Source organism: Panicum hallii, chromosome 9 (assembly GCF_002211085.1).
Source record: "Panicum hallii strain FIL2 chromosome 9, PHallii_v3.1, whole genome shotgun sequence".
Lineage (NCBI taxonomy): Eukaryota > Viridiplantae > Streptophyta > Magnoliopsida > Poales > Poaceae > Panicum > Panicum hallii.
In genome coordinates, this window is record NC_038050.1 from 11,143,888 (window position 1) to 11,285,629 (window position 141,742).

General features: G+C 45.4%; 10 protein-coding genes, 1 non-coding gene and 2 pseudogenes across 13 annotated transcripts; 5 read left to right on the forward strand and 8 right to left on the reverse strand.

The window, feature by feature from the left end:
* Positions 1-5,250: 5,250 nt before the first annotated feature.
* Positions 5,251-7,410, forward strand: LOC112877305 (GDSL esterase/lipase At5g55050-like). Its single transcript, XM_025941556.1, has 5 exons — positions 5,251-5,529; positions 5,954-6,090; positions 6,205-6,465; positions 6,579-6,831; positions 6,956-7,410. The coding sequence occupies exons 1-5, from the start codon at positions 5,265-5,267 to the stop codon at positions 7,177-7,179; spliced, it is 1,140 nt and encodes a 379-aa protein (XP_025797341.1). The 5' UTR covers positions 5,251-5,264; the 3' UTR covers positions 7,180-7,410.
* Positions 7,411-8,184: 774 nt separating this feature from the next.
* LOC112876186 (GDSL esterase/lipase At5g55050-like) lies at positions 8,185-10,849 on the forward strand. Its single transcript, XM_025940240.1, has 5 exons — positions 8,185-8,453; positions 8,548-8,678; positions 9,555-9,797; positions 9,886-10,135; positions 10,239-10,849. Exons 1-5 carry the CDS (start codon positions 8,192-8,194, stop codon positions 10,457-10,459), a joined length of 1,107 nt encoding a protein of 368 aa, XP_025796025.1. The 5' UTR covers positions 8,185-8,191; the 3' UTR covers positions 10,460-10,849.
* A 23,383-nt stretch (positions 10,850-34,232) lies between these two features.
* Positions 34,233-36,607, forward strand: LOC112874391 (GDSL esterase/lipase At5g55050-like). The gene is made up of 3 exons (XM_025937683.1): positions 34,233-34,667; positions 35,604-35,728; positions 35,835-36,607. Exons 1-3 carry the CDS (start codon positions 34,400-34,402, stop codon positions 36,555-36,557), a joined length of 1,116 nt encoding a protein of 371 aa, XP_025793468.1. The 5' UTR covers positions 34,233-34,399; the 3' UTR covers positions 36,558-36,607.
* Positions 36,608-37,499: 892 nt separating this feature from the next.
* On the reverse strand, positions 37,500-39,758 carry LOC112874390 (pentatricopeptide repeat-containing protein At1g62914, mitochondrial-like). Its single transcript, XM_025937682.1, has one exon. It carries the CDS (start codon positions 39,511-39,513, stop codon positions 37,807-37,809), a length of 1,707 nt encoding a protein of 568 aa, XP_025793467.1. The 5' UTR covers positions 39,514-39,758; the 3' UTR covers positions 37,500-37,806.
* A 167-nt stretch (positions 39,759-39,925) lies between these two features.
* Positions 39,926-45,096, reverse strand: LOC112874393 (annotated as a pseudogene).
* A 95-nt stretch (positions 45,097-45,191) lies between these two features.
* On the reverse strand, positions 45,192-48,600 carry LOC112874392 (probable cinnamyl alcohol dehydrogenase 1). Of its 3 annotated transcripts, none has more exons than XM_025937687.1 (7): positions 48,321-48,600; positions 47,994-48,092; positions 47,284-47,397; positions 46,915-47,142; positions 46,297-46,582; positions 45,763-45,913; positions 45,192-45,672 (listed from the first exon to the last, which is right to left on the reverse strand). In XM_025937687.1, the coding sequence occupies exons 2-7, from the start codon at positions 48,080-48,082 to the stop codon at positions 45,476-45,478; spliced, it is 1,065 nt and encodes a 354-aa protein (XP_025793472.1). In that variant the 5' UTR covers positions 48,083-48,092; positions 48,321-48,600; the 3' UTR covers positions 45,192-45,475. The 3 variants fall into 3 exon arrangements, with proteins under 3 accessions (XP_025793472.1, XP_025793469.1, XP_025793471.1); XM_025937684.1 differs by having other exon boundaries at positions 48,212-48,600; XM_025937686.1 differs by lacking the exon at positions 48,321-48,600 and adding an exon at positions 48,177-48,296.
* A 2,683-nt stretch (positions 48,601-51,283) lies between these two features.
* LOC112872762 lies at positions 51,284-56,739 on the reverse strand (annotated as a pseudogene).
* Positions 56,616-58,472, forward strand: LOC112877964 (probable membrane metalloprotease ARASP2, chloroplastic). Its single transcript, XM_025942337.1, has one exon. The coding sequence runs from the start codon at positions 56,738-56,740 to the stop codon at positions 58,001-58,003; it is 1,266 nt and encodes a 421-aa protein (XP_025798122.1). The 5' UTR covers positions 56,616-56,737; the 3' UTR covers positions 58,004-58,472.
* An 8,694-nt stretch (positions 58,473-67,166) lies between these two features.
* LOC112872763 lies at positions 67,167-67,776 on the reverse strand. The gene has a single exon (XM_025935820.1). It carries the CDS (start codon positions 67,774-67,776, stop codon positions 67,474-67,476), a length of 303 nt encoding a protein of 100 aa, XP_025791605.1. The 3' UTR covers positions 67,167-67,473.
* A 900-nt stretch (positions 67,777-68,676) lies between these two features.
* On the reverse strand, positions 68,677-70,330 carry LOC112872764 (transcription factor MYB101-like). The gene is made up of 2 exons (XM_025935821.1): positions 69,522-70,330; positions 68,677-69,423 (listed from the first exon to the last, which is right to left on the reverse strand). Exons 1-2 carry the CDS (start codon positions 69,891-69,893, stop codon positions 68,677-68,679), a joined length of 1,119 nt encoding a protein of 372 aa, XP_025791606.1. The 5' UTR covers positions 69,894-70,330.
* Positions 70,331-71,704: 1,374 nt separating this feature from the next.
* Positions 71,705-75,137, reverse strand: LOC112878270. The gene is made up of 8 exons (XM_025942715.1): positions 74,923-75,137; positions 74,659-74,784; positions 74,499-74,576; positions 73,658-73,783; positions 73,455-73,556; positions 73,224-73,370; positions 72,549-72,645; positions 71,705-71,891 (listed from the first exon to the last, which is right to left on the reverse strand). The coding sequence occupies exons 1-8, from the start codon at positions 75,094-75,096 to the stop codon at positions 71,713-71,715; spliced, it is 1,029 nt and encodes a 342-aa protein (XP_025798500.1). The 5' UTR covers positions 75,097-75,137; the 3' UTR covers positions 71,705-71,712.
* Positions 75,138-83,806: 8,669 nt separating this feature from the next.
* TRNAR-ACG lies at positions 83,807-83,879 on the reverse strand. The gene has a single exon. It is a non-coding gene; the product is annotated as a tRNA-Arg (tRNA).
* Positions 83,880-116,779: 32,900 nt separating this feature from the next.
* On the forward strand, positions 116,780-121,868 carry LOC112877453 (probable beta-1,3-galactosyltransferase 2). Its single transcript, XM_025941765.1, has 11 exons — positions 116,780-117,479; positions 118,789-118,885; positions 118,980-119,035; positions 119,129-119,322; positions 119,401-119,464; positions 119,640-119,712; positions 119,806-119,926; positions 120,068-120,155; positions 120,231-120,356; positions 120,462-120,571; positions 121,273-121,868. Exons 1-11 carry the CDS (start codon positions 117,340-117,342, stop codon positions 121,419-121,421), a joined length of 1,218 nt encoding a protein of 405 aa, XP_025797550.1. The 5' UTR covers positions 116,780-117,339; the 3' UTR covers positions 121,422-121,868.
* Positions 121,869-141,742: the final 19,874 nt, after the last annotated feature.

The window sequence follows — 141,742 nt, forward strand, 5'->3', positions numbered from 1 at the left end:
CAAGGGTGAAAAAACCGAAAGAGATCTGTATTACATCTACGTGTATTCATTTCACTATCTCCAAATGTTGAATGCTGGGCAGGCAGTCCATGTGCTCATCCGAACTTTTGACCGGAAAATCATTTCTCAGTCAACGGCTGCGTGATTCGCGAGTTCATTGCTTATTTATTTTATTTCCCCGAGAGATATGATCAAGCAACATGTAGTAAAATACACCGCCGGATCTTAAACTTGACTCAAGGTGTCATCCAGATCCCTAAAATTTTTAAAATGCATATTCAGATTCTTAAACTTGCTAATAGTATCACGTGAGGTCGCAGCTAAATCGAAAGTTATATAATTTGTTCAAATACAAAATATATACACGTAAAAAAATTATAAAAAAATTTACTTATACAAATATGTTCAAATACAAAAGATCGGTATAAAAATTTTACAGAAAAATGAAACTCATATGATAAAATTTGTAAAGAATAGAAAATAAAAATAATAAATTTTGGATGAAATATTGGAAAAAATATCGGGCATAAAGTTTTGAAACAAAAAATTGAAGAAAATTTTGAAACTATAATAGTTGAGCGCAAAATTTCAAAAATTAAAATTAGCTCCACATGTAAGTTCCATATCAACATAAATATTTCAGCTTTATAACTTAAAAATGGTAATTTGAACTTCACGTGACACAATGAGTAAGTTTGTGGATCTGAATGTGCATTTTGGAAGTTTAAGGACCTAGATGATACTACAAGCCAAGTTCGAGGACCGGCCATACATTTTACTCAGCAACATGCATGTTCCACGGTTGATAGGCGCACAAAATTATGTCACAATGAGAATGGAGAGGATGATGGCCTGCATGAGGGCTGTTGCACGACTAACTGAAATGGGGACTAGCCGTGGACGGCATCCATTTCATACTAGTTGGAAAGTAGTTGTATGCCCATATTGTCTCCAGATAATCATGAATGCGCAGTTCTTATCATCGTCCCATTTATATTCTGATATTCAACGTACCCTTATAAGTACATTGGTAAACATCAACAGCGTTGCAGGTCATCCTATCGCAAAGAGATAGTTATTGTTAGATAACTAGGCAATTTTCGGTATATTTTAATTCTAAATATTACTAGCAGTTTCATGATATAAATGAGTGATAATGTGTGAATAAGATATGTGCATGTGTTCATGTTATTCTCACTAATAAGCATGAACAAAGAATTAAACCAGAATAGGTTTAGTAGGTACCTGAAAGGTACTTGTTTGGTTTTGGTAATTGAGTGACAACTTAGGTGGACTAATAAGTGTTTATGTTGAGATACACAGGAGATTAGTCCACACAAAGACAATAGTATGAGCAACATGTGCCATGGAGGAGAAATGGCTAAGGGTTGATGCTATGCTCATATAGTGTGATCGAGGAGCTCATTGCATATGAGACATAACATGGAGTTATGTGACCAAAATGGAGAAGATCAAGACAAGGCTTAGCTTGATGGACCAGTTGCAATGGAGAAGGGCAAGTCAAGCCTCTGAAGCGAGGGACCGCGAGGTGGTGAAGCTTGGGCAAGATTTGGCGCCGATGGACCGAGGCAACGGTGAAGAGCGAGCAAGGTCAAGATCGATGGACCAAAGAGGTCATATGATGATATGGAGTGGATCATATCATTCAAGGAAGATCAAGCCAAGTGTTGACTTATGAAGATGATTAAAAGGTTTGATGGAATTTGGTGCTTGTGTGGCATCAACATTTGGGAAAATGAAATGAAATGCGCAAGGCAAAGGTATGACTTGTAGGGCATTTCATTTCACCGGTCAAAGGTTGTGTAGAGAAGTGCATGACCGGATTTAGGATAGATGGCCGTACTATCAAGAGGGGCAAACTTGTTTGCATATCGGTCATCTAGTGCCACTTGAGCGATCTAACATTGCAATGTTGTTAGGATCGAGTGGCGTGGTGAGATCAAGTGAAAATCTTTTGAAAATGATTGTGAAATGCTAACACACATGCACATGGTGTTGTTCACGTGGTGGTGTTGGCACATTTGCAAAGGAAAAAGAGTTGGAGTTGATGTTGATCAACTTTGGGAAGCAAGAAAGGTTTTTCGGTTTTCTCCAGAAATTAGGTTGTCTCTTGGAGTGGAATACTGCTTTGATCCATTGTGTTTTGGACCAAATATTCAGTTGGGTTGTGTAGCCCTCTGAATTAGCTTTCCATATAGTCCAAGATCACCTAATTTGGACATCGGAGCTAAGAGTTATGGCCGTTTTACCGAGGTACATTTCTGTTGAAAATAGACCTGCGGACGGTCCGCCAATGGGGGGCGGACGGTCCGCCGTTATCCCGGATGAGCTCTAACAGAGCCATTTTTGGCTCTGTTGGTGGTCCAAAATGAACTGCGGACGGTCCGGTCCTTGGGGGCGGACGGTCCGCCTTCTACTGAAAATTCTGGGACAGAAACACTACGGTTTCTGTGTGTGCTCACTTTTTGGACTGCGGGCAGTCCGCCCATGGGGAGCGGACAGTCCGCCGGTCACTTCCAGATTTGGTCAGAGACGTTTGCAAATCGGTTGGTTCGAAGTTTTGAACCGCGGACAGTCCTCCCCAGGGGCGCGGACAGTCCGCCCGGAGCTCTAACGGTCGACTCTGACACATAATAATTGCAGTTCTAGCCGTTGGTTTTGAATGGCGGACGGTCCGGTTTCTGTGAGGCGGACAGTCCGCGAAATATCTGTTTTCACGGGATTTGGGTGTAACGGCTAGTTTGGGGCCTCCCTCTATAAATAGAGGGTGTGGCCGGATATTTGAGGGTGCTGAGCACCTTGGGGACTTGGTGTCCATGTGTGAGAGTGCTTGAGAGCCCTCTACTCACTCTAACTTGATAGTGATCATCCGATTGAGTGAGAGAGCGATTCTAGTGCGATTGTTTTGAGAGATTGCATCGAGTGGCACTAGGTGATTGTGTTGCAAGCCTGTGTGCTTGTTACTCTTGGAGGTTACCACCTCCTAGACGGCTTGGTGGGAAGAGGCTCTGTTGAAGCCCGCAAGAAGATTGTATGGTGCTCCGGAGAAGAGATTGTGAGGGGTATTATGCTCACCCCGCGGGAGCTGCGAAGAGCAACTCTAGTTGAGCGAGACGTGAAGAGCAACAAGTGGTTCGTCCGGATCATGTGCTAGAGCTCGGTGTGAGCACTCCACGTTGGAGAGTGTGATTTGAGAGTCACCACTAGCAAGAGGATCGGCGGCAACCTTGGAGCTTGTCTCAACGGGGATTAGCTTGGTGGCAACCAAGTGAACCTTGGGATAAAAATCACCGTGTCAATCTTGTCTACTTTTCTCGGTGGTTTGCATTCTCCAAATCACAAGCCTTGTATTTACATTCATATATATCTTGTGCTTGTGTAGTTGCTCTCTAGTGTTTAGTTAGTTTGTGTAGCTTGCTAATCATCTTCTTGCTTGTGTAGCTAGAAGTAGAGATCATAGTGTAACTAGTTAGCTTGTGTAGTTTAATTAGTTGCTCTTGCTTAGATTGTGTAGCTAAGCAAGTTGAGCTCTTGAGTTTGTATTGTGTATCCTTGTCCTTGAGCATCTAGTGAGCTTAGGTTTGGCTTTGTGTTATTGCCCATTAGAATTGTGCAGGAGCTCCCCTTGTTTGTGAAGTACTAGTGCTTAGATTTGTGTGGCTTGGCATTAGAATTGTTAAGAGAGCTCTTACTAGCTTGGCACTCCATTTGCTTAGTGTAGGATGTTTTTGGAAGTGCCTTAGAGTCATAATTAGAGGGGTGAAGTCTTGACTAAGCGAATAGTTTCAATTCCGCATATGTTTCGGTTAGCCGGCGCAATTAGTTTTAGAAAGGACTATTCACCCCCCTCTAGTCCGCCATCTCGATCCTACGATACTCTAAGGCGGGACCAGTGCCGGGGGCACCGGTTGCGCCGTTACCAGCTGGAATAGACATGCTATTCGACTGGCCTTGCTCGAAGTAGCCGAACTATGTTGATGCAGGAAGAGGTTCGCAGTGCAGTCCCACGAACAGTCACGCCGGGAAGTAGACGAAGTAGTCGTTCAGGGAGCGAGCAGTCGCGTCAAGACGCTCCCCAAAAACCTGATTGCCCGCGTCCCGTGCAGGACCTTCAGCGAGCAGAGGTTCCGGAGCCCCTGCTCTCCCTAGAGCTGTGCGCGCAGTACTAGCTCTTTACTGCTCTTTACAGCAAAACGTCCTTCGCACCGCACCTGCACGTCACGTCCGGCACGCGCACCGCCTGTCCGGCTGGCCGCGCCTCGGCCACGGCCTCGGCCCGGCTCAGCGAGGCGAGCGAGCGCGCGCGCGTGTGGTTCACCGTCCTCCTCTTACCGGCTTCACAAGTGGTGTACACGAAGTCCACCCTTTAAGTCGGTTGAGATCCTCCTCAATTCCCGGTACAGAATTAAGCTATTGATTCCCTAACATTTAATAGTGGATTTTAAATTCTTTTAATGCATTGATTAGAATGAATGGGCCAAGCCCATAACTCCAACAGTTATTTAGCGAAATGCAACCATCGATTCTTAAGCTAAATTTTAGGACTATAAAACCATTCTCCACTGTTGCTTGAGTTACCATTACCATGCAATTTATAATATTTTTTCTACACATAAATTAAGGGATTATAGAGTTACTAGGAGACAAGTTAAAAGATAATCTTTTTTTTTGAAAGTTAGCAGGAGCACTGCTATGGCATATAAGAGGGAAGCAAGCAACAAAGTCTTGTTTGCTAAGTAATCCATTTAGAGGTTGTTTGCTAAGTTGTTCTGAGATTATTTGTCAATGAGATCAACTGTGAGACAACACTACTGTACTTACCAATACATTGTCGGAGAACATTTAGAAAATATTCTAATGAAAAATTAACATGCTGGCAAATGACTTGTTAGGCATTCATATACCTCGAATGCAGCATATAAGTTTGGTCCTACAAATTCTATTTTTGAAACTTTAGCACTGGCTTTACCTCCTAGATGGCCGGAACTCTTTGGCAGACTTGTATTGCAAACAGCACCTCTAAAATGGCAGTTCTGAGCAATTGTGCCATGCATTCTTCTATCTATCTGCGGGATCAACTGAAACCGACAGGGTACAGAAGTTAAAAAACCTTAGCGGAACGGAAGTCAACTAGCCGCGCGCACAGGCAAGATAGTCTGTATCTGCCACCGTCCTATCCCTCTATATATTCGTATAGGATCTCGCCAGATTATTGCTGTGCCTGAAACTCTTAACCTGCTGAAATGGCCCCCTCTCGCAAGAGCGCCACCACCATTATCGCCGCCTGTGGCCTTCTTCTTCTCTGCGCCAGCTTCATGGCCGAGCTGGTCCATGGGGAGCTGGTCCCGGCGCTGTACGTGCTGGGCGACTCGCAGGCGGACGCCGGGAACAACAACCACCTGGTGCTGTCGCCGCTCAGGGCCAACTTCCCGCGCAACGGCATCGACTACCCGGGGCAGCAGGCCACCGGCAGGTTCAGCAACGGCCTCAACTTCGTCGACTTCCTTGGTGCGTACTGCGTAGTAGCGTACACAAGCATTTGCATGCTAGTTTTGCTAGACATTCAACGACTTCATATATGCATCATTGCATCCGTGTTTGCTGATGATACCAGCACTCCGGTTTCTGAAAAATCTGGTGATGATGAGGAGATCCGCCTCTTGCTGAATTTGTATGGTGGCATATAGCTGGTTGGAGTTTTGACTAATGAGGTTCCTGGATTGGGTGATGAGCCTAAATGCGAGAGAATTTGTAGGGTGGCATACTGCTTTTGCATTGGTTCTTTTGGCTGCCACATTTGTGGTTAAAACTCGAGAGACAATGAGACATAAGCATTTCTGATCTACACACGATCCGACCTAGCTTAGCTGTCTTCTCTTAAAAAAATGAAAAAGAAAGTAAGAAACTATAACTTCTGCATCGTCCATTTCAGCTGGCAGTCTCGGGCTGGCCAGCCCTCTCCCATACCACTCCATCATCAGCAACGCCACGGCAGGGCGCCACTCCACGTTCCTAAAGGGCGTCAACTTCGCTTCCGGAGGTGCAGGAGTCTTGGACATCACAAACAAGGTTGTTAAACTAACTGAAAATCCTCACGCCAGAGAACCTCGCCAATAATAATGTTCCAGGATACTACATGACCTCGAGAATGAACAAAAAGTATCATGGTGCACGGATCTGCAGGGTCAGTGCTTCAGCTTCGACCACCAGGTCGAGCGCGACTATCTCAACGTGTACACAGACCTGGTGCGGCAGCTCGGCCGGCCTCAAGCAATGGCGCATCTCGCCAGGTCGGTGTTCACCGTGGCCATCGGCGGCAACGACATCATCCTCCGCGCCGCTCCCCCCACCGTCACCGTCGAGCTGCCGGCGGCAGAGCTGCAGGTCTTCCCTCCTCAGCCGTTCGTCGACCTGCTGGCGCGGACCTTGGAACGCCAGCTGCAGGTCTGTACACTGAACCTGCGTGCACACAGGAAAAGGCCAGCATGCAAATTCAGAAACCGATCGATGCGATGCTTCTCCCCAATAATGAACTCTGAACTTTCTGTGGGGTTCAGAGGCTGTACGAGCTCGGGATGCGCAGGCTTTTCCTCGTCGGCGCGGCGCCGATCGGGTGCCTGCCGGTGATGCGGGAGCTGAACCTGCTCACCAAGGAGTGCCACGCGGGCGCCAACGACATGGCCGCCCGGTACAACGCCGCGGCGGCCTCCCTGCTCCGCCGCATGAGCGAGCGGCACCCGGATTTCCGGTACGCCTTCTTCGACGTCCGCGCCGCGCTGATGCAGTACATCGACGAGCCTCAAGCAAACGGTACGCACACCAACTGATGAACGATCGATGCAAATTTGCTTCAAATGTTCAACCGATTTTGTGAACGTACAATTTGAGTAAGTTTTGTTTGATTCTTATTTCTCGCTGCGTGACACAACAACAGGCTACGCTGAGGTGAAGGCGGCGTGCTGCGGCCTCGGGGACAACAAGGCCATGTACCGGTGCGGCCGGGTGAGCTCCGTGTGCCCGGACAGGACGGACCACGTCTTCTGGGACCTCGTCCACCCGACGGAGACCACCGCGCGGAAGCTCACGGCCGTCGCCTTCGCCGGAGACGCGCCCTTGGTCTCGCCGATGAACGTGAGGCAGCTTTGTGCCATTTTGTAGCCGGCCTGTTGCAGGGCAAAAATGTTGGCATCGATCGTGTCCATTCGGTGCCATTTTTCGCGGATGGTTATTAATTAAGAAAGTGCGCTGCAAATACACACAACCTCCCAAACTACTTGTACGACAGCTGTACAAACACATTTCGACATTCGGAATACCTACGGTTCGTAAAATGCAACCGACCATATACTGAACGTTTGTTTTAAATAGAAAAAAAAGACCTTGAAATTATCTGAGAATGGAGTTGATACACACGTGTACCCAGACCAAACATTTATATGTATGCATCCTTCTCAGTATCAATTTCTCTGTTTCTTGCTGCAACGATGTCGCACGATTACACGCATCGATCACATTCCTACATCCACAAGATTAATTTGAGCCATAGTGGATAGAGTAGTTGTACTGTCACACCTCCATCACCATCATCAAGAGGTGGTTTCGAACTAATGGCGAAGACTTTCACAGGTGCAAACGCTAGCCGCCTTGGAGATTTTGCACGGCAGTGCGAGCGAGTAGAAAAGAAATCCGTGAAAGGGCTATATTGTAGTCTAGTCGTTACAAGAGTCTCAGTAGCACTTCAGGTTCCGGGTTCGACTCCCTATGAAAGCGAATTTTCTAAAATTTAACAGCGTTGTACTTTCAGTGGTAGACGACGTTCCCGTCGATAGCGAGGCGTCTGTGGTGACTTTGTCAATCTTAAAGATTTTATGGCTCAGTCTTCGAAGATGCTTATAGGCGTAGAATTTACGTAAGTGCGTTCTCAATGGTGAGTGGGCGTGCATTGTGAATCTTGAACCGTGTAATTAAAAAAGTAGAAAAGAAATCCAAAGTCAACCATCTCGACGCGCAGACGTGAGATATTCTGATTACGACAACGTGTCTCCCTCTCTCTCCTCTCGATGTGTATCAATCAATCAATACGCGCGCCGTACGTCTGATGATCTCTCACGCCGTATAAAACACGCGAAGCTACCACCTCTGTGCGCGACGCCATTGCCTGAAACTCTGGATGAAAATGGCTTCTCCTTGCAGGAGCACCACCACGATCTGCGGTGGCCTTCTTCTCCTCTTAGCTTTCGTGGCCGAGATGGTCCAGGGCGGCGCGTCAGCTCCGGCGCTGTACGTGCTCGGCGACTCGCTGGCGGACGTCGGCAACAACAACTACCTGGTGACGCCGTTCAGGGCGAACTTCCCCCACAACGGCGTCGACTACCCGGGACACCTTCCCACCGGCAGGTTCAGCAACGGCCACAACCTAGCAGACTTCATAGGTAGATCGAAAGCATGAGATGAATGATCTATCGCGATGACTTTCTAGATGTATGAAAGATAACACTAATTTGTGTGCTTCCAACATTGTTGCAGCTGCCAGTCTCGGTCTCCCCTCACCTCCAGCGTACCTTTCCATGGGCAACACCACTGGAAACTGCTCCCTGTTCCTGAACGGTGTTAACTTTGCTTCCGGGGGTGCAGGAGTCTTAGACGCCACAAACAAGGTTAGGTTGGAAATTAAACTCTTGTAACAAAAAACTGATCAATCTAATTATTTTTATTAATTTGAGGTTCATTTTAGAGTCCTCGTGTTATTTCTGATAATACACGCTCTACAAAGCAAAATATTGGACCATCCATTATGTAGACTTGACTATATTGGCCATAATAGTCATGTAATTTCCTTTTAATTATACATCTCTACCGGAATAAAATTAACCCAAAATAATCTCTAAATCAACATCAAAATTGCCTAGTCTAATTGCATATTTAATTTTTTAAACCAAGTCAACGGAGGAGACCCCTACGTAGCTTTAAGTTTTTATTTAATTCAGGTCCATTTTCAATTTACTCCATGAGAAGTCGAAACTAAGCGTACTAAATGCTAATCAAGTGATCTAACCACTAGACTAGAGACCCTTTCACTGTCTAGTTGTAATTTAAACATCCCTATTTTTAATATTAATATATTACTGCACTCATAGTTCCTTGATATCCTTCAGCTGGTGCAGATTGAAATTACTATTATGCTATTATAGTAACTATAAGATCATGTGATAGGACCAAGTAGAATTTAGGTTTTTAATAAAGTCCTAAACAATTTTTTTAATAAGATGTACAAATCTACTTTTAAAGAGTACTTTGATAGTAAAAGTGTATCACAATTGGATTATTACATCACAATATATGGGTAATGTGTAAAAATGAGAGAGAACAAGAATAAATAATTTTAATTAGGTGCGTGCGCTCTAAACTTATCCATAAATTGTTAATATTTTTGTCTCTTAAATTAGTAGCCCATATCGAAATACCGGATCACGTGTTGATGTTCCTAGAATGAGATGACAAAAAAGAGCTCGGTTTGCGGGAACATTTTACAGGGCCTGACAATTAGCTTCGACGAACAAATCGAGCGTGACTACACCACCGTTTACGGAGGACTGGTGCAGCAGCTCGGCCAGGCTCAGGCCTCAATCCACGTGGCGAGATCGATCTTCACCGTCGGCATCGGCGGCAACGACATAGCCGCCCGCGTATTGTCAGGCCCCAAAGATCAGCGGCAGATGAGCTCCGATCAGCAGTTCATCGCCTCGTTGGCGCAGTCCCTGAAACGCAAACTGCAGGTGCGCTGAGATTCGACAACCTGTATGTACTGTTCCGATCCACGTTCAGTTCTCTCATTCAGAAGAAACAAAATTGTGCGAATTTCAGAGGATGTACAAGCTGGGAATGCGCAGGCTGTTCTTCGTCGGCACCGGGCCGCTCGGGTGCTACCCGCTGCTGCGGCAGCGGAGCCTCGCCATGGAGTGCGACGCGGAGGCGAGCTCTCTGTCGATGCAGTACAGCGCCGCGGCGGCCACCATCCTGCGCGACATGAGCACGCGGCGCCCGGACTTCGAGTACTCCTCCTTCGACCAGTACACGGCGCTGCTGGGGTACATTCAGGAGCCAGAAGCGAATGGTAATAAGATGATGCATGGATCAACCGATGATCCTCCACACAAGCTAGCTAGCTGATTCGCAGCGACTTGGTGGGCTAATCCGGTGTGACCTCTTGGTGACAGGCTTTGCTGAAGCGAAAGCGGCGTGCTGTGCTCTGGGGAACGGCACTGCCTTGTTGATATGCACACCGGCGAACGCTCTCTGCGCCGACAGGGCGAGCCATGTCTTTTGGGACGGCGCCCATCTCACGGAGGTCACCACGGAGAAGCTGGTGGCGGTCGCCTTCAACGGGTCCGCGCCGCTGGTTTCGCCGGTGAATTTGAAGCAGCTCAGTGCCCCGTAGGTCAAAAGGGTACTATATCTCCATCCTTTGCAACGGTACACAGCCAGCAAGACAGCTATTACGTGATTGGAAAGTCAAAGTGTTAGATAAATTGGTGGCTACTACCATTTTTTACTATGGGTTAACAGCTGCGTTAGATAATGATCAATATGTTAGTTAGACATGAACAAATTGTTGGGCAGACCGGAACTAGAAACATGGCCCAGTAAGGAAAAGAGATAGGTTTATTGGGCCAGCACAGTTGTTGGGCTGAAATGGATAAGCTCTGAGACTAGGTCGAGCAATCTTTTTAATATTTTGCACCTTTCACCAAGTGGCCTAACCTTTACTATTTGTAGCTTGACCTTGATTATTTTGCTCAGGTCGATCAAAACTGGCAGCACGTATTAATTCGAGTGTGATTTAAGAGTGGCTCGCCATCGCTTCTGTTGACCAATACGACGCGGTGTCGATTGCTGTACGTTGTGCAGAAAAGAGCGGTCTTGATGAATCTTTTTTCTCACAGGTGTGGATTTGGAGTTCCATTGCTGTAAAAGAAAAATCCAGGGACTTCTTTTCATATATACCCGCAGCCTTGCTAGATCCTAACAGTTTGCATCTCAACTCACTTGCATCGATCCAAACGGCAAACAGGAAACTCATAAAGTTGTCGGTCCCAAAGCCGTTTTCTGGCTGCGCAGTGCGGATGCAAAGCGACGTATCGCCTAGAAGCCTCTTGTCCGATCCATGGCCTCATCAGAGAACTGAAATGTGAACTCCACCGTACCGGAGAAACGAGCTGAGGCGGCCACTAGCTCGATCTCTTGCGAATCGAGAAGACAGATGGTGTCCACTCCACCACATAAGCTGCAACTGCAAAGATAAGGGGTGGTTGTAGTTGGTGCTCAACACACGTTGTCACGTCAACAGCTGGCTATTGATTCGATGATGCACAAATATGCATGCGCGCGCGTTGCAACGGGAGAGATAAAAAAAAGTCATAAAATTCTAGCCCGATAAATACCATCAAAGTTTGGAAATGTACTTTATTTGAAATACGTACGAAGATACACTTGACTTCACATGAGTGTACACCAAGTTCCAAAGTCTTTCACCAAATAAACTGCTTAGAGTCGTCAAAATCTCTGATCTTGTAGGTTCACGTACCGCTCTTTATTTTGAACATCCAAACATCCTAATTATTTTGGTGAAAGAAAATGTCTTGTTTATTACTACATAGGTATGACATCACGGGTATTGCGCCCGGCTGATTTATTTGCGGCAGAACTGACTATGACATTGCTTGCTCCTGCATATCTAAACATGGACATGGTGATGTTTGATTGCTCTTGCACGTGATGGCCGAGTGGCTATGGCTTATAATTAGTACTGCTGGCAACGGCAACTAAGCAGCACGCAGCATGCGGCAAAGTAGCAAGCACACAAAGCGGCGGTAGCAGAAATTAACGCGCATGGTGCCGCATGCGTCGGTGTGCACGCGAGGTGAGCAGCGTTGCAGACGCAGGCAGCAGCGAGCGCGGGAAGAACAACGCAACTTCGTCTCCTACTCAGCGAGAATCTTGTGCCCGTTTTCTAGCAGAAGAACGCAAAGCAAGGATGGAGGGCAGCCGTGTCCGTGCCGGTGTCTTCTTGCCCCACGGACGAGAAAACGAGACAAGTAAGGACGGACGATACCAGATAGAATTTCAAATTGGAGAAAGGTATAGACGACGCTCCGAGGCCTACCTGTCAATGGCTTATGATGGACTAAAAATCAACGTACCGCAGAAACGGTCCTCACTGTAGAAATAGATAAAGATAAAAGATATATAGGAACACGGCGGATGCGGCGTCACACGAATCCGATCCGATCCGGCCGCACCGAAGAACCTGCACGAAATCACTCAGCACTCGCTCGCTCACTGTATGGGCCACCAACAGTGCGCGCGCTCACGTACTCCATCTCTCCAGATCAGAGATGGGCGATGGACTGATATATATGCCGCATATATTATGGTCCAAGAAGCTCCAAACTCCTAATATTCCGGAGCAGCTACGTGAAACGAACCGGATTCCCAGATCGAGAATCCGACTTACTATATCATTGTGATAGTCCCTGGATCGAACGCTATCACGTACAGAACTCATTCCAATCATAATATCATAGTCATACTTCGCATAAGGTTAATCACGGGTTTAATTATTACATAAATCCATACGATTTGCAGTACGGGATTCATTACAAGCCTCTTGGTTAGAGCGAACGAACAGAAAACGGAAAGCGGTAACTAGACTTCTGACCATCCTTCATTTTCTGGAACCTCCTCCACAGGCAACTCGAGCGTAGCACGGGCTTCAATCGTACCAACCGTCATTGTTGGGGTTGAACTCCGGATCGGATCCTGCATCTTATCAGGCTATCCCCAAAGTATGGGATATGTTCACATCACCATCCGAATATAAGCTTTAAAGTGGACTATACTAAGGATATAACAAGAGATCAAGAAATTAAGCTGGGGTTTCCTATACATACACAACAACATTTATATATATCCAACTTCTTCCAACTTCGAACTCGGACCCTTCCGGCATCCCGGATTCCCGGTCCAACACACACCTTCCAAACCACCAAGTCGATGCGAGGACTCCTCTCCTCGCATCTCAAGTGCCCCAGGCAGGAAGTCATCTCTAGAGGAAGGTAGAAATTATGAGTGTCACTAACTAATAAGAGCAACAGAAAAGTAGGGTTGTCCATGACCGAGGACGCGGCTATACGTATAGTTTTCACCCTGCATGCAGGGGTTGTACACCTGGACCCACTCGAATCGATGCCAGCCGGGGATCAACCGACTGAGCGACGAAATATCGGTCTACTGAAACAGGACTAGGAGCCACAACACCATCCGACTTTCCTGGATCTTGGGCACATCCTCCCACAAGAGGTCACCCCGGGACTGTGAAGCCTCTCTTGCATCTCGGGGAACGTGAGGTCAGCACCTCCTTCCCCTGCACCGATACTCGATCCTCCTACCGGCTTGGTACCGCACTTGCTAGCCTCGGACCGGGCCCACCCTCATAATGGGTAAGTGGTGTGCACGCTTAATATAGTCCCACTAATCATAGTTACTCTCATCCGGTCCTCAATTGCTGAAACGGGCATCTTCGTCAAATACGTCTCCACCACAATGGTCCGCAACTGCACCCTTTACGGGCGCCCCAACACCCCAACCAAGTAACCAACAAGTTGTACCCGCCACAGGTACTCCGTAGGGTAAAAGTCCTATTCACCAACTCCTGGAAAGTGTATCTCCACTCACGCCAAGACTATCCATCCATTCCCACACATACACATGCAAAGCATAGCAAGGCATTTTATATAATATTCAAGTGTGATAGGATTGCAAGGAGTACAGGTAATAAATCGGCTATGCAGGCTCATCTCATAGTAATACATCATGTAGCGGTAGCATATCTAGCAATCAATGCCTAATAGGTCTCCTCGTTGTCGGAGTCTATTCGTAAATACGAGTAAGGGTAAGGATAAAAAAGTAAAAGTGCACAAAAGATGCCAAATAAAACCAAAATTACTATAAAACCTATTTTAATTGGTAGCTCCTGATTTTAGAAGGATTATGGAACTGGTTTCATAATTTTCGGAGGTCCGGTTGATTTATTATGAATTTTCTAAGGAAAAATCTATTTTTGAAATTAATAAACGAATTTCGGAAAAGAAAATCACTCAGCAGTCACATGTGGCAGCACAAGAGCGTGCCACATGGCATGCTGACGCCAGCATGACATCAGCAGGGGGGTCAATACCGACTGTTGTCAGCAGTAGGCCCCGCTGACGTCAGCGTTGACTAGTCAACGCTGATCGGTCAACGGTCAATGGGGTCAGCGGGTCAGTGGGGCCCACTGGTCAGCCTCACCCCGAGACTGACGGGTAGGGCCCTCAGACAGGCCGGTAAAGAAAAGGAAAAGGGGCTCGGCCCCGGTTTCCGGGCCGGAAGTAGTTGGGCCGGCTCAAGGCCCAACTCGGCCTCGCTTGGCTCAAACGGGTCAGCTCGACCTATGGCTCAGCAGGCTGGCTCGGGCACACAGACTAGCTTAGGCGTGGTAGGTCGGCTCGGCTCAGCACGCCGGCCCACGGTCCATTTCCTCCCCCTCACTTTCTCTAGCAGAGCGGGCCCAAGGGGTAGCGGTGCGGCCCCGCCTTGACAAGCGGGATCCGGTCATCAGCACTTGTGGGATCCAGTGCGGCGGTCGGATCCGGTGCGGGTGCAGCAATTGTGTTTGGGCCGGTGTGTGTGGCGTGCACCCAGGGCGTGTTCGACGAAAGGCCACACTGGACTGGCCACAACGCGAGCGCGACGTTGCGGCTGCGCTCGGGTGGTGATCGCGCACGACAAAGTCATGGCGGGGTCGAGACGTGGCGGCAGCAGGATGTAACGCACGCGTTTTTATCATATTTAAATTGCATTACCAATCACTCGCTTAAAAAACTTTTAAACCTTTTCCGCCGCTCGAGCTCCCGAAGCCAACCTCCCGATTTTCCGCCGTCCCGACATCGCGCAGTCTCTTCCTCTTTTTCCGCGGAGCCGCCTGTCCCTTTTCCTTTTCCACCGGCCCCGCCGTCCCGTCGCATCACCATCGTGTCGTGGTCGGCCGCGGGCGCCTGCCCGGCCGCGATCGTCGGTGCCGCGCGCATGTCCCCTCTTTTCTTTTATCATATTTTGTTCAAATCCATTTTATTTCTCTCTTCTAATTCATTTTGTTCAAATCCATTTTTTTCCCATACTCTTTTTTTCCTTTCTTTTCTTTCTCTTCTCCTTTCTCTTTTTCTCCCGGCGCTGGCTTCCTCTTTCTTTTTCTTCCCTGTGCTGCCTGCTCAAGCTGTAGCCCGCTCCTTGCGCGCACGCGCGGGCCAGCACGTGACTCGCCGTTGCCCCTGTTGCTGGGTGTGCACGCGCGCTCGCATAACGCCGCCCGCGTCACGCCATGGCCGCCGCAGCCGCCGCTGCTCACTTTGCCACTGCGTGTTTGCTGCCCGGGCACGCCAAGCCGGCGTGCGACCCGCTGCTGCGCCGGCCGGTCTCCGTCCCGTCCCCTCGCCCTCGCAGCTTGCGCCTTGTCCCCGAGCATCCGGGCCGCCATTAATGGTGAGGTTCCTGTACTGCCCGTGACCCTCCCATGCTGGCATCTCCCCTCTCCCTCTCGGCCTATAAATCAGCCCCCGAGCCGCCCATCACTCCGCCCATGCTGCCTCAGCACCTCCCCTCCTCTACCTCGCGCTGCAGCTCGCCGCCGCCGCTCACCATTGCCGGCCACCACCCATCTCCGTGGACAGCCCTCCATAGACCGTCTCCGCAGGAGGTGAGAGCCAGAATCGGACCCCCTCAGCCTCCTCTCCGTTTTCCCCTCCTCCCCGGGCGTCGCCATGCACCAGGGGGCTGGCGCCTATGGCCTGCCCCCCCATCCTACCGTTCCCCTCCCCCTCCTGTTCTGTCTCGAGGAAGAAGAAAGGCAGACTTGTGCATAACTCCCTCCACTTTTTCTTCTTATGCAGTCCGCAGCCCTCCACCTCTCTCTCTCAAATATTTAATCAGAGCTCCTTCTATCTCTTTATTTCATTACAAATAGGTCCTCATCCTTTTAAACTACTCTCTAAATGACCTTTAACTCATCAGTTCATGCGATATTTTGTTCCGAATCGATTCCAAACTCCACCACGCATCATCTCCAAATATTTTCTCCAAGTCTTAGGATCCACATCTGACAAATATAATAGTCTTCTCTATTTTTTTTATCGAAGCTCCCTATTTCCCTCTCTTTTTTTAAGCTTGTCAGCGTACTCTATTCTATTGTGTGATTGTTTGTGTGTCGTAGCCGACGGTGTGACCGAGGAGGAGCAGTACCGCGAGCCGGAGCCCGAAGACCCGTACCTCGAGGAGGAGCTTCCGGAAGGCTTTGAGGACGGCAAGTCCAATCCCATCCTTTGATGCATATTTATCCTAGTTTTATAAACACAACCTATTGGCCTATTTTATAAAATGCATTGTTTTATTGCAAGACATGGTTGGATAGCCACCCCTTGATTGCTATGACTATTCCATGATGACCTAGATTAATGTCTATATAGGATTTGCTCTATTGGACGTTAACTACTGCTAGAGATGCTTAGGACCTTTTATTCCCTTTATTATATTTTAACCATGACCACAACGCGCTTTATCGAAAATAAAGGTGTGAGTGTTTAAAAATATAAAACAGGATTTCGGGAAATAAAAGAAAGATATTATCTAACGAGATGGACGGTGTTTCCTGTGTGAAATGCCACTGATGAGCTTGTACCTTTGTGGCTGAGCATGGTTGGGAGGTGTCCGTCTTGTCAATGTAAGGATGAACTGAGGTGTCATCTTGCCTAACCCACTTATCGTACAACCACTCGATCGTTGTGTGGGCAATGGCTTAGCATAAACCCCACTAGTTGTTCTGCTAGCCAAAAGGAGAGCTGGTGAGCAACGGGAGATCATGGAGAAGGAATATGATATGTGTCAGTTATGTTCCGGTTGTGACTTTATTGATAGGTCATTAACCCCATGGTTGGTTCCGTATTGGCTAGTTAGATTCAGCTAAGGTGGGTAATAGCTTTGTTAGGATCGGCAGCGACACTAAGGTGTTCGTAGTGTGGTACACTACTTGTAGGTAAAGTATATAACCTCTACAGAGTATAAAATCTATTCGAATAGCCGTGTCCACGGTATTGGACGAGTTACGGCTTGGTCACTTCAATAGACATTTTGGGATGGTTGGTTTTGTGACGTGAGTCATTTTGAAAGTGTCCGGCATTTGTGCCGTGAGCTACTGTGGATGTGGAGTCCGGTAGTAGTAAAACTTGGATCCTTTGTGTAGGATCAACCCCACTTATTATTCGATTACTACGGAAATATTTTGAGAAAACTCTTCTATTAAATGAACCCTTGCATGTGTAAAACCTTGCTTTATCGCAAACGAACCCTAGCCTTATCCTTGATATATCCTGTGCATGATCTTTATTATCCCCCTTTGTGGGTGTGGTTGGACTTGTTGAGTACGTATGTACTCACTCTTGCTTAGTTTTTACAGAGGAGGATCCGATCTTCGTTCCTGAAGACGTCAAGTTGGTCGCCGTCCTGCACCTAACCTTGCCTGTGGTTCAGGATCTCCACAGGAAGCTCACCATGGCGCAAGACTCTGATGTTCTCTTAGATTCTGTTGGCACTTTAGTTTGGCTTTTAGTCCTTATGTTATCCCTCAAGATAGTGGTGCTTCAGTGCCCGCTACCTCGACGGTTTGTACGGTAATGAACCATCTGATGTAATAAATATGTTATCAGCCTCCTGGGACTGATATTTATATCACATTTAGTCACCTCTGATGAGGAGATGCTTCAGGTGGTATCAAAGCCGTAGGTTGGCCGTAGGACGCGACCCTTAGAACCGAGGATATTTTCTAAGCTGTTTCCCACTAGATCTTTCCCACTTAACTCACCTTTCCACACGGCACTTAGCTTTGGCCCTTGTCTGGTTCCAGATGGCTAACAATGGATGGAGTGACGAAATCTGCCCCGCAGAGCCTGGCCTCCCTAGTTTATTGCTACTCGGCCTGGAACGCGTCGTAGTTGTGGACCCACCGGAGTACACCTACCGGGAGTACAACTTCAGAGGCACCCTTCGGTGTGATCTGATGATCTTCGTGGGAAAAAGCACACTCTACCTCGACGTGGATCCCTGGTTCATCTCCACCACCGGCTTTGGGTTCCCAGACACCTACCGAAAGGCTGCCCGAAAAGCCCTGCGACGCCTATGTGTGGTTTATAAGCATGATCTTCAGCGAACTCCTATGGGATTTTTCCCACCTGCTGGAGGAAGAGGACACTCATGGATTGCCTAGATGAGAGGATTGGGAAGGGAAGAAGAACTAGAAGATACAGTTTCCCACCTGTCCATTTACCTCACCGGCCTAGACCAACTTTACCGCGAACAGGCAAAACAACTGAAGCACCAAATCCGCAGTGCAGAAAAAGCAGAACAAGAGTTGAAAATACAGTGGAGGAGAACAATAGATGCTGAGGCACAAGCTGAGAGTTCCCTAGCCTATCTCCAAGACATATGGTGAAGCGACGCTCGAGAAAGGGAACATATCGAGGCACGCAGAAGAGAAGCTGGATTACTGGAAGGAGAACCCGAAGAAACCCATTGGGATAAGGACACTTAGACCGAAGATGAGATATTGGAGCAATGTCTTCCACCAAAGAAGTGCCCTAACCAGATCGAGAAAGAATCCCCTTTGGAAGAGTAGAATACCTAAGCTAGAGCTATCATCCTAGTAATAATGTATCCTTGGGAGATGTACCCGACCCTGTTGAAAAATAAAGACCGTCTATCCTTTTTGTACCCTACCATGTGTGCAAAGCTTGTTCACTCTACCTTTGTTTTTAGATGGCTGAGAATGGTTGGACTCAGGGTGTTTGCCAAGAAGAGCCTGGTTTCCCCCGCCTTTTGATCAACTCTCTAGAGCGCCTCGGTGTTACTGAGCGCCCAAGGTACTACAGTAGAGAGTACAAACACCTCGGCACTCTTCGCTGTAGGGTGGTTCTTTCCATCGCCAGAAGCACCTGCTACCCCAACATCGAGCCGTGGTGAGTGACTGCCACAGGATTCCAACATCGGGATGCCTATCCCTTGGCCATCAGAATGACTCTCCACTACCTGTGCCGGATCTTCGAGGAACACCTCATTCCCACACCGATGAGGCTTTTTCTCCCGGCCATCAGGACGCAAGTCTGGCAGGCCCGCATGAGGAACATAGAATGGCGCCGCCATTAAGAAGACCTTTTGTACCATGTGATCGCTTACCTTGTCTCCTTGGACAAGCTCTTCGACGAGCAAGCTCGAATCCTAAGGGAGCAAACCCATCAGGCCGAGCAAGCAGAGCTTGCAGTAAGGATGCACAAAATCTGGGTGGCTCAAGCCGAAGCAAGAACCACGGCCGCTATAAGTAGCGAAGCCGTCGCTCATGAGAACCTCAGTCAGATCCAAGATCGGCATATGCAAGTGTGGACCAGCAGTGGAACGCCCGTCCCGGCAATCGGGGAGACCCAAGCCCTAATTGGAACAACCATCATAGGATAGGGAGAACTTTTTGGGACCCCGCAAGCTCCACCCGAAGGTGCCGAAAGGTCAGCTGCAGCCACAGAAGACCTGAGAAAATGGGATCCTCGAGGACGACGAGGAAGAGCTACTCATCCCACTGGAAGTGCACTCCGCTCCGGAAGACGGCTCGGCCCACGAGTAGCATGCCTCAAAGATGCCCCCAGGAATGAAGCTGTCCCGACCCCAAGCTTAGGGTTGTGCCCCCCCCCCCATCTGTTGTACCCTTTGTACCTGACCATGTAGTGCATGTTTTGGCTGTACCCTCCCAAGTGTTGTACCTCCAGTTTAATAAATAAAATTGTTTGTGCTTGATGCTTGTTAGTCTATGTGCTTGTCGGCAGGAGGTGGATTCTGACTTTTCAAAAATATGAAAATAAATAACTTAAACATCACTTAATTCCAAATCTAAGTCTCATGAAAGTTTTACCCAATCCACAGATGGCCCCCAGGCGTAACACCAGGACCTCCCAAAGTCAGGCACGTACCACTCCAAGTGCGGAGAGGCAGCAGGGTATACAAGGACAAGCCCCGGCCATGAAGATCAGGAAGATCAGGAAGTAAGCCAGCAGGGAGGAGAAAGCCAAGTGGGAGCACGTCAGGCCCCACCCCCACCGGCCATTGACCTGGTGCAAGTGTTGAACAACCAAAACCTCCTACTGGAAGCTTTGACCAATTTTATTACCAACCGAAGGCCCCTGAGCAGAGTACAAGTGACAAACTGACAGCTTTTCTGAGGACCAAGCAACCCACCTTTGTAGGATCCAACAACCCCTTGGATGCAGATGACTGGCTGCGTGTTATTAAGAGAAAACTCGAGCTATTTGAGCATGGAGACCGTGACAAGATCTGTTTGGCTGCTCACCAGCTCACCGGAACTGCTTTGGCTTGGTGGGAGAACTACTGTGCAGCTGCTCAGGATGCCTCCACTGTCACTTGGAAGGAATTTGTGGATGAGTTCCATCGCTATCACATCCCAGTAGCTACCATGAAGCGCAAGGCAGATGAGTTTCGTGAGCTGCAACAACACAATAAGTCCGTTGAAGAGTACACATATCAGTTCATAGAACTAGCTCGCTATGCACCGGAGGAAGTGGACAAGGACGAAAAGAAGCAAGATATGTTCAGAAAGGGTTTGAATGCAGAACTTAAGAAGCTGCTTTCCCCATGCATCTACCCAGACTTCAACACACTGATGAACATGGCTATCATCACCGAGAGAGCCATGGCAGAGGAAAAGAGAGACAATAAGCGTAAGTTCCTGAAAACCAAGGCTCGCCAGCAGGACCGTTTCCAGAAGTTGAGGCACTTCGGCCCTCCAGTGCCTAGATCCCAAGCTCTTATGCTGTACAGGATCCAGTCACAAGCTACTAGCTCTCAGATCCCCAACACCCAGTTCAGACAGTTCAAGAGCCAGAACACCATGAAGGCCTCACAGAGCAATGCAAGCCAAGTTACTGCCAGCAACAATGCCAGAGCTGTGAGACAGGGCACTTCATTGCCAACTGTCCATATGCCAACAAAAGCCGGCAGCATCAACCTTCTCCAACTTGGTGAATGGACCAAGGCCAGCTCTGTCAGGAGCCAATCGTGTACCCATCCGCAGCAACAACACCGGCAACAACAACCAGCAGATGGGGCCGCCCCAATAGTCCTTCGGACGAGCCCGCATCAACCACATCAACGCGCAAGAGGCTCAGGATGCTCAGGGCATAGTGCTCGGTGAGTTTCTAGTCAGCTCAGTTTTGGCAACAATATTATTTGATTCTGGAGCATCACATTCATTCGTATCCTCAAGTTTTATGGAAAAGCACAATATACCTACAGTACTAGTAAAAACACCCCTATTAATCCGAACGCCTGGAGGTGACATTAAGTGTCAACTGGGTTGTTCTCGAGTAAGGATCATTTTAAGTGGGTAGAGTTCCTAGCAGACCTAGTAGTACTTAAGTCTAAAGGTATAGACGTGATCCTTGGAATGGATTGGCTAAGCCTGCACAATGGCCTTATAAGTTGTGCTGACAAGGTGGTACACCTAACCTCTGTTTTCCTAAACGGAATTAAACGGCCGTTTAGATGGGTCTAAACGGTAAATGCGACCTCACCGTTCTGTTTAGGGCCTGGGCGGAAAAAAAATGGTTGATCAGTTTAAACGGTCAACGGGGGTTTAAATGGGCGAAACGGCTGAAACGTAACGGTCCCTGTTCATTTTTAAACGGCATTTGGGCCGTTTCCGGCTCCGTTTTGGAGTTGGGCCAGGCGCGCGCGGGAAAATGGACGGTCTTTCGCGGGCTGGCCCAAAAGCTAGGTTAACGCACGCCCTCCCTTTTCCCAGTCGCACAGCTTGTCTCCATCAGTCCATCTGGACCATCTCCCAGCCGCCGCTCGTCTCGCTCCCTTCTCCGTCGCCCAGCTCGCCGGCCGGCCAGAGGTAGGGGCTCACCCGCCGGAGGAGGCAGGGGCTCGCCGGTAGGAGGAGGCTGGGGCTCGCCGGCCAGGAGGAGGCAGGGGCTCGCCGGCAGGAGGAGGCAGGGGCTCGCTCGCCCAGAGGAGGTAGGGGCTCGCCGGCAGGAGGAGGCAGGGGCTCGTCCGCCCAGAGGCAAGGGCTCCTCCGTTGCCAGGTACGGCTCCTCCTCCTTGCTCGTTCACTCCTCCTCCTAGCACAGCTGAAGGGAACATCCCTGAATATCTGATATTACTAATTCAATTTGCCAACCCTATTTTAAGGTAATAAGAACATTACCAAATCAAAAATTGTGCTATAGTACAAAACCGTTTCGGCGGTTTAATTCCGTCTAAACACGTTTAAACTCTAAACGGCACCTCGCCGTTCGTCTACCGTTTTCCGTCTAGGAAAACATTGCACCTAACCAACCCAGAAGGAGTACAAGTAACCTGCCATACTCGGGGAAGTGGACCGGACCCAATGGTTTTTAGTATGGAAGCTAAATCATTGGAAGAAGTTCCAGTAGTAAATGAATACCTAGATGTTTTCCCTGAAGAACTCTCAGGAATGCCGCCAGATAGGGATATAGAGTTTGTCATTGACCTTGTCCCTGGAACCTCCCGTATAGCTAAGAGACCCTATAGGATGGCAGCCTCTGAATTGGCAGAAGTAAAGAAACAACTGGAAGAGTTACAATAAAGTGGTTTCATTAGACCGAGCTCATCACCATGGGGAGCTCCAGTCTTGTTCGTCAAGAAGACAGAAGCATGAGGATGTGCGTGGATTACCGTGCACTAAATGAAGTCACCATCAAGAATAAATACCCTATTCCCAGAATTGATGACCTCTTTGATCAGCTGAAGGGAGCCAAGTACTTCTCCAAGATAGACTTAAGATCAGGATATCATCAGCTCAAGATTAAGGAAAGTGACATTCCGAAGACGGCCTTCGTCACCCGCTATGGGCAATATGAATTTACGGTGATGTCCTTTGGACTCACCAATGCACCTGCTTATTTCATGAACCTCATGAATAAGGTGTTTATGGAAGAGTTATATAAGTTTGTCGTAGTTTTCATTGACGACATACTTATTTACTCTAAGAGTGTCAAAGAACATGAGCAGCACTAACGAGTGGTTTTGGAAAAGTTGAGAGCGCACAAGCTCTACGCTAAGTTCAACAAGTGTGAATTTTGACTTGAGAAAGTAGCATTCCTTGGTCATATCTTGACCGCAGAAAGAGTAGCAGTGGACCCCGAAAAAGTCGAAGCAGTCTCCAATTGGCAGCAACTAACCCATATCAGTGAAATCAGGAGCTTTCTCGGTTTAGCCGGATATTACCAGAGATTTATTGGAGGGTTCTCCAAGATAGCCTAACCCATGATAGAACTACTCAAGAAAGAGAAGAAGTTCACCTGGATCGAGTCATGTGAGAGAAGCTTCCAGGAGTTAAAGAGAAGACTGACAACCGCCCCGGTATTAACCTTGCTGGATATTCAACGAGACTTTGTCATTTATTGTGATGCATCCCGTCAAAGATTAGGATGTGTCCTTATGCAAGATGGGAAAGTAGTGGCATATGCTTCCCGACAACTCAAGCCTCATGAGCAGAATTACCCAACCCATGATTTGGAGTTTGCAGCCGTAGTGCATGACCTCAAAGATTTGGAGACACTATCTAATTGGGAATAAGTGTGAGATCTACACAGACCATAAGAGCTTAAAGTACATCTTCACCCAGCCAGATTTGAACTTAAGGCAAAGAAGGTGGTTAGAACTAGTTAAGGATTATAATGTGGAAATTCATTACCATCCTGGTAAAGCAAACGTGGTAGCAGATGCCTTAAGCCAGAAATCTTATGGACCTAAGGATGCCCACCTACAAGAAAAAATGGCACGATTAAATGCGCACATCGCCTCCCATGGTTCTAGTCGCAACTTGAGTGTTCAACCCACTCTGGAGGATAAGATCAGAAAGGCTAAAGGTTCAGACAAGGACTTGATGAAAATCCGCATGCATACTGGAGAGAACAAGGCACCGGATTTTAGAGTGGATGATAAAGGAACCTTATGGTACAAAGATAGAATTTGCGTACCCAAGGAAGGAGACTTCCGGCATACTATTATGGATGAGGCCCACAACTCGGCATATTCCATCCACCCAGGATCCACCAAGATGCATGTGGATATAAGACAAAAGTATTGGTGGAGTGGAATGAAAGCGGACATTGCACGGTTCCTTGCCCATTGTGTTACTTGTCAAAGAATTAAGGCCGAACATCAGAAGCCAGCAGGATTACTGCAACCTTTACCCATCCCGGTTTGGAAATGGGATGAGGTAGGAATGGATTTTGTAGTGGGTTTACCCAAGACACAGAAAGGACATGACTCCATATGGGTGATAGTGGACCGGCTCACAAAAGTCGCTCACTGCCTACCCGTACGGACCAATTATGGTGGACAAAAGCTAGCCCGGCTCTATGTGGACAACATAGTGAAGCTGCATGGTGTGCCTAGCAGAATTATTTCGGATAGAGGAACGCAATTCACCTCTAGGTTTTTGAAAAGTTTGTATAAGGCCATGAGCACCAAGTTGGATTTCAGTTCGGCTTATCACCCGCAGACCGATGGTCAAACAGAAAGGGTGAACTAGAAGATATGCTAAAAGCATGTGTCCTTACTTATGGCAAGGATTGGGAACAAAGTTTACCCTATGCTGAGTTTTCGTACAACAAAGGTTATCAAGCAAGATTGGGCATGTCACCATTTGAAACTCTCTATGGAAGAAATTGCAGAACCCCCTGATATGGTCAGAAGTTGGAGAGCGTGCCCTAGTTGGACCCGCACTCATAATGGAAGTGGAAGAAAGAGTGGCCGAAATTAGAGAAAAACTGAAGGCCGTCCAATCTCGACAGAAGAGTTACTCAGACAAAAAGAGACGAGAAATAAGCTTCAATCCAGGAGACTTTGCCTATCTCAAGGTTTCACCTATTCGAGGGACTCGAAGAGTTCAGGTACATGGGAAACTAGCCCCTCGGTACATTGGACCGTACCGAGTACAGAAGAAACTTGGAGCCATAGCATACCGTCTAGAGCTACCAGAAGGAATGGCTGACAAACACCTAGTATTCCATGTATCCCAACTGAGAAGATATCTAAGGGTACCCGAGAAAGAACATGTGCCAGAAGAAGAAATAGATTTACAGACAGATCTTCGGTACCAGGAAGTACCTGTCAAGATTTTGGACACTGTCACAAAAAGGACAAGAAACTCCGAAGTACGGATTTCCAGAGTTCAGTGGAGCAGACACGGAGTGGAAGAAGCTACATGGAAACGTGAAGATGCCTTGAAGAAAGAGTTTCCCCATCTATTTAGGAGCCAGCCGAATCTCGAGGACGAGATTCATTTTAAGTGGGGTAGGTTTGTAACGCCCGCATTTTTATCTTATTTAAATTGTATTACCAATCACTTGCTTAAAAATCTTTTAAACCTTTTCCGCCGCTCGAGCTCCCGAAGCCCACCTCCCGATTTTCCGCCGTCCCGACATCGCGCAGTCTCTTCCTCTTTTTTCGCGGAGCCGCCCGTCCCTTTTACTTTTCCACCGGCCCCGCCGTCCCGTCGCATTACCATCGTGTCGCGGTCGGCCGCGTGCGCCTGCCCGACCGCGATCGTCGGTGCCGCGCGCGTGTCCCCTCTTTTCTTTTCTCATATTTTATTCAAATCCATTTTATTTCTCTCTTCTAATTCATTTTGTTCAAATCCATTTGTTCCCATACTCTTTCTTTCCCTTCCTTTTCTTTCTCTTCTCCTTTCTCCTTTTCTCCCGGCGCTGGTTTCCTCTTTCTTTTTCTTCCCTGTGCTGCCTGCTCGAGCTGTAGCCCTCTCCTTGCACGCACGCGCGGGGCAGCGCATGACTCGCCGCTGCCCCCGTTGCTGGCTGTGCACGCGCGCTCGCATCGTGCCACCCGCGTCATGCCACGGCCGCTGCTTCTCGCTCTGCCACTGCGTGTTTGCTACCCATGCACGCCAAGCCGGCGTGCGACCCGCTGCTGCGCCGGCCCGTCTCCGTCCCGTCCCGTCCCCTCGCCCTCGCAGCTTGCGCCTTGTCCCCGAGCATCCCGACCGCCATTAATCCGTGACCCCCCCATGCCGGCCATCTCCCCTCTCCCTCTCGGCCTATAAATCAGCCCCCGAGCCGCCCCTCACTCCGCCCATGCCACCTCAGCACCTCCCCTCCGCTACCTCGCGTTGCAGCTCGCCGTCGCCGCTCACCATTGCCGGCCACCACCCATCTCCGTGGACATCCCTCCGTAGACCGTCTCCGCACGAGGTGAGGGCCGGAATCGGACCCCCTCGACCTCCTCTCCGTTTTCCCCTCCTCCCCGGGTGTCGCCATGCACCAGGGGGCCGGCGCCCATGGCCTAGCCCCCCCCATCCTACCGTTCCCCTCCCCCTCCTTTTCTGTCTCGAGGAAGAAGAAAGGCAGAGTTGTGCATAACCCCTCCACTTTTTCTTCTTATGCAGTCCGCAGCCCTCCACCTCCCTCTCTCAAATATTTAATCAGAGCTCCTTCTATCTCTTTATTTCATTACAAATAGGTCCTTGTCCTTTTAAACTACTCCCTGAATGACCTTTAACTCATCAGTTCATGCGATATTTTGTTCCGAATCGATTCCAAACTCCGCCACGCATCATCTCCAAATATTTTCTCCAAGTCTCAGGATCCACATCCGACAAATATAATAGTCTTCTCTATTTTTTAATCGAAGCTCCCTATTTCCCTCTCTTTTTTTAAGCTCGTCGGCGTACTCTATTTTTATTGTGTGATTGTTTGTGTGTCGTAGCTGACGGTGTGACCGAGGAGGAGCAGTACCGCGAGCCGGAGCCCAAAGACCCGTACCTCAAGGAGGAGCTTCCGGAAGGCTTTGAGGACATCAAGTCCAATCCCATCCTTTGATGCATATTTATCCCAGTTTTATAAACATAACCTATTAGCCTGTTTTATAAAATGCATTGTTTTATTGCAAGACATGGTTGGATAGCCACCCCTTGATTGCTACGACTATTCCATGATGACCTAGGTTAACGTCTATATAGGATTTGCTCTGTTGGACGTTAACTACTGCTAGAGATGCTTAGGACCTTTTATTCCCTTTATTATATTTTAACCATGACCACAACGCGCTTTATCAAAAATAAAGGTGTGACTGTTTTAAAAGATAAAACGGGATTTTGGGAAAATAAAAGAAAGATATAACCTGACGAGATGGACGGTGTTTCCTGTGTGAAATACCACTGGTGAGCTTGTATCTTTATGGTTGAGCATGGTTGGAAGATATCCGTCTTGTCAATATAAGGATGAACTGATGTGTCATCTTGGCTAACCCACTTATTGTACAACCACTCGACCATTGTGTGGGCAACGGCTTAGCATAAACCCCACTAGTTGTTCTGCTAGCCAAAAGGAGAGCTGGTGAGCAACGGGAGATCATGGAGAAGGAATATGATCTGTGTGAGTTATGTCCTGGTTATGACTTTGTTGATAGGTCATTAACCCCATGGTTGCTTCCGTATTGGCTAGTTAGATTCAGCTAAGGTGGGTAATGGCTTTGTTAGGATCCGCAGCGACACTAAGGTGTTCGTAGTGCGGTACTCTACTTGTGGGTAAAGTGTACAACCTCTACAGAGTGTAAAATCTATTCGAATAGCCGTGTCCACGGTATTGGACGAGTTACGGCTTGGTCACTTCAATAGATATTTTGGGATGGTTGGTTTTGTGGCGTGAGTCATTTTGAAAGTGTCCGGCATTTGTGCCGTGAGCTACTGTGGATGTGGAGTCCGGTAGCATTAAAACTTGGATCCTTTGTGTAGGATCAACCCCACTTATTATTCGATTACTATAGAAATATTTTGAGAAAACTCTTCTATTAAATGAACCCTTGCATGTGTAAAATCTTGTTTTATCGCAAACGAACCCTAGCCTTATCCTTGATATATCCTGTACATGATCTTTATTATCCCCTCCGTGGGTGTGGTTGGACTTGTTGAGTACATATGTACTCACTCTTGCTTAGTTTTTACAGAGAAGGATCCGAACTTCATTCCTGAAGACGTCGAGTAGGTCGCCGTCCTGCACCCAACCTTGCCTATGGTTCAGAGTCTCCACAGGAAGCTTACCATGGCGCAAGACTCTGATGTTCTCTTAGATTTTGTTGGCACTTTAGTTTGGCTTTTAGTCCTTATGTTGTCCCTCATGATAGTGGTGTTTCAGTGCCCGCTGCCTCAACGGTTTGTTCGGTAATGAACCATCTGATGTAATAAATGTGTTATCAGCCTTCTGGGACTGATATTTGTATCACATTTAGTCACCTCCGATGAGGGGATGCTTCACAGGATGACGGCGGGACTGGCAAGGCAAGAGGCGCGTGTCGGTGTTTAACCGGCTGCCCACTGAGGGATATATCCAAGGTGGTAAGTTTTGGGTGAGGAGACGCCGAGATCAAGAACTCGAAGTTGCAAGGAACACAAAGCTTAGATAGGTTTGGGCCGCAAGATGCGTAACATCCTACGTCCTCTATGGTGGTATGTATTGCCTTTAGTGTAGAATGATCTAGAGATCGTATTTTGAGAGGGGTCCCTGTCCTCCCGTATATATCCGAGAGGGCAGGGTTTCAAAGATACTAACCAATACCAGCTAAGGAATCGTACCAGAACATATCTCAGGTTGATTCCCCCTGAATTGGTTAGCCTTATCTCCTATTTAAACGGAATAAATAAGAGATAAACGAGGTAAATAAGAAATAAGACGGACTTAATCTCTTAAACTACGCAATGTACACAGCCCCGTGGCTCCGGGTCTGACAAGCCCCCGAGCTCTTCGTAGCTGAGTACTGCAGGATTATCGAGTACTTCTGAAGTGGACTTCGACTTCTTCGAAAAGCTTCATCCCGAAGTCCTTCTTCGAGTACTTGCTTGGCTGCATCGAAGCTATGAGGTGCTCATGCCCCGAATTTTATTTTTAACATGGTGTGCGATTTGAAAAATCGCACTCCATATGGAGTAGCCCCCGAGCCTTAGGTTGAATCGGAGAATCAGGCTGAAGGTCCCATTAGTCTGTAATCCTTCTTACTTACTCTTCGAATAAATTCGTTAAATAAGTAGTCGATGCCACGTATCCTACAGCCTCTGAGCCTTGAATCCAAATCTCTCAGATTTGGAAATAAGGATCCAAAAGTCGTGACATGCAGTGCAAAAATGAAATCCCGAGAAAAACTCTTCGCCTTCTGCATAATGAAATTAAGCCTCCCGCTGGTTTATTTAACCGCGCGGTGACTTAGAGTTTCTTCTGCACTCTCAGTCTTCATATGAATCGTCTTCGAGTAGTTTTGCGGCGTCCAGCCCCCGAGCCTACGAGCCAGGAGAGACGAAGAAGCCGTGTCGAGTAGTGTGCAACGCCCAGCCCCCGAGCCTGGGAACTAGCAGAACTGTGATGGCACGCCGTGCTGCCTGGAGGGTTGTTGCCGAAGCTTGACCTGAAAAAAGACAATGCACACATTATGTAGCATAATGTGAAGATACCGAGTAGTACTCAGTAATAATGTGAAGACACTAAAATTTATTCGGTGTAAAAATTTCGCGTCTTGCTCTTGCTAGGCCATGTAATTTCCCCGGGCAGTTAGCCTATTACGTTTAAGCACCTGATCCCTGATGGCCGTAGACCATAGCGTAGGGAGCTTAGCCGCATACACGCGTAGGAGCATAGGCTTACAGAAGAGTCGAGGTTTCACGGATTAAGGCGTGTGCTACCCGAGTACTTTAGCAACCGTTAAGAGAAGACAAAGAAGTCGTCATGCGACAAAGAGGATGCGCGGTGCGCATAAAGTAGTCAGCGATGTGTAGCTCTGGAGGGTTTCGTACCCATCGAGAGAGTACACGCATAAGTAGTCGGCGAGAGCGCGTGTGGCAACACGCAAAGATCTATACTTCCATAGGGTGTAGTCCCATGAAGCCTCCAGCACTCAGAACACAACCTTGTGGCGTAGCCTCCGTAGTCAGTGTCCTAAGACCGTGGCAAAGCCACCAGCACTCAGTGCATTAAGTCTGTGGTAGAGCCTCCAATACTCGGTGCACCAAAGCTGTGGCTGTTGGTCTAGCATCCCAAGAGTAGTCGATCACGGCGTAGCCCCCGAGGGTTTCATGCTCGTCGAGAGGCGTACCTAAAAAGGTAGCCGATCTTGTGAAGAACAAGTCGGAAAAGGTATAAGTCACTTAGCTTGATTCGTGGACGAATGTCGACGAAGCCGTGGAGCTCGTCGATGAAGCTGCGATGGTTTTTTGATGAAGCTCGACTAGTCGGAGTCGATTCCGACTAGTTTTCAAGTCGAGACGAGTAGTTGAAGTAGTCGTTGATGTGAGGCTCGCCCTCGACTAGTTTCTAGTCGAGACAAGTAATCGAAACAGTTGGCGGCAGGCCGTCGATCGTCCTCGCGAAGTCGAAGTAGAAGAAATCGTTGCTGCTGCGCGCGGACATTGCGGCACAAGCCGAACTCGAGCCGGGTCATCGAGGTCGGCGGCCGCGGTGCGTCGACGTTGCAGCACGAGGTGAAGTTGAGCCGAGAGCAGACTCCTCGGTCCTCGTAGCGGATCCATAAATCGACAAGTCATCGAGATCGTCGACGAACTTGTCGAGGTCGCCGCGGGGATCCGCCGCGGAAGTCTTTGGCTTCATGTCGACGAGAAATCGACGAAAGTTGCCCGCACCATCTGCGATGCAGACCCACGAGCCAAAAACGAATGTCGTGCCCTGAGAGGGAACTGACCTGGAGAATTGGAAAGATGCCATCGAGCTCGCCGATGGATCTTCAGCGTGCTCCGCTACCTGGCGCGCCAGCTGTCGGTGTTTAACCGGCTGCCCACCGAGGGATATACCCAAGATGGTAAGTTTTGGGTGAGGAGACGCCGAGATCAAGAACTCGAAGGTGCAAGGAACACAAAGCTTAGACAGGTTCGGGCCGAAAGATGCGTAACACCCTACGTCCTCTATGGTGGTTTGTATTGCCTTTGGTGTAGAATGATCTAGAGATCGTGTTTTGAGAGGGGTCCCTGACCTCCCTTATATATTTGAGAGGGCAGGGTTACAAAGATACTAACCAACACCAGCTAAGGAATCGTACCAGAACATATCTCAGGTTGATTCCCCCTGAATCGGTTAGCTTTATCTCCTATTTAAATAAAATAAATAAGAGGTAAACGAGGTAAATAAGAGATAAGACGGACTTAATCTCTTAAACTACGCAATGTACACAGCCCCGTGGCCCCGGGTCTGACAGCGTGCGCGGCTAGGTCTGGCGGCGATCTTGCCCACGCGCAGGCTTCCAGCGTTCCGGGTCCACGCGTGTCCATGGCGCGTGCGGGGCGCCGGCGTTCCGGACCCCCGACGCGGCACGACGGCGTGAGGCAAGACGACGGCGGGCGGCAAGGGCGGGTAGAGCGGTTGAGCTCCGGCGAGAGGCAGGGGTAGGACGGCGGTGAGGTGGTGGGGTAACGACCATGGCACGGGTGGCTATCCGGTGCAAGACGTGAGCGCGTGCGTGCGGGCAGCTGGGATCCAGGGCCGCGGCACGGCCGTGACGCGTGCGGTGCTCTGGAAAGCTGGGCCGCAGTGTCGTCGTAGTTGCAAGGGTGGACGAGGGCGACGGCAAGGTCCCTGCAAGAAAACAGGATAGGTGGTCCTAGGCTAGCTATGGGAGGGCTCATCGACGGTCGTAGCACGTCGGCAGCAGGAGGAAGGACGGGAAAGGCGGCAGCGCTCACCGGTTGGGCTCGCAGGCATGGGTCTCGGTGCAATGGCATGTTGATGCAGGGGAGTCAAGGCCGTGCAGGATGCGCGGCTACGGCGGCGTGGATGTACGGGCGCAGGCTCGGTGAAGCTCCCCCGGGCGACGGCCACGGTGGCGACGGCGGCCTCCTCCTCCTCGCGCTCCTGCTCCTCGGCTTCTCCCCTTCTCCTCCTCCTTCTCCTTCTCCCTCTCTTGCCCGGGTGAAGTGGCGGCGGTGGGCAAAACCCCAGGCGGCTCTAGGGTTTCGGGGAGGCGGCGGCTGGGGGTCCTTATAGGTGCGTCACTAGGGCTTGCGGCGGCTCGGACGGCGGCGATGCTCGGCTTCCGTGCCACGGCCACGCGGCACGCATTTGGCGGCTGCGGGGGCAGGGCTAGGGTTTCCGGGTCGCGTGGGCGGTCAAGGCGAGTTGGAAAGGGGTGTGCAGGCAGTTGCGCTCCTTTGTCGCGGAGTGAGGGCGGTGCGGCGCGGGGCGGAGCGGTGACGCGAGCAGGTAGAGGTGCGGGCGCGCGGACGGCGGCATCGGGCGGTAAAGCAGCGAGGAGGAAGAAAGGGGGAAAGGGGAGGCGCGTTTGACGCATGGGGTCGAGGTGGGAGCGGCAGCGGCGGGGAAGGCGAAGGGTCGCGCGGCTAGGCTGGGATGTGGGCGGGCTGAGCAGGCCGGGACGGGGCGTGCGATGCAGGCCGGGGCGAGCGGGCCAACGTGGGCCGTGCGGGTTGGGCTGGCGGGGAAGGGAAAGAGGGTGCGGGCTGGGCTGCCTCTGCTGGGCCGAGGTTTTGAGACTAGTTTTTGAATTTGAATTTGAATGGGCGAATCAAATTTAAATTCCACCCAATTGAATCACACAAATGGGAAGCAATTCAAGTAAGATCTAATCAACAATTTCAAACAAGGTAGCTTGCAATTAAATTCAAATGACTCCAACATTACACACTATTAATATTGTCCTTAGTTTAATTTCAGTTAAGTTTTCCAGAGGTCTGGGGTAGAAAGAGATTATCCTTATATTTGGTCCTAACTAAAAGCAATTGCACGAAATTTTCATTACAGGAAAAATATGAAATGTTACACTACGGGTACCTATCATCAGTCAACTCAGGCCAGAATAATCTGTTCCCTCTTTCGATCGATCTCGCTCCTTGGCGTGTGTGTGGACAGTACACAAACGCGGCATAGATGATGATACGCCACCAAGCAGCAGCAGGAAGCTTCTGCAACCACAGGTGCACATCAGCATGTGAAAGGAGAGTCTGCTTGTTGTTGCGTGCTTGCTTGGTCTCCGAAGCCCAGCTAGTCAAAGGGGGTACAGTGACACACCGGCGCAGTACATACATGTTACAGCTGACGCGCGCTGAGCTGTGACCGTGCACCGAAGCAGCATCAGGCTCGTCTCGGCTCCGTTAGTCGTCGCCGCCGCCGCCGCCGCTGGCACCGTGCCGTGCGCCGCGGCCGTCGGTTCTTGGCCGCCGGTGGGTGAGGGGTGTTCTCAGCGTCGTCGGCCCCAGCTGCCGCGTTTTATTTCCACCTCGCTTTCTGCCTCCAGTGACAGCGGTGGCATTATATGTGCAGAGATTCCGTGTCTCGCTGCTGCTTCGATCTGATCTGGTTCGTTCTGTCCATCGGCTGGGAAGACCTCGCTCCTCGATCTCTCCCTGCTGCCTGAAATTATCAGTGGGAACAACGGCTGCTTCAGTCTCCGAATTGAAGCACAACTCGCAATGCCATGTCGATTATCCGCCTCCACGAGCTCCATGCGCTCATTGGATCGACAAATTTAACAAACTAAAGGACAATCATTCTCGGACGATACCTTCACATTAAATGCATATTCAATCAGCGCTCCTGCACACGCACGACTGCTACAATTGTCAACCCTAGCAGGCTGATCGAGACCTCCCAGTCCGATCACGAAGGCGATCTTTAATTATATTGTTTATCTAGGCATGTTCAATACAGGTACCTCAGATTTTTTTACGCATGCATGATTTCACCTAGCCATCTCTAGCAATTCGACACGACCGGGCATTGTTTTTTTTTTTTAATTTTTAGTTGGACATGAACACCGGCTTTGTTGTATTAAACACCTGGGCCGGATGTGAATACGTCCCCGCAGGAGAGGCGCGCGCACGCTAAATTGAATTCAAATATAGAAGAGATCAGGAAGAGGGCCCATCATGTCATGTGTGGCCTATGCCCCGTCCCACACGCTCGATCGCGCGCGCCATGCCGAGGCCGTCTTCTCCACACGACGCCACACGACGGATACATACGCATGACAACTGCGTACGTCCACCGCCTCCCCTCTCTCCCGGTACACACCTATCCAGCTCACCTGCTAGTAGCCTCGCTTCAGTTCCTCGCTAGCTCTATAAATTGGCCTCCCCCGACCTCGCAACTACTTCATCAGTGCGATCACGTAACAGAGCTGCCCGATCAGAGCTCACCGTTGACGACGACTGTGTGCGACCAGAGGCAGTGACAGAGCAATGGGCGCTGCTACCGTGGCCGCCTCCTCGTCTCGGCCCATGGCTGTTGCTGCTGCTATCGCCTTGTTGGCGGCAGCTTCGTTCCTGGCGGCGGCGGCGGCGCCCGTGCCGGCGATCTACGTGCTCGGCGACTCCCTCGCGGACGTCGGGAACAACAACCACCTGCCGACGATCCTCAGGGCCGACTTCCCGCACAACGGCATCGACTTCCCGGGGAGGAAGGCCACCGGCAGGTTCAGCAACGGCAAGAACTCCGTCGACTTCCTCGGTGCGTGCCGCGTGCGTATATACTCTTCCATGCATCTCGCTCGCTCGGGCACTACTACTCTTGCTGCCGTCGAATCGATTGATGATGTGTTCAACTGTTCATTATTCCAAGTACTAGTAGGCTCGTCACTGGCAAGGTCTGTGTTACTGCATCTACTAGTACTATTCTACGGACCCATCCATAGCATTTCCCGGTGCAGTATATATATACACGTACTAATACTGTGCATTGAGATTTGTTTAGTCCCTGTGTCCTATTTGAAGCTATAAACTGCAGCCAGTCATGAACTTTCTAAAACATTTAACGTAGTCCCATACAATCACTTTGTACTTCAGCATACGCATGCGAGGTATCATTCTTTTCTCCTTTTTTTTGCATAAGAATATTCTAAATTTGGAGCAATAATATTGTTGCAAATTATTTCCTTGCGATGACAATAATTTTGTTTTCCCCAAGATAATAAGTGGCGTAGCTAGCCCAATATATGAGACATCTGGGACCAAGAGATATCCTCATATTCTTCTTATCTTTTTTTCCTTTTTTTTATTTTGTGCTAGTGATGCCTTTTTTTCCCTCTGAAATAAACAAAAGCAAAAACTGTCGCTTGCTGATCCGATAAGCCCATTTTGGCGCCATTCTGTATTTCACTTTCCCAGGTCAAATAAATTCAGAAAGGAAGACCGGCATGTGGTGTACGTTAACAACATTCTTGCTTGCATGACCTGTCGTGCGCGTTTGATGTGACAACTGAATTTCCTAGCAGAATTTATTGGCATTGGTTTTTCTTATCTAAGATTGAAGTTAGCTGCCTTAGCTGACCGATCTTTTTCGAAAACCAAGTGCTTCCGATTTTGGAACAAAGTATTACATTCAGTTAATAACGCACATGATCAGAAACATTTTATAGAGTTGCTATCTTTGGTGTTCATCATGCAGCCGACAACCTTGGGCTGGCGAGCCCGCCGCCATACCTCGCCCTGTCCAAGAGCAGCAACGCCAACTACGCGAACGGCGTCAACTTCGCTTCCGGTGGTGCCGGCGTCCTCAACTCCACCAACAAGGTGACCCAATCTCCAAAGCATTACCATTTGAGCGCGCAAACATTGATCAGTCGAAGAAGAGCATTTCTAGCTAAGAAGACCGAACTGATACCACCATGCTGTGCAGGACCAATGCATCAGCTTCGACAAGCAGATCGACTACATCTCGTCGGTGTCGGCGTCCCTGGCGCAGAGCCTGGGCCAGGCGCAGGCTGCGGCGCACCTGTCCAAGTCCCTCTTCGCCATCACCATCGGCAGCAACGACATCATCCACTACGCCAGGTCCAGCTCCAGCTCCGCAGCCACGGCCGGCGGCGCCGGCGACCCGTCGCAGCAGTTCGTGGACGCCCTGATCCAGGCGCTCACGGGCCAGCTGCAGCGGCTCTACGACCTGGGCGCGCGCAAGCTGGTGTTCCTCGGCACGGGGCCCGTCGGCTGCTGCCCGTCGCTGCGGGAGCTGAGCGCCTCCAAGGACTGCAGCGCCGTGGCCAACGGCGTCTCCGTCCGGTACAACGCCGCAGCGGCGTCGCTCCTGGGCGGCATGGTGGCGCGCCACCCGGACATGCACTACGCGCTCTTCGACTCCTCGGCGGCGCTGCTCCGGTTCATCGACCAGCCGGCGGCGTACGGGTTCGCCGAGGCCAGGGCGGCGTGCTGCGGGCTCGGCGACATGAACGCCAAGATCGGGTGCACGCCGCTGAGCTTCTACTGCGCCAACAGGACCAGCCACGTCTTCTGGGACTTCTACCATCCCACCGAGACCACAGCCCGGAAGCTCACCAGCACGGCGTTCGACGGGGCGGCGCCGCTCATCTTCCCCATCAACATCAGGCAGCTCAGTGCTCTGTAGGCCTGAGCTGTGGTGTTGTGTATAGACTCTATTGTGGTGATAGAAGAAACCACAATAGAGTCTTGTGGTGGTAGACTATATTGTGGTGATAGAAGAAACCAAAGGATATATACGTAAATAGCCCTCATAGAAGTTTGGCAGTGCATGTAGGTTTTAGCTGAAGTATAGTTCCCAATCAAAGAAAAAAAGCAAAGTATGATTTACAGTCAATTATATACATTACAGTTATTTGACAAAATACTTTCATGGGCACAACGTTTATCTTCTAGTAGTAAATTGTAATGCACTCTTGAAGCGACTAAAAAACTAGAGAAACTTCACCTAATCTAACTGAGCAATCTGTCCTGTATTTCACACCCTGGCTGCTCTCTGGCGACGACGTTCACATTTCACAACTCATCGGAAAGAGCTGGATGAAAGCCCATCTTGGATTTGGTCCACGGACACTAAAGCCCAGACAATCCAGCCCATTCCCGAATCTCAGTATATGCGTCTGCTCAGGTGGTCTGCACCACTGCCGAGTGGCTTCCCCTCCCTCTCGTCCACGGACCACTGCTCACCAGGTGCACGGTGCCTTACCTCCACCGGCGCCGGATCCCTTGACCTCAACGCAGGCTGCCTCCGCCGCCTGACACCAACTTCCGCCATTGCCCGGGTACCGCTGTCGCTGTAGGTTAAGGTACTGACTACTCTTACTACAGTTCCAATGAAGTATTTGCGATTCAAATTTCAACTGAGATGCAATGCAGCTGCAACAGAAATTAGTGCGAAACTCAAATGAATGACCAAATTGGACTTTCCAATATGTTGATCGCTTCGTAGATGGATCTGCTCACCCAGGAGGAAAATTCTGGTGAAGCAAAAGCATCAACTCCCAACGGCAACATGGAAGTTTCAATGCTAAATGTGTGGAATAACAGCGTTTAACTTTGCAAACGAATGTAACTGAAATTCAATAAGATCCGTCTTGGCTCAATAGTATCAGGAATAATGGCAAAATTTTTGAAGCGCACATCGAGGACTAAATCATGACCACCCACTAACTACCATTCCACTCTAATGGTCCTTCTAATACTTGTCTTTAGTTTTTTCAAAGTTCACAGAAATGTCTCCCAGAAAAAAGAACTGTAGTTTCGCATATGAGATATAGTGTTGTAATCCATATAGAAGCTTTCTAGCACTAGTCATATGTATCTGACAACAAACTTGAAAGAGGTATTTTACCAGTTGCCATCTTGCCTGTGATCATTTATCTCTTTCCTCGACCCTTATGGGTAGGGTATAGTTCCTTGCCAGGTCCCAACATTCCATCAAGAAGAAATTCCAGATTAAACATCTTTGTGTACTGACGAAAACCAAACCTACAAAATGATCTAATTGTACCCTCAAATATCATGTGATCACGGACAAAACCTCGTCTTTCAATTTCCTCGAATATATCAAGTATGTTCCAGATTCTTTCCTTGCGACCAAGCCTATTTAAAAGGGCAGTAAGAAGATCCTTTGACAGTCTATTCTTGAGAGATCCTTTAAAACAATCAGTAGCCTTATCAAATTCTCCTTGTCGGCAAAATCCATCAACCATTATGGTATAGGTGACTTCATCTGGAGCAATATTGGCTACTTGTGTCATGTACTCAAACATGTTCTCCGCATCACTAGCCTTCCCATGGTAGTAAGACCAATGGATAAGTGTATTGTATGTCACAACATTTGCAGGAAACCGATGATTAAAAACCAGATTCTTTACTATGGAAAGCTTCCCCCTGGTGCAAAGACTATTAATCAAAATGTTGAACGTACGCGTGTTTGGGATGATGCCTTTCTTGATCATGTCCGCCAAGAGCTCCAGAATAGCCAACCATCTGCCCGTGTCACATAGTCTGCTCATGACAGTGTTGTATGCAACAACAGCAGCACACCAATCTAACTCCGTGCTCCTCTCTAATAAGGGAATGACTTCTGAAAACTTCGAGTTCCAGCAACAGCAGTTTATAACAATACTCAAAGTAAAAGCTGTGAGTTTCAAACCTTCACATTGCATGTCCTCGACCAGCCGAAGTGCTTTCTCACCCATGCCTTTCTTGCTGAGAGCATCCATATATGTATTATAGGTCACTGAACTGGGCTTGAGGCCCTTAGTTTTAATCTCATCTAAAACCTGCTCGACTTCATCGAATCTGCCATCATCACACAATGCCTTGATCAGAATATTGTAAGTGACAGAATTGGGTGGGCAACCGGCACCCTCCATAAAGTCTATGAGCTTCCTAGCCTCCTCAATATGGCCATTGCGGCAATAACCCTGCAAGATGGGCGTGTAGGTGTGCACCATCGGGCGGCACCCCTCCTGCAGCATCCAATCGAGCACGCCCCACGCCTCGTCGAGCCTCCCCGCGCGGCACAGCCCGGTGACGAGCGTGGAGTAGGTGCCGACGTCGGGCACTACCCCGTGGCCCCGCATCCCGTGGATCTCGTCGTACGCGAGGTGGAACTCCGCGGTCCGCCACGCGTAGAGCTTGACGAGGATGTTGAAGGACGAGGCGGTGGGCGCCACGCCCGCCGCGAGCATTCCGTCGAACACCCCGCGGGCCTCCGCCGCGCGGCCGTGCTCCGCGAGCGCGTTGAGGAGCGTGTTGTAGCAGAGGACGCCGGGCGCCGCGCCGGCGGCCGAGGCGGAGTGCGCGAGCTCGGCGAAGAGGTCGGCGACCTGCGCGACGTCCCCCGCGCGCGCCAGCGCCTTCATTGCCATGTTGCAGTCGCGCTCCAGGTCCAGCCACCGCCGCGCCGGCTGCTGCTGCTGCGGGGGCGGGGGCGGGGAGGCTGCCTCCGGCTCCAGCGCGGGCGAGGGCGGGAGGATCCTGGCTTCGTCAGCGTCGTCGGAGTCGTCGGAGGAAGATGAGGAGGGGGAGGGCAGGGCGAGGAGGGCGGCGGCGGTGGAGGCGGAGGAACCCATGCGCTGGCGGAGGAGTAGCCGAGCGGCGGGGGAGAGAGCGGCTGCGCGTGCGATGGTCGCCACTGAAGGGGAGCTGCGGCGGCCGCCGGGTGGGGCATGGAGGTGGCGGCGGCGGCGCCGTGGTGGGAGCTGGGTGGCGCGAATCCAGTTAACCTTTCACTCCCTATGGCTGATTAGTGGGACACCGCGGCCAAATCGCAAACCAAAGAAAGAGACGCGCCGCTCGGTCAATGGGAAATATTAGGAAGAAGTGAAACCGCCACGGCTTCCAAAATACTAGCAGCATGCCAAAGCTTCCAAAATGAAAATGGGATCTCTCTTTTGCAGCAGCCTCACGCCCACGGCCCACCCCCCGAGATGGCTAACCTTCTGGGCCGCAGGTCGGAAGTCGGCCCACCTTGATTGGTGCGCGTTTCAGCCCACAATTACTTCCAGTAAATGCTTACTGTAGTTTTTTATAGTGCCACGTCGACATGTACCATTAGAATAATTAATTATATTACCAGAACTGTTAAAAAAAATCCTTATCACTCCTAGAACGACAGTCATTAGTCTCATAGACCAGTCAGAATATAGAAAATTGTGACGTTTGGATGGTGCTGTACTCCGTCTCCTCTTCGTTGATGGTTTACACTTTTCTTATATATTTAGCAAGCATCATCACTGTCATCGTTGTAATCGATGGCCACTCCACTTAATTTCCCGGCTTCTAAAATTCTATCATAGAAATCATCATCTTCATCCTCGCGGAAAACTTCAAAATCATCCTCGCTCTCATCTCTCAGTGCTTCGACTACCTCTTGATCATAGCTTGCACCATCAGGTTCTTCTAACTGCGTTTGCAATATCTTAATCAGTTATATGATTCAAATGAGAGCAGCAACCGACAGTTGACAAACAAATACTCCCTCCATTCTCTTCTGATAGTTCTATTTCCAAAACTCAAGTATTCATAAATGATAGTCCTATTTGCTATTGATAAGGACCATGGCAATAAATATTAAATAGCACCAGTAACAAGAAGTTTCTAGCAAAACATTGGAGGATTAACAAAAAGCCTTGTGTTACATTAATTAGATGATAAGCAAGGTTGCTTTTCCTTGATCATTGTGTCAAGGTGAAATAGGACTACCAAAAGAAAAGAAAATGGAGGGAGTACTAATTTGGAGACATCAGCAGGAAGCTAAGTGTGTCTATACCTGATATCGGGGTTCTGACATTTGAGTTTGCTGCCACTCCGCCCATTCCTGCAACTGAGGACAGTTTGTGACAGTAGATTGTTGAACCTTCTGTGGGAGTGGTTTAAAAGGGAGTTGCAGGTTTGGGCAATCTTTTATCTTCAGAAGACTGAGGGATTCAACGCTGCACACTCCTTCTATAGAGAACAGCCGTTTGCATCCGGTGATAGCTAGTCCCTCAAGCATTGGCAAGTTTTCAAGTTTGATCTCCTCTGCTTTTCTCAAGAAACAAACTTTTAATGTCTTGAGGAGTGGAAAATGCAGACAACTTAAAGTTTCTTCACCAATGTTGCCCTTCAAGACTAAGTGAGCGAGGCAAGGAACTGTCGGAAGTCTAACCACCTTCTCACAATTCATGATGACCAACTTCTTCAGATTGGATGGCAATTTTTGTGGAAGGATTCCCAATTCATTACTATCCTTGATTTTCAGCTCACGGAGAGAAGGGAAATCATTTTCAGAAACTTCATACCACTCCACCCAGTTTGGCATGTCCTGAAACTCTAGTTTCTCCAGAGCTGGGAATGGCTCCACGGAATCCTGGCCATAAAACTCTCGCCCAATTCGCTCTACACATTCCATGTGGATGATTAAAAGTTCACAGAGTTGAGGCAGTTGACCAAGAGCTGGAAGAAACTTGCATTTTTGCTTCCATAGTGTCACCTTGGCTAAACGTGAGAAGGCAGGATCACCCAACCAGCTTGGATATTTGTAGCCACTATAGTTGACTACCTCTAGCTCCTCAAGATTCCTCTGTGGCTTTAAGCTCTCAAATACGTCCTCATCCAATTCTGGTGTTGATGTTGCATTATTCTGATTAACAATGTGCTCACATTCGGTAGCGTAGAATCCAGCAGACCAGTCCAATCTCAGAATTTGCAAATGCTTTTTGCTGACCAGGTTTGCCGTCTGAGCATCATCAATGTTTGTGACTCGACTTAGCCCTGTAATGCAAAGCTCTCCATGAAGATTCACCAAATGATGTAGTTCAGCAATGTTGCAGTGCCAATTGCCTGTTCCAACACTATACATTGTCAATGTTTTTAGCCTTGTTAACTTCCCGATTCCTCTTGGCATGCATAGAGGAGACCAGAGATCTAAACTGAGGTGCTGCAGGCTGACCAACTTCTGAATGTCTTGTGGAAGCTCTCTAAGCATGTTAGTTCTTGCATCCAAAACCTTCAAGTTATATAGGCTGCAGATAGATCCAGGTAGCTTGGCAATTCGTGTTTGGAAAATACAAAGGTACCTAAGTAGCTTTAGTTCTCCTATTGACTCTGGCAGTGACGTCAATGCACTACGACTTAAATCTAAGGCTCTCAGATGTCGGAGACCCCTTAGATCCTCTGGAAGTGTAACGTTGATATGATGAGAGAACAACTTGGAGAAGCATCTTCTGTTATTTTTGAAAAGAGAAGAATAATACCTCTTGTTATCGTCCAAATCATTTATAACTTGAAGTATCCTAAGACCTCCGGTAACTGGCAAGGTATGCAGGTCTAATATTGTATGATCCGAAGAACTCACAGCCAAGGATAAATACCTAAGATTTTGTGATGCATCATTTAAGTATGGCATGTATTGAGTGTCCAATTTCAAAATATCTTCACCTGAGACAAATTTGGCCAGATCAAGGAAAAGGTCATGTATGGTGAAGCAATTGTGTCCTCCATCGAGTAGTACTCTCTGAACCATAGTTCTCTGCAACAAGTCATTAAAGTATCGATTGCCAATGTTCTCAGGGTTTCGATGGCTAGTCTGCTTAAGGATGCCCAAAGATATCCATAGATATATGACATTTTCCTTCATGAAAATATGCCCCATGGGGAAGAGCGTGAAGAAAACAAAGCACCGTTTCAGATGAATCGGCATACGGACATAGCTCAACTTTAAGGCTGGCAACACAGTATCCTCCCTTGTTGGTAAGTTCCACTGTTCACTGTCCAATATATCAGTCCATGTATCCTCATCTTCCTCAAAGCGAAGTGCGCTTCCAATTGCTTTGACTGCCAAAGGCAGGCCTCCGCATTTCTGAACAATTTTTCTGCCAATTTCTTCAAAGGCTTTTTCTATATTTTGATCTTGGTGACAAAAGGCCAACTGCTTAAATAGCTGCCAAGATTCATCAAAAGGTAAGCAGCCCACATGGTAGGGAGGCATTGCTGGATAACTGATGACACATTTATGTTGCGGGTAGTTACAAGTATTACCCCTAAGTGTGCAGTTGACATCGCTGATAGCAAGGCATCCCAAAGGTCCTTCCTTTCGCTCCATACATCATCAAGAACAAGTAAGAACTTTCTGCCAACAACTTGTTCCATCAGCATATACTCTAACTGGTTCAATTCTGTTATCTGACAAGGTTTTCTTGTAAATGACATGATAATTTTGCTCATGATGCTTTTAAGATCAAAGTTCTCTGATACATGGACCCATCCCATCAGGCCAAATTGCTTTGTGATCCTTGGATCATTGTAAACTATTTGAACAAGTGTTGTCTTCCCTACTCCCCCCATCCCAATTATAGGAAGAACTGATGCATTATTTTCTCCGCAAGCTCCATTCATTGAGAGCAACAACTTGACTATGTTTTCCTTATCATCGTCTCTGCCAATTACAGTGGGTTCGTCAACATGTGGGGTAGTTGGCTTTTGTAGAAAGTCTTCTTCCTCCTCCCTAAATGGTGCATCTGCCTCATCCAGATGGAGATCATTCCATGCCTTTGTGATCTCCTTAAATCTTTCTAGAATTCTTTTTACCCTGAGGGCCAATTCATCCGGAACTGGAACCATCACAGGATCTGTTTCTGGTTCCTGGAACGAAATATTTTAGTCAAATTGGAATCTGGTATCTATATTTTTACCTTTGCCATTATTTAGTAAATTGAATTTAATTCAGCACTACTAAAAGCTGCACTGGACCTAATCTCGTTTATCTTGCCCTCCTCCATTACAATATAGTAAACATGTCTATCACTGCAGTTTTCTATCCATAATTTTGGTGTTCTGAGTTATTTAAAGGTACCTTGGAAATTTTCTGGCTATTGTTTTGTATTGTACTATGATTAGGCCAACCATCTAAATCAGAACAGTTTGAAAAGAATACAAGGTAATCAACATCCTTGTGATCAACAAATGAAAATCAAAGTGTCAGGGAAGCAACTCCAAGTACCTTCTTGTCGCCCTTGCGCTTGCGTTTACGCGCGCTTCTGTCTTGATGACGACTGTCTGGATCATCCATCCGACGACGCAGCAGCTCAAACTTGTACTCATCGATAGCATCCTGCGCATCATAGGCGAACTGCTGGAGCTCCCTCAATCGAAGCCTTCCAGACTCATCTCTGATGCTATCCTCATCTATTGCCTCCAGTGAGCGCTGGACCGATGCCATCCTCCTCTGCAGCATCTGCACATCTCTGATTGCAGAAGTTTGCTGCTCGTCAGATGAAGATGGTGATGGCTCGATCGGTGGAGAAACCAAGGAAGCAAGCTTGCTTGCCGTCCACTTGATGATTCCAGATGCAATCAGACCAGCCATCTCTCCACTCCTGCTCCTTCCTGCTAGCTGGAAGAATTTGAGTTGACCAAGCTATAGGATGGGACTTGCAATCACAAATCACAAAAGTCAGTACAACGTTAGGCTATCTCCAACCGTCGTTCTCTATATCCTTCTCTATATCCTTCATTTACAGAATTCTTTGCAAGATTCTCTCCTCTATATCTCATTTCTCTCCAACAACGTTATCTAAATCTCGTTCTCTATACATTAAACCCTATATTAGAAACGTATTTTGTTCCAAATTTTTGTACGTACGTATTTATCATACCTCAAATGCTATGGACATATTTTATTTTTATTTAATTCAGTGTTTAAAACGTAAAGAAAAAATAGAGAAGAGGAGAGAGAATCTCTATATATAGAGGAAACCTGTAGCGTTCTCTATTTTAGAGGACCATTTAGAGAACGCTGCTAGAGCAATAGAAAACGGAATCTTCTCTATATATAGGGTAGAGAACGGTTTAGAGGGCACCATTGGACACGGCCTTAGACCCGGAGAGCTTTGACTTTGCTGAATGAAAGGGCGATGCATTCGAGGCAGCTTATGTTACCATTGCACATGGAGGCTCGTACTTCTATGGACCATAGTTTTGTCTGTTCTTTTAGTGGCCCAGGCTGGTTTGGCAAACTGGTTTTCAGTCGAAGAGATCGGCGCCCTGGTGCGAGAGGGGGCAGGAAGGAATCATAATAACATGTTATGGTGGGCTCTCTGCCAAATCAATACTTGAAAATAAAGCAGAGAAGAATTCTGCCTCGAGCCTGAATTGACTTCCTGTTTGGTAGTCAATGAGAAAAAAATGAATATAACATATAAGAAGAATAGTTACAGTTTATGAGAATTCGGCACAGAAAGTGAAGTTCTGTGTACATGTAACATGTGTATACCATATATGGTGCTTGGCTGTATTCCCATGCATCCAAATGTCAAGAGTTACAACGATGTCACACCAAGTACAGCGTCGCCGCCGATTCTTTATACTATGCAGAGTTGACAACGCTAACCCTACATAGGACTTCGTTTCAAAAAAAAAACGTACATAACGTACATAGGAGGGAGCAGGTAGCCACACAGCACACACTAGGAACAATGCAAATGCAACGCAGCATTACATTACGTTTTTTGGACATCGACAGACAGACAGACGAGAGCATGGGAATGAGACATGCTACTTGAAGGAGTTCTCAATGTCGATTACGAAGCGGTATTTCACGTCTCGATTAACAAGCCTTGTGAGAGCCTCATTGATATAATCTATCTTGATGATCTCAATCTCTGGATAGATTTTGTTCGCTGCACAGAAGTTAACCATTTCTTGGATATCTTTTGTACCTCCAACAATACTACCAGACAAGGTCCGTGCACCTAAAAAAGCAGTTCAGGTTAAATCTAAATAACCTAGCTTCTGTTTACCACGTTTCTTTTCACTGCATGAGTATCAGAACAGAGAATTACCAAGATTAAGGCTTGCAGGATGCACTTTGATCTCACTTGGAAAGCACACTATTGCCATCACACCACCAACCTTTAGGAGTGAGAGATATGGATCAAATGGATGGTCACCGGAAGCAGTGTCAACTATGAAGTGGAGAGAGTTTTTCAGGGACTGCAAAAGCAGGAAATGATATAGTTACAATCAGCTGTTAATTAAGTGGAACAAGCATTATTTAGCAACATATCTTCATTCTCAGCATAAGAAAACTATTCATGGTCATATGCAGCACTGGAAACCTGGATCAGAATCAAGTAGCAAAAAAAATGAGAAAGAAAGTGATCCATTGATCTGTTCTTTTCATGCGAAAATAATGTGATTTGCATCTATCTTTCGCATTAAAATAAGGAATAAAAAAATGTTTTCCACCAAAAAGATGGTGTTATAAACAATACCAACTTTCTCACAGTTTCGCTACTAAATACAAAATTATGTGATCTTATCAAGAAGAAAAATGTGGCATATTAGGTAAATTAAAATCATGCAATGTTCAGTACCTCCATCTGCTGTGTGTTTGATGATATAACAAAATTATCTGCTCCAAGGAGGTTGATGGCTTCCTCTCTCTTTGATTCACTTGTACTGAAAACTGTGACCTTAAGACCAAAGGCTTTACCAAATTTCACTGCCATGTGACCCAGCCCACCTAGTCCAATGACCCCTAGTGATTTTCCAGGTTGTTTCATGTTGTGTCGCATCATTGGAGTGTACACAGTGATTCCAGCACATAGAAGAGGTGCTGCCTTTGCCAAAGGGTAGCCATCTGGTATTTTGAAGCAGTACCTGAAATGTCATTAAATCAACACAAAATGTGGTTTCCTTATCAGAAAAGTTGTATTGGGCAAGCATCAAGATGTCAATAATATTAATTATATGGACCTATATATTATTCTTTCATCATGTATTGATTCTGATGAAAATAGTTGCACAACAACGAGAAACAAATGTTACTCACCTCTGATAAGAAACTAGATAGCATCTTGAATATGACACGGTATGATTAAATAGGCAAATGGAATTACAACAGAACAAAATAACATTTCATCTCTAAAACTAGTTTTTATCAATATCACAGAATCTTGTTTGAACAGTCAGTTAAAATGGTACTGCCATACCTTTCATGGACTACAATGTGCGTGGAGTAACCCCCCTTTGTGACAGTGCCATCTGTATCAATGCCATTGAAAGTAAAAACTGATTTTGGACAGTGGTTCTCTAGAGAGCTATTGCAATTCTCACAATCTCGGCATGAGTTCACATAGGTTCCGACACCTACATGGTCACCCACTTTAAAGCCTTTGACATCTGAACCGACCTCAGTTACAACTCCAGCTATCTCATGCCTGCACAAATTCATATTGTTGACAACTATACTGTACAAACATCATTTTTAGACAATGAGCAACACTTTTGTCAGCACTCCTGACTATGATGTTTTGTTTCGTCTGAGGTATTCAATGTATATATTGACCCGAAAAGCTTACCCAGGAACCAAAGGATATTTCGAATCATTGTGCCTATTTTGTGTCCAAATAACGTCAGCATAACAGACTCCACAGTGTGTGATCTTCAATGAGACATCGCCGCTTTGCACTGCCCTGGAAATTATATCGCATTAGCTCACATAAGAAGATGGTATGAGAATGAAACCACTGAGCTAACTGCAAAAAATACAAATGCTTGCTGTGCGCACTCAAATTTCTGCAGTCTCATCAAACCTAAAATGCCCATCCATTGCCTCATAGTATGCATCAATCGCATGCTTTAGTTTTTTTTTTCTTTGAGGGGTCATCTGAGGGGGGGAGGATCCCCCACCTGATTTCATTAATTCAGTTGGCCCTTAAAGACCGGATCGAGTCAAACAGTTACATCATTCAAGAGTTTTACATCGCCAAAGAAAATAGCGAACACCATTGGTCACTCAGGCAGCGATCAGCGCTTGGTACCTGCTTTAGTTTGGCATTTGACAAGCAGAAATACCTGCACTACTCGATCCACACTTGATATGCTCACTTAAAAATAGGCACGAAACACACTGAAAACCAAACATAATGTGCATATAAAGGCGTGGAAACAATTCGGCCCATAGATAGGTAGATGTTCCATGGAGTCTAGCAGAGCAAGGAGAGAGTATTCAGAGTAATAAAAATGGTGGGTGCTGGATTTTTAACCAAAACAGGAAAGGGGAAACCACCTGCGGCTAAACTTGTATGGTGAGAGAACCCCAGAGGGATCTCTCGCTGCCCAAGCATCGCAGTTGCCGTCCCCTGATTCCGAAGCCATGTGAAGTCAACTGCAGAATCAATTGGAGCCAAGTCAGCAAGCAAACAGAGGGAGACTCAGCTCTACCAGAAGCAGGGGTAAAATTTCACATCACCTAATGCCAAATAAACCTATAGCGGTGAAACATACACTGCTTACACGAGCCACTCATCCATTCCCTCTACTTTCCCCGTCAGTTAAAATCAGAAGAAATCCCCAGACGAAACGGTTACACGGTAGCAAAGACAGAACCAATCACCTCCCGCGGGGGGGGGGGGGGGGGGGGTGTCGGTCCCTTCCGCGCCGGCCGGTCCCCCAAACTCTCCTCGATGCACGGACGGCAGGCAGGCGGTCGGCGGGATGCGGAGCGCGCCCGACTGGCGAGGAGCTAGCTGTTTACAGGGAAGAAGGCGGCTGCTGGGCTGGATGGGATGGGGAAACGGTGGCGACGGAGAGCGGTGTCGTCGCAGATCCTGAATGCGTCGTCGTCCGTCGCTGATTGAAACAGAGCGGGTGCATCAGCGCGTGCGTCAATCCTTTCCGCCTTCCGACTGACCCCCGTCCCACGTGTCTCTCCACTAGCCTTCCTTTCCTTCCCAGCGGCCCAGTTCGGCCCACGCAGGCTGTCATGCTGACGTTATTCCGGAAACAAAATCCGTCTCGTCATTTCGATTTTTTCTAATTTTCATTCCAAAATCAGTGCCCGAAATATTGATGGTAAAAAACATTCTGACCGGTAGCGAACTCACCGCTCCCTGGTTGCTAGCCTAGTCGCCTGCAGATTTCTGGATGGACGATGGCAGCGCACGGCATGCCATGCCTGGATCGCGCGCCGCTGTTAACGGGATGCACCACGCGCCGAGCGCTCCACGGCCCTCTCTAGTTGGGGCAGGTCGCGAAAACAGCCCGAGGATAGGATTTGGGCTTTTGGACTACAGGATTAACCAACCAACATAGCGAAGATCGAGAATTCAGTTCTTTCAGGGTCGGTCCCGGTACACCATGCATAGATAGAGATGACAACGAGTATAAATCCGCTAGATTCTGCCGTTTTAGATCTGGGCTCGCAAAGAATAGTTAAACCCGCTAACACGCTTATTCCCACTAACATGATTTTAGAATTTTACCCAAACCCATGCTCTTCAGGCTACAGGTATATGCGGGGATCTCTCTCACCTATCGCACGGGCCTATAGCGGACCCTGGGCAGTGTCACGTGTGGAGCGGGATGGACAATCGGTCTGAACAGGTTCCGGCCGCGTGGTGGCGTGTTACCCTGTGTCCTGCTAGGGTGTGTGTTTTTCCTTATGCCGAGCTAGGAGCTCAGCGAGCATGTGTACAAGTCTGCATGAGGCAGGTTCTCTTAGAGTCTAGCTTACAGTGGAGTCACTAGCTCCTTCCCATGCACAGGGCATCACCATATATACCGCCAGATGTCTCTAAGAGGTGCCACTAGCGTACCACACCGAGTATATTTGCCCTATAGACACCTTCCGATAACGCGCCGGCCATACGGGTCCCATGTCCTCCATGCCGTGTTAGGTAGCGCTCCCATGCTGTCAATGGGGAGCAGTTGGAATCGTACCCAAATCCCCGTCCCTCTGTATGCCACGTGTCACCCCTTCCTCCGTTTCCTCCGTATCAAGGATGGACAATCGATTTAAACAGGCTGGGGTCTCGTAGTGGCGTAATACTCTACGTCCTGTTGTGGAGGTCTGGAGGAGTGTTTTCTTCCTTTTGCCGAGCTCAAAGGGACTCAACGAGGATGTGTACAAGTCTACACAAGGCAAGTTCTCTTAGAATCTAGCTTACGGTGGAGTCACCAGGCTCTTTCCATGTACAGGGTCTCTCCTTATATAGTGTCGGTAGGTCTGCACTAGGGTGCCACTACTGTACCATATCGAGTACATTTGCCCTAAAGCCACCCTCCGATAATAAAGCCACCTTCCGATAATGCGCTGGCCATACGGGGTCCTGTGTGCTCCATGTCATGTCAGATAGCACTCACATGCTATCAATAAGGAGTAATTGGAATCGTACCCAAATCTCCGTCCCGCCATACGCCACGTGTCGCCCCCTCTTCCATTTGCGCCATTTGTGAGCCGGCCAGGCTGACCGATTACCCTCCGCCTTCCTGGAGGGCCCCACCTACTAGGGGCTGGGGCGTCACACTCATGCGCCACCCAGCCTTATAGTTTGCTTACACTTGTCGGATCTCACAGTTTGCTCGTCGCTATCCTAAATGGAGATTGGCGTGATGTTGGCCCCTCTCCATAAAGGAGGTCCCTCAAGGGACCGAATTATATATAAATATTACCATTTGTATATGATCCGTACCAAATTGTACATGGAAAAAAATTGCCACAGACATTTGATAAAATCTTAGGTTCGTCGGTAGATAAGTAAGACACAAGATTCCTTGGTCCCAATTTCAGGTGCTGGAGGGAGCAAGAAACAATGACATATCATGAGTTTAAACATGGGGTTCCTCCACGACATAACCTACCAAAATATCCATGGAGGAGAAGGTAGAAGCTATGGTATGGTGTGTAGCTAACCCTTCCTCCAACCATTGTGATGCCCACGCCTATCTCCAGCTGCCTAATTTAGGATTGAAGTTTACTCCTTTTTATTATTCTCTGAAGGTCCATGTAAGCATTTCAGCATGTCGCATACAATCCATTATTTTGATAATATATCTTCTTAGCAACGCACACAAGTAGGGATTAAGGGGTGGATTGAGGCAAAGCAGCAATTCAAAAGAAAGTGTGCTTCTATATCGTCTATAAGATAACACTAGGGGTACCTGCCCTCAACTACATCTCCCTACAATCCCTGCAAGAGTAGTTGAGCTGCGTGTGTGAAGCAAATGAGTGCATATGTAATTCAATTGCAACCAAATAAGCATACATAAAAAAAAATTTCTAAGCATGCAAGAAGAATCCAATATCACACTTTGTTCAAAAAGCATGAGAAAACTATTATTTTTATCAAACTGCAACATATCAGCATGGAAAATAAAACATATAAAAAATTATATGAGCGAACAATATTTAGGCAACTGGATCAAACAAACATATCCACAACTACCTAAGCATGATAATCACACTACTTATTTACGTTAAAAAAAGATAATCACATTGCTTATGAACACGGTGAACACAAAGTTGTGAAGTGTATTTAAATCTCAGGTTCATACTAAGTTCAATAGAAGCATTAACCATCAAATCTGCAACAGCATAGGACTTAATCTAATTGAACTATTACAGATTATTATTTTTACCAGTAAGAACCAGACATTCAGAAATTGAACAAAGTACAACACCATAACTGTTGGTGAAATTTTATTGTGATATCTTGCGCGAGCGGTTTGTTTAATCTGCATTCTGATTTCTTATCATCTGCATCTCAATCCTAATATTTTTTTGTGCCTTCTTGTTGGACGGTTCATCGTCCTTTACCTAGTTGCTTCTTTGCATGGAGCTGTCCTTACAAATACATATTACTAGCATTGATATTCTTTCTTAAAATGGAAAAATGCATGTTGTTGACTAACAATATATTTTTTATTCAAATATAAATGTAGTATGTTAATTTCACAATATATTCAAGATCTCACATACATGTTGTCTAGTTACATATATGTAAATGGACTATCGAATGAGGTATGGCTTTTCTCAGTTTTAGTAAAGTTGGTGTTGCATGCATCTAAGCAGCTATAGTAGTATATATGTAACTTGAAGTTGTAGCTAATCGTTAAAGAATGGAAAACAAGGAACCAAGGAGGCTGAGATGTGCCAAATCGGTTGACTTATAACATATGGCTATATACCAACAAAAGGTAGGAGGTTGGAATAATGACGTGATGATGACTGAATATAGTACATATATAACCTAAAGGAAGTAACTATTCTAATGTTTCACTATTGGAGCACCTAAGTCGGTTATTCAGCACCTAGGACCTACTAATGTTTGCATATTTATGACAATAAATAAAGAAAGAACATGAAGAAAGAAGTATAAAGAAAAGAGAAAGCGCACACCCATGAATAAAATTTATGACAATAATGATAAATGTAAGAACTTACAGCTGTTTTCATTTTGATCATACTTTATATGTGATGTTCCTCTAGATTGAGATGATCTTGTGGTCTTCATATAAGGCGTCCCATTTATCTTGAGTCTACTATGCAGACTTTCTTGCTGGAAGTGAGAAAATTAGAATTGCTCAATTATTATAATACTTTGGAAATACTTATAATACAACTGAAAAAATCAAGTATTTCTTTACTTTGGAGGGACTAAAAATAATGGAATTTGCACCATAATATGCACTAAACATTTCATGTTTTTTAAGCATGCCCAATTATAGTATATTATTATATTCAAATATAAAACAATAATATGGAAAAACTAAAAATGTAGCAGTTATTTTTTTAGCAAGTTGGATAACGTTACATAGCAACAAGATCATGATCATGAAAGTTGGGAACTTGGAGGATGCAATGGGTCAGATTAATTATAGGTACCTAGACTTGTGTTTTCTATAATGCAACTAGAGTTAGTTGGGGGCAATGGCCTTTTCATGCTCTTAATGATGGTAAATATTTAGCTTACTGATGGTAGTAGATAATTGGTAAGAAAAATAAAGAACACCTTTTGGAAGTCAGAAAAGCTAATAAATAGTGCTCTATCATGTAACAAGAAAAGTTAAATTTTCACCATCTTTATTTTGTTTTATGAAGATATGCAAAAGTGACTAGGAAAAATGATGTAATGCAGATTCTCTTTAGATAAATAAAACCTCAAGAGAACAATTACCGGGGGTGCAGTCTCGTCAAAAGAGTATATGTTATGAACATTTATCGTTTGGATAAAGGCACGTTTGGGTACTTTTTTTGTTTCTATGAAACAGAGTGCAGATCTCAGCGTACGCATTGTGTAGGAACTAAAAGGATCAGTGTAATACTGCACGATAAGAAAAATAATGATTCCGAAATCAAACTATGCTCTTATATTCCATTAACAAAAATTCACAAATCATATTATTTACCGGATCTCTCCTTATCAATCCTTATTTTGTCTTTCTAAATGCTAGCTCTTTTACCCATCCTTCTGGCAATCCAAATGGGTGAAAGCCCACTATTGCAAAGAGGTGCAATATGTAAAATGAGAAAATAAGAAAAAAATCATCCAAAGATATGATGTGCTTTTGAGTAAGAAGGTCTAGAAAAGGGGCACACGTTATCTTTAGAACTTGTATCACATTGTCCATTTGTATCACATTAGGAGATCTTTGCCTCATTAATACAGAGTATGACATCTTGTTTTGATAGTAGGTGTACTCCAGTCTCTGGGTAGACATAAAACTGCAAACAAATTATATCAGCAGTCAATACTAGTTATCAAACGGTACTAAAAATTTTACATACACAGCATACAATTTGGACTTGATGCTCATGATCACTCCACTGGCTATGAGTGCACAAGGTAAATTATTGACTTGGGTAGGAACAGCATAAAATAGGCATGTCAAATTAATGAAACATTGAATAAATATTACTCACTGAATATGCAATACATAGCGTGCAAGACTAATAGATATAATTTCTTATCAATAGGTAAGTTCTACATCTTAGAGCCAACGCTTTTCTAGTTTAATGTAGTAACTTATATCAAAATAAAAGGACATTCCAATAATACAAGTTTATCTTATTACAATTAATTACCATAATATAGCACTAAAGCAAAGCAAAAAATAGAACATAGATAATATTAAACATCATTGAAATGTACAAACCAACCAAATATATGGCTTTATACCTTGTACATCTTGTCCATCTTCTCCCCACCAGCTCTGACCTCCATCACCCACCCCTTTGGAAGCCATTCTTGTTCTCTCTGAGAAGCCAACACAACAAATATACAAAAAAAATATAACTTCATGTCTAAAATAATAAAACTTGAAACTACCAGAGATTTTATCTATGCACCTGAAATGTGATTTTCTTTTCCGCACCATATTTGTTTAATTCTAGTATACGCGAAAAGGTACTCCAACACTTCTGACTTCTTGGAGAATGTGCGATTTGATACAGGAGAAGTATAATATTGCATTGTAATTAGTTAAAATGTTTTTAAAAAAATTAGAAATCTCATAGTAGAAAATACATATAATGACTTAATGCTTGAGAAAATACATACATAATTGATGGTGCCATCTTCAACACGATAGACTTCCATGATCCATCCATCAGGGAGCCAATCTGGTGGCTCTGCTAATGCCTCGATATCCTCTTCTCCTTATTCATAGCAATCGGCTGCTTTGCCTCTTCCTCATCTGATGCCACAGTTTAATTCTTATCATCCATTTTTCAAGGAGAACTTCACCACAGTCGTCCTTCCTACAAGTACCACTTGCTAGGATCTCAAGAAGCAAAGGGTGAGTTGATCAGTGGGGCTTTTTAAATTAATCAAGATAACATCTGGTGCGAGCTGGCATCCACCACAACTGGAAACAACATGGTTGTTTGCTAAGGGACAACTCAAAGACTCTTTTGAAGATCTGAAAGATAGTTTAACATTTCGGTCAGAAAAGAGATAGTTTAACATTTCGGTCAAAAAAAGATAGTGTGATATCTAATTCATTTGATGTTGTAGATAGTCTGGATTTGAATTATAGTTTACTCTTTGACCACCTCCAATAGTTAGAGTCAACACTAGCTTTAGTGTCTACATGGCACCTCCACGTCACCGATCAATAGTATTATTAGAAATAACTTAATGCTCTAACTTTTAGCATATAATCCAAATATAGATGGTTCCATGCATCATATCACAATATCAGGAGTCGTGTATGAGATTTTCTCTTATCAAGCTAGTAGAAGTACGAGGTGACAAGCCTTAGAGCTAGCTGGCATATGCTATTGGAGGTAGGGGCGGATCTGGAGGGTGTGGGGGGGGGGGAGGGGGGCTCGAGCCCCCCTCCCCCCCCCCTCTACCACCCTAGCTCCCATGGAAGCCCTCCAAGCCCCCTACAAATTTTGAGGAGAAAGAAGAAGAAAGGAAAGGAGGGAGGAGGAAGAAGGGAAGGAGAACACCTCTTAGCCCTCAATCCTGGTTTCGCCACTGATTGTAGATGGCAACCAAAATAGGAAGGAGGGTGAGACAACGGGTGGGTGTGAACCTTAAAGGTAATTAAGCGGAAGACACCTCATGTTGCAAGATGGAATTCCAAGTACTTGATGTATTACATGCTAAACTAGGTAGCAAACATACTGAGAATAAGGAAAATGTGACAAATGATTTATTCGCAGACCCTTACGTCCAGATTTTTATACATTTATTTATCTATTAATATGCACAATCTTTTATGATCTATACATAATTTTTTTTGTAGCAGCTGAATTTCAAAGTAGCAACTAAATTATCTCCAAATTGTATAAAAAGTCATTTAGGTAACTTGAAATTTGGAACTTTATATGTGTGCATCATAATCCGCAGGGCATATTTCTTTTAGCAAAATGTGTTTGTGCTAGAAAATGTTACTAAAGTCTTTTAACAAGGAAAATTCTTCGACCACTAGAGAGCAAAACTCTAAAAAACAATTCAGAAAATTCGGCAATCATAACGGCATCAACACGCCACTTTTAACAATAAAGCCTTCACTACTATTGAGGAGTGACATCCTTGCTAATGATTTTATTTTTGCATTGTGAAATGAACTGGGCCGGCGACAGCAAATGGGCTAATTGGACTTTGACGCTTTGTATTCTTGGGCTTAGTCTAGCTTGTTACTAGTGTATCAGTACCAGTAATGTCTGATTAGGGGGGGCCTTTGGGAGCTCTGTGCACTCGCGCCCGCGGCCGCCGGTTGAAATTAACCGGGCACGAGTTTGCCAAACTGCAGTACTGGGCTTCTCTTCAAGACCTGGACTAGACAGCCGGCCCATGATTAATTTATTTGCAGGTTATCAAGGTATCGAATGGTTAAGCTTGCAGGGATACACGGTGCACTCTTACTGATGTGCCCAAGTTTTCATGCCTTTCCAAGAAGAGTAATTTTGCTTGGTGCGGTATGTAACTGGGGCCTCGTTTAGATCGCAAGTTTGTATAACATTTGGAACTTTTTGCTACTGTACCATTTTCGTTTGTATTTGACAAATTTTATCTAATCATGGTCTAACTAGGCTTAAAAGATTCGTCTCGTGATGTACAATTAAACTGTGCAATTAGTTATTTTTTTTACATACATTTACTGCTCCATGCATGTGTCCCAAAATTAATGTGATGGAGAGAGAGTGTAAAAATTATAACATTTGCAATGCATCTAAACGGGGCCTGGGATGACCTCTTATAAGACCACGATGCAATGCGCTGCCAGTGATCTTGTTGTGCCACTCAGGTTGATGATACCAATCCAAGAAAACCTTCTTCCACTGTAAAAATGTTCGATTGCAGGTGTGCAGTCAGGTTGGACCTTGGAGCTCAGACAGGAAGTACTAGAGGAGGCAGCTGAGAATCTGCGAGCTCTGCTCCGCCATCCGCTCGTCGTCCGCACCACACACCTCACTCGGTCACTCACTGTCAACCCCACAGCCACACCTCAAACTCCCTCCCTCCCAAGAATGTCAGATTATCCACTGCGGCCTCCTCTTCCTCCTCCTCCCTTCCCACCATGATTACCACCCATCTCCATCCCTCCCCAACCCCCAAGCCCCGCTGCCCGTCCCCCCTCCATTCCTACTCCCACCACCACCTCGCCGTGCACATCCCGCTCCCCCGCCGCCACCGCCACCTCGCCAGGCCCCCGGCCGCCGCCGCCGCGCCGGACCTCCTCGCCAGCGTCGAGTCCGTGGCCTCCGCGGCCTCCGTCCTGGCCGCCATCGTGCTGGTCCACGAGTCGGGCCACTTCATCGCCGCGGCGTCGCGCGGCATCCACGTCTCCCAGTTCTCCATCGGCTTCGGCCCGGCGCTCGCCCGCTTCCGCCTCGGCCCCGTCGAGTACGCGCTCCGCGCCATCCCGCTCGGCGGCTACGTCGGCTTCCCCGATGACGACCCGGAGTCCGGCTTCGCGCCCGACGACCCCGACCTCCTCCGCAACCGCCCCGTCCCCGACCGCCTCCTCGTCGTCTCCGCCGGCGTCGCCGCCAACCTCGCCTTCGCCTTTCTCATCGTCTACGCGCAGGCGCTCACCGTCGGCGTCCCCGTCCAGGCGCAGCTCCCGGGGGTGCTCGTGCCCGAGGTCCTCCCGGGCTCCGCCGCCGCCCGCGCGGGGCTCCTCCCCGGGGATATCATCCTCGCCGTCCCCGGCGCCGCGCCGGACCCGTCCGTCCCCGTCCTCGTCGACCTCATCAAGGCCAGCCCCAGCAAGAAGGTGCCCATCACCGTCTCAAGAACCGCGCCCGGGGCGGTCGACAGGCAGTCCGTTGAGCTCACCGTCGTGCCGGACACAAGCGTCGATGGCACCGGGCGCATCGGCGTGCAGCTTTCGCCCAATTTCCGGGTCACGCGCGTGCGCCCCCAGAACCTGGCCGACGCTACCGTCCTCGCCGTGCGCGAGTTCACGCTCTTGACCGGGACGGTGTTCGACGGGCTCAGGCAGACATTGCTAAACTTCTCGCAGTCGGCAGAAAAGGTGTCCGGCCCTGTGGCCATCATCGCAGTTGGGGCAGAGGTGGCCAGGTCAAGCGCCGACGGTCTTTTTCAGTTTGCAGCAGTGATTAATCTCAACCTTGCGGCAATAAACTTGTTGCCGTTGCCAGCGTTGGACGGTGGGACGTTGGCATTGATCCTTCTTGAGGCAGCCCGTGGCGGTCGCAAGATTCCCCGTGAAGTTGAGCAGGGGATCATGTCTTCAGGAATATTGGTGGTGCTGATGATTGGCATCTTCCTCATTGTGCGCGACACGCTCAATCTTGACTTCATCAAGGAGATTTTGTGATACTTGTGATGAGAACCCAATTGATCACAGTTGTTGTGAAATCGCGAGTGTTAAATTTTGGTTGGCATGGAAAAGGTTAGTAGTTGTTATTCTTTTACCCTTGGATGCGATGGATTTAGCACTCTACCTTGCTATACTGATCATAGGTCATTGCATTGCTGCTTATCTGAATGAAGCTTGTGAAGTTACAGTTAATCACAGTTCAAGGTAAAAAGGAATGCTTTATTGCTCATATGTAAATTCGTGCTTGCAAGGCTCAAATAAGTTTTGTTAGCTTGGTGTTTTCGAATCAGCTTGCAATGATTGTATTGTAATCAGATCATAACACCAGTGCTGTCAGTATATTTTTCATAGATTATATGCTGTAGGGGGTGATAATCATGATATCTAGTCTCCTATCTTAAAATGCTTTCACTGACCATGGAAGACTATGAATCTGATCATTGGGACATCAATTTTTCTGAAGATAGTCATTAGAATATCAATTTGGCTATGCAGTTGAGGACATAGATAAGATAAGATGAAATTTCCCGGTACCTAGTTTCTTTCTTGAAAGGTGTTTGAGTGGCTCACACTATTTCAGCCTGATGAACTTGTTCTTTAAAATGTAAGATCATCTAATTATGCACATCTTGTAAGTTGTTTTTTTTTCCAAGTCTGTCAATATACAATATGATAAAATGTACTTTCACTGGGGACTCTGTCCATATGGTTCCTTGTGAAAAATATGATCTGATGCATAATACTGGTCTAAGTTTTAAAGTTTCACAGCATGTTTAATTTTTATGAAATTCAAAAGAGGAGTAAAAGCGTTTTCTTATTTCTATTCCGTGGATCTAAGTTATGCTTCATTATGTAGGCAATTGGTATGATTGGAGCATACCTTTAATAGTTACATAAAACCGAATCAAGAAACACAAAACAGAGAAGCACAAAAAAGTGTTACTAATATCCTTTATTCTTGCCAAGAAATGCAATAGCATGGGTTGCATTTTATGGGCTTAAAATTTCCATTCTTTATTGAGTATTGCCTCATTTGAAATATGGATTTTTTCTTATATTTTTGCTACAGTTAAACTGTTTCATATGTTTTAAGTTGAGGTGCTCCTCTGCAACTAGCACAAGATTATGTTCAAACAACGTTGTCTGTTGTGCTTTGTTTATGAAGTGAGGTTACGCCCAACGTTGTTTTTCTATTATACATATTTAACATCATCAGTCTGATGAATTTTGAACTTACCAGATTTCAGATTTAGATCTACCCGGTTCTCTAGAGTAACAGTATTGCTCTATGCTCTGTAGTAGAACAGAGGCACCTCTCATGCGGAAAGCAAGAAAAGGTGAGAAATGCTTGCTTTTCGCAAAAGAAAAAAAAAGTTGATTCCTTGCTGTTGCAAGTTGATACCGTGGAAGCAGGAAGCATATCATGCTTTCGTTTCTGTAGCCAGTCCACAAAAGCCTCGTCTTTCATGGACTCTGTATGCTTCAGGGTTTTGCACTCAGGGCAACTGGATGCAAGAATTGCAGAGCATAAACTTAAGACCAAAGGAATAGCTTTGTGGCATGTATGATCATAATCCATGATTCACTGTACGTCTGAACAAACAACGATATGTTTCTGCCACTGAGGATTAAAAAAATAGGTAGGGGCTATCCTGCTGACTTCGGTAACCAAAAAAAAAGAAAACAGAAGGAGAAGATCAGGAGAAAGGTTGCAAACTTGCGGTCCGTGTGCCACCAGGCCTGTCTTCGTGTTCCAGGCACTTGCCAGGGAAGAAGGGTTGATCTTAAACCTGCCGTTGTAGTAGTCACCATGCGTCAGATGGCGAAGGGGCCATGCTCTCCCATTGGTTCTAAGGAATCGGGACTGGTACGCTTGCGCTTTCGCTGCACGGCCGTCAGCGTCCAGGACCAAGCGCCCGTCCTGCAACGCACAGACGCAGCCGGCGACGCCACTGGAGAGAATTTGAGGGCACGAGGATATGGACATGGCGCATCCCGACGTCCCGTTCTCAAGAGAGGACTGGCCGATCCCTTCGCCGGATTGGGTGAAAACTGAAGGGAAACGTGGAAGGAGGGAGGGGGCCTGCGCGACGGAGATTGTTGGCTGGTGGGCTTGGGCCTTAGCCCTCAGGCGTTTCACGTTTGGGCCTGCACTGGCACCGCTTCGGCTCCGCGCTACAGTACAAAACAGTGCTGCGTAGTATCGCCTTAGTCGTTGGTCGGAAGCTGAAGTTGTTTCCGGCAGAACCATGCCAAAGAGACCCTTAAGCAAAGCAGATCGAGGTGATACCTGGGCAAGCAACAATTTCTAATGTCATGGAGCCATGAGGGCGCGACAGCCACGCCACACGAGCATTGTTTTTCAATCTTCCTTTTGTATTTATTGATTCTTTTGCCAAAATCTTTTATATTTTCTGAAAAATTTTGCCCAAGAACTGTTATGAAAAATTAGTTTGGATAACTTTTCCATGGATGCTATTCATATTTTTTTGTCCAAAAAGTTATTTATATATTTTTATAAAAAATTACTTGACTTTTTCCCCAAAATGATTTGTATAATTATTTTTCTATAATTACTATTTGTCAAAAAAAATTTGGAATTTCTAAAAAAGTTTCAGCTAAAATATTCCTAAAACGGTTTTAATTAAGAAAGCTTTGTGCAAGCATGTTTTTATTCGTTCCTTTGATTCATCTTTCTTCCACCACACGTATAACAGTTCTAGTGTGAACTGTCGGAGAAATAAAGCTCTGTTGTGGATCTGGCCATGGGAGACGATAGAGATCGATTAGTGGATGATGAAGGCGAGGGAGGGCAAGGTCTCTTGCCTGGATGGACTGGGATAACTAGAGGAAAAGAGTGGAAGAATGAACCTAGATTTGACGTTCGAGGAATTCATCGACGCGGTGCTAAAAACGCCGGAGCATGAGGGGTAGACTAGACCCAATACAATAATATTAAGTTCGCATACAGCACAACTTTATTGCCTAGGCAGCCACAACTTTATTTTCTTAGCAAGGTGCAAACCAAGCCATGTCACCGCTTAGCATATTCCTAAGGTGGGACCCACGAAGAAGTGCAGCTGAAAATTCACGAGGTGCAGTGCAGGTTACACTGACACAGCACATACAAGCAGCACGGCATGGCCTATGCTCGCTCGTAGACGGCTGAGGACCGGACCTGATCTTTTTCTTGGGCTTGTGCACAATCACTCGAGCAAGCAGAGCACCTCAGCTCCGATGGCCACAAGAAGAAGCTTCTTGAAGAACGGCGACGCAGGGCCTGCCAACCGGGACTGGCTAGCACTGCTCACCTTCATACCGGTGGAATTTCGCTTCCTCCATGCTAGAGCTAGCCAGCACTACCACGAACAGGACATCAATTCCAGTGTAGTATAGTACGAATTCAAGATAGGCGACGACTTGAACAAAGGCAAAAGAAAAATCGTAAAAGGGAAAGGAATTAAATAAAAGATATGCGTGCAACCTTGGACAGACTAGGAGCCCACCAGGCCCCAGGGCTTCCACCTGCTAGCGCCTAGGCCTAGCAGTGTTTACTACTCCGCCTCCTAGCAGAATGCTAGCAGCTGTCGCCTGCGGCCTATCCGCCCACGGCGGTGGCGCGGCCAAGGGCGTGGGTGGCCACCCAATCGCCCGCTCGATTCATCGATCGGGATGAATGATGCCATCATGCAGTTTGGCCCCTGCCGACCGCGGCAGATGTCACCGCGCGTGCCGGCCGGCGGCGCACGTCTCGTTGGCGGCCGGCGGCGCTGACGCACGTCACGTCGTCACCTCGCCCTGGGAGGGCGCGCGCGGCCGCGCCGGGTGGCGAACGTGTCGCCCGTGCGGCGGCGGGGCTGGCGCGAAAAGGAGAAAGGCTGCTGCCGTCGACGCAAGCGCGAGAGGTCGTTTCGTTTGGGTTACGGGGGGTCACCGCGTCACCGCCGGCACCAGCCAGCCTCGTCGGTGTCCGTGTCCGTGTGCGATCTGTCTTGGATTCTGCCGCGCGCCGTGTGCCGGCCATGCATCCGTTCGAGCTGTAACCTGTGGGGGCAAGGGTGTGGCACGAAGCAAGCGAGCCGGCTGTTTCCGTTTTGTCCCGGTAGCCAAGCTGCCCCCTTTCTCCAGCAGTGAGCCTGACGAGCGCCTCTCTGATCGTTCACGCGCCGATCCCTTTTGCGTTTCCTTGGAGCGTCACACGATACCGATCCTAACATTCCCACAGGGATCAGTTTCCTCCGTTCACAAATCACAATGATCTTACACAAAAAAACACACACTACACGTCTGTTGCTAGTAAAGCACGTCTCTTTTTTTTTTTGTCGGTCTCCTCGCGGAAAGGAAAAAGAAAGCACGCGTTTTTGTGTCGAGAACCGAACATCTTTTTACATTCCTTCTTCCTTCTTCCCGTTTCACAAAAAACCAAACTTGTAAGCTGTAACGTGCCGGATCCGTTTTGCTTGTAGCAGGGCAGGCAGGCAGTCAAGAACGGACAAGCTAGAATGATTCCGTCGCATGCTTTCGAAATTTTTTTAAAAAAATTGATTGCTAACGTCCCACAGGTTGGAACGAACGGAAGGGATACTATACAATTATGATGGCTTCCTTTTGAAATTAGTAACGCAAACGGACGTGTAGTTGTTCCAAAGTGCCGGCGATAGGGAAGCGCAGACAAGCGTGGTGGAGTAGATAACAGTGAAAGAGCATTCAGTGGGAGAAGAGCTGCCGGAGATACGGGAGCCTGCACCATGCCAAGCGCAGACGAGAGAAAGAAGCAGTTGTCTATTAATATAATAATATAAGTGAGTGCTAAAAGAAGTCATCATGTTAATTAAAAAAAGAAGAATTTACACTATTGGAGTTTATAAAGATCTGATGGTCTAGATTTATCTTAAAAATTCCCACGTTAATCTAAACATAGAAGGATTTACACCGCCGGATTTTATAAAGATCTAACAGTCCAGATTTATCAAAAAATCCATGTCAACTACGACTAATAATACATATATAAATTTAATTTTTAAAATAACAAAATTAATATATTGAAAATAGAAAGTTAAATTGTTAATCAAAATCTTCCGTGCAAGCATACAAGAGCAGAGTGCACTTACGTGAGACGTTGGCCGCGGTACTTCAGATGCAAATCAACCCAAAACCAATCACCAATTCACTACCACCCATGGTTAACCATGACGATACGAGGAGGTGACAAGATAGATATAGAGACAGTTAAAGGATGGTGATGGAAAACCAGGTGATGCTGGATGAGCGTTCGCCGCTACCTGTAGCAGCAACTGCAGCAGGACACTGGTCTCTCTTCTTTCTTCTTTTCATCTTCTTCTTCCCCGCGTCTCCAGCAGCCGGCTCCGCCCCACACAGCCCGCTGCCCCTTCCACCGTCAGCCTCCACGCACCGCCGCCCACGGCTGCGAGGGGCGACTCGCCGTCGCGCCGTGCCACCCAACCCTTCCGAGCTAACTGCTACCATCGCTCGCCCCCACTGCCGGCAACACCCACCGGGGGTTATCCACCACCCGGTCGGCGGCGTCATCGCAGCTGACCTCGCTGCCCACAACCCGCAAACACCGGCGGCGGCAGCCATCCCTTCTAAGTCTGCCGGTCATGGAACCTCCAAACCTGGAAACCCCAAATCCATATTGCTAATCCTTCCTCCACCCCCACCCCCACCGGCCTCCACCATCGGGCGGTGAGTCGTATCCAATTTAGGCTAAAGCTACCGCATGACAAAAGAACCTGGTTTGGTTTACCACATGTATTAAAATGTTCCATATTCCATAACGTGTACATACATATATGTACATGGAAAGGAACGGGTCAAGAAAATAAGACATAAAACATTGTCTACAAAGAGAACCTTTGATCAGTAATAGATACATGCTCTGCATATTTAGATTACTGTCTATATAGTCCTCGTGTACTTATCAGCTCAAACATATAATTTTCGTAAATGGGAATGTATAATCAGATATTGTTACAAAAATATAACAACAAGATATCAAATTAATGTTGTATATGCTATGCAACAATTAAAGCTTACGTATCAGATTTAACAGAGTAGTACATTAAAGCACAACAATAGAAACTATGGAAACTTGAGACATACGGCTAGCGCTAAGCAGTTATTTAAGAAAAATATTGTATGGCAAACAAACAAACAGCTTACGTACAGTTAGAATAAATACGCTGCTTCTTCCTAAGATATTTTACAAATAATATTAACCCTCCTTAAAGATGCCAAGAAAGGCACTAGCACCGTGCCAATTGAAGCATTACCTGGCTGATTAAGTCGATAGCCTATGATACACAATAAATAATTCCAATAGCCACTGCCGCTACTCCTCTTAGCTCAGAAAAAAAAGCAAGCTCTAACGTACAATCTTAACTCAGCAACTGAGCTGAATCCACAGTATACTTCTCCATTAGGTGCACCGGACGTGAAACACACTAACAAATTTTAAATGTGTGTTCGTCTTAGCTTAGAAAAAATAGCAAACTCTTACAGACAATTTAAACTCGGTAGCGAAGTCGAACTCCACAGGAAACTTCTTCTAGGTGCATCAGACGCGAATCACACTAATCGATTTCAAATGTGCGGATGAAGAAAATGGCAGAGAGAGAAATTGGCAAAAATAGATGGAGAAAATGGAAGTGAAGAAAAGAGTTAGAGACAACAGCAAAGATTTATCTGGAACTATCCATCGTTGAGATGACACAGCTCTGAAGTGAGCTAATTTATGTAGTTAAATGGTCGAAAGACTAAAAATGTACATTAACCAAAGTCCAAAGTGTGAAAAAATACCAATGGATTGGGCTGAATAAAAGATAATATATATATTAATATAGCATATATATATAAGTTTTGCAACGATAGGTGAAAATAAATAAACAAAATATTTTTTGACCAAAGTCAAAAGGGAAGCCCCAACCTATATTTTAATATAACTTTTTATTTAATCCATGTCTGTTTTTAATTCAGATCTAAATCCGTTGGATGCTACTCAGATACTGTAACAACTAAACAACTAAGACAACTAGACTAGAGATCCTTTCGCTAAATAATAATCAAATTACGCAACACATAAATCAAAGTCCAACATCTAAGTTATAGGATGTAGGCTTCGACAACAGCAATAACACATATATAAATATATTTAATAACTACATATAAAAAGATTAAAAAAGATAAATGCGTATCCAATGTGATCCTATATTACTATTAATCATCAAACTTAGATATTACGTGCTACAATATGCACCTATGTTCAAGGTGACCCAATATTCAATTCAATCCTCAAATTTAGATATTGCAAGTTAAAGTATTAAAATATACCAAGGTGATATGGAACAAAATAAACTAAAAATCGATGATTGATATGAATGCCTATACACAGAAAGCCGCGGGTAGTATTCAACGAGAGCAAACTAGACGTAAATAAAATATCAAATACATCTCTTCAATTAAAGTAAAATAAAAAAATGTAAAAAACTAGCTACTCGCGCTATTAGCGTAGGCCACCTTGTTAACTGTGGAAGGTAGAGTTATTTCAAAAAAAAGTGTGGAAGCTAAGGAGGAGCGGCCACTGTCAGATGCAGGATGTGTGGCTAATAAAACATGGTTTGAGAGCTCGCTAGTTATCAGTCACCTGATCTTATTTTTGAGCGGGCAGTCGCCTGAAAATTAGCACCTTCAAATTTTGACATCGAAGATTTGTTAGAATTCTTTCAAATCAATCAATTTTAGAAACATGAATTTTTTTATTAAGAGTGCTAGAATCAACCGGTGCTATTCTTCTAAAACACAAGTCTTTATATATACCAATATCGTACTGCTCTAAAACATATTTAAAAAATACTTCTAAATATCATACTGCTCTAGAAAAATATATGTAAAACATACAAAAGGATGTACAGCACAACCCAAGTTTAAGCTCAGGACGTGGCCCATCTCTTGCTCCGGCTCTCTTTCAGGGAACAACGGTTAGAAGCTTCTTTTGCCCAAATGCACGGTGATCGAAGAAAGCGATGGAACAAAGAAAAAGATTATGCCCGGACGCAGAGGAGCAAGGAGTCACAGCAAGAGGAGCCGCTCCAGGGGAGCAACTTATGGCACAAAGCAAGGAGCAAAGAGTGGGCAACACGTACTTAGCATGGACAGGAACCTGTTCATGCAATCCAACCGCTCCATATTCTTCGATCGGCTTGTGCTTCATGGGAGACCGGAGATAACCAAACACCTTTGGCATGGTTCGTGCAAATTTCACGACGGATTTGTGAGTTATGACCATTTTTCCCGGGATTGCGATGATTTCATTCGGTGCAATTGCTTGTAGTAATTCATTCTGGTACAAATAAGTGTATTTCTAAGGAGAATATTTTTTAGTCTATCTGACTAGAAATTAGTGCATTTCAAATTAAACCAGTATTAGAGGTAACAGTTCTGGATCTAGAACATAATTTCTTTGATTTCGCAGACACACTAGTATAAGATGTGCTACCAACGTAAGCATAACTGCAGCAGCTAGACCACAGCAAAATAAGCACAAACTGCCTTGGAAAAGGCCTTCTCCACACGGGTGTGCAACGTCCGAAGTCGATAAGGATCGTCATGATTAGTGCCCCCATTCTCCTATCATAAGGAAGATAGGTCCTACCGGGATGGCCCTGTTCTCTTGCATCTGATCCTACGTAGTTTCAATTCCTGCATTGCCTACGAGGCAGCACCTAGCTACAGCCCTGCCAGCTACTCTACTCACAAAAGTAAAACTTCAGGCCTAGTTTTTGATCCAGGAAATTCAAACTGATCCATTTATGTATCTTGAGAATTTTGATACTAGGGCAATTTTGCTTTCTTGGGATCGGATTGCTCTAGCCGGAGAAGCAACAGGTCACAACTTCTGAAAGTTTCAGGTGCCAACCGGATCTCCCTGTCTCCAAAAGACATGGATCACTGCCTAGCACAGAGATATATTCCCTTGTCAGGCTCCCATTTTTGTGTAAGCTACCTGAAGTAGACACTGCCTGCACCCAAAGGGACCATACTCTCTTGAGAGAGCAGTGATAGATGCTGTAGAACCTCCCAAAATTAAATCCAGTAAAACTTCAAGGGAATCCATCTGTAAAATCTACCATTGCATTGATGATGTCAAATAAATTGGAAAGAAACATTACTAGACGCTGACGCAAGTTGGGTTGGATTGCGCAGCTGAGATTGAGTCGGTAACCAACCAACCAACATAGTCGTCAAGAACGGAACACAAACAGATTTGATGTCCATGATGCCTGGCATCTGACAGCATCAAGGAAAAGGTTCAGAAAAAGGGACTCGATCTCTCTCCTTAATGAGTTCTTAGAATCATCGGACGTCTCAAGCGCAGGCGCGCAGCATCTTGATCGATGGTCTGACACGGCTGCGTCGGCCGGTCCTGCTTCTGCAGTTGCTGAGGGCGATCAGCAGATCCTGGACATGCTGCTCCACTGGCAGACGCCGTCGAGGCCCCAGTCCTGGTCCGACGGGCTCGCGCCGCCGGCGGCCGGCAGGTCCACGCCGAGGTCGGCGGTGGACGGGTCCTGGTCGTCGCTGCTGTGCTGCGAGGTCGAGCCGGAGTGGTTGGGCGCAGCTGCCGCCGGAGGCAGCGGCACGGTCTCCGGCGCGTCGAGGGTCGGGATCATCATGTCGAACAGCGTACCCATGTCGTCATCCCTATGCTGGCCGTCCAATTGGTTCTCTGCAAATGATTTGAACTTCGTCATGAGCTTTCTTAGATAAATTCATGATGCGAAATGCAGAACAAAGTGGCATGGATTGTGCATCTCAATTTGCTTCATGAAAGTTCATATTTGCACCAGAGTCATGCAGAGGATAGATAAATTAGTCCTGATTTGATTCTATTCTTCACTGATCATTCATTAGAACCTCTCTAGTTAATGTCCAGAAAATATTCCTAGATATGATCATGCTGATTTTGTTAAAACTTGTGCAGAATATAACACCAATGTGACGTGGTGATATGGAAGCTAAGAAACAATCATAGAGCACGAAAAGGAAGCATATTGCATTTTTGTTAAGTAAATGATAGATAAAGTGGTAGATGGAGTGAGAAAAGAAGAAAGGGAAATAAAGGTGTTAAAGCACTTGGCAAGATAAGGCAAAGTAATCATGGAACAAGATCAAAGGCAGTCACTTTCTTGCAAGGACAAAAATAAGGGAAAGCCCTCTGTAGACTGTACCCGCAGAAGCTTCTCTAACCTTAAAACTACCAAAAGGAAAAAAAAACAAAGAAGATTCCAAACAGTGTGCTGTCCATGATTCATATTTTGCCCAGATCCTAAAGTAGTTTAATTCATCAGAGTTACTTTCACCAAGGCACATTTACTTATTCCTATCACTGCCAAGTAAGTGAAATCTGATTAACCAGATGGTGACATTATGTTAAAAATTTGTCCCCTTTAGCTTTTTTCAAGAAGTTGGTGGCACTTCGCAAGAGAAAACAAACGGAGATTTTGGACGCACAAACGAAAAGGTTCACGCTAATCTGCCAATTCACATCATAATCATGAGCATTTGTTCTCTTCTCCAGCAAAGCAACAAATCGAACTCCGAGTGCATCCAAAAAAGGGAAGGTGTGGGAAATGCTTCACACACGGCATGCACTACTCACCTCTGCCACCATGCCGCTCCAGAACAGCGCCGCCGCCGCCGCCGGGGCGCGCGGCGTCTCCGTTCGCCGGGGCCAGCGCCGAGGGATCGACCTTGATAGCGTCGTGCAGCTCCTGCAGCATCTTCTCCAGGCTCGCCGCGTTCTGATGCTGATGATCCGACAGCGCTGCGCCGCCTAAGCCGGCGGCGGCGGCCGAGGTCGGCGGCATCGCCTGGCCGAATTGGTTTGAAGGGAGCTCCACTCTGGGGACAGGGGACGGCGAGAGCGGCGCGAGCCTGCTCTGGTCGGTGCTGCGCACGCCGTAGCCGAGGGAGAGGTCTGGCGTGACCGGGTGCAGCGGCCCGGTCGGCGTGGACGGGGACACGGGCGACGAGTGCGCGAACTGGAAGTACTGCGCGTTCCGCGCGAACGGCTTCGCCCACGGGGACGACGGCGCCGAGAAGGGCTGCGGGGAGAGGAACTGCACTGTCTGGCTTGTCGCGGCGAGCTGGCGAGCCAGGTCGAGCGGCGCCGGCCGGGAGCTGGTGTACCCGGCCGAGGTGGCGTCGAGCGCCTGGACATTGACCGCCCCCGGCAGCTGCGGGGACGCCAGCGGCGAGAAGTCGTCGTAGCGGCAGCGCTTGGAGAGCGCGAGCTGGAGCTGCACCTCCGGCGGGTATACGGGCAGGCCGGCGCGCTGGCGGCGCTTGGTCCTCGTGTTCCAGTAGTTCTTGATCTCGTTGTCCGTCCTCCCCGGCAGCTGCGGACGCGCACCAACCAGAGAAGCACGCGACACCGGTCACATCAAGAACTCGCAATAAATTAATCGAAGGCGAAGAGGGTGGGTAGTGTGCTTACATGCGCGGCCATGCGCGCCCACTTGTTGCCGAGCTGCGCGTGGAGCTGGGCGATGAGGATCTCCTCGTCGGGGGAGAAGGAGCCCTTCTTGAGGTTGGGGCGGAGGTGGTTGGTCCAGCGGAGGCGGCAGCTCTTGCCGCAGCGCAGCAGGCCGGTGAGCCTCTGCACAGCGTTCCAGTTCCCCTCGCCGTGGCGCCGGACGTGGTCCACGAGCATGGCGTCCTCCGCCGTGGTCCAGGGCCCCTTCTTCAGCACCACCGGCGCAGCCGCCTCGTCCTCCTGCTCCACGGCCTCCTCGCCATGGCCGTCCGCCGCCTTCTCCTCCTCCTCCTCGGGTGACGATGTCAGCGCCGCGCCGGGACTCCTCTCCATGGGCGAGGCCACGGCAGCGCCGGAGAAGGGTCGAGGAGGGAGGAGAGGCAGAGGCACGGCTGTGTAGGGGCAGAGAAGGTGGCTTCCTTGGATGGGGCGTGGGGGTGTGCAAGAGGAGATTTAAGGGAAAAGTTGCTAAAAATGGAGGCCGGCGAGCTGGCGTTTTCGGTTTGTGTGGTTTGCAAGTGGTTTTTGCAGGCGAGTCAGTGAGGGGCTACGGTGGCGTTTTCATATTTGTTTGCACTCCACCTTTTTGCTCTCCAAAAGGGCTATATATGGACTGCATAGATTGGAGCATCTGATGCCTGGGGTTTTTGGTACAATGCTTGTGTTTTTTTTGGTTGTATGTGGGCGAGGGCGGACCGGGCCGGAGATGAATGATTAGGGTTCAATGGTGCGTGATAGTGCCTGCCAATGCCTGCCAGCCATACCAGGACTCAGTAGGAGGGAGGGGAGAAAGATGGTGTACAGAAATCTTGGTAGAAAATTTATAATAAAAAGGTTCCGAATATATCGGTCATCTTTGTGTTGTTCGAGCATCTGAAAATGGTTAGTTCAAGTGAAACATGTACTGCAGAAACCATGCAGGACAATGACCTAAAAGAAGATTCGTAACTCCGCCGAGACAAAATAAAGAAGCTTTGCAATTCAACATTGAAGTGTGATGTCTTCTTAGTGACAAGTACGAGCAATGCTTAAGTGTGCTTCAGTCGAAGCTGCTATTCAGAAGAAAGTATGCTTCTATGTGTCTTTGACTATCAACTACATCTCCTGCAATCCATGTGAGAGTAGTGCAGCCATGTGTGAAGCAAATGAGTGCATGGCTAATTCAACTAAAACCAAATAAGCCTAGATTAAACTTTGCTAAACAGCAGGAATCCAAGACTGGCACTTTATATGTGCACCGTTGTTCAACACAAATTTAATGGTTTCTCTTTAAGCATGGGAAATTTTCCTTTGTTTCATAATGAGGTACAAAAAAAGGTCTTGCAATATAACAAAAAACAGAGCCGACCGTTAGTGAGGTATGATCAAACATCTAATCAAGAGGAGATGAGTTATATATAGGGTTACTTGTAACCAAAATCAAACATCAAACAAATACCGGATTATAGTTCTTACTTACCCATCACTAGCGTGTCAATCCATGCTCCCACATGGCCTAGCAATTTTAAGAGAGATAAGCAGTAGAAATCTATAGAAACAAAGCAAGCAAGAGCTAATATTGAAGGCAAAATGTATCTTGTCAGTTTCATTGGGTGCTTTCTTATTTTTTTACTTAAAATCTCAGTATGCAAGCATTTCCACCCTACAACATTCAGCCTTTATTCTAGATAAAGGGGAAAGAAACTCTAGCCGTTGTATCATCCAAATGCACACAGGTTATGTTGCTTGTTACAACATCAGAATTTTTTTTTGAGGGGGGGGGTGGATGGGATAAAATGTAAAGACTATATGCATGCATCATCAATTTTTAGCTAACTAAATCGAACAAACACAGCCACAACTGCCTATGAATGATAATTGCATTGCTTATCAAACATGGTGAACACAGAGTTACGTATTATTCAGATTTGTACCGAGTTCAACAGATCAAAATATTAACTATCAAATCACAGAACCACACGACTTAATACTAGCTTAAACTTTAAATAGAAGCATTAACCATGTCTGCAGCAGCACATGACTTAATACTAGTTTATCTGACGATTACAGATAATTATTTTTGCTGTTAGTAACAACACATTATGAAATAGAACAAAACAACACCATGAGTGTTGCTGAAATCTTATTGTGATATCTTGGGTGAGAGGTTTGTTTAGAATGCATCCTGATTGTCTGTCACCTCCTCCTTAATCCTCAATTGCGGGGGCCTTATTGTTGGACGATTGGTAGTCCTTGAGTTGGTTGCTTCTTTGCCTTTAGCCTTCCTGCTTCTGATGTTTTCTTCTTCCGGCTCATATGGCGAATCTGAGCCAGAGGTGTCACCATCTTGTGCTAGCATAAAGCACACACACAAATTAGTTGTGAGGGCATGGAAGTGGAAAACACAACAACACATACAAACACAAGGTGCCACCATCTTGTGGTAGCATAAAGCACACACAAATTAGTTGTCAGAGTACGTGCAAAATTGGTCCACTTATACCACATAGTTATTTACTAACACAAGGTAAATGGTTGGAATAATGACATGGTGTGTACACACGAATTTGTACATTGTTTGACTTCTAGGCCCGCTTAGTATGTAGATGAGTGGAAAGTGGGCATCTCTTAGCCCTCATTGATGGCAAATAACTACCTTAAAGAAAACATCCTAAGAGTAAGGGTAAATGTATATGCATGCAATCTCTAGTTCACTTTGATTTATGCGTGCTATGATTATTCATAATACAATGTAAGAACTTCATAGTTCCTAAGACTTTGAGGGGAAAATCATAGAACCTAAAGGAAATTGTGAGAATACTCAAATTTGATATCAGGTTACTATTCTAATATTTCATTGTTGGAGTACCTAATAAGTTAGTACATATAATAATTATAAAGTTCCTAAGCCTATGCATGTTTGCAAATTTGTAGAACATAAATATAAATCAAGAGGGGTAAACCCATATATTTAAAATTTATGACAATAGCGACAAGTGTAGAACTTACAGCTGTTCATAATTTGGCCATACTCTATCTGTGGTGCTCCTCTAGATCGGGATGATCTTGCATCACTTATTATCAGTCTACTGCGCAAACTTTCATGCTGCCAGGAGAAAAGAACAATAATCAATTATTTTGAGGGACCTCTTAAAATGTCTCAAACTGCTACTCCCACAAGTCCAGATACAAATGCTAGATGTTGTGGACCAAGACATGGGCTCCAATGTATAGCTTTGACCACTCCAATTTCTACTATAGTATTCTTATAAAATAGAAAGATTATGATACATAAAAATATTTTTCAAAACTGAACGTCAAAACTTGGAATTGTTGGATGAAACCAAACAGAAAGACTTCATGACTGGAGGGAGTATATAGCAATCTATTATATATGGAATTGCCAACACAATATGACTTTAAAAGAAATTAATGATACCTAGTTAATAAAATTGGCTTCCAATTAATTCTTAACCTATCCATAATACATTGGAAAAACTTATAAAACAATGATGAAACCTTTTGAAAGCTAGAAAAGCGAAGTAGTTCTTAATCAGGTGGCAAAAAAAATTCTTAGTATCTTTAACTTGTTTCCCCATGATGATGTGAAGAATGCAAGTAACTTGGGGGTAAATATGTAGTGAAGATTTTATATAGATAACAAAACCTCAAGAAAACAATTACCAAATCTGCAGGATTGTCAAAAGAGTACAGGTCATGAACACTTATCCTTTGAATAAAAGCACGCTTGGATACTTTTCCAGTTTCTACAAAGCATAATGCTGATTTTAGAGTACGAAATGTGTAGGAGCTAGCAGAATCCGTGTAATACTGCATCATAAGACAAATAGTGATTTTGAAATCAAATTATGCCCTCTTATCAAATGATGAAAATTCACGGACCATATTATTTACCGGATCTCTCCTGATAAGTCCTTCCTTTGTCTTTCTAAATACTAGCTCCTTTACCCATCCTTTTGGCAATCCACTTGGGTGAAACTCCACTATTGCAAGTAGCTACAAATGTGCCAAATTAAAAGGTAAATAGGAAAAAAAATCAGTCATTCAAAGATGAGATGTGTTCTGTGAGCAGTAAGAAGTTTAAGCAAGAGGCACACATTATCATTAGAACTTGTGTTACATTGTCCATTTGTATCACACTTGGAGACCTTTTCCTCATTGATATATAGAACAACATCGTGTTTGGATAGCAGTCGCACTCCAGTCTTTGGGTAAACATAAAACTGCAAAGAAACGATATCAATGGTTAAAAATATCTATCAACCTGTACTAAAATCATTACTAGCAGACCAAGTTCTTTGCACTTGATGCTCATGTTCATTCCATTAGTTACTAGTCCTAAAGATAACATATAGCGTTATTTATAGCAAGTTATTGTTTTTGCTATGACAGTGAGTATTTACATGAAGTATCATAATATATTTGGAAACATTGAATAAATACCCCCTGTAACATGCTGTATGTAATGTACAAAGGATCAAAGAGATTATTATTTTTCTAAACTAAAACTATTTTGAGTTCAAAAATATGACATTGCAATGGTTTCCTACACTGACATTCTCTATGTCCATCATACCATTGATATCATGGCCTTAAGAGAATTGCCTATTTATTAGCACAAAATCATACAAGACAAAAAAATTCTAATGACAGATTTTTAGCATTCGCCACCTCTGGGTGCAGTTACCCAAAATTTAGCTAATTCAAATGCATATTATATAAATCATTCAACCAATGTATTTTCATATTAAATGGTAAATTCCACATCTTAGAGCTATGGAGTTATTTGTTTGAATGTAGCAACTCAGATCCAAATAAAGAAACATTCCAATAATACACATAGTTTGTCTTACCACAATTAAAAAGATTCCAATAATACTCAGAATGTATTAATCGACATGAAAAGGTACCAACTAGCCAAATTCATGCCATTTTTACCTTGTACATCTTGTCCATCTTCTCCCCACCGGCTCTGACCTCCATCACCCACCCCTTTGGAAGCCATTCATGTTCTTTCTAGAACACAAACATACATAAAGATATATATAAGCATGTCTATAACAAAAACTTGATGATACCAAAGATGGTAGCTATGCACCTGGAAGCTGTTTCCTGCACCACTTTCCTTTGATTCCAGTATACGCTCATCTGCCTGAGAAAAGAGATACTCCAATACCTCTGACTTCATGTTGAATGTGTAATCCGATATAGGAGAAGTGTAATACTGCATTAGAAATATTTGAGAAGCTTGAAAAGAAATCCAAAGCAGAAAAGTTGTGGTTAAAGATAGAACAATCCATAAGGTATATTTATTTGTTAAATCACAGATATATTATGACCTAATATTTGAGATAAGATATACCCGGTTAATGGTGCCATCTTCCTCACGATAGACTTCCATTATCCATCCATCAGGGAGCCAATCTGGTGGCTCCGCTAAAGCTTCAATATCTTCCTCCTCCTCCTCCTCATTCGAAACAATCTGATGATTTACCTCCTCCTTAACTGGTACAACAGCCATGGACTTGGCATTCATTTTTCAGGCTTTGCTCACAATCCTCCTACCTATGCGTACCCCTTGTTTGGATCTTGCAAAGCAAATAATTGGGTATTTATATTGATCAAGGTAACACCTGACACTAGCTGTCATCGACCACAGCTGGAAATTGTGTGGTTGTTTGATAATGAACAGCTCAAAGATTCTTTTTGAAGATATGACAGATAGCATAATATCAAATTCATTTAATGTTGCAGATACTCACAATTTGAAGTGCATTTTATTCATCAGTACATGTGGAATGTAAAACGGGAAGAGGGTGAGCCAACACGCGTTGTGTGAGCCTCTAAGGTAAGTTAGTGGAGAACAACTCATAATGCTAGCTGGCATTCCGTGTACATAGCTGCACTACAGTATACTATATAGCCAATATATCACGAATAATCAATAAACTTCCTATTTACAGCCTAAAAAATAATTGATTCATGCAACATGATCTCGCATATTGTTATGCATTGATCTATATATTAATGTGCAGAATTTTTAATGATTTGGAATAATAGATGGGATTTTTTATGTAGCCAGTAGCCGCACCCTAATTGAAAGTTACAACCTAAATCTCAAAAGTATATGAAAATGTCATGTAGATAATTTGAAATTTTAGAACTTTACATGTGTGTCATCCTTTTTAGCCTACTTTTGTTTGAGGAAGATGTGTTTATGCGAATCGTTGAAAATATTACTAATTAAAGTCTCTTGTTGCAATGTTGATTTTTTCTTTTCATGGTTGGAATTATGCAGGGGTGCCCTTTGGCTTGTGAGGGCCCCAAATCCCAGGAGCCTCCAAGTTATACTTAAGTACCAAAGATTTTCTCCGTTTAATAATAGGCTTTGTTCCAATGAATTCATCAATCCATTTAAAGTTTTTTATCCCATAATTAGCCTTGTCTCTCACTCGACGCAGCGATGTGTGGACTGCTAACAATTTGCTTGCAATGCTTCTCACTTGTCATGCTTCGCCTTCACCTGATGAATGCAACCCTCATTGCTTCGGAATACTGCTGGTCACCAGAACACAATGATCAATGAAATATCCTGGTAGATGACACAAATGGAATAGGTTTCAATTTTAGTAGAATCAAAAGGTTTGCAAATATGATTCTTTTTCTAGAGACGAGGATGGACATGATATGTCCTCCATAAAACTTAACTATGAAATTCAAGTTTCTTTTTTGTCTCAAATACGTGGAAGAGATGTGTATCTTTATATTAAGGGAGAGATAAAAGGTCCAAGTACAAAAAAAAACACCACTCCACCTTGGACCAAGAGTGGGAGGTGTTAAAAAACAGAAAAGGACTATTACATGAAAACCATATAAGGAAATGACCCGACTTGACCTAGAAGAGCTTAAGTAACCCCGTCGAACCACCCTTGTCTCAAACCTGCAAGATCCACCATCTACGGTAGCCCCTATCACAAAGCTCGCCCCCCCACCCCCCCCACCCCGGGGCCACAAGGATTCCGATGGCATGCTCTAGCGTCGGCGAGGTGAAGGGGAGGAGACCTGGCGGCTCAAACGTTTGGTTCCACCCGTGCCTCCGTGAGGGCTGACGTGGGGGCATTTTTTCTTGCCAAGAAAGAAGCGGGTCTCAGAGGCTACTAGTTAGATATTATATTCGATCAGGTCGAGCAATTTACCGATTTTCATAATTCATGATATTATAGTTTCAAAGGGTCATGTCACCTATTTATATATATATAGGTAGGACCGTATCTCTTTTTGATTAAGCAAGAAACAAATCAAGGTTCCTGGGAAATTCTCTTTTGCCACTGCCATTGTGGTGCAGGCGATGCTCGCTAGCATGGTCGTGTTGCTTGAGTTCAGGCCATGTGAAGTACACCGATGATAGTAGTATCCACCCCAAATAAGCCCGCGTATGGCTCTCCTCTGTGTGTGGCCCAACTCTGGATGACTGCTATCTGAACCAAATGAGATTTGAATAGAGCACCTAGACCTTGATCGGCCATCTGCTCCACACAACCATGGGTCGCCATGAATAAGACCTTGAAAATGGTGACTTGGATCGCCAGGGTGACCAAAGGGTAGATCTTTCATCAGCAGGAAGATTATCTGGAAAGCTAGCGAGTACTCAGAATGTATATAAACCTTCCAACATTGCAGGATTAGCACGCATGACTAGCTAAACTTTTAGCCTTTTCCCCCGGATGACCATGAATCAGCCTTTTCCGATCCAGTAGCGAATAGACATCCGGCCCAGCAGAGCGCTCGCCTCCGGAGAAATGGCATAGATGAAGTGGCAGCAAGCTGCACGCGAAGACGAGGTGGCGCGCATGGGAAGGCAAGCGCCGAGTCTTTCGTGCCGTGCCCATCTCTAAACTCAATTCCCAGACCTAAACCGGGCAATGTCATTGGGCCATGTCGCGTCCAAAACCACAGCCGTCGGATTCAACATCTAGGGTCAAAAAAGCACAGGCACGGGCCACCCCTCGGCCATCTTCTCGGTGCTTCGTGGCCTGCCGGCGACCGTTCCCTCCCTCACGTCGCCGGGCCGCGAAGACCCGAGCATGCACCAGGAGGTGGCGCCGTGGCGAGCGCAGCCCACACGGTGCCGGACGGCGGCAGCACGGTGACGCCGGTCGAGGGGCCTGACGGCAAGCGCCTCATCGCTGGCGACCCCGATGCCAAGGACTCCGGCGGTCGGTGTTCGAACATTGGGTACACTGGCCCCAGCGGTCGAGCGGTTCTGATTCATCTTCCACTTTCTCCCTCATTTCATAAGGGGCCCATCCCGTCCAATCCGGCCGAGATGCTACTCCTCTGTATCAAAGGGGATCCCCATATCCGACCACTGCAGCCCATTGTTTTGCAATTTTTTGCTCCCAGCCACCTTGCTGCCACAGCTTATATGCAAGCTGAAAAACCCCATGACCTATACGTATTTGATGAAATGCATAACCGTGGAGCACCACACTTACAGCTGTGACTCATGAAGGCAACATACAAGCTCCACGAGAAATTGAAAATGGTATGCATGTCATGGCTTTCAGTTGTTTTTCTGTAAACTAGAATATCCAAAAAAAGAATTTAGTGCTGCAACCTAGTACTCTTTGCATTTTCCCAAACTGTGATCTTATTTTCTGACAGGTTTATTAACAAAAAAATTACAGTCATTATAAGTCACTAAGATTTAGTTTGGTTTGAGCATCGCTGTATGCACCTTGAGTTCTGTAATGTGAGCACTGATCCTTTTGTATGATAAGAGTTATAGGAGAGTGATATTCTGATAACTTCTGTTTTTCAGAGGAAAAAAATTGACTAATTGCATGTTCCCGGTACTGATAAAAGCTTTCCAAATATTATAATCTGAATTCTGGACTCCTTTTGAATGCATATATATAGGTGCGAACACCTAGGCCCCGCGTCGTCCCCGCGTAGGGCGACACGAGCGGACGCCCCCCACCAACGCCGCCGCCAGCGCCCCCTTCCCCTCTCCCCATCGCCGCGCCGCCACCGGAGCCGACCGCCGGAAGCCTGCGCGGCCCACGAGGACGGCGGCGGCGGGGCTGTATCCTCTCCTCTCCCTTCGTCAAGTGGGCGCGGCCGCTGCAGGTTGGAGGGGACCACCGCCAGGAGGGCGGTGGCAGCGCGGGCGTGGTCGGATCCAGGGCCCCAGCGGCCTGATCCGGTGGTCGCGGGACCGGATCTGTCGCCGGTCGCGGCTGCGGGTGGGCGCGGCGGCTGGTGCCGGGGAGAAGTGGGCGTGGCGGGGTCCGGCCCACGGTTGCGGAGGTGGCAGGAGCGGCGGTCCACGTCGTAGGGCTGCGTTTGCTCAGCCCAGCTCCGGCTTGACGTCGCGGGCTCGTCGTCGCATCAGCAGCCGGGAGGCGGAGGTTGTCTGCGGCGAGGAGGCAGCGCGACGGTGAGCAGGCCACGGGCGACGGTGGGAACCAGCGCGGCGTGGAGAGGACTTCTGGTTCTGGTGGGATCAGGCTGGCGTGTGGGGTGGCACCCCGTCTCGCCACCGCCGGGGCTGCTCGCCAGAGGTCCGTGCGCCGGCCCCCTCACGCGCAAGGGTGCGCTCGGCATAATGAGGGTGGCGCGGCGCGAGGAGGAACGGCAGCGTGGCGCAAGTAGGCACGGCGGCACGTTGCAGGGCGGCACGGTGGCGCCGTTGCCCTAGGAGGGTCTTCTATGGCCGTGGTCCTGGTGTTGCCGTGCTGGGGCTGAGGTGCGGCTAGAAGGAGGCAGTGTGAAGGAGCGTGTTGGCCGCGGCGCGAGGAGGCACGGCGGCGGCGCCGCCCCCGGGAGGGCTTCCATGGCTGCGATCTCGGAATGCCAGACTGTGAGCATGCTTCTTGGGAGGGGATTCTTCAGGCGAAAGCCTTGCCGGCGTTCCTGCTGGTGGCGATGGCGACGGTGCCCTTGGGCGTCGTTCTTCTTGTTGGGGCGTCATCTTAGAGCCCATCCTTGTTGCACGGGGTTCTCTGGGTGAAAACTCTGTCCACTTCTAGATGAGCGACAGCGGCGCCATTGGCGTCATCACCTCCTTGGAGGCGTCGTTTTTAGAGACCCATCTAGGCCTATGGCATTGCCGGTTCGCCGTTGGTCATGGGTGGATTCTGCCGGTGGCGCGGCAAGGTGGCTTGGTGCAAGTGGCAGGCTTGAAGGGGTTTGCCGATCTCACGTGGAGGCGTCTGAAGTTATGTTAGCAGCCATGGGTTGTTGCATAGGTGTCGGTTTTGGCTGCTTGCAGCAAACCGCAACGGCTGGCATTGTTTAGCAACTGTCAGTGTGGCGTGGGACTGCGTCGGAGGACGGTGCTCGCAGCAACGACATTGTGGGACGACTAGGCTTGCTGCGGATTGCAGCGGGTTGCTCTGCCTTGCTCGGCGACTCCGGTGCGGTACATCGTCGGAAGATGGTGCAAGTGACAACTTGACTTGCTGGCATGTCGGCGGAGGCTGCGTGGGGGGTGGTGCAACGAGATGCTGTCGGCCGGCGGGCGCGGTTCAAGTGTTTGGCGGGGATCTTGGGAATCAGGGCGACACTGCTCATCATCCTAACAGCGATTTAATAAACAGATCTATGGCATGGTGTACTATGGCAAACGTGGCGTGGCCCCCGCGGGCGGTGTCATCTGCGAGGCGACGATGATGGAGTCCAACGGCGGGTGTGGCATGGCCCCCGTGCGTTGTGTTATCATGGTGGCGACTGCGAGGCAGCCTGCGAGAGGTCCGGATTTGGTGTTTTTATTATGTCGGATGGTGTGTGGTGTTGCAACGGCACTACGGCGTCGGGTCCCGCATGGCGGTGGCATTCTCGGTGCGGTGCGGTCTGTTTCTCTTGTCTCCCTATCGGCGCGGGGCTATGTTTTGACGGCGACTTCATGGGTACGAGAAGGTTGTTAGCCGCAGCGGCTAGGCTTTGTTCTACCTCTGTTGTCCAGTGGTGTGGCTTCGACCAGGTTGATGTCCCAATCCAACCGGTCGGGGAGGTAGTTTTGAGTGCTTACTCGCGTTGACATCCCAATCCAACCAGGCGAGTTGAGTTGAGTAGTTGTTGCTGCTTTATAGTTTTTTCCCTTTTATTATTTGTCCAGTCTAGGCTTCATCTGCTTTTTAATATAATCGGCAGCTCTCCTAAAATGTATATAGGTGGGCAACTGGGCATATATATTGAAATGCACTACTCGTTTTTCTGTCACCCTTGAATGAATGATACTATAGTGCATGGACAGTTACAAGCGGTGAAGCTGCAGCGGAAATGTTTTTACATCGAGTAGGATGTGCATGATCTGGTCAATCATAGTTGCAACTTGTTTAAGGATCCTTGCCATTTACTGGATATTTTAACCGTATCCATACCATGCACCTAACAGGAACACCTTTTTTTTTACCGCAAGCTAAAGTAAAACAGCTTATCCATTTGGACTGTTGGACCAAAATTAGAAGTGTTAATTTCACCCTGCTCTCCTTAACTCTCGATATAACTTATGATATTTTGTATTCAAGCACTCGATTCAGAGTTTCAAGAAAGGGCAGATCACTATGGGCATTGATTCTTGCAGCTTAAACCCTTGTTGCTTCACTTCCCATTCAGGTTTACAGATTGGAGTACAAGCCTGGCCATTGTGGTTTACAGAAAATCATTTTCTGTAAAAAAAGCTTGCAGTTTTCAGATGATAGTACTTCATAATTCTAGTCTACTAGATTTTCCTAAGGCCTTGAATTCGTTGGCAAGGTGATCAGGGTCCTCTCCCTGGTTCTATCGAATCAGTGACTTCTCTACTGGGATCTCGTCAGGTTGGAACTGACCTATAGGCCCTCGGGTTTACATATGCAAAGAAAATTAAGAAATTCCTGCAAAAAAAAGATACATAGTCAATTATTAAATTTATAGCCAGCCTACATGTTACATAGATGTTTTTAACTTTCTCATGATGTTGAATTCCTTCACTAGCCCTCACTCTAATTTCTGCCCCCAAATGAGCCTAACCCCTCATGTGCTCGTTTTCAGGCAAGTGAATGAGGTGTATCGAATTTCAGTGAAAGTACGTACCTTTTCATATTGAGTTCTAATAATTGCCTGGCTGGCTAGCTGACTACGTCCAAGATGGCGCGACAACCTCACGCCCAAGGTTTTCTAGTGGACGACGAGGGGCAGCGCAGCCGTCAGTTTGTGGGTACTGCAAGGGAGGTCGATCTACTTGAGCAAAAATCCCAGCCCTGTTAGTGCAGGTATCTACAACAATAAGATCGAAACCAAGACAGATACAGACCAGCATCGTTAACATTATATCTGGTATATCAAATCAGTAAATCAAAACATTATTGTTTAGATCCTGACGATCTGAAGATTGATCATGCATGGAATCACTTCCTATCATAAAAAACTATATCATTCTATCATCTCGCGTCTGATGCTGGTGCTTCCATCCATGGATGTTTCAGGCGGAGGTGATGGGCACTTGGGGGTGCAGTAAGGGCAGTTGGCTTTGCATTCTTCCGGTCTGAGGAAACATCTCGGCTGGCTTGGCAGCCGGTTCTCGCAGCAGTAGCAGAGCTCACCCTCAGCAGGCACACAATGCAACTGCCGCTGGGTGCAAAATTGCAGCGTTAGCTTGCTCTCATCTAATGAGTTGGAGCTGGCTGCAGTAGCATTAGTACTCATGTTCAGGTAGCTCCTTGTAGCTCCAGCATCGCGTAGCCGAGGACGGCCTATCAATTGCAACGTTGCATGTTAATTGGTATCTAAATTCATAATATAGTGCAATGGCAAGCTAGGTCTTACATTCTCCAGGCAATGGAAGACGCCCAAAAACTACAGCAAGCATTATGATCAGCAGGTACGTGAGACCTATACCACCGCTCTCTCCCATGCCGGAACTTACTCTAGCTATTGGTCATACAATTTCTGAACTGTATGATTGTCAGGTTCGATGTAAGCAATGCCTCGAGCCTATATATACAGAGAGGGCTAGTCCTCAATCTGATGTTGTTGCAACTTTGAGATTGAGGTGTTTGTTACTCTGATTGTAGAAAAGAAAACGGTCAACATTTATAATTTATAATTACCTATTTTATGTGATGTATTGGATTCATTGGATACATATCCAATAAGCTCTACTATAATATATACAGTCATGATTTAGAAAAATTAATTATTGATCATGGATGACATGATTTTAAGGATCAGTTTTCTTTGCGCCAAAAAAAAATGGAGTTCTTTGTATGTTATCCTGCCAGTTCATATTTCTCCAGATAATTCGAGCCTCTTCCTCAAAATCCCAGTACATGTGTAGGAGTTATTAAATGAATCCTAGTGGAGAGTTGCAACCTAAATATGTTATGCCATAGTCTTTAGTTAATGAGATCCCTTTTTTTAACACGGGAAGAAAATTCAGAGACAGGGGAACTTTATTTTTTGAAGTGGGATAAGCCCATGAGGACTACAAGGGCAAAGCAGATTATTATTAATAGTTGGAAACATATGAAAGTTACGTGAAGATGCGTCTGAAATGCGCGGTGAAATCGATTAATTGATTAATAAAAAGGTAAATTTATGAGAGAGGGAAAGAGGTTCTCATTGCATAAGGCAGCAATCTATAATCTGTTGAAGTGGTATTATTTATTTTTATTAGCCGACGGCAAAGGCGGGCAAGCTGCCAGGAGCAACCAACCAGGTCTCACGCCGGCGCGTCGAGGTGCCCCTCTATCGCATGGATTCGCAGCCTAGCTGCTTCGAGTCGCCGAGGTGGTACTAAATTATCAGCTCAACAACAGATCTGTACTCCTGTCAGTTGGGCCGTAGGTGCCGGAGCCCAGAACCAAGCCTGCTCAAGAGGCAAAATTAGCGTGTGTTGGCCCCAGACGTAACGTGAACGGGACGGACGGGCCTGCTATTCCTTCGCCGGAAAATCGAGCCCGGACTTGAGAGGAGGCGGCGGAAGAGGCGTGCGGGTCATGGAGGCGCAGCGTCCTGCTCCCACCGCCGGAGGGAGTGGTCTCGACGCCGGGACTGCGGATGGGGACGAGCGGGGGTGCCACCGCGAAGCGGCCGAGGAGGAGGCGATGGTGCTCGATCCGGGCGTCGCGTCGCGTTCGTTAGTCGGAGCGTGGCCTGCTGCTGTACTGTCATTCCTAATAACATTGACTGCTTCCAAGAGTTTGAGCGGTCGATTAACTTTGAACGATCAAAATAAAAGCAAAAAAGTTAAAAAAACGCAACGACTCCGCTGGGGATCGAACCCAGAATCTCTGGTTCCGTAGACCAGCGCCTTATCCATTGGGCCACGGAGTCGTGTTCGCGTCAAGGATACCCAAGGAAACACTTAACCCGCTAAAATAACTGAATTAAGGTCCGCGTTTGCACCGTGCCGTAGAAATTAGAATCTAGTTAGAGAAATATTCATTCCCCCTAGTGTGGGTTTCCTACCATAGCAGTTGAAAAGAATATGCACGCTTCCATTTAACACTGGAAATTAGCAAAGCTTTTGAAAAGCTATCACCTATCACAGTGGTAGACACAAGGAGGCTGGTTCTCATAGCTGGGTATTCACTAATTTCGTGTGACATTGCAAGTTCCAGATCGCAGTGTAGGACAATATAGTAGAGGACACAATATAGCTCATTTAATTAGTGCTCGGATTAGGTCATATAGAGTGTCCAAAAAAAGTCACATGTAACTTTTGAATACATTTTTAAAAACTGTTGCACTGATTTTTGAAAATTGATGTGGCATGTCCTCTTAAAATGTTGAAAAACAAGTACATTGTTTTATAGGATTTTTCTCTCTTACTAAGACAAGGTAGTTTTCCTGCCACATTGTGAATACTACAATCAAAGCCAAAGACAAGGAATGCAACAACGAGGCATTGTTAACCATTGTCCACACGAGTTAACATACATATATATATGAGATAGAGTTGTACCAGAGATTTCATGCCTAGAGATCGATAACAGATAAGATGATACTGATACAGATACAACCTAAATGTAAATTCATTGGCTTCAATTTTTGCGTCCAGATATTTTGCAGCGATCCAACTGTGACAATACGCTCATCGATCCAGCTGGGTTAAAGGAGATCAGAATGCGTCTGTCTATCCAGACTTGCTCAGCCAACACCGCCTCCTACTTTCTATCATCGCCATTGTCGTCCGACGCATCAATGATGAAAAGGTACTTCATGCCCAACTGCGGATGCTCCATCTCCTCACCACTGACCACTCGATTGAACTTGAGCTTGTCGTTTGCCTTCTTGTCACGCTCCACCACCGCCCACTTGCCAAGCTCTTGTACAAGCGGGGCGCTAACGACCGGTAACGGATACCATCCTTGTTGGGAGACCACGATAGCGGGCATGGCAACTACACAGAGATGACCACAATAGTTAGCTCTCATGGTTTGACACTGAAGTGCTTGTTAGATTGATGGCTGAGGACAACTTGAGGGCATTTCAAGAGCGCTAAGAGAGTAGGAGTATAGCCTGACATCAATCTGAGTCTAGATTGATGGCCAGGAAGCTAATTAATGTGATTTAAATGGGTTGATTCGAGGCGATCAGCTCTTCCTATATCCAGCTCATTGTAATTTAGTTGAAAGTGATTGATAGAAGTAATCTTTTAGGATCAGGAATTAGGTGCAGTTTGGATCCTCGTATTAAAATTCATAGTCCTGCCACATCGAATGTTTGGATACCAATTAGAAAATATTAAATGTAGAATAATTACAAACCAATTGCATAAATGGAGACTAATTCGCGAGACGAATCCATTAAGCCTAATTAGATCATGATTTGATAATATTATGCTACAGTAAACATATGCTAATCATGAGCTAATTAACGTCAATGGGTTCCTCACGATAATTAGTGGTGACTTAGGCAATTAGTTTTGCAATCAGCCCTTATTTAATCTATCTAATCGGTATCAAAAGACAGAACTAAAGTTTAGTCTCTGATTGGACCGATATTTTAGGATACATTTGATTCTACCTTGAAGGAAAAACGTGTCGAAATCCAAACTTTCATCAATTTTCGTGAAGTTTTTTGGTGCTTTGCTATTCCAGCTAAGATTTTCCAGCCTCTCTCGGAATCAAAACAATATTTTGGAAATAAAAATTTGGGAAACCGGAGGCAGAAATTCCCTGCTGTCGCCGTGTCGCGGACTGTCGCGCGTGTCGCCGATTCCGAAGGCAGAAATTCCCTGCTTTTGTGGGCTGGCGGGGTCGCCGATTCCGAAGGCCCAAGTTGAGTTCGGGAGTCCGATTCGAGAGCCGTCGAGCGGGCCCTATTTAGTTGGAATGTTGGATCTCCTCGCCCCAGCCACGCTGCCTCCCGCCTTCTCGCAAACCGCCGCCGCTCAGGCCGTACTTTTTGCATTTGAACCTTTTTTGAAAAAAAATACATTTAGACATTTGGAGAACGTATTTCCGAATTTGGACCCAGAGCTTGGCGCCGTGAGTCACGGTGCCGAGGTAATACGTCTCAGCGCCATGAGCCATGGCGCCGAGACGCCACGTGCCCACCACTTGGCGCAGAGCTCGACGTCGTGGGTCGTGGCGCCAAGCTCGGCGCCGCAGATTGTGGCGCCGAGCAGGCTGCCATATAGCACGCCCATCTTTCCCTATCCGAGCCTTCCGCCCATATTTCTTACCCCGTCTCGGTTTTTCCGTCTCTCCCCCACCCGCCCAACCTCATCAATCGACGTATTTGACCTTGAAAACATTGATTTGATCCATAGATCTTCAAGAGCAAGCCATCCTCTCTCCCCTCATCAATTTTTACCTATTGATTTGATCTATATTATATATATTATTCAGTGTAATTGCTTAAGCTTTAGGGTTTGATTATTAATATGTGTAATATGCAACCTTAGATGCCTAGGCGTGGTAAATCTAGTAAACCAAAGGTGATGACTGGAACAACCTTCACCCGTTTGCCGCTGTCTAGTGGTGTTCCTATACCGATGTACTTCTGGAGTGATCCTTGCAAGGTAGCCAAGTCAGATGAAAAGAAATCATATAACCAGAGGTATTGGATGTGCGAAAATTATGCATTCGACCTTACTCCTTGTCAGATTCGCATTGGTTGCTGGTAAGAATATTTATTTTTTATAATATTTTTATTGTCATACAGAATCATGTATGCCTCATGAGTAATAGCAGGTGTGTATCTTAATGTGTTGCAGACCCCTCCCCCGCTTTGTTACTTTGAGCAGTGGATCGACACTGAGATCAAAAAGGAGGATAAGTAGTATCTGCGTAGAATGAAGGAGTGGGATACCGAGCGGAAGGAGTTGTTGGAGCAGATACGGCAAGCGGAGACAACAGGAAAATACCGGAAAGAAGAGCTGGAAAGAAGGCATGCTGCTCAGCAGAAGGAGGAGAAGGAACACAAGCTGGAGCATGTTCGCCATGCGAAGACAGCAATGGAGAAGAATCCAGATGCATTAAGGGAAAGTGACCTTGTTGTACTCAGTAGTATGAAAGATCTGCTAGTTGTATGGTTTATTCAAGTAATAATCTTGTTATTGTGTTCTCATGTACTTAACTTTTTTTATCATTTATTGCATCTTTTTTGTTGTCATTTATTGCATCTTCCATGATCTCAATAGGTAATGTAATGGAATCAAGACTAACAAATTAGTGCATTACATAATTGAACACGCACAACATATGTAGTGCCATGTGAGGACCGATACAAAACAACGGTAAAGAGGTCCTGGACTAAACCTAACATACCTTAGGTAATTAAATCAAATAACAAACATATGGATGTAGCATGTGAATAAGACAGGTTACTCTTAGTACTCTCCCCACATGGCAAATTGTGTTGCCCCTTCTCCATAGTATCCTCCCATTGCAGGTGGCGGCGGCGGCGGTGACGGAGGTCCCTTGTTCCTGTAACAAGGGCAGTTGCAATGTGAATCAGTGCACAATTAGAGGTCCCTTCCTTCCTTCCTCCCTTCCCTCTTCCAGTGTCAAAACCCTTTCCACTATATGACCCTCCAGACATAGTGTCTCTTGCTTTCAAAGTTCGAAACAATGCATCCAACAATGTGTACATATAGACCGATGCAGGTTTACAACCTGATACGTGGCGTCATAAATGCACCTGAAAAGCCTACGGCCCTACGGACCTATAACTGAAAAGCCTATATCAAAGAACACTGAAAAGCCTATACGGAAACACACTAAAAAACCTACATAAAAGGTCCCACATATCGATGTGCTCGTGGTGCAACGTCTCAAAATCGGTTGTCTTTTCTGCTTCTGACGATCTAGCCTTCTGCATAAGCACTACGAGAACGACTGAGATCGATGGATTCATGAACTAGAGGATCACGATCAGAACAAAAAAGTCTGATGCGCTACATATCTTCTTCACTCAATGCTGCAACTGGACAGTCGTCATCTAAATCAACGGCTCTTACATTCCCATAAGGCTCCTCGTCATCATCTATCTGAACATCCACACTATTAGAAGCCCGTCCTATATTGGAAGACGGAGGCACAGGGGGAACACCAATATTATCTGGAATATCTCCTGCATGTAAACAACAATTAAAGATGGCATTAGGATAAATGAATGGAATTAAGGGCGAATAACAAAGGAAAAGATGGTGTTATTACCACACTTACTTGGATGGTTCCGGATCAAAGGAATCTCCCAAGGGCATACCGACATCATCAATCAGACAATATACACGATCATCATCAGACGAGATTGAGCATCAGGGACCGCAACCACATCTTCCTGATCCACCTCAAGGTTGGGTAACAAAGGGTTAGCAGGTGGCACATTAGGGGCTGAATGCACATAAGGGCTGGGAGCATTTGAGAACTTCCGCACAACCAAATCCAAATATTGATACTCATTCTTCATTATATAGTTCTCCCATTCAACCTCACATTCAATAGTGACCAGCTGTCTGAAAATCTGGCCCGATTTACCAAAGTGGATGACCCCTTGAACTGAGATAGCATCCTCACTTGAAATGCATTGAATCTCATCACGAGCTCTACCAAACACCTCACTAAACAACGGCCGATCATTGAATATCAGGGAGACCCCGTGCATTCCATCAAAAGTGACATTCCCAAACATATCTTTCTCGACACTGCCTCCATGATACAAGGAGGTTATAACAGGTATAATATAAAAAATTAACTAATAACATTTTCTAACTATCTAAATTATCTAACTAAATACCTAGAATTACTTAAAAATACCTAATTGAACTACCTAAAGTACCTAACCAAATTACCAAACTAAACTACTAAAATTTTTTCTAAGTTATCTAACTAAATACCTACATCCACTATCTAACTATATTTTCTAAATATGGTTTTTAACTATAAAAAAAAATTACTAACTACATTACCAAACTAAACTACTAAAACTAATTATATAAATTATTTAAAATTACCTAAATTGCTAATTACTACAATACCTAACTAAACTAAAAAAGCTTATTAAAAAACTTACGGGAGGGCCGGGCGGAGGCGGCCGCGCGCCGGTGCTCGCGTGGCGGCCGGCGGAGGCGCGGCAGCCGGGCGGAGGAGGCCGGAGGACGGGTGGGCGGCGGACAGGCGGGTGGCGGAGGAGGCCGTGGAACGGCGGCCAGAGGACGGGCGCCGGCGGACGGGCGGACGACAAGGGACAGCAGGAGAGGAAGAGGGCACGGGGAGAGAGAGAAAGACGGCGCGGCGTATACAAAAGAGTTCGGCGCCGTGATCTGTGGTGCCGAGCTCGACGCCATAGTTCATGGCGCCGAGACGTCTGCCACGTCAGCGCTAAGTCAGCAGCTACGTTAGGGCTCTCGGCGCCATGGCTCACGGCGCGGAGACGTGTTACCTCGGCGCAGTGAGTCACGGTGCCGAGCCTAGGGTGCAAATTCGGAAATACGCTCTCTCCATGAGTTCAAATGTGAATTTTTTAGAAAAAAGGAGCTAAAGTGCAAAAAGTACGGCCGCTCAGGCTCAGCCGCTCGCGTCTCCCTCCCTCCCTCCCGCGGCGCGCTCCGAGATCGCGACATCTCCGATACCGATCCCGGCCGCCGCGCTGAAGAAGATGGCCGGTCGCGGGACACCGCTCCTGCGCGCGAGCGCCTTCGCCGCAGCCATCGACGACGCCATCACCATAGTGGCGGCGGACGACCCCGTCGAGGAGCTTGCGCGCCGGCGCGTCCGAGTCGCGGCGAGCCGGGGCCGTGACGGGGGCCTGGTCCAGAGGGAGGGTGGTCATCCGCGGTCCAGGAGCGCGGCCTCGCCCTGCGCCGCCGAGGAGGCCCCGCCGCTTCCTGCTCCGGCTGCCGCGGTGGCATGATCCGCGCCACCGGGGAAGAGCGGGGCTGCCGCAGCGAAGAGGCCGCCACGCCTGTGGCCCTGGGAATCGGAGCAGAGGCCGCCGCGGTCGCGAAGGCGCCGATGACTTTTGATCCGATGGCGTTCTTCTGCGTCGCCGTCCTCTAGTCAGTCAGTGTGGTGAAGTGTTCATGTCTGTACTCTGCTATGAACCCGGAATACAGCTCGAAGTTTTTTTTCTGACAATCCGCTTCAGGATATTAAAGATGAGTCAGACCAATACGAAGAGCAAGTTAGAGACCAACAGGAGGCCAATGCACTGGCAACGAAAGGTTCAGACAAGCCATGAGTCCATGATACCATTTGCAAGCCGAAACTTTGACTGCACCTCTGTTGTTATTTCTACCCGAAATTTGTTATTATATTACAGCTGTTGGATATAGTAATGAACAGAAAATGCAAAGAAATAGGAAAAAGGATTGTGGGCTGCACATTCTGGGCCCCTCACCATGTTTGTTGCGACAAATTGGGCGCACTCAATCAAACTTGACCCTTTAGATCAAGGAGTATTCTAACAAAAGGATGCCCATTGCACGAGCGAGTACAAGTTGTGTATAAATTTCTTTTCACACTCAAGTTTAACACTCCAAAAAAAATATTTAGATTTTTAGAGGAGAAGTAAAACTCAAATGAGAAAACTTTCAGTGCACCTTCAAATCCCTGTCCTGGATTCCAGGTAGCACCTGCATTTTGTAACTTTTTTCTTACCATTTTTATTTGGATATGAAAGTGGGGAGGGAGTTTATATGTTGTTCCATTGTTTTTGGCTCCCTAACAGTTTTCGGTGGATAAGCAAAAACAAAATCCTTGCACCGAGTACGTGATCTTGTTCTTTCTCTTAGGGAATAAACACTGAGCATCATATATACTAGTTCGGCCAATAATATATACACAGGGGAAATAAATTCCAGAGGGTCAGTGCCCATATTTTGATTGTGTTGTTGATACCTCAAACCAGGCACAGAAGATGCTTTCGAAAAGTGAGGTGGCCGAGCTGACGTTCAAAAATAAGCTCGAGTTGATAAAGAAAGGGAAAAGTTTAGTTTACATGCTTGAACTATCATAAAAATTTAATTTTCAACCTTCAACTACAAAACTGAATAACATAAGTCATCCAATTATCGAAACCGTGCAAATTTGGTCCCTTGGATGGTTTCAAAGGTGGTTTTTCATTTTATAAAAATTGAAAATATACAATTTTAAACTAAAAAAATTCATAAGTAATTCATTTTAAGTCAAAAAATACGAAATGGGTATCAAAAATTTTCTCACTTGTCAGTTATTCAATTATTCGGATCCAACTTTTTTATGTTCATAGTATTTGGTTGTTTGTAGTTATACCTATTGTTTTTTAATAAATAAGTTTTAAATAGAGCAATAATAGATAGGTTACATTTTTAGAAAAATTTTGATACTAGTTTCATATTTTTTTGATTTAAAATGGATTAATTTTGACTTTTTAGATCTAATTAGAATTTTTTTAATTTTTTTAAATTGTAAAACCACCTTTGAAACCATCCAAATGGCTAAATTTGTACAGTTTCGATAGTTGGATGGTCTACATTACCCGGTTCTATAGTTGAAGGTTGAAAATTGGACTTTTACAATAGTTCAAGTGTGTAAACTGGATATTTCTCGTAGAGGAAACATTACCGTGAAGTGGTGTGTGATCTTTCCTCCACTAGGAGCTAGCACGCAGCTCGCCAAACTTTTCTTTGGCCTCTTCTGCAAGGATAGTGGGCGCTAAACTAAACATCACTGGTCATGTTACCTTTGGGAGCTACAAATCCTGGAATGATGGTACTCCATTCGATTTGGTGCTAGCTGCACTACGTACAGGACAGGAGCTGGAGCACACAACTAGTAAACAACATAATTATTGCCATACCTTGTGCCAAATATTTAGCCAATGTAGGATAAAGTTTGTGAGTATGATTGTCTGAATAAGGTTGTTGCCCTAATGCCCTTGCCACCATGGTATTATGAGATGCCTCATGTTTTTGGAGCGATATATACGATTTTGTTCTTTTTAAAGTGGGACTTGTTTTTATTTAATTTCTACACATCAATACCTTGGGAGAGACATACAGTTTTCACCATTAAATTTTCACCTCTCCCTCCATGATTAATTTATAAGTTTTAGTCACCAATTGCATAGACATACTCCATGTAAATACTCTTCGTTCGATCGGATGTCCTGCATCATAAAATATACATATAGGAATAGCTACAAGCCAGTGTAGAATGAATTTTTCATATATATACACACACACAACAAGGCTAAAATGCAATAAGGTGCATTCTCTGTATAAAATGCACCCACCCTGCAGTTGCAACTGAGAGATTACACCGATGGCAACCGGAAGAATAGACCAATTGCAACTGGACGGAAATAATTGCAACTTGGCGCGAACCAGTTGCAACTGGACGCAAACCGCTTACAACTCAGATCGACCCAGTTGCAACTAGACGCGAACCAGTTGCAACTCGGACTGACCCGGTTGCAACTGGATGTGAACCCGGTTGCAACTTAAACACCGACCCGGTTGGAACTGGACGCGAACCGGTTGCAATTCAAACCAACCCGGTTGCCTCTGAACACAATCGAGTTGTAACTAGAACCGTCACAGTTGCAACTGAGAGGGTGGGTGCATTTAACACCTAGGTGCATTATATATATATATATATTTATATATATATATAACACAGAAATAAATGATAATATAGCCATCTTCATTGCCATTTGTTCATTCTATGTTGTTAACATTTTAATTGCGGATAACAAAATATGATGTAAACATTTCTCTAAAGAGAAATATTAGCATTACCCTACCTCCTACTGATGTGATATCATGGGTATACGAGTTCTGGAGGCTGAAGAGGGGGTACATTGGAGGGTTTGGATGCTTGGAGGGACAGAGACCGTAGTATGCAAATGCAAACAGATTGGGAAGAATTTAGGGTAGTCTAAGCATGTGTTTATGTAAATTAATCAACTTAAAATCATTATTTTATTTTATGCCTTCTGTTGAAGAGAGCATTATTAATATGTTATATTGTAGATCATTAAACTAATTAAAGAAAGAACCTTCTCGTAATAGTGTGCTTGAATAATGCACAAGCATACATAAGCTAACATATCAGAATTAAAAAAACAATTCAAAGGCAAGGACTAATTTTCTACTGATGATGGGTTTGCATTCCAACAATAAATTTACATTTGATGAAAAAGATAGATATATAGTTGAAACAAATTCATCTAGTAATTTTTGAAGGTACTTCAAAAGATTAAGTTGAAAAGTTTGTTAATTTTATTTGACACTCCAAACACGTTTTCTGCAAGGTGTTAATTAGACCAACAGGAAGCACTAGGATGAGAAGCCATTGTACAAAGTACAAACCCTGCATTCTCTTCCTTAGATATTTAATACGCGATTAGAAGTAAATTATACAATAGTACAAGAGTATAATTTTTAATAATGGGTGTAGGGAAAATTTTCGGCAGGTTCTCCCAGTGGTTACTAGTTTTCTGTGTAAGTAATTTCTTTTTGAAATACCACATCTTGAACTAAATGAGACCATTGACTAGTTGCATTTCCCAACATAGACATATTAATTTCCCCTAATATATATAAACATGACCAAAGTAGGGGAGGGGGGGGGGTGGATCGGGAAGCAACATCCGGTATTGCTTTTCTTTGTTAAGAAACTACATCCTTTCATCTATATATTTTTCTATAGCCGGTTCATCTCTGTAGTTCTTAAAGGCACCATAAAAAGGTTTACACAAAAATCAGTTTAACCTAACTCTTTGGTGGTACTTTCCCGCACTATCCAAAAAATATGCCATGCTCCTAATTTCTACTTGAAGTAAACAAATGTAGAAAAGCTGATATCTAGAAAGATGAGAAGTAGAATTGCAAGTTTGCAACCAATTAGGGCAGTATGAAGATTTAAATATAACTGACGACACCCGATTTTGAACACGGAGTTCATGTCAGTGGCATGGAAGGGAGAAAATTTAAAAGGATACGGCATAGATTGATTGGTATAGTAACTATTATTCTGATTTTGAGAAGTCTCCCCCCCCCCCCCCCCCTCCTCCCATTCTTTTCTCCCCCTTGTGGCCGGTGACCTTGCTGGAAGAAAACTCTTAATGAAGATAAAAATAAAGCATGAAGTGCATACCTAGTTTGCTTGGAGATCAACAATTCTGTTCATGTTCTCGTGAAGAGGATATCTCGAGACTCTCCTTAGATTCTGCTAGCAACAGGCGATTCTTGCATTGCTTGCGAATAATCAGCTTCTCCAATATTAGGAACATAGGCAAGCGAGGTAGGTATAGGAGATAAGCAAGGGGAGATATTGACGCGGCTCAATCCAAGAACATGGCTGCCCTGCCAATCAGCCACGCCTTCGGATTGAGGCGCGCCAATACCTCCTTATCCCAGCAACATGCTATAGCCGAAGCATGCCTTGCCTTCCTTTCCCCTTACATGCCAGGTCAACACACAAGCAATTTCTGCAAGATCACCACTCTAGAAGTGTGTAGTCTCTAGAAACTTACTCTCGCTTGAAAAAACAAATGAGAAAGTAGACAAAAAGGAAACAGCATGCAGGCACAGAGAGAGAGAGAGAGAGAGAGAGGGGTTGAAGACAAATGCATTGGTGGTGTGGACGGGTATACCTAATAATGGGTGCTAGCTTCTCCAAGAGAGAGCGATATCTGGGGATTATATAGCCAGTAGGTGGTGCCTTCTCCTGTAGGGCTTCTCTTTCTCATGATGCAACTTTTTATCTCTTGGCTCCTAAAAGGCGGCAGAAAGCGAGTGACAGGATACAATCGAGAGAAATGTTTCAGGACGCACACCGATTCTGGTTGGGTTTCTTGATGCGTTCGTTTATTCCTGCCGGGGATTCATGATTTTGTTCCACAACGAGTATATAACACTTCGCCAAGTTCCAGAATGAGCATAATTAGATACTGCTAGTTGGTGGTCAAAGAAGCTGATGTGGAATGCAATTTAAACAAATCCAACGTTTCTTTTGAGAGATGATTAGAAGACAAAAGCTACCTTATATTAAAACATATAGAAAAAAAAGATACTTTTATCCCTCAACTTTAGTCTGAGGGTCACCTCAACTTTTATTTTAAAGTCAAACTCATTCTTATACTAATATTATACTCCATAATAACATGAGATAATTGTAAAAAGTCTTTTTTACCTTCAGCTTCTTCTCCCCCTCCTCAATTTCCACCATTTTGTGTCACTCTTCGCTCAACTTTTGATAACGTTTGAAATGATGGTACATAGTTGTGCAACAAGTAGCGTTAATTTTACTCCATGCATCCGGAATATAATACGATATATGGGTAAATAATTACATGTTCCAAATTAAACACTCGTGATGTTCCTAAATTCTATAGGTAAATAAATTGTTGCGAAATATAAAGGAAAAAAGATCAAGGGCAAAGAAGACTTTTTGCATAAATCCTATGTTATTATGGAGTATAATATCAGCATAAGGACAAGTTGGCCTAAAAATAAAAGTTAAGGGTGGCCGATCTGAAAATTGAGGGATGAACTTGAGCCTCATGTCAAAGTTGAGAGACCAAAACGGTAATTGTGCCAAAATATATTATCAGGGGATTTTCAGTATTACTATACTATACAGCTTATAATAGAACTGCCACAAGTGATTGCACCTAATATGCTTGTCCTAAATGTCACGTATTTAAGAACGGAGGTAGTGATAAATATAAAAAGTACCCACAAGTGATTGCATATACATTAAACATATATGGACACGTATATATATTTTCATAACAGCATATCCCTTGAACTAGATGAAAGGACAACAAACAACCGTACTATTTAACACCTTTATGAGTATTATTCACATTTATTTGTAAACAAAAACCCGTACTATAAAATTTCTTATGAAGACAATATTAATGTTATTAATATATAGCTACAAACAAATTGGTATAATCTAAGGGATACACAATTATCTCCATATATATTTATTGAACAATGCTTCTGTGATCAACTACCTCCACCAGCTAGCTTTTCATTAGACCAGGTCAAGCAATAAAGAGGCCTTACAAGCTTCATATCACAGTGAAGACACATTATCTTATACGCCGTGCCTGAAAATGCATCTAGACCTCTAGTGCATTTTGATGAATTGAACGACACCACAATTAAAAAACTAATTATCTTGTTGAGCATATAAGCAGTAATTGATTGTCATATCAATGGAATATTTATGATGAAAGATATTGAAAGTAAAGATAAAAGGCTCATATGACATGTGACTAGGCTATGATTAAAGTGATAATATTGACAAGCAATGAATACTATATGGATTGAGTCATGTGTTTGATGACAACTATTTATTCTCATATTCAAATGAAGCTTGTTGATAAAGTTATAGCACTAGAAGGGAATTTCTTATAAAGAAATGGACAATCTATCAACAGAAGATATGAGTTGCAAAGAATTGAGAAGAATGGATTTTATTGATGATTTAATTATGATACAAACCTATATGAACTCTATGTTATGCAATGATGAAGAGTTGGAATTCGGGATAGTGTTTCGAGAAACTAAGCTTGATGAAGGGTAATTGGTTTGTGCCAAGGCACCAACGCTAGGGTGAAGAAACTTTTTTGGATTCAACTTGAAGAATCTTGGTCATGTATGGTGTTCATATTAGCAAGTATCAATTTTTCTAAAATCTTATTGTGAAGATGGTGATTTGAACTAGAAGTGGATTTCATTCAAAGATAATGGTTCAAGTCACTGGCTCAAGGAAGGTATGCTCAAGTTATAGAAACCAAGTTGGATGCACTCCTCAAATTGAGAATGATCAAGGTACGATATGGTACACTTTTGAGAAACTCAACTTGTTGAAATGTAATCTATTTTTGATCTTGAGTATAGATATGTCGTACTGTCAAGAGGGATGCATCACATTGTGTTTTGGTTTAGTCTTAGTGCTCAAGTAACCCAAGTAAGTTGAGAAAGACACAGAAGCCTCAAGTGCACTTTGGGTGGAATTAACAGGGGCAACCGGAAGTTCCGGGTTTTCTAACCTGGAAGTTCGGTTTTGCATACGAGGCACTAACGGCCAGTAGGTTTGAAAACTCGAAAGTTCGGGTAGAGAAATCTGGAAGTTCTAGGTTCTAACTGTCATATAACGGCTAGTTTCTTTGGACTCAGCTATTTATATCCTTGAACCCCCTCCTTGGTGGGCGCCATTCTAGGTATTTTTCTGCTGCTTGTTGGTCGTCCTAAGAAAGCTTGGTAATCTTGTTGAGCTCTCCCCAACCTCTCTTTGATTTTTGTAATATCTTTGAGTTGGTTTTGAGAGAGTTAAAGCTTGAGAGCACTAGAGAGCACAGCAAACCTTGAGCACTTGAGCTTGGCCGAAATCGTGTGTTTCGCATTTGTTACTCTTGGAGCTTTGGGTCCTAGACAGCTACGTGTTGCCCGGCGAGCATTCAATTGTGTGGGCTGTCGTGGGAAGTTTGTAAGGGTCGGTTTCCACCTCCGTAAGGGAAGGGAATCAAGATAGTGGAAGGCCAAGGTGTGCTTGTGTAGCGCCTTGGCGGGGAGGCTTCTGTACAGTGAATTCGAACTTGGTAAAAATCATTGTGTCAATTGTGTTCGATTTTATCTTGTGGATTTGAGGAGCTCTCCATTGAACACTTGTATTCTTGGAGAGATTGTTGTTTTTCATTTACAGGGACTGTGTGGATCTACTCCAGAAACTCCACTTAGCCTACTCTGCATCTGGGGTTTGAACTTGTATCCATTTACTCGCACTAGATTTATTATCTTCACTCTACTCTGTGTGAATCCGGAAGTTCCGAGTTCATCTCCTGCCCTGCTCAAATTCAGAAGTTCCGGATTTGCTAACACGGAAGTTCCGGGTTTGGTAGGCAGTAAATTTTATTCGCTGTTTTGAAGTGAAAATTTATAGGTGCACCTATTCACCCTGCCCCCTCTAGGTGACATCACTGTCCTTTCAATGCCTCGAGTAGCCGGGGTCCTTGGCCGTGCACCGCCACCGCCCTCGGGTGGCCGCCGTCGCTGCAGCCCTCGAGTGGTAGTGGGCCCGCGGCTGCCGCCACCGCCGCCCAGCCCGGGGTGCTGCGCCCCTGGTGGTTTGGGTGGCCGAGGGCCGTGGTCGCACCGCCACTCACGTGGGGCAGGTCTTCATCTCGCGCCGTCCTCGTGGGGGTTGGTTGCCGGCTACCGGTCTCTGGCCTAGGGTGCCGACCTCCTATCGCTCGGCTGCTGCCTCTGCTGCCGCCCCTTCCGCGGCCTGGGCGGGGTGCCGGTGGGCTCTCCTGCGTTGTGGTGGTATTTGTCGACCTTCGGCTTTAGGATGGGAATGGGGTGGAGGCGAAAGCCTATGACGGCGACATCCTCGGGCATCGTTTATCTTCTTGGAGGCATCATTCTTTCCCCCTATTCCCTCCTCCCCGGTTGGCGTTCCGGATGAGAACCTAGACCACGTTGGTCGGACGATGACGACGCTTTTGACGTCGCTCGCTCCCTGGAGGCGTCGTTTTGGAAGCTTTTGCTTGTGGCGGTCATCTGCTCTCCTTGGAGAGTTTCCACTTCTGCACCTGCCTTCTCTTAGTTTCTTCTGCATCGTCTGTGTTGTGTTGGTCGTCAGTTGGCGGGCGCTTTGCCGCCCCTCTCTTCATTGGTGGATACTTCGCCGCCGCTCTGCTCTGGCGGATACTTTGCCGCCGCCGTCGTCTTGGTTGGAGGTTGTTTGGGCGGATGCTTTACCGTTGTGGTTGGTTGGTCGGGTGGATGCTTTGCCACCTTGATGTGTTGTCGATCTTTGCACCTTGACGTTGTAGTATTCTTTGGCAGGCACAGTTGTTTGGTTTTGGCTAGGTGTGTAGGTTCGAGTTAGTCTCCTCCCCGGTTGTTCTTGCTGTTCTTGTCTGTTGTTGAGGTCGCCCGCCACTTGCTTGGTGGTACTTTGTATCTGTCTTAATAGCCTCTGTCTATTAAGATTTGTAATTGTCATATTGCTTTCATCTTAATGAAATACGTGCTCAGGCACGTTCGCGAAACAAAAGATAAATTATCCTTTTGTTTTGTGTTTACTTGGAAAATATTGCTTCAGATGATGAATAAGGTGATAGAATTGTAATTTCTTATTTTTATTATTTTACCTGAGCTTTTATAGTGTCCTCGTTCGGCCACAACACTTTTTTTGTTGTGTCAACCAGATAAAGCTTTCTAAAATAAATAAATAAAATATGAATATGAAAATCACTTAAAAAGATCTAATAAGCTCAATAGTGACAAACAAGCATAAATGCATAGGTGCGAACACCCATATTTCCCCCATCTTTAGCTTCAGACGAAGAGACAAGTTCTAGTAGCGCTTCACCTTTTCATTTTTGATATTACTATAACATTACGTAGCATTTATACACATAGTTGTTTGCATCTTTTATTGAACATTGATTTGTGCACTCAACTACCCCAACGTGTTCATCACCAGACAAGAGATCTGGCAATAAAACACTTAAATATACACTCAAAAGTGTGTAGATGGCACTTGCACAGTTGCACTAGGTCAAGCCGCCTCTTAAGTTTTGAGGTGGGAGTAGTCCTTAGCAGCATCATGCATTGCTTCTATTTTATTTTTGTGGTACCTGAAGAAGCTTTTTGATATGACGAACAGTGATAGTGGTACCACATTATTGAGTTTTGAAGTATCTTTATGCATGGGCAGAGTATTACGGTTTACTGTTGCTTGCGATCTGCGATAAGTGTTTCCTGGTACGTGGAGGTAGCTCGTACACCCATTGACTGCTGCAGTTTGCGATGCGAGCAAAAAGAATCCAAGGTTACACCGGTGACTAGTGGAAAATAAAAATGTCAGATGCTTAAAGTTCAAATCACGCTAAACGGTTGGAAATAAACTGCTTTGGGCGTAGGAGCTTTCCTACGGTCTGAGATCTCGTTTGGAAGAGCTTCTAGGTGCTCCGGCTCCATACGCTGTAGCGCAATATTGCGCTACTTTAGTATTTCGGAGCTGGTAGAGCTACTTTTTCTAGCTCACTGGCTTCACCTCTTTCTTATACTATTTTGGATCTTGATTTGTGCTCCAGCTTCTTGCTACAATGCATTAATGGTGCAAAAGGGTATCGCTACCATGTATTCTAGGTGGCAAAATGTGACAACACGAGGCTGCAAAAACTAACCAATCATGCCTCCAGTTTTCTACGAAATCCAGCGAGCGTTTTCGTGAAACAGGACGTGAATCTGTTTATTACATGAACTGTACCGTCGGTCGGTCGTTCAGATCCACGGGACAGCAGGAACCCGATCGAAAGGAGATCGAGAGGCGAATTGAAGAGGCCGGGAGCTGAGGCCGATCGATCAGGGCCGTCAGGGTAAGGCTGGCGCGGAATTGAATTGGCTGCCTGACGATGATCCGGCATGAATGATGCAGGGGGGAGGGTGGTTGGCTTAATGGCCGCGCGTGCCGGCCTGCTTGCTGCATGCTGCCGCTGCTTCGTCCCCGCCCTGGCGGTGGGTGGGGGAGCCCTTGGTCAGAGAGCGAGACGGGCCTGCGGCCGGCGGCGAGGGCTGCTCGGTAGCTTAATGCCCACCCGTCTCGTCACGCTTGCTTTCCCATGGCGTGGGCGCGCGCGAGCTGCCGCTGCCGCCATTATCATGCGTCGGTGGGGGTTGCAATAACTGCCTGCTGCTGGCCTGCCGCTGCCGCTGCCGCTGATGTCCGGCCAGTCCGGTCGGCCGGGGGCTGCGGCGGCCGGCAGCGCATGCATGGCACGCCTGTCCGGCCCGGCACAACGTCGATAGATGCCATCATCCACCCATCTCGGTATCTGGCGCTATCTCTGACGAGCAGGTCGGGACGGGGGCGTAGTACTCTCTCTAGGTGTGTCTCTCGATCATGGCTGTCGACTGGGGCGCGGAGCCCGGCCCGGAGGGTGGTAGTAGCTACGTTCCGCCAATGGTCCCCCTCCACCTTCTTCTCGCTCCTTGGTTGCTCTTCATCTTTACTACGCTTCTTGGTGTTTTTTGGGTTCACTTTCCCCCTACCTAGCTCAACGTGCTCCGTCAGTCCGTCCCGTCCAAACGTGTTTTGTACGAACGGTTGTGAGTTCTTGGCGTGTTGCCACCAAACAACCTTCACTTCACGGAGAAATGAGGTCAAAACAAAGAGGACCTTTACAGAACCCTCAAGGCCTCAACCAGCCAATCCCTCTCATTATCGATGTGGTGTTTTATAGCTGTGGGTACTGATTTTGAGCAAAATAGGCTTGGCCCACGGGCTAAGCTTGACCCGACACTGATTTAGGACTGGGCTTGGTGTTGATTCTGATGGCCCAACATAGACCGAATGAGACCTGATTTTGCATGCTCAATGGAGTTATTGGGCGGTTCAAGCCCAAGATAAATCAGGCTTTTTGTTGGCTCATCAGCAAGTTTAATTTTTGTATGCGCGGAATGCATTTTAAATGTTAAAATCATACTTTCAAAATTTTGAATCAACTATTTAAATGTCAAGTGCACACAAAGTGAGGAATTGATAACTCAATACACAGGCCTAATTGTTAACATAACAATTTTAAAATACAAAAGGGAAAAGAAAAGAGGAGATAAAAACACCACACGCTAGTGGTCGGCGGCCCTTTATTGCTGGGTTGCCTTTCTGGCCTAGCGCGGCCGCTGCTGTACCATGCATGTGCAGCAGGTTCCTTTCAAATTTTTGAGTAAATTAGTTTCTTCGCCCCAATAAAAATTGCGTTTAGTTTCTCAGCCCTTTTCATTTGAACTTGGTTATCTGGTATTAAAATGAATTTCGTTTTGGTTCTTGACCCTTCCGTTAGTTTGACAAGCGAACGGTGCTAGTAGCAACGTGAAAGAACTTTTTTACCCCTATGGCTAAATGGAACGCTTCTGTAGCGTACAATGGCTAAACGGAACGCTACAAGCGTACGGTTAAGTTATACAAGCATTTTAGACTGCCTATTATCATTAATCTACCAAAATAAGTTATAATTTTATTTTGAAGCATGAAATTTTTATTTTTATATATATGTACATATGACATCACACTAACTATTTGAATTGCATATAAATCCACAATTGCAATCGTAATGCACACATACATATTATTTTCATGTATATTTGCACATGACATCATATTAACTATTTGAATTGCATATAAATCCGCAATTGCAATCAAATGCACGAAGAAGGCCTTGAGGCGCGCATCGTGGGGTCCGCCCTTGAGCACCGCATCGCCCGGCCGGTGGCCGTCCTCGTCGTGCTTCCAGAAGCCGCCCGGCGCGCTGAGCCCGGACACGTAGGTCACGCTCGCCGCGAACGTGGCAAGCAGCATCAGCACCTTGCGGAGCCGCCGCAGCGCGCTCTTGTCCGCCGCCGTCCTCTCCTCCTCCGGCGACCCGCGGGCCTGCTGCTGCTCCCGCGCCCTGTCCCCCTACTCCGGCGCGAGGTGGACCACGAGGTAGGCGCGGGGCCCTCGCTGGCGCGGCCGGCGCCCAGCCCCGCGGCCCCCTGTCTGGCGCGGCCGGCGCCCGGCATTCCCCGGCCGGCACCCAGGCCCGAGAACGAGGTGGATCCGGCGACCCTGCGTGGATCCGGCACCGGCGCGGGTGCATCCGCCGGCGGGAGCTCCATCGCCGTCCAAATCCCTGCCGCCACCAAGAAACCAGCGCTCGAGCACGGGGTAGCCTTTTTACACTCGCTTGAAAGGGTGACTAGGGGGTACTCTAATCTTTTTGCGCGCGTTGGATGTGCTGGCTCACGGTACCTCTGGACGGAATTGAATTTGATTTTAGACCAGATAACCAAGTTCAATTGAAAAAAGGCCAAAAAACTAGACTCAACTTTTTTTTAAAGCTAAGGAACTAATCTACACTTCAAACTTAGCCCTCATCTTGATGGGCTTGGTTTTGTCTTCGGCCTTTGCGCTCGATTTGTGCCCGAGCTGCTTCCGCTTGGTCCCGGCAGCAAATCCAGCAGGCCGGATGCCTGGGGCTGATTGTTGCCTGGACGCCTGGCCCAGCGAGCTAGGGTCAGAACCAAATCTTCTGAGTAGCGGCATCTGGAGACAATCCATTTCGGCACATTTTTCAGCGACGTTTTAAAAGGCTATTTTCAGAAAATACATTGTCTTTGAGCATGCATGTTCAATGCATTTCTTTGGAGCACGTGATAGAAATTTAATTACTGTCAAGGGTCGATGCCAAATTGCGCAAAGAGCACAATAGATTTGCAAATGGCAAATGTATGTACCTGAACTCGTCTACAAACAAACTAGACATTGTCTAGGGCACAGCCTTGAGCCCAACAAAATTAACCATCCCAGCAAAATCAAACTGGACTGCACCGGCATTTTTTTTTCGAGGAAAGCCTGCTTACTATCTATGTGGCTACCCTTGACTTTTGAAACCCAACAAAATTAGCCATGCAGCCCAACCAAATCTAGGCCCAACTAAAATAAGTTCGATCGGTCTAAGCTCTGCACACATGGTTGCTGCGATGGGTGCATCCGCAGGAATGCGAAACAAACAAAATAAAAATCCAGTGCCAACCGCCATGTAACCTCATGTTCCGATGCTCGAGCTGGATTTCTAATTATCACGGGGAGAATGGCTTTTGTATAGTTTATAAATATAATGCACGCATTATCAGTACAGGAACATATCTAGTGTTGAAAGCAAAAGGAAAATAGTTAATGATCACAGCGCGCATAAAACTAAGCAGTGCCGACAGATCGATTGGGATGGGATGGGACGGGACCTACAACAAAAGACCACGAAAGTGCATGAACAAACAAGAAGGATACCATCCATCTCTTTCTGAACCACTATGAACTGTCCCGATCTGCCAACGTAACCGAGCACGACGATTTTCAATTGCCCAAATTCGTCATTGAGAAGATCCCAAAAGGTGCAGGTTCATCCACAAAAAAAACCATACAAGAACAGGCCAATCAACCGCCATTTTACACGATCGCACACTGCGCTGCACTCCCCGATCCGTCCTGTCGCCATTTAAAAAGAAAAAAAAAATAACACTCGCATCACGGCCTGCAGCTCTGGCCTGCACGACGGCACGAGGCCGCCAGCCAGCCGGAGCTTTTGGAGCCAGCCCAGCCAGCAGGAGGCAGCCAACAGAGCGGGCGCGCCGCGGCGGCAGAAAGGCACAAGGGCCGGTCGCGCTTTGCCCGCGCAGAGCGCCCTGCGGCAAAGCGCAGCGCGCCACCGTAACCGTGCCGGGCCGGGGACAGGCGCCAAGTCGGCAAGGCGTCGCCATGTGCCGGCGACCCGCCTCCCCATGCGGCGAGGCGAGGCGAGATGCGGATGCGGATGCCGCCGCCCTTTCCGAGCTTCTCTGAGCGCGCGCCAAGCTGGCTAGGCTAGCAGCGGCGACGGATTGGCGGAGGGGGTACCATCTCGGAAGCACAAAACTTTTCGCGTCGCAGATCAGATACGATCTGTCGCTATCCGTTTTTGTAAGGGTTCCTGTGGCGTTGGGCGGTGAGCATTGAGCTAAGATAGGGCGGATCCGTCAGGTTTTAGGTTAAATTAGAGTGGCTGGAACGAGGCTGGTGATTGGTTAATGTTTCTTTCCCTGATTTGAAAGGGGAATCTGGGTGAGTTGACAGACAAAGTCATCGTTCTTGGCAACGAGATGCTACTAGTATATGTATCTTATTGATTGGTGATGAGAGTCTCAGAGGGATGTGTGGGTGGATTTGTGTGACACGGGTATTCTGAGAACGGTTAAATCGAGTGAGAAATTCCCCTTGGATGTTGCGAAGAGGTGTACTAATGAAATGGTTTAAGACCATTGGATGTTCAAACCTGGGGTTAATCATGTCCCCATGCTGTACTTATTTGTTTGATTACTACTACTCCATCTCCCAAACGTACATGCATGTTAGTTGCATGAGCACACACAAGAAAAGAAAAGAAAAAAACTTATTACAAATCGGTCCACAAACATAGGCTTTGAAATTTAAATTGAATAATAAAATTTAGTCAACATCGAGTACTCAGATGTACATAAAAATGTTGCTAACATTCAAGATATAAATTTTCTCTACTTTATTCAAATTTATTACAGTATTATTACAAAAGCTGTTATAATAAACTAAAAAGGTTATTGAAGACCGTATTTTGAGACAGTTCAGCAGCTACTTCGCATCCTGGGATGATGAGATCTTGAAGTGATGGCGCCGAGCATCAAGCTCGTTCCAAAGCCATCACGGAAGAGGTTCCACTCCCTGGTCATCCTCGTTGCTTGCATGATCCAGAAGCATCAGAATTGCATCTCGATGAGATGACCATGCACGGTAACCATACTTCGGGAGATCTAGGAGGATTCCATGATTTGTTACTCAGAGGTAAAGGTGTTGGGATCACTTTTAGTGTTTGATGGTGTGGTTGATTTGCCATTTTTGTCTCTTCCAAATCGGATCAAATTTGAACCTCAAATTCTGCAGATACGTATAACAAATCATTATCTATATGTAGGTGTCCGATGTTAAATGTTTGATGACTTGTAGGTAGGTTAATTAAATGGTGTAATTGTACCATCAGGTAAATTTTGCACAAGATATGCATCGAAGGTTGACAGCTTGGTTCTACAATTCTATGCGCCTTGTTACAAGAGAATCGCCCGTCGCTATGGAAGAAAATGTTACAATATATGGAACGAATCATAAAGGACCATGTCTCGTAGGATTTTCTTCCACACAGGAGTGGCTGCACGGCAAGAGACCAATGCCCTTGATGATTGGGCTACGTGTGCAAGTTATATTTATTTTGGGCTATTGAGTCGATCTAAAAATTTGATAAAATAAACTAGAATTGTATTGTGCGTAATTAATTTAGAAGGAGAAATGAACTAGGATGTCATATCATCGTAATTATTTAGTTGATCCATAAAACACCATTGGATACCACCTGGAACCCTCTTTGAGCTGCAATTTATGCTCTCCAAAATGCTAACTTCCATAGCAGAATCTTTTTTAGCAGTAGATTTTTCCCCAGTAAGCACACTGCCTCCAAAAAGAAAAAGATTAAAGAATACCTGCGAGAGTACGAAAGGAGGACATAAACATTCGGGAGGCCGGCCGGGCCCAAGCTGTTGGGTAGCTGTTCCGTGTGGCTGGCCACACCACGTACATGTGCGTCCGTGCAGTACAGCATGTGGCCGCCATGGCCGGCACGGCACGCACACGAATCATACATCCATGCCATGTCCGGCTCACGGCATGGCCGCATGGGTGTCCTGCCGTACGGGCGCGCCGGTGTTGGCGGCATTGGACAAAACAATCATGTACATGTACACTGACGAGGAGGAAAAACGAGCAGGACCGTTGATCCTACATTCTTGATGGGTTTAGGCACATCCAACGGCTGCGAGATACTCAGTTCCTGCGAGAAGAAAACGAGCTGCTCGTACTCGTAGATCACGGAGTGGGAGACTACGTTGTGTTGCTTTGCTGGGGCCGGCCGGGCCGGCCTCCCCATGTGGAGAGCAAGAGAAGGTCGTTGTCTTCAACCCCGGCATGGTGGGTACATCCTCTACTTGAGAATTGGGGGGGTGGGGTCCTGCTAGACTCCTACCTAGCAATGGAGGAACATGTCTTCTACTCCTAATATCTAGCTAGCTATAAGCTACCAAGAAATCACTTGTGGCTACGCTTAATCCTCTCGCAAATACACGCGTGACACACCATGGCTTTGCCCATGGCATAATTGCCTTATAATACAAGCTTGGGCCCCGCCCACCGCCTCAGTCTGGATCTGGCCCCATTGTTTTACCTCCGATCCTCACGTTTGGATCTGCATGCATCATACTCGAGTGCACTACTGGTTGTTTATCTTGATGCGTGTCAACAATTCTTTAGTTAGGGCGCTTGTGACGTGACGTTTGAAGCTTTGAACGGGTACATATATTGTACAGTTGAATGCTGATGTTTCAGTACGATACAAAATAGTTAGGTCACATTACTGAGCAACAGTAGTGTCGGCCAGTTAGTTAACTAAAACGTTACGTGTACTTATTTAGGCTATTATTAGATGATTTCTATTAGATTTGTGTCATGACAATTCAAGGCAGTCGATACTTGGTCACTGGAAGAGCTGTGGCCTTCAAATATTAAATTAAGAATCCTAATTTATGCTTCTTCAACAGTACTGACTTTCCACCTGGAATATTTTTAGTCAAATGGAAGGTTCTTCAAGTTGCATACAATGGATCGATATGTTGCCATTGCTGAATTGTAGAAAGCGACTAATGTCAACTTGCCAATGCTCATGTTGGATGCCAATTGAGCAAGCTTACTTCGCCGTCTCCGGGCTTCGCAGTGAACTCAGGTCTTATTTTGATATAAAGTATTTCGTTTATTGCTCAACCATCTGCAAGCAAGATATTGTCACACGAGTCTAGCTTAATTTTTTAGCCTAGGTTATTTCTGTTCACTTTTTTCAGGCTAACCAATGACGGTTATTATCTCTTTTCGGCTTTTATGCAAATTCCTTCCAATTTAACACATAATTCCCATTGTCTGTACCTAAAAAGGAAATAAATGCGTCTCCATCGTCGGAATGAGCCGATGATAATAATACAGAATCATACCATAAATTGGTTTTTGTGCAATGACAGTGGAAGATAATTGTACCTGAGGCGTTAAGAATTTAGTACTGCTGGTTTTGCAACCTGGTACTGTACAAATAGCTATTTCTACTGTCGCTTTGGATCCGTCGGTTGCTGTCCCAGCAATAAAAACTCTTTAGAACCGTCAACATTATCACTTTCTGCAGTAGCGTGTGGTTTGGATAGTGAAACAAGGTTGGAGTGTCAGCAGTTAGCTCTCGAACAGATAGCTGTACATGGCGTTTTAAATTATAGGCCGTTTTGGCATTTCTAGATGCATAATTTTTATTATGCACCTAAATATGCACTATGTCTGATACATAGTAAAAATTATGCACCTAAAAATGCTAAAACGAAAATGGACGGAGTATACAATATCAAAAGGCACTACCAGGATCTGTAACTGTACCGAGTGCCAAAAACACTCGATACAAGATAGAAAACACTCGGTACAGATTGTGCCGAGTGCAACACTCGGTACAATGCACTCGGAACAAACACATTCGGTACAGATCGATATTACACTCGGTAAATGTGCAACACTCGGTACAGAAAATATATAGCGAGTAATTTGTACGCACTCGGTACAATTTTACACTCGGTACATATTTAACACCGGCATTCGGTAACATCAGATTGTGCCGAGTGTGTACTAAACCACTCGGCGTTTCACTTAAAAGTGTACCGAGTGTAAACACTCGGCACAATACACTCGGTATATAACTCATGGTTGTAGTACCAGCTGTACTCGGTGCACTCGGTACATTCTTAAAGATGCACTCGGTACATTCTTAAAGATGCACTCGGCACAATTCACTCGCCATTTCAGTACATTAATTCAATATTATTTGCTGCAGCTCAGCTCAAATATGACAGCCATAAATTAAGTAACAGAATCAAATATACTAGAAATTGTCACAATCCAACACATAAGCCAAATCTCATACAAATAGTTCATATACATATATGTTCTCACTCAAGTAGTTTCATAGAAAGTAATTTGTAAACATCCAACACACACATATGTTGTCATACCAACAGATTTGCAGTTCATCAAGATCACAAATAGAAACTGAGATATGTGTTTGCATTAAATCTGCATATTACATCACCCCATCATCATTGCACTCATCCTGATGCTCTTGTTGTGGATTATTCAAATTGGCAATAGTGTTGTTTCCAACTGAAGCTGCAGTTCCCTATAAGCAACAATCATATAAAGTTATAAGTACCAAGCCACAGTAGTGCTTCATGCAGCAAGCTGTAGACTGGATAAAAAGAGCTCTAAGAGTGAAGAGACTTACAGGAGTGCTCGCTTGAGTACCTCCTGTTGTGCCATTGTTTGCCACAAGATTTTGGTTCTGATTCTGAACTAGGGACTACAATTGGCAAGAGTAAAAAGCTAAGTAAAAGTGGACAGAATTAGTTATGTAACAAAATCATGATATTGTAAGAACTTACAATGAGCATCTGACGTATCTCTTGCATGTTTTTCTCAAGTTCACCAATTCTATCAACTGATGTCTTTATCCGTCTTGGAGGACGCACATGCTCTTCATGCTCTATAGAAGAAATCAGGTTTGGATCAATTTCTTTAGCACAAAGCTGGCGGTAGAAGAAGCTCAATTCAGCCATTACTTGCCAAATATTTTCAGGAAGATAGCCTCTTATCATAACTGGCAAAAGACGCTCCATGAATATATGATAATCATGGCTCTTCATCCCATTGATGCGCATAGTCTCAAAATTAACACCCCTACGCAAATTTGTTGCATAGCCATCAGGGAACTTAAGTTCCTGAAACCACTCCAAAACTTCCCTCTTTTGAGCCCTATTTAGGCAGAAATTAGCTCTTGGCTTCTGCCACTTATCTCTAGATACATCATGGTGCATATTTAGAGCTGGTCTATTGCAAAGTGATTGTTGATCAACTCGGGCCTTCACATTGTCTTTGGTTTTTTCAGGAATATCAAATATTGTACTAAAAATTGCTTCAGCAACATTCTTCTCATTATGCATGACATCTATACTATGAGGAAGCAGCAACTTATGGAAGTAGGGCAAACGCCACAATCTAGGAACATGAGTCCAATTGTGCTCCTCCCCATAACCCTCAAAACCCTTTCCATCAGGACTAGGTTTCAATGATTTCAATTGATCATGGATTTGCTGGCCTGTTAGTCGAGGAGGCGGTTCACTATGCACAACAACACCAGCCTTGAAACCATTTGGATCATTTCTAAATTCATGGCTAGCTGGCAGGAATTGTCTATGAAGGTCAAAGAAAGAGAATCCCCCCCCTTCTTTAGCCAAAGGCAACGCAAAACCTCCCTACAGAGCGGACATGGCATCTTCCCATGAACACACCAGCCACAGAACAAGCCATATGCTGGCAAGTCATGCAAAGATGTGTGATATGCAACTTTCATAGTGAAGTTCTGCTTTGTTGCACGGTCATACGTCAATATGCCTACTTCCCAAGCAAACATCAACTCGTCCACTATAGGCTCCATGTACACACTCATGTTTTTTCCAGGGTATTCAGGTCCAGGGACTATTAAAGAGAGCAAAATATTCTGCCTTTGCATGCAAACACCAGGTGGAAGGTTGAGTGGAATGATGAAAACAGGCCAACAACTATAAGATGCAGCCCCCATACCATATGGATTGAACCCATCCGTTGCAATTGCCACTCTAACATTCCTAGCATCACTAGCAAAGTCCTTATACTCCAAATCAAAGGCCTTCCAGGCTTCACCATCAGATGGATGGACCATCTTCTCAGGATGGTATCGGTGTCCATGCTTATGCCATATCATTTGTTTGGCTGAACCTTCAAACATGTACAACCGTTGCAGTCTAGGTAGAAAAGGCAGATAGCGAAGGACTTTCACAGGCACAGTTAGCTGTTTTTTGTTACCATCACCACTATCCACCTCAATATACCTAGAGCTGCCACACTTAACACAATACTTGTCGTTGGCATGCTCATTCCTAAATAGCATGCACTGTTTTGGACACACATGTATCATCTCATATGGCATTTTAAGTGCGCTCAATAATTTTTTTGACTCATACATGTTGGAGGGCAGCTTGTGACCATCTGGAAGAAGGGTGGCAATAACTGACAAGAATGCATCAAAACAAGCAATGCTTACACTAAACTGAGTTTTCACAGCAAGTAGACGTGTAATAGCATCTAGTTGGGACACTTTGGTGTGACTATGCAATGGTTGGTTCGAAGCAGTCAGCATATCAAAAAAAGCTTGTGTGCTTGGCTCTGGTTCTTCCTCTAAAGGTATCTCAAATGCATTGCACACATCATCAACCATTTCAGGAATCCTATTCTCATTGTAACCACCCCAATCATTATTAGTGCGCTGGCGTAACACATCTGATCGACTTTGGCCACACTCACCATGGTGTAACCACACGGTGTAGCCTGGTCTAAATCCATGCTTAACCAAATGCTCTATCATTTTTGACCTAATTTGTGGTCGCATATTATCACATAGGCTACAAGGGCACATAACACCATAATGACCAGTATCTCTTGCAAAAGCATAATCCAAAAATTCAGTTGTTTTCTCAACCCATTCGGAAGAAATATCATGTTTGCTTTTACGACCAGTGTACATCCAACGACGATCTTCATTCATCCTAATGTAATCGATGGTAACTTATGCAAATAAACCACTAGTTCATCACAAAAAATCAAAGCATTCACAGCAATTTTAATTCAATGTACTGTACCTTGACAGAGCTGGATTGCCTGGCAGCTGGGGGGGCCTCCAGCGCAAAGCCTGGTCGCTGGCGGGGGTGCGGGGCCGCTGCGCACGGCTTGGGAAGCTGGACCCCGCGCGGAGCGTCGGGGGCCTGGGGGAACGCGGGGCGCCGAGCGGAGCGGGGGGGACGCGGGGCGGAGCGTCGCCTGGGGGTGGTGTCGGCGGGTGGGGGCGGGGGGGGGGGGGGCGCTCCCGCGGCGCCGGCGCCGGTGTGGGCGGGAGCGGGGGGGAGGGGGGCGGAGCTTCGGCGCCGGGTGGGTGGGGCGGCGTCTGGAGTTTGCGAGTGTGCAGGTGAACCCTATACGTTGCCTGCCGCATGTGTTGGGCCGCGAAAATAAAAATTTCGTTAGCTTGAGCCCGCGGAACGAAATTTCGCCGAGTTAGAGCCCGCGAAGAGAATTGTACCGAGTGAAAAGTATATACCGAGTGTTATTTTACAAAACACTCGGTAAACTAATTTGAAAATTACTTCAAAAATAATTTTAAAAACAATTAACAAGGAAAAATAAGAATTAAATAATACATGTACTAATATAAATGCAAAATGTAGCTTACAAAAAATTGCTGCAAAAAAATCAAAATTAAATGTATCATCTTATTGAATCATGAGGTGTCTTTGAATATGTTCATGAAACTACTCACTCATATGATTACCAAATCAAACAATTTTGAGATAACTTTCGATTTTTATCAACTAATTTTTATGGGGACATTATTACAACATGAATTGGTAACACACAAAAAATTATAATATTTTGACAATATTTGTGTATTACTAAATTTTTGAAACGTTTGATGACAAATTAAAACCTATATAAGAGTATACAAATATATTAATTTTTAAATCCCACTTGGAATGAAAGTAGGTACATAGTCGTTGTCCTCATATATGAATTTTGCGGAAAGAAGTGATAAGTATTTATCATGCTTGTAGTACAAATTGGAACTAAATACAATAATTCAAAGAAAAGTGTTTAAATTTGCAATAATAGGAAAATTGCTTAAAAATTTACAAAACTTGGATACATTTCTAAACTCTCTGGACCATGCTACACAAAAAATATTTGAAACCATTTGGATATAAAATTACTTCTACATATACCGAGTGTTATACCTTTACCGAGTGTTAGGGAAGGAAGCACTCGGTACATGGTCATATCTACCGAGTGTGCTGCCTTTGCTGAGTGGCTACACAAATAAACACTCGGTACATATCGGCTGTCACGTTACCGCACCGTTAAGAGGTCATTGCTACCGAGTATCAGTTAATGAGCCGAGTGTGTACAAAATAGCGCTCGGTACAGACGGACTTTGCCGAGTGGTGAAACGGTTTGCCGAGCACACTCGGTAGACAGTGATCTGTACCGAGTGCCCGATAATTTACACTCGGCGCAAACTGAAGCACTCGGTACCTTCGCAGATTCTGGTAGTGAGGCATGGTGTTACTAATTAAAATTAGTCATTTCGACATGTTGACCTCCTTTTTTTTGAACCATGATATATATGCCTTGGCTATGGATTCTAAAACTTAATACTATGGATTTTGGAAACTAAAACACCTAAAAATACCCTTAGCTTCTACGGAGCAAATTGAAACTAGATACATATTTGCATTAGCCTGGGACTTGGGAGCCAATTAATTAATTGAAGCATGATGCCGATTTGCACAACCGCGACACTGAAGGCTGGAGAAGAAGGTGCTAGCTTGAACAAACTAAGAACCGTATTATTACATCCCATAGAAATTTGCAAAAAAATGTTTATTTCCCCAGCGAATGCACGGGACAGCCGGAACTAGATTCGTAGGGAGAGTACTTTATTCCTCTTTGTTTGGGGTTGAGGTCCAGACTACATGGGATAACTGGTGAGATGCTTCCTCCACTACAACTACTATAAGAGATAAATAAAAGGGTACCCTAAATAAAACGCAAAAGCAACAACGTGACGAAACCCAGCGCATGAACCAACACGTACGCCTCAACTGTTTCGTCCACCAACCAAAAGCAGATGGTGGCTGTACCATTTGATGCAAATATACAGCGCAGTGGTCTATTTCAGATCCGTAAAGTTGAAGCTCTGAATTCAGATCATGGCCTCTTTTTTTCCTCTCTAATTTTATTGGCCCGAAAATGAAGTAAAACCAAGTGAATAAATGTTAGTTCTACATGTTAGTTTCTAGTTGTTAACGAGATGGAAAGCATGGACCCGAAGAAAAATTCTAGCCTTCCTGACATCACTATTTGGCAGAGAAACTAATTATCATTTTTTCATCAGGCTGTAATCTTTTAATTTCAGGCGAAATTTGACTGATATATGAAATACTCTACAGTTTTGATCAAGATTTATCTTGCTGAAATCAGAACATGAACTACTCATCATCAAATTAAACTACAATATGATGTTATAAGTACTGCAATACACTTCTCTGCAAATTTGGTCAAATTCAGAATCCCTTAAATTTCAGGATGTATGGAGTAATAATTATTTTAACTTATTTAAACACTCTATATAAGTAATGGACAGCCAAAGTTCAATTTTGGATAGAGCCACAAGATTTGCTCCATCCATTTGGAGATAATTTAACTTCAATTTTCACCAGCTCCAATGCACATTAATTCCGGTAAGCTAGAAAGCCACTGCACATAATCTTATCCGCTGTACAGTTTTCCAAGAACAGCGCAAAGTTCCATACCATCTTCTGACCTCACCCAGGAGGTTTGTTGATGTCGGCATGGTACGAAAAAAGGAATTGTGCCCACTGCCCCCTGCCCCCTGCCTGCGTACGGTTCAGTGCACGTTGGGGGCTGCAGCAGGAGCACCAGCTGAGCTGATCTCCACGCATGTGAGCCTGCACGTGGCTGCGACAGGTATACTGTAGCCCCGTTCCCTCTTTGCAGCGTTTCTTTTCTGAATTCTTTTGCCGTTGCTATATATAATGCAATGCATACTTCGGAATTACCACCACAATGTAAGTAATCTATTGTACAACAAAGTGACTGCCACCAACCATGCAAAAAGAGAGAAAACAATGGCAAACTTGTCACTTGTAAGTAGTCTTGATAAATTTGAACCTTTTATTTTGAAAAGTTTACTGGTCAGTTTATTACCGTGGATATTTTGAAAAGTTTCAAGAATGTCAACCTGTCAGTTTACTGGTTCAGTACACTGCAAATTCTCAACGATTGGAATGAATACAAGTACGGAATTCCTTGCAGGAAAATACAAGGAAAAAAAAAAGAGACATGTCAAGATGCAGGCTGCATATACAAGATCATACCAAATTCTGTCTGTCTGCCTTAATTAGATGCAAGCTCTCCTTTTTCCTGTACGTACGTATGGTCCCCGGCAACAATATATATGGCAGTTGAGGCCACTTTATTGTTTTCTCCGTTTCCTACAAATATTTTCCTTATTTTACATTCAAGCAAAGTCAGCTGCATCCTTTTCCAATATTTAATAGCCCACATAGAGTTGTATGATATCTCACACAAAGACATTTTTCCTTCACTCACAAGGCAATCTTTTTTCCCTACTCTCTTTGTTTTCAAATATATGATGTTTAAAGAAAATCTAGTTAGTCGAGTTTTTAAATAACTAGCTTGTCTCCAACATCATGTTAAAAGCAAATAGAGTAGATCGGAAATAGTTTTGTCGGAGTTGGTTTCCAAGCACAACTAGAAATGTGTACTCATAATTTTGTTTCTTCATTTTTCTTGCAAAAAATTGTGTTTCTCCATAGTAAGATTGTTTAATAACGAGCTGAGTTCGTACTGCAAAATGTGCACTTTCATTGTCCAAGAAAATTATCTACCGGGTAAACGGAGCCGAGGTCGTAAACTTGTAATGGTGCATGGAGAGAGATGGACGGCATATTATGACCCGGCCGGCCTTGTTACGATTGGAAGCTTCTTCTCCAACAAGCACCCTCTTTTTTTCAGATACGACCTTACTTTTTTCTTTCTGTGCAATTGAGCACGTCATGTGGATCTGCAGCTACAGAAAGGCAAGGTCCTGCATGCACTCCTGCTAGCTAGCTACTCCTAGCTGGTGGTAAAACTGGATCTAGCAGAGGCGGCTAGACAATGATCCACACAATGATTGACGGCAGAGCGCACATGAGCGGCACGAGGCGTGCCGAGGATTTTGGGCTCAGCCCACCCTGTACCCGCTCTCTGCTCACATGCGCCACGCATGGCCACCCCCCAGCGCACCATCGCTAGCTCCGTCCAGTGATCTTGCAGGTGAATGCACATCGTCTCTGTATCCATGTAGGGCATGCGATCCCTGCTCTGGGGTTCAACAGCATGATCATGACTGTGCGTGTGTGGTTGCAGAAACATGGACCGCTAATTTGAAGTTTTGTTGTGGGGAGTTGCGCGATTCATCACATTTTGTTCTTGCTTTTGTGTGTGTGTGTGTGTGTGTGTGTGAGGGGGGAGGGGGGATCAGCATGCTTGATCTAGCTGTTTCTGAATTCTGATTACAACTCCGGCCGGGGAAAGGAGGTGGTGAGAAAAATGTAAAGGGCACTGTCAGTAGTAGTGGAGAAGGGAACTAGATCCTTTGCCTCTCCACAAAGGATAGTAGCAAGAGGCCAGGAGTAGACTTTTGGTACTCGGGATTAGTTCCTTGCAAATTTTCTAGTGTTATTTGCTAGGGGTTCTTTTAGCATAAACAAACATGCATAGCTATTGTAACTTGCAAGGCATACAATCTTAGCGGAAATTGCTTTCATAGTAGTAATTGCCATGATTCACCCATGGCAACATCATTGACCCCCATTGATCTGAAGGAGCTTCTCCACATTCCGAAAGAGAATGGATGCTGCCAAGTTCACTCGCGACAAGCGAACTTTCCTACACTTTGGAACGACACCTAAGATCCATTCTCGCGCACATGAATTTCTCAAGCCATGGCCATACTGACTGAAACAAGCCCTTCTAGAAATACTTCCCCTAGCTATGGGGCACTTTCAAACTGCACCAGAATTGACTTGCAGACCCAGACCCACCCTAGCCATGGAATCCTCATTGCCATCAGACTAAGCACTTGCACAGTGCCCAACCTCGAGGGACACATGGGAGGGCTTGCCTGCAAACAGGGGCAGAAGAAGGGAGAAAGAGAAGGCGCCATTGACCTGACCACACAAGTAGACCGGGAGAGGGGCAAAACCGGCATTTCCCCATGGCAGTTCAAACTCCCCTAGCCACATTAGTAGACCACACCACACCCCATTAATGGAGCCACTTGACGAATACACCCAGCGCGTAATGCCCCAACAGGAGCAAAGTTTAAGCCGCCCTAACCACCCGGCCGGCCGGCCGGAAACGACCGGACCGGATCAAGTGGCCGCCGGGGCACTGTGCCGAATAAATCCCCGTGGCCACTGCGCGGTAGCGCGCTCCACAAGGAAGGATCGACCGGGCACGCGCGCGCGAGAGATCCCTTCCCTCCCCCGGACTCCACTCCTGCGTGCGCGCGGGCCGGGGCGCAGTTGGGGCGTCGTGTCCCTCCCTCACCTGGCCGCGCCTTCTTCCTCCGCCTGGCTTCCGCTTCACCCCAAAGGCACCAACCAGTGGGCAGTGGCCGCCGCGGCAGCAGGAGGAGGTGGAGGAGCTGGGCGCCGGGAGCCAGGGAATCTGGAGGGAGGGGGAGTGGTGGGGGAAGAAGAAAGGTGGAGACTTGCTCCTGACAAAAGCGAGGGCGACTGCTGCGGCGGCAGCGGGAGGAGGGACCATTTCTTGGAGTTCCTGGGGTGCGATCATGAGGTCGTCTCGGAGAGGGAGGAGCGGCAGTAGGGCCCTGGGGATGCTGAGGTGAGAGAGGGAGGGGGCCTCGGGGACGTAGAGAGGGAATCGGAGTGATTGGGAAAGAGAGAGAGGGACGGAGGGAGAAGATGAGCTTCAACAAGAGCAGGGGAGCGGGGATCGGCGGCGGCGGAGGGGACGAGCTCGTGCTGAGAGGCTCCGTCTCCAAGAAGTGGACCTTCCTCCTCTGCCTCGGCAGCTTCTGCATCGGCCTGCTCTTCACCAACAGGTGCGCGCCGTGCTGTTCTTCTTGCTCTCTTCTCTCTGCTCCTCAACCTTCTTGCTGAGAGCGATTCTTGGTTTAGTGTTAAATGAATTCGTTTCGATGATCCCTACAATCTGATCACCTGCAAATTCACTTGGATCATACACGCCCTTCCTTTTCTGACAATCCAGCGCACAAGTTCGTGGCTCTTGATCTGTACATCCATTTTAGATGTCGAGTATTTCTGGAAAAAACAAACAAAGATGACACAAATTTGTCGCCACCGATTCCCATCACGCCTCGCTCTGCCATGACTCCAAATTCCTTGCTTTCTCTCCATTCTCGCTGAACCCAAGAACTCCGAGCTCGTCTGCTTCTTCCCATGCGCGCCCTCTCGCGTTGCTGGTCAATGGAGTACCTCCCAGGCCCAGCAGCTATTGCCGCTGCCTGTACTTCCCTTGCCGTATCGTACTCTGAAGAAACAGGGAATCCCGGGAACCAACCGGCCCCGATCGTCCTCGCGCTGAACATGGAAATCCGGGCGACTTGTACTTCGCTGACGGGCGAGGTTCGCTAGCCTTTACTTTCCCGGGGAAGAAGATTCGGCAGCGCGGTTGCATCGCCGGCAGGTAAAGCGTGGGGGGATCGTTCATCTCGTGCGGCCTGTGCCCGTCTCCCTCCCTGAAAGAAGAGCGCCACCCGTCGCCGAGCACGAGCCGACCGACAACATAGTGGCAGGCAGGCGCCTCTGTTCTTTCACAGCTTCAGGTTTCACCTAGGTTGGGCCCACGAACAGTGGGTGGTAAAACTTTTTTTTTTCACCTGGTTTTTGTTTCTGGTTCTTGGGAGTGAAAAAGAAGAGGCTTCTCGGATGAAAAGGAGCAGTCGTGTTCACCGTTTTTGCTGACGTTCTTTCGGTTGATCCTTTTTTTTAAAAAAAAGATAAAGTTGCGGTTGATCCTGCAGTTGATTTTTACGCTTCCGTTTGATGAGGAAGTTGCTGGTTAATATTTTTGGTCTGTCAGAGGAGCCTTATGAAACACTACTCTGTGATTGGCACTGAAGTTTATGCCGTACACATTGAGTGCTCCCAGAAATCTATATTGTGTTAAATCGTGATATACTGACTACCAAATTTATTTTAATGGGGAAAAAGGATTACAATGCACTACTTTGACTGACTGCATTTTCTCCATAAGAAATCTGCCCGAGTAAATTAGTAGTAGTTTAGTAGATCCTCAGGTTCCTCAAAGTTCACCATTCTTTAGAACTGTGAAACAGTGCTGCGAGCTGAGTTTTAAGCACCCAAGTGCTAAACAACTGATTAATGCAGGATGTGGACAATGCCAGAGCCGAAAGAGATCATCAGGAGGTCCACACTCGAAGTGGAGAAGATGAATCTTGTCGCAGGTGACTGTGCTCCGAAAAGTGTAAGTACACTGCAGTTTTACTCAAGTGTTCTGTAGCTGGACTTCTGCTCTGAATCATGAACAAGTGTTTAAAAGCTTTCTGCTTCTGATACAGATCGGCGATGCAAAAGACGTTCCTGGTGAGGTTCCAAGAACCCAAGATGTTATACAGTAAGTAGCCATGCTGCTTCAGCTAGTCAATGCTTGACATCAAGATGTATATGTTTCTCTTGAGACTTAGGAAACTCTGTCTGTGATCTGCAGGACACTGGACAAAACGATATCAAACCTAGAAATGGAGCTAGCATCTGCAAAGGCGACACAGAAATCCATGCTCAGTGTCGCTCCAGCATCCGAATCAACAGGGAAACGGAAATACTTCATGGTCATCGGCATAAACACCGCGTTCAGCAGCCGGAAACGAAGGGATTCAGTCCGTGCTACATGGATGCCTCAAGGTATGCTAATCTTGTGCTTCCAAGAGTCCCCTGCCTTGTAAAATTCTTCTGACATCTTTTACCGGGGTTCACCAACAGGTGAGAAAAGAAGAAAGATGGAGGAGGAGAAGGGCATTATCATCCGGTTTATCATCGGTCATAGGTTAGTTCATGTTGGAAAAATGTTCTCTGCATTTCTTCATGCCAATAAGGGCACTGCGACATTTTCTTCAAATGTACTCTTACTAGTTAGTTACTGAAAGAGCTGACAGTTCTGCATTGTCAGAACAGTAACTCGCAGCTACTAAATCAGAAACTTTTGCTCTGCCATATTGCAGTGCGACTTCTGGTGGTATACTTGATCGAGCAATTGATGCAGAGGACAGGAAACATGGGGACTTCATGAGGCTGGTAAATTTCCGTTGGATGCAGTACGGTGTTAGCTGTCTGCCTATTCGCATGTGCTGAACTGAAGTATCCTGGGAATGGTTTCCAATCATCCAGGACCATGTTGAAGGGTACCTGGAGCTGGCAGCCAAGACCAAAGCGTACTTCGTCGCTGCCGTGTCCATGTGGGATGCAGAGTACTACATCAAGGTCGACGACGACGTCCATGTAAATATAGGTGTGCAGATTATTACCCTCTGATCTCACGGTTTACCGCCATCATAAGAGACGAGTCTTCTGAAGCTGAAAAACAGTAGCGTAGTTCCATGTTCAGTTTTCGATGACAACAGTGAGCTAACAAGATTTTGCTAAACTGCAGCAACTCTTGGAAACACGTTAGCAAGACATCGTTCGAAGCCTAGAGTTTACGTCGGCTGCATGAAATCTGGTCCGGTGCTGGCTCAGAAGTAAGTTTCAATGCTGTCACCAGCTCTTCAAGTTCTTGTAACAGTAACTGAAGACGTGCCGTGTTCTTGTTTCAGGGGTGTAAGGTACCACGAGCCTGAATACTGGAAATTCGGCGAGTGGGGGAACAAGTACTTCCGACACGCGACCGGTCAGCTCTACGCCATCTCCAAGGATCTGGCCTCCTACATAGCACTCAACCAGTAAGCGGTTTTACCAAATAGTATTCCCCATGTTCTTCCTTTCAGTTACTCTTTTATGTACAAGAGGTTCCGGTCATTGACCATGAGCTGATGGTGACAATTCAGGCATGTTCTGCACAAATACGCCAATGAGGATGTATCCCTGGGAGCCTGGTTCATCGGACTAGACGTCGAACACGTCGACGATCGTCGGCTCTGCTGCGGCACGCCACCGGGTACGCCTGATGCTTTCCCCTCTGTCTTAGCATACTCGTCTCCTCTACCAGAATCGGTTGGTGTCAGCGTGTGATGTCAGTGAGACTCCCTAACTGTACCGGTAGTTGGCCTTTTGCATACAGCAGCATACCTGATCTCGGATCTGTATGGGATTATTTGGGGAAACTTGTTTGCTTGGAGTAGTTGATAGTCAACTTCAGCGAGTAGGTGTGCCGTAGCTGTCAGAAGCATGTGCTTGTCAATATTGTGTGTGTTAAGTGTTAACCATCTTAGCAGTCTGTCATGACACGAGACCTCTGACCTTTCCTTAGGAAGGTCGCACTTCTGCTATGATTAAAGGTGGCAATTGCACATCGAAATGAAGGAAGATTTTACCTTAGATGCAGTTCCATCAGGGTACAGTAGTAATGAACAATTTTTTTTTGAACGAAACATTATTAGTTTATTATATACATGCATATTCATGTACCCTCGAGAACTATGGGAATATAAATTTGTATTATGGGTTTGTTAAGTGTTGACTATCGAAAAAAATTTTGGGAGGAAAAGATGCCATTCATGGATTGTAGCATAGGAGCAGAGTTGCCAACTGACATGGTGTTCGCCGGACAGGCACTCCACTTAGAGTTTACCTGCATCAAGTGTTTGATGCCAAATCTGGGGTATCTTTGAGCTGATTGTGCTTGCTAAACTTGCGCAGATTGCGAGTGGAAGGCTCAGGCAGGCAACGTGTGCGTTGCATCGTTCGACTGGAGCTGCAGCGGCATCTGCAAATCTGCCGACCGGATCAAGGAAGTCCATCAGCGCTGCGGCGAGAGTGAGAATGCAATCTGGAATGCGAAGTTCTAAACCCAAGATTCTTTTACAAGGAATGCACATAGCCACATATACATACATATAGTGAGCGATGGCTGAACAGAGTGTGACACCGAAGATGGTGACCAGAGGGTTCACTGTTTTGCATGTTGACAACCAGACGAGGAGTGCTTGAGATTGAGGGAAGAATGTACACTCAAGTGTGCATGCATCATGGCGGACAGGAGGGTACCTTTTTTCCTGTTTTTTCTGGGTGTTTTGGCTTAGGAATTGGATTATTGTAAGGGAACTTTTCTGTTTTGGTGCTCGAAAAGGTCCCGGGCTTACTCATAAAGAAAAGGGAGGAGAGGAGAGAAGAGGATGGGGAAGAGAGTGAAAGGAGAGGGAGACAGGGCTTCTCCCCCCACCATTCTTGAAAATGTCCTCATCGCTGTTACTGTTTGCTTCCAAATAATAAAACCTCTTCTCCAATTTACAGTAGTGTTCTCCTTTGACTTCAGTAAGTTATTAATTGTCCATTATGCAATGCATCTCAAGAATCTCAATAGTAAAACTTGGCTAGAATTCCTTGAATTACCACGTGTGCTCATATGTTATTATCATATTTTTCAGTCAATTATCATTTCTGTAATAGACAATGTGCTGGTCATTAGCTAGACATCTACAGCACCGTCGTCAATCTCTAAACTTGCCAACTCATCCATTCGGAGGTAGAACCTGTACACTTGTAAACATTTATGACTGTACTATGTTTCACAAAATAAATTATAATGTATTCTCATTTTTTTGCAAATTGATTTTTCAATTAATTTGATACAGCTTTCACATAGCATGATTTTGAGTTTAATGCAACACTTATAGAACTCCTACACGTGAGTTTCAAAAGAAATCACAACATTTTAATAGGTTAGCCGTACATGGACAGGGGTAAGCATGTCATTAGGTTAGGTGGCATATTTGATTTGTTGAAGTTGCAACTCTGGGCTTGCAGCGAAGAAAAACCAAAGTCTTATGCATATTCCTTTTTACTATACTGGAGATAACTACGTCATAAACAAAATCACTAAACATTTGACGTCATAAAGCAATGGTTTTTCTATATATATCTCAGGTGTTATTCTGCCTGTTTTCACTCTGATTTTTATGGCTCAGATCTTTCTATGGCTCGTTCATCTGTTGGTGAGATTGTTAACTAGATTTTATTTAATGGGCCATTTTGTTCATTACATTTGCTGGGCCGTTCTTTTTTGTTGGCCCGGCCCAGTAAGACTCTCAGACAAACCACATATGCAACTACGTTAGCGTGGCCTATAAATCTGTTTCGCTAGAGTGCTACTACACCTATTCTCATGGGGCTGGCTCCGGTGCTCATTTTTCTATTTCACCTGGTATCAGAAACCCTGCCAACTGAGCTACGCTCAGCTTGTTCTCGTGGTGGAACCTGCCCATCTAACTTCACGTTTCCGATTCAGCATGGTGCTCATTTTTCTAAATTTATTTTAGAATTTAACTGACACTACTGTTTTAGTGGTAAGTGACGTGCCTGTCGACAGTGAGGCGCATGGGGTGATTTCATCAATCTTAAAAATTTACCAGCTCAGTCTTTTAGATGCTCATAAGGTTGCGTGTGTATATTTATGGGGTGAGTGCATGCGAGTTTGTGAGCATCTATACTGTATTTTAGAAAAAACCTTGGAAATATATAGAAAAATAAATTTTAAGATTCCGAAATTTTAAGCAACAACCGGATTTTTTTGGGGGGAGGGCCGGGGTGGTGGTGGGGGGGGGGTGTGGTGGGGCGGGCCTCAGTCGGTTTTTTCTTGCTGTGTGATGTTTGTTTGTCACTGCTGCTCTTCATGCATGGGCTATGCTGTTTGTTTTATGGATCGTATGTTGAGTTTCGGCCCAGAGGAAAGTGGCTTCTCTTTCCTCTCCCTAGGCTCATTTACGGCCCATGCAGTAGTAGGCTTATTCTGCTCAATTTGTTCATTTCTGGACACGCATCCGCAAGCTGCACGACATATGGATACGGTGTCGTGCCTCTCGGTCTCGGCACACGTATCTCGTGCATGCACCATTGCTCGGCTAGTTGTGCAGATCGACCAAGTCGGGAGAGATTGGGTCGCCGCCGCCGCCGGCGGCGTCGCGTTCCGCTAGTAGCGCCGCTGTTTCCCAAGTCGTACTCGTACGTCGAGGTCGTCGTCGTCGCTAGTCATGTTAAAGTAATAAGAGCCGGCGACACCACACCGCATGGAAGTCATGCCCGTGACATGCCGGTCGACCGGCCTTTTTACTAGCTAGCTATGTGCAAGCAGCAGCCGTTGGTCGTCGAGCCGTGCATGCATACCATCCCCTACGTGTAACACTTGACTAGCTTTCAGTACATACATTTGTCCACATTCTCAGCATGCGCGATATGTGGACTTGTACATCTTGCAAAACTTTATATTTGTGTGTATATGACGACGCATTTTCGTGTGTATCCCAGTCAGATCGATTTGCTCCCTCACTGTTCCAGCTACGAGTGAAATGAACAAACTTGTGTACGTCGCGAGCCTGTTGAAATTTCTTCCTTGAATTCCATTTATCTATGGTGCCGTTTGAAGTTGGATATGGCTGCACGAGATACGGATGCACATGTTTTTGGTTCATGCGGAAATGTGCGGTGACGCAAACCGTGTGTAGATTTAAAAAATTCATTAATTTTAGAAAAATATGTACTACTATAAAAATAATTTGTAGGGACGCGCCGTTTTTTTCAATAGGGGCGGTCTAAAAGATAACCCGCTCCTACAAATGGAGCAGGTTAATGTAGTAATTCATCCGTTCCTGAAAATAGGGCGGGTGATGGCGTCACCCGTCCCTGAAAATCACCACCATTTTTATGGGCGGGTCATATGCCATCACCCGCCCTTACAAATAGTTCCATGCAAAAATATTCATAACTTTTTCATATAATTTCGGATGAAGTTAAACTTTATACCAAAATTGAAGAGATTGACGAGACGTACAATTTTGTAGTTAATAACTTTTCATTTAATGTTATTTAGTAGTCTAAAAATTATTATAAGTTGTCTAATAGCTATTACTATATAGTATCTCATACAACTCAAGTTATACTTTAAGATTTCCACAATCTTAATCTTTATATACACTGAAATATACTTGGCATATTTTTTATGTACAGTTCACAATAACCATAGTGCAGAAGTTTCAACATTCCTTGCTTATTTGTATCTAAATGCAGCAAAACAAGTCGGGACCCCTTCCTTTCTTTCTGATTGTTATCTTTTATGTTGCTTGTACTCAATTTAGACTGAGTAGTGATCTTACAACATTCATGTTGCTGCATTTATTTTTCTTCACAACAAATGAGAAAATACGAAATAATTTGCTCATTAGTTCCTTACTGATTTATCAGACCACAAATACATTTTTTTTCTCCATAAAGGTTGTAAAAAAGCATTGCCGTGATGCAACTGTGATGTCTAAAAACTGTATCCCTAAAGGGTCACCGTAGGTGCAAAGAGACATCTCAAAGAGCGATTGGTGATTTATATCTATGGTGTATTGGCATGTGCCAGTTTTGGATTGGTAACTGCTAGCTAGGGATGTTTAACAGATTGAGCCCTGACATGGTAATGATACCACTACCAAAGAACACAACTGTATTCAAAATACATTGCATTGTTAGCCCATGAACTAATTCTGATTTACTCTGCAATGTTGAGGACTTGAGCAAGCTATATCTCTTTACAAATTGATGCATATGCACCCGCTGATTATCCCCCTGTAGTATTGATGGAGTGCATGGCATGATGTTTGACTGATAGTTTTGTTTCCCCTAACATTCTTATCCTTGTTCATTTTGTTATCAGGCTGTTAGGCTTGAGGAATTCCAAACTTTTGAGGACAAGGCCAGTGCTATTAATATTTATACTGGGGTTGACGAACAGCTTGCTAAGATGATCCAGAAACACATCGAACCTGATCAGAAACTAGCTGTTGGAAGTCTTAAGTATAAAAAAATCATTGAAGAACACCTGGTCAGTGTTAGCTCCCTTGTTTTGTTATGTCTGTGAACCATTTTGAGCATAAATTTTTCTGCGGGCTTTTTCAGGAAATATCGTGCATGTTTAACGATTATGTGCTGGAGTTGATGTAGGGCCTGAAGAATTGCATGCATCATTTAGTGCCTGGTGAAGAATTGGAGCTGCCTAAGGAGGATCGCCTCCAGATGAGCAAAGGAATGAAAATGGTCCTAGATGATTATGGCTTTGATGTCAAACCAGAGATGGTGAGCTCACTACAACACCTCCTTTTCCATGTCTTGACATGGAGAGCATAAGCTTTACTTCTTTCTGCCATGTACTGTTACATTTTTGGTGCAATTTAGCTCGATTTTCATTGACCAAATTATTTTGATGCAATATTTGTGTTAGAAAACTAGGCAATTTTTGGTATATTTTAATTTCAAATATTACTAGCAATTTCATGATATAATATAAATGAGTGATAACGTGTGAATAAGATATGTGCATGTGTTCATGTTATTCTTACTAATAAGCATGAACAAAGAGTTGAACCATAATAGGTTTAGAATGTACCCCAAGGCGGGACCAGTGCCAGAGACACCGGTTGCGCCGTTACCAGCTGGAATAGACATGCTATTCGACTGGCCTTGCTCGAAGTAGCCAAACTATGTCGATGCAGGAAGATGTTCGCAGTGCAGTCCCACGAACGGTCACGCCGGGAGGTAGATGAAGTAGTCGTTCTCACGAACGGTCACGCCGGGAGTTAGATGAAGTAGTCGTTCCCACGAACGGTCACGCCGGGACGTAGACGAAGTAGTCGTTCAGGGAGCGAGCAGTCACGTCAAGACGCTCCCCAAAAACCTGATTGCCCGCGTCCCGTGCAGGACCTTCAGCGAACAAAAGTTCCGGAGGCTTGCTCTCGCTAAAGCTGTGCGCGCAGCACTAGCGATGGGAATGGCAGAAAGCAGCTGAGGGAGAAGGGGAGAGGTCTCCTAACCAGGAGTACCTGAATCAAGTGCTGAGGTGAGTAAGGATGGGAGGAGGAGGTGGTGGTTTATATAGGCGTGGAGGTGCTTCAGGTTCAACGAACCTGGACGTCGTAAATGACTTTGATGAGCGGCAGTTATTGTGCCTCAGGTTCAACGAACCTGGATATCGTAAAGAGCCTTGATTGTCCAGTCATTACTGTCAACATTAATTCTCTGTTTTAATGCTCTTACAGCAAAACGTTCTTCTCATCTCAGCACATCACGTCGCACCGCACCGCACCGCACCTGCACGTCCGGCCGCGCACGCGCATCGCCACGGCCTCGGCCCGGCCCGGTGAGGCGAGCGCGCGCGCGTGTGGTTCACCGTCCTCCTCTTACCGGCTTCACAAATGGTGTACATGAAGTCCACCCTTTAAGTCGGTTGAGATCCTCCTCAAATCCCGGTACAGAATTAAGCAATTGATTCCCTAGCATTTAATAGTGGGCTTTAAATTCTTTTATTGCATTGTTAAAATGAATGGGCCAAGCCTATAATTCCAACAATCCCCACCAAGAAATTCAAGCCACACTAGAAATACTCTCATTCCCTCATTGATATACCAGTATTTGACAGAGACTGTTAAATAGAACTTCCATCTAGGATAAAAGCTACACTTATTCACAATTGTACAATGGACTATGCCTTGAATTGACAGTCTTGTGCAAACAAGTTTGACCAGAGCTCTACACTGGTACTAGGCTGCAAAAGCATCCCCCGGTTTGGAGCTTATAAGTCATACTCCAGGCCCTTCATGAGTTTCTAGAGAATACCCAGTTCTCATAGACCATGACCGGTAGTCAGACTCATATAGGTATGTTCCTTTCAGATGTTCTGTAGGACAACATCTTTGTTTCAAGAAAATAACTCATTTGTTTTAAAGAAACCACTTGGAACACATTAAGGTATAGACCAACCTGCCATACAGATTAGAAGAGAAATGCACCTTATACACGGAATGAGCCCTTTTCACAAATGTTTTCTTCTCACAGTCAGACTTTAGTTTGTTTCACCATCCTAATTTACGGGATCTCTGATCACATAGGACAGGTTTCCACTATATAATGACTCAAGTGGGTCTTAAGCCCAATTCCATAGATGCATTGTCTATCACATTTCGTGAAAGACCCTTTGTAAACTGATCTGCCAGATTTTTAGCCGTCTCAACATAGTCCAGGGCTATAACTTCGGAGTTTCTCAATTTTCTGACAGATTTCAACCGCCTTTTCACATGTCTAGATGACTTCATATTATCCTTTGAACTATTCACCTTGACAATTACCGTTTGATTGTCACAGTTCATTAGAATTGCCGGTAACGGTTTTTCAACTATCGGCAAGTTCATAAGGAGCTCACGAAGCCACTCAGCCTCAATAGTGACGGTATCTAATGCTATGAGTTCTGCTTCCATAGTTGACCTTATTAAGATGGTCTGCTTGCAAGACTTCCAGGAAACATCTCCACCACCAAGTGTAAACACATATCCACTTGTGGACTTTATCTCATCAGCATCAGAAATCCAGTTTGAATCACTGTACCATTCTAGTACCCTTGGGTACCCAGTGTAGTGAATTCCATAGTTCATTGTCCCCTTTAGATAGCGCATTACTCTTTCAAGAGCCTTCCAATGATCATCTCCCGGGTTTGAAACAAACTGGCCCAGTTTGCTTACAGCAAACGAGATGTCAGGTCTTCTAGCACTCACTAAATACATCAATGAACCAATGATCTGAGAATGAGAATATCTCAGCTGATCTCGCATTATCCTTTTGTTCTTCCTAAGAATTAAACTGGCATCATATGGTGTTGAGACAGGTTTATAGTCGCTATAACCAAAGCGACTTAACACCTTCTCCACATAGCGAGACTGTGTAAGAATCACCCCACCATTCCTCTCTCTTACCAGTTTTATATTAAGGATAACATCAGCTTCTCCCAGATCCTTCATCTCAAAATTTTGAGATAAAAACTCTTTGACTTCCTTAATCACATTAAGGATAGTGCCAAAGATCAGTATGCCATCCACATACAAGCACAAAATCACTCCTTCAGCCCCACCATAGCGATAGTACACATATTTATCAGCTTCGTTCACAACAAAGCCAGCAAAGGTCAAAATTCTGTCGAACTTTTCATGCCACTGCTTAGGCGCTTGCTTGAGACCATATAAAGATTTCAACAACTTACAAACCATTCCTTCTTGACCCTTTGATACAAACCCATCCGGCTGATCCATATAGATCTCCTCTTCTAACTCTCCATTGAGGAAAGCCGTCTTAACGTCCATCTGATGAACAAGAAGACCATAAGAGGCTGCTAGGGAAAGTAACACTCGAATTGTGGTCAATCGGGCAACTGGTGAATAATTGTCAAAGAAATCTTCTTCTTTTTTTTGGGTATAACCCTTGGCCACAAGCCTAGCCTTGTATTTTTCAATAGTACCATCTGGCCTAAGCTTTTTCTTGAACACCCACTTGCATCCAACCGGTTTACATCCATAAGGACGTTCAACGACCTCCCAGGTTCCATTAGACATAATAGAATCCATCTCACTTCTCACTGCTTCCTTCCAATAGTCAGCATCAGGAGATGAATATGCCTCTTCAATGGTTCTGGGTGTATCATCTATGAGGTATACAATGAAATCATCACCAAAAGACTTTACAGTACTTTGTCTCTTGCTCTTTCTCGGAGCATCATTGTTATCCTCCTTAGGATTTTCCATAAGTGTATGTTCATTGTGTTCTATCGGCTCAGCAGAGCCATCATTCTCGATGAACTCTTGCCTAGATGAACTTGTTTCATCTCTCATGGAAAAAATGTTTTTAAAAAACGTAGCATCTCTAGACTCCATTATAGTACCAACATGCATGTTAGGTACTGCAGATTTCACTATTAAAAATCTATACCCAATACTATGAATAGCGTAACGTAGAAAGATACAATCCACAGTTTTAGTTCCAAACATACGTTTCTTGGTTATTGGCACACTCACTTTTGCCAAACAACCCCATGTACGTAACTATGAAAGTGTTGGCCTTTTCTTCTCCCATTCTTTGAATGGTGTTATCTCTTTATTCTTTGTAGGAATACGGTTTAGGACATGACATGCAGTCAATATAGCCTCACCCCACCATTCCTTGGAAAGTCCCGCTGTATCTGATATGGCGTTAACCAAATCCGTTAGAGTGCGGTTCTTTCTTTTGGAAACCCCATTTGACTGAGGTGAATAGGGAGGCATCCTCTCATGAATAATACCATGTTTCTCGCAGAATAAAGTAAATAAATTTGAGAAATACTCGCCACCACAATCTGACCTAACTCTTTTGATCTTTCTCTAAAGTTGGTTTTCTATTTCATCTTTATAGATTTTAAAGTAGTGTAAAGCTTCATCTTTTGATTTCAACAAATAGATGTAACAAAATCTAGTACTATCATCAATCAAAGTCATAAAATATTTTTTTTCACCTTTTGTCAACACTCCATTCATTTCGCACAAATCGGAATGAATTAATTCTAAGGATGCCAAGCTCCTTGCCTCCACGGTCTTATGAGGCTTACGAGTTTGTCTTGATTCAACACATACATGACACTTAGAATTTTTGATAAAAGTAAACTTTGGAATTAAGCTCAAATTAGATAAGCGCATCATACGACCAAAATTAACATGACAAAGCCTTGAATGCCAAACATTTGTTTCATCAACGTTAATAACATTGTATGCAACTTTATTACAAACATCTGACAAAGAAAGACGGAACAGGCCTCCGCTTTCATAACTCTTTCCAACAGAAGTACCAAACTTAGACAAGATACATTTATTAGACTCAAAGACTAATTTAAAACCATCTCTGTGTGTAGAGAACCGCTGACTAGATTCTTCTTGATAGTGGGGACATGCTGCACGTTCTTCAGCTGCACGGTCTTCCTCGAAGTAAACTTTAGATTTACCGTACCAACAACAAGAACATGCGCATGCGATCCGTTCCCCATCAGCAAGGAGGAAGTCCCGCCGGTCTGGTAACAAGAAAATAAAGAAGCATCAGCACAAACATGAATATTAGCACCAGTGTCAACCCATCATTCTGGTGAACCAAAGACTGAAAGAGCTGTAGGTAATAAATTACCGTACCCCGATGTTCCTCCAGGCTCGCTAATGACCATGTTGGTGGAGTCATTGCCTTTGCGGTTCGAACACTTTGCAGCAAAGTGTTCCATACTAGCGCATACATAGCAAGCTCCCTTCTTCTTCTTCTTCTTCTTAAAGGTGGTTGTCTGCTTAGTCTTTGGTTGGTTCTGCGGTGGCTTTTTCTTATTCTTGTGGGAGTTGTTCTTCTGAACAAGATTGGTGCTAGAAGCACCAACTACTCTTTTCCCACGTATGTCCTTTGCTCTTGCCTTCTTCTCAACATCAAGAGTCCCTATGAGTCTATCTATGGTGAACTCCTGTCTCTTGTGTTTTAGAGAAGTAGCAAAATCCCTCCAAGAAGGTGGCAGCTTAGAGATTATACCTCCGGCCACAAACTTATTGGGTAACACACATGGGGACTCTTTGCTACAATTTTTGAGATCTTTTGCCAGAGTATGTATTTCATGAGCCCGTTCCACCACAGAACGGTCTTCGACCATCCTATATTCAAGAAACTGCTCCATCATATACAACTCACTGCCGGTGTCAGATACTCCATATTGAGCCTCAAGAGCATCCCACAACGCTTTGCTAGTTGGCAGCCGAATATAAGAATCCACTAGGTTTTCACCGAGAACACTAATGACCAAGCCTCGAAAGAGGATATCAGCCTCATCGAACGCACTCCCTTCCTCTGGAGAGAACTGTTCAGACTTACCCTCTTTTACATGGATCACTCTCGATAGTGTTAACCATAGTATAACCCGCTCTTGCCAACGTTTGTAATTTGAACCATCAAAAGGTGGTGGTTTGATTGATGCAGCAAAGCTAGATACCGAAAGCCTATTAACAAATTCAGGTTTTTGGATTGTTAGAAAACTAGGCAATTTTTGGTATATTTTAATTCCAAATATTACTTGCAATTTCATGATATAAATGAGTGATAATGTGTGAATAAGATATGTGCATGTGTTCATGTTATTCTTACTAATAAGCATGAACAAAGAGTTGAACCATAATAAGTTTAGAATGTACCCTAAAGCGGGACCAGTGCTGGAGACACCGGTTGCGCTGTTACCAGCTGGAATAGACATGCTATTCGACTGGCCTTGCTCGAAGTAGCCGAACTATGTCGATGCAGGAAGATGTTTGCAGTGCAGTTCCACGAACGGTCATGCCGGGAGGTAGACGAAGTAGTCGTTCCCACGAACGGTCACGCCGGGAGGTAGACGAAGTAGTCGTTCCCACGAACGGTCACGCCGGGACGTAGATGAAGTAGTCGTTCAGGGAGCGAGCAGTCGCGTCAAGACGCTCCCTAAAAACCTGATTGCCCGCGTCCCGTGCAGGACCTTCAATGAGCAAAGGTTCCGGAGGTCTGCTCTCGCTAGAGCTGTGCGCGCAGCATTAGCGATGGGAATGGCAGAAAGTAGCTGAGGGAGAAGAGGAGAGGTCTCCTAAGCAGGAGTACCTGGATCAAGTGCTGAGGTGAGTAAGGATGGGAGGAGGAGGAGGTGGTTTATATAGGTGTGGAGGTGCCTCAGGTTCGACAAACCTGGACGTCGTAAATGATTTTGATGAGCGGCAGTTATTGTGACTCAGGTTCAACGAACCCAATATTAATTCTCTGTTTTAATGCTCTTTACAGCAAAACGTTTTTCTCATCTCAGCACATCGCACTGCACCACACCGCACCTGCACGTCCGGCGACGCACGCGCATCGCCACGGCCACGGCCTGGCCCGGCGAGTCGAGCGAGCGCGCGCGTGTGGTTCACCGTCCTCCTCTTACCGGCTTCACAAATGGTGTACACGAAGTGCACTTTAAGTCGGTTGAGATCCTTCTCAAATCCCGGTACGGAATTAAGCAATTGATTCTATAGCATTTAATAGTGGGCTTTAAATTCTTTTATTGCATTGTTAAAATGAGTGGGCCAAGCCCATAATTCCAACAATTTGTACACAAAATATTGTTGTTCGTGTTTCTTCTCTATTAGTGACGTAGAAATGCTCGTTGTATCCAGGTTAATGAGCGTATCATTGAGACGGTATGCGTGGTGTACAATTGTGATTATTGTGTGGACAAACATTCTAAATCCTGCTAAGTACCTTGAGGAGATATCTGGCATTAACCCTCAAGGTTGGAGTTTAATGAAGATTGCAACCGCACTCATGATGGTATGCTACCCTTATCAACAACTTAAAACTGGCCATCCCGGAAAGGTAAACAGTAATATTTTGCAAATGTGTTCTGAGCTTGTTGCTCTGCATTCGGCAAAAACTGTCATTTGGGTAGCTGACAATGTGTGTGCGTTTTCTTTTCAGATTTTCTCAAAAGAGGTGTGTGTTCAGTTGTGGAAAGATGCACCTAAATATGAAGGCAAAATACGTAAGGTGTCTTGCTCGAGAGTCTTTGATCAGATGGTTTGGGCTCGTAGTCTTAGGTATACGATGCTGAGTGTGTTGGCGAACCGCGTGAGAGAGGCTAGAGAAGCATATGAAGCCGAACAAGCAATGTTGATGTCTGCGATGGATGACGGAAATAAAAGCCGAGCTGCAGCTAGCTTGATGTCAGCGACGGCTGACGGGAAGCGTCGTCAAGAGTCGTTTTCTGCTCCTCCCGCCGGCCGGTGTCCGCGCTGCAGTTTGATGGCCATGTGCGCGGGACGGCGGGAGCAGGGCGCTAGTAGCGGCGGCACACGCTGGGGACGGCGGCGGGTGGCTGCGGTGAAGACAACACGGCCGGCAATGGCCACGACGGGCTTGCCAGTATCAAAACCTGCTAATGGGTGTAGAACCCCGCCAAAACCAAACCAAACTGTTCGGTAGAATCAGTGTTGGTCCAAACCACCCCAGACCACCACCGCATCCCCTCCAAAAACCGAACCAAACCAACCCTCGCAATTTGACACCAAACTAAACCAAACCAAAGTCCTGGGAACGGTTTCAGCCCATTTCAAAACCAGTTCTTTAAAACCAGTTCGTTCTTTCAAACAGTTTCTGTACAGTGGGAAGGTGAGGTGACTATGAGTACTCTAGCTGTTGCCCGTCGGTGTACGGGGAGGTAACTGCTCTGTAGATGGTTTTGTTGCTTATTATTAGTCTGTACGTTGCTTGAATCAAACCTGCCGTCTGTTCTCTTTATCTTTTTTATTGTTGGGTCATATTACTTGTATCAACTAATATTCCAAAAAATAAAATATAAATAGATGCTTCTCGCTCAAGAGATCAAATAACGTCCTAAATTTGAATGAAATAAACTGATCCACAGGAGGAAATAAACAGCTATACGAGGCAATCATGAAAATCAACACATTTTTGGGATAATACCAATTAACCTATTTCTCCAGATAATATCAGTGTGATGCCAAACAAGGCATACTTTTGCCAAGAGACGCTGGCGCGGTGCAGCGACGCTGGGGGCGGGGGCGTAGGGAAGGCGGCGGCGGCAGCTCGCGGCCAGCGGGTCGGCGCTGCCCTGTTGCCTGTGTGTTACTGTGGCAAACGAGCAGGCGCAGCGGCAGCCCACAAAAAAACGAGCAGACCCCAAGTGTCTAAAAGCAAATTTTGAATTTTGAAGAAAAAACGTTCGTTTCCAAATTCCAATCTGCCGAACACGAGATGTACCAATCTCCTACACGATTAGACCTACACCTAGTCTCGACAAGTAATCACCAGACGGCTCTCCGATCAGCTATCTCGCCTACTACCCTTCATGCATGTTTGACTTCATTTCTATGCAGCCCACATGTGGCATGTCACGCTCCACCTTTTACTTGAACTCCTCTGATGATCACAGAGTTTGACTTCAAATCTTGGGTGAGCTGGATCCATGTGGCTCCACATCCCGACGGTCTACTTTTCCTCCCATTGCAGCAACTGCATCATGCATTTGACTTTAGTTTGGCACTTCCCATGTGCTATCCGCATGGATATCTCGACCTGTTTCTGTGATTCACTCCCATGGTCTTATCTCACTGATAGATAGCAGCCGCGGTTGCCACGCTGATAGGACACATGGATTATTATGCTGACACGTTCATCAGCAAGGCAGGACGATAAACAATCCAAACAAATAATGTACACGCCTACTGCCTACGTACATGCCGTTTGGAACGTTTCGCTCTGTTGATCGATGACATCCGGTTTGAGATTTTGTGCAAAGCAAACACTTCGTAGGAAAGGTCATGAAGAAAAAGAAATGTTACTTTACTCCAAGATACATAATAATTCATCTTTTAGTTTTATTTGAGAAATATAGTAAAGAGACAGATGCTCAAATATAGATAAACAAGCGCGCAATTCTACCATCGTACACTAGTACGGAACATATCTTTCATCCACCCTTTAGTCCTAGTCGGGGTTGGGCCCAGGACTAATGATGGCATTAGTCCCGGATCCAACGGCTAGGGGTTGGGAGGGAAAAAGGTCACCATTTAGTCCCGGTTGATGCTATTAACCGACTAAAGGGGGTTCTATGTGTTGTTTCAAAAGAAAAAATATCTCAAGTAGAGTCACATGTGCTGTGCAGGTGGGATGACAAAGAAGTTATACGCGAGGCAAGATATCTTGGGTTTGAGTCCTAGGTGCGGAATAATTTTTTTTTCTTTGCATAGACTCTTTAGTCCCGGATGTGGGAACTTGGACTAAAGCGGGGTTTGGAACCGGGATTAAAGGGAAATTCTGTACAAGTGATAAGCACTTCCGATAGTCTCAGTTGACCTTCTAGTTTAAAGAAAATAAATTATTAATTTAATAATACTAATTAGAGGCTCCTTTTGTTTTATCCATGTTAATTCTTATGAGACATGGTAGGTAATAAAATTCTAGAAATTTTCGTAAACTACCATAAACATCTTTAGAGTCTCTTTTGGAAACCTCCATGTTAATCCTCACCCAGTGTGCTAAGGAAAAGATAAATCCTAGAAATTCTGAGAAAATAATTGAAACATTTGGCCCTCAATAGACTCTATTTGTCATCAACATTAATAGCTAGTCATATGATCTATTACGTTTTCTAAAAAAGATTTTCCACCTTTGCCATTTAAAAATACACAAAAGTAACCCCAAATCAATATCTAATTAAATTATTGATCTCTGCCTTCCTGAAAAAGAACCTAAAAGGAATTCTCTAAATCCTCATCTAAATTTACCCCTCAATTTGCATCTAAATTACCCATGTCCAACATTATTTGTAAAAAATAGAGAGAGAACAAAGATAAACAATTTTCATTAGCCTGGCCCTCAAATTTATCTCTAATTTTCTAAAATTTGTCTCTCCTAAAGTTTGTAGCCTATGCAGTGCTAAAACGGGATGTGGACTAGCTAGTAAAATTAAAAGGACATATATGCATGCATTTTCCTGCTGCACATGTATCTCAGCTGTTTTACTTCATACTGTACTAATATCCATATTCTTCATCGAAGTATATGCATGCAAGGCAAGTTATTACCTTCCCCGTGAAGGAACATGCGTATGTATCCCACATGGTATATATATGACCAAACGATGGATGATGTAACAATCTTTTGGAGTTTGAGCAAGCTGCAAGCTGTCCCAAGTATTCAACTTTTCTTATGCAAGATATAAACAAATTAAAGGTAGCATACTCATGTGTACGGACAAGGACGTACCTTCTTGTTGTTTTGTCCTGCAATCACATCAGTACTGCCGTACTAATAACTGCCACAGATCCTAAGAGCGGCTGTTGATCGCATGTCCAAGTGCAACGTACGTAGGCAGGCAAGGCTAACAATATATATAATCAGGTAGAGCTGCTGTCGTCTTTGCATTGTCGCTGCATGAACTTCTATTGCCGGCCGGCCGAGATCTATGACTTTGTTCTCTTCCGGGGTATGGTTCTGCAGTGTATCGTCATGCATGTGACAGCAGATTTAATCTTTTCCAAGGAGCAGGTAACAATCTATCTCTTGTTCCGGAGTTATATATCCGCGGGTTACGCAGGGGATTTGGAAAGTTGGATCTTCATTCCGGTAACAATAACTTGTTAATTTGACCTGGCAGTGACAGCGACACCTCATGCTGATGCATGGCTTTCTAGATTGGAAAGTCATTGCATGCATCATGTCAAAGCAGGTTGAGGAACCGTGCGTAGTACTTGAACTACCCAGCGTCTTCCAAATTGTTGGCATAGTGACTCGATCGAGCGGTCCCTTTTGATTGGTGCTTAGAGGACGACCGGACTCTGTTGAGATCGTTTTACTTGAATGTTCTGAATGCAGCCTCGATCAATTTGCTCTCCTGGCTGGTTATTCTTTTTCATGCACGCATGAGAAGTACGCACACGTGGGCTGCGCATTGTAGCGTCTAGATCAGAGGAAAGAAGTAGTAGTGTCTTGCGGTCATAAGCCTGCTTGTATCTTGAAGCAGATGAGCAAAGTCTTACACATCACATACGACATGTGCTGCCTTGCACACACACTATGATGATGCAAGTGCCGTGCGTAGCAGATACCAACTGCTGGATGACGCCTAGCGTGGGGTGAAGGTCGACTTTCCGCAGAAACCCTGCAACCCTAAATTCAGAAGAAGACTAATTAAATGAGAACGTATCCGGTGTTACCACACCGCTTTAGGTATTACTGTGTTACCAAATTTAATAGCATCTAGACCGGTGTATCAAAAATTTATCAAAGTAATATGAATGGATAGAGCACGGAAACATCTACCATCATGCAAAAGTTTGAGGTTGAACAAAAACTTGTGTAAGAAGAAACAAAAAGGAGAAACTTGCACTTGAATAGTTGCGGGTTCCGCTGTTCTTGGATGATCCGCGACCCGCAACTATTTATGTGGAAGTTTTTGTTTTTTGTTTCTTCTTGCACAGGTTTTTGTTCAATCTCAAACTTTGCATAATAGTAGATGTTTGCATGCTCTATCCATTTATATTTTTGGATGAATATTTGATGCACTGATACAATTCCTATTAAATTTGGTAACACGGTAACATCTAAAGCGGTGGAAACACTAGATATGTTCTCGTAATTAAATATACCAGCCTATCAACCCACGCTCCCGCACATGCTAATGAGAATTAACATAAAAATAAGCCTTATAGCTAATGATTATAATTATCTATCTCACATCCTCTTTCATCTATTAAATATTCTAACACAAACTCTAAAATATATATTTATCATTATCTAGTTGCAATACATCACACCTCCATGTGTGTTTGATATATATATTTAATTAAACCATTTGTCTGTGAATTGGTATTCTTATCTCTTCCATCATACATGAATACATGGTGACACATATGGCGGGTAGTATTTTTATATAAACAATAACATAAATAATATATTAATAATGAAAGAAATAGTAATTTAGAATTTTATATTGGTACATTTTAATATTTTGCTATAACTATATAATTTAGATTTAGATTTAGCGATTTCTTTTACTTTTAATAATGACATAATTGGATAATTTATATGTGAATTAAAGGGGTTATTTGCATTATTTTTATAATGATATAGGTGGGTAATTTAGATATATGTTTAAAGGGTTACTTTAGTCTATTTTCATAATATCAAAGGTGGGTAATCTATTAGGAGATATAAAAGATCCAATGACTATTATGATTAGAGTTGTCGGATTAGTGTCCGGATGTTTCTGATTTTTATGAGAATCTCTAAAATTCTGAAAAATATCCACTTAGGATTCTAGATGGCTTCACCTGGAGGTTTTAAAAGTAAATGTAAGATGGTGCTCAACTTGAGGCACATGAACAGAAACGAAAACCTACTTGGCCTGACAACTAGCTCGCTTGAGATTAATTGCGAACGCCAGCCAGCTAGTTCGTGTAGTCTGACATAGTTGCCCGGCCGGGCGGCGGCGGACCATGTCGGAGATCGATCGCCGCTGCCGCCGTCGCCGCTCTACGCATATGCAGATGCAGCTGGCCGGTTTTCTTGGATCGTTCGTCGATGTCGCTGTACGAACGTGTAAGCAGAGAGGCTTGCCATAGGAGAGATCGATTTGCATTGCTATGGATTTATTCATGTGCGTATACGCTCGCTGGATTCGCCACAGGAGCTGATCATCGAACGGTCAAGATATGTTAAACTAAGAGCACGCGCCACACCGAGATCACGAAAGTCGCGCGTGACGTGTCGTGGCGATCGGCCCAGATGTATTCTAAAGTTTTCTTTTAGAAAATAAATGGAAATCAATTTTACTATCATTGATTGGAGACCCATCTTGAAGCATTCACATAAGAAATGCTAGTAAAAGAGAAAAAATCCTGAAAGAAAAATATCCTATTGCGGGTTTTGCAGACTCCATCAGTTGATGACAACAATTAATAGACATGGCAACTATTTTCAGGGCTATTGCGACAATTATAATCTTTTTGAAGCAACCAATATCCATAATTGTGGGATAAGGATCTTGATTCAATGCTGGAAGATTATTGTTGTAGGAAAATAGTGCTTCCATGGTAGCATTATGTATGTCGTTAATTTGACGAGCAAGGTTATTAGAAATTAAATATGGCCTTCCAGCAATTATCACCGAAGAATAAAAAAAATTACAAAGGCTTTGCGGATTATGATTGAAAATTAAATCGACTGGTATATAAGAGATCTAGATTTTGCAGCGAAATTTCGAATAATCAAGGTCAAACTAACTAGCTAGCTACCTTGTATGTCATGGTTTGACTTCATTGCTATGCTCACATGTGGCCTATGGAACATCCCCCTTCTAAATTTCCTGGCTGATTACAGAATTTGACTTGAGATCTAGACGGATGAGCTGGCGTCCACAATGTATGTGTGAGACCATATCTCGATCTTTCTTTCTTCCTTCCGGTGTCAAAGCTCAATACGTGTCAATAATTTACGAATACTACTCTAGTAGTGTTGAATTGTTAAATGTGTAGAAACTGCACCCACCTCCTTGCTCATGCATTTGACTTTGGCTTTTGACATGTACGGATAGGTACATGTACGTCATGATTTTTTTTTCTTATGGCTCCTATATATGGCCTTATCTCAACTATAGATAACAACTGCGATCGCAACAACTGATAAGACGGATGGGCTATTTTGTGCTGACATACTATCAGCAGACAAGTAAACAAGTAACGTGTACAGAAAATACACCCTCTGTCCTGAAATATAACGTATTGAACGGTTGAAAATTTGTACTCTAATGTAAGGCATTCTAGAACTCTTGGATAAGTATTAAAAGAAATCATTTATTTTTCTTAGCTCTTAGCTGCATACTTATCTTTTCTATTCCTTCCTCCCAAGCTTAATCTTATGAACAACTTTAATTATAGCTGATAAATGATTAGCTCTCGGAGGGTACACCTTAATTTGTCATAAAATTGCTAAAATGCCTTATATTTCAGGACGGAGGGAGCAGTTTGGAGTGCTGACATACTATCAGCGCTACATGCCATTTCGAGGCTACCGCCGGTCGACGCATATTAGGTTTAAGATTTCGTGCAAGCAAATAGTTTGGAGCAAAAACTTAAATTATGCTAGATTTCCATTTTGACAAATTTTATTGTTCCCATTTTACAATATTGGTCCAGTTAAGTTTCTCATATAGCCTATTCCAACATTTCGAATGAATATAAGAATCAGACGGTGTATTATGAATGTAATCTGATCTATGCTCAGAACAAACAGCATATGGGTGATCACCGACTCGATTCTTGGTTACATGTGCACCCACGTATTTCCAAATCTCTTCGTATCAAGTGGTTTACATACTAATATCCGTATTCACTCCGTTCTCTTTTGATAGTCCTATTTCATCTTGTTACAATGACCAAAAAGAAGCACCGTTTTCATGTTACTGTATAGATGCACCTATCCTTTTTCTAGAGAAGTTACTTTGCACAGGAATCGAAGAGCAATCCATTCTATTCACAAGATGTTAACCTAAATAGAACTATCAAAAGAGAATAATTCAATTTAAAAATAGTACTATCAAAACAGAATGGTCGGAGTACTTCTTATCGGAGCTTGGACGACCAGAGCTACCGCAGCACAAGGAATCGACGTGGCATTTTTAAGAGAAAACCAGGAAGGAGCATGAATGGCAGAGATTGTACGACCTAATGGTCCATGTCATCTTTTGGAGTTTGAACTTTCTAACTACATGCATTAGGTGTGGTCGCACATTACGTCTCGGACAAGGTGCGTACGGACAAGAGCATGCCTCCATTTTTTTTAATCTGGGAACCACGTCCGTACTGACCGTACTAACAACTACCCCTGTATCCCTGTCCGTTGGTCAGATGTCCAGGTGCATCATACGATCGACCGATCTGGAGCTGTCGTTTTTTATATGGTCTTTCGTTTACTTTTCTTGCCAGGATCTACGACTTCGTTTCGTTCTGGTGTGTGCGGCTGGGTATAGTTAATTCTAATCTGTAATCTCATGATGGTAGAGTTGGTCTACCAATGACATGATCTTGCTGATTCTTGCTGTCATCCTCCTCACGTTTTTTTTTCTTTTTCCTGGGAGCAGGTGACTAGGTGACAATACGTATCATGCATGCTTTTGGAGTTTTCTGCAGGTTACGTAGTGCATTGGAAAGTCGGATCTTCCCATAAGTTTGCCTTGGTATGGCGATAGTGATACTTCAATCGTCGTTTACCTTTCTGAATTCCGATCTGCTTGTATGTAGATTATTGGTCATGCCTGCAGGATCAAGGAACGGCAGTGAGCGTAGCAGATAAGTAGCTGCGTTTGACACACAATGAGGGTATCTAAGAGGTGACTGCTCATCCCAAAGTCAGAAGAGAGCTACAGAAACGTCTCAAGAAGAGAAGTTGACCGAGGAAGAATTGATCGATCGAGAGCTATTAGCTACGAGTGACTGGTAGCATTCATAATTTAAAACTGAATGCATGTCAGCCTGCCATTCATATCTCTTCATTCATACTGAACACTAAGCACACACGAAATCAGTTCTGACTTCTGACCGCCGGCGCAAACCGAAGCGTTTTAGCTGGCGATTTTGTCGGTCCATATCCTGTTATCCTGTCACTGCCAGCCAGCCCGAGGTACTAGGCCCTGCCGAGCCTGCGCCATAGGCCGATGCGTCCTTCAAAATTCCAGCTCTGTTTGGCCGCATCCAGAGTCAAATCTCGATCACAACCAGTTGCTGCGCCGCGCGCCCAAGTAATC

Coding starts and splice junctions, on each gene's coding strand:
- LOC112876186 (XM_025940240.1), top strand. CDS start 8,192: ATGAAAATGGCTTCTCCTTGCAGGAGCACCACCACGATCTGCGGTGGC. Junction 8,454..8,547: donor CAACCTAGCAGACTTCATAG/GTAGATCGAAAG, acceptor ACATTGTTGCAG/CTGCCAGTCTCGGTCTCCCC. Junction 8,679..9,554: donor TCTTAGACGCCACAAACAAG/GTTAGGTTGGAA, acceptor AACATTTTACAG/GGCCTGACAATTAGCTTCGA.
- LOC112874391 (XM_025937683.1), top strand. CDS start 34,400: ATGGGCGCTGCTACCGTGGCCGCCTCCTCGTCTCGGCCCATGGCTGTT. Junction 34,668..35,603: donor GAACTCCGTCGACTTCCTCG/GTGCGTGCCGCG, acceptor TTCATCATGCAG/CCGACAACCTTGGGCTGGCG. Junction 35,729..35,834: donor TCCTCAACTCCACCAACAAG/GTGACCCAATCT, acceptor CATGCTGTGCAG/GACCAATGCATCAGCTTCGA.
- LOC112877964 (XM_025942337.1), top strand. CDS start 56,738: ATGATTACCACCCATCTCCATCCCTCCCCAACCCCCAAGCCCCGCTGC.
- LOC112877453 (XM_025941765.1), top strand. CDS start 117,340: ATGAGCTTCAACAAGAGCAGGGGAGCGGGGATCGGCGGCGGCGGAGGG. Junction 120,156..120,230: donor GGTCCGGTGCTGGCTCAGAA/GTAAGTTTCAAT, acceptor TTCTTGTTTCAG/GGGTGTAAGGTACCACGAGC. Junction 120,572..121,272: donor CTGCTGCGGCACGCCACCGG/GTACGCCTGATG, acceptor AAACTTGCGCAG/ATTGCGAGTGGAAGGCTCAG.
- LOC112874392 (XM_025937687.1), bottom strand. CDS start 48,082: ATGGCTTCGGAATCAGGGGACGGCAACTGCGATGCTTGGGCAGCGAGA. Junction 45,914..46,296: donor CAAACACACAGCAGATGGAG/GTACTGAACATT, acceptor CTGCTTTTGCAG/TCCCTGAAAAACTCTCTCCA. Junction 45,673..45,762: donor TCCTGCAAGCCTTAATCTTG/GTAATTCTCTGT, acceptor CTGCTTTTTTAG/GTGCACGGACCTTGTCTGGT.
- LOC112877305 (XM_025941556.1), top strand. CDS start 5,265: ATGGCCCCCTCTCGCAAGAGCGCCACCACCATTATCGCCGCCTGTGGC. Junction 5,530..5,953: donor CAACTTCGTCGACTTCCTTG/GTGCGTACTGCG, acceptor CGTCCATTTCAG/CTGGCAGTCTCGGGCTGGCC. Junction 6,832..6,955: donor CGACGAGCCTCAAGCAAACG/GTACGCACACCA, acceptor ACACAACAACAG/GCTACGCTGAGGTGAAGGCG.
- LOC112872764 (XM_025935821.1), bottom strand. CDS start 69,893: ATGGAGAGGAGTCCCGGCGCGGCGCTGACATCGTCACCCGAGGAGGAG. Junction 69,424..69,521: donor GGGCGCGCATGGCCGCGCAT/GTAAGCACACTA, acceptor GCGCGTCCGCAG/CTGCCGGGGAGGACGGACAA.
- LOC112872763 (XM_025935820.1), bottom strand. CDS start 67,776: ATGACGAAGTTCAAATCATTTGCAGAGAACCAATTGGACGGCCAGCAT.
- LOC112874390 (XM_025937682.1), bottom strand. CDS start 39,513: ATGGGTTCCTCCGCCTCCACCGCCGCCGCCCTCCTCGCCCTGCCCTCC.
- LOC112878270 (XM_025942715.1), bottom strand. CDS start 75,096: ATGAATGCCAAGTCCATGGCTGTTGTACCAGTTAAGGAGGAGGTAAAT. Junction 74,785..74,922: donor AAGATGGCACCATTAACCGG/GTATATCTTATC, acceptor TTTCTAATGCAG/TATTACACTTCTCCTATATC. Junction 73,557..73,657: donor ACACAAGTTCTAATGATAAT/GTGTGCCTCTTG, acceptor GCACATTTGTAG/CTACTTGCAATAGTGGAGTT.